Source organism: Microchirus variegatus (genome assembly GCF_963457635.1).
Source record: "Microchirus variegatus genome assembly, chromosome: 12".
Classification (NCBI taxonomy): domain Eukaryota; kingdom Metazoa; phylum Chordata; class Actinopteri; order Pleuronectiformes; family Soleidae; genus Microchirus; species Microchirus variegatus.
The window spans coordinates 8,870,316-9,003,171 of NC_139813.1; the positions used below are offsets into that span (position 1 = coordinate 8,870,316).

At 41.0% G+C, this 132,856-nt stretch overlaps 5 protein-coding genes across 6 annotated transcripts in view; 3 read left to right on the forward strand and 2 right to left on the reverse strand.

Annotated features, from left to right (window-relative positions):
* The window catches only part of hnrnpub (heterogeneous nuclear ribonucleoprotein Ub), an 8,708-nt gene extending 6,285 nt beyond the window's left edge, over window positions 1-2,423 (forward strand). Inside the window, exons 10-14 of the mRNA XM_083899188.1 lie at window positions 1-138; window positions 233-529; window positions 623-891; window positions 1,146-1,286; window positions 1,652-2,423. The exon at window positions 1-138 is cut by the window's left edge and continues 31 nt beyond it. Of these exons, the coding sequence (XP_083755314.1) occupies window positions 1-138; window positions 233-529; window positions 623-891; window positions 1,146-1,286; window positions 1,652-1,702 (896 nt within the window). The 3' untranslated portion in view covers window positions 1,703-2,423. The remainder of the gene's footprint in view (window positions 139-232; window positions 530-622; window positions 892-1,145; window positions 1,287-1,651) is intronic.
* Window positions 2,424-10,507: 8,084 nt separating this feature from the next.
* lft1 (lefty1) lies at window positions 10,508-12,768 on the reverse strand (the record flags this gene model as incomplete). Its single annotated transcript, XM_083898794.1, is given in 9 exon segments — window positions 10,508-10,832; window positions 11,519-11,758; window positions 11,886-12,132; window positions 12,320-12,587; window positions 12,590-12,641; window positions 12,643-12,694; window positions 12,697-12,733; window positions 12,735-12,753; window positions 12,755-12,768. Coding segments are annotated over 9 exon segments (1,254 nt in total).
* A 12,566-nt stretch (window positions 12,769-25,334) lies between these two features.
* Window positions 25,335-98,371, forward strand: cdc42bpab (CDC42 binding protein kinase alpha (DMPK-like) b; the record flags this gene model as incomplete). 2 transcript variants are annotated; one of them, XM_083898821.1, is made up of 43 exons in its annotated part: window positions 25,335-25,512; window positions 56,599-56,690; window positions 61,972-62,055; window positions 64,094-64,189; window positions 64,945-65,093; window positions 73,423-73,516; window positions 74,251-74,451; window positions 74,541-74,679; window positions 74,928-75,037; window positions 75,166-75,245; window positions 75,965-76,143; window positions 76,294-76,416; window positions 76,576-76,709; window positions 76,940-77,061; window positions 77,209-77,329; window positions 78,499-78,609; window positions 78,798-79,045; window positions 80,506-80,611; window positions 82,082-82,206; window positions 83,579-83,684; window positions 83,880-84,028; window positions 84,175-84,266; window positions 84,670-84,746; window positions 84,911-84,958; window positions 85,849-85,887; window positions 86,554-86,673; window positions 87,224-87,307; window positions 87,404-87,509; window positions 87,660-87,796; window positions 88,036-88,175; window positions 88,423-88,504; window positions 88,645-88,864; window positions 89,112-89,174; window positions 89,329-89,582; window positions 89,697-89,821; window positions 89,990-90,204; window positions 90,378-90,475; window positions 90,701-90,785; window positions 91,727-91,850; window positions 91,989-92,106; window positions 92,478-92,595; window positions 92,736-92,893; window positions 97,935-98,371. In XM_083898821.1, the coding sequence occupies 43 exons, from the start codon at window positions 25,335-25,337 to the stop codon at window positions 98,064-98,066; spliced, it is 5,382 nt and encodes a 1,793-aa protein (XP_083754947.1). In that variant the 3' UTR covers window positions 98,067-98,371. The 2 variants fall into 2 exon arrangements, with proteins under 2 accessions (XP_083754947.1, XP_083754948.1); XM_083898822.1 differs by lacking the exon at window positions 84,911-84,958.
* A 4,544-nt stretch (window positions 98,372-102,915) lies between these two features.
* Window positions 102,916-120,205, reverse strand: fzd3a (frizzled class receptor 3a; the record flags this gene model as incomplete). The annotated part of the gene is given in 9 exon segments (XM_083898294.1): window positions 102,916-103,174; window positions 103,255-103,588; window positions 103,591-103,634; window positions 104,133-104,281; window positions 107,554-107,805; window positions 108,627-108,926; window positions 109,007-109,469; window positions 110,214-110,410; window positions 120,005-120,205. Coding segments are annotated over 9 exon segments (2,199 nt in total).
* Window positions 120,206-125,764: 5,559 nt separating this feature from the next.
* Window positions 125,765-130,327, forward strand: fbxo16 (F-box protein 16; the record flags this gene model as incomplete). Its single annotated transcript, XM_083898505.1, has 7 exons — window positions 125,765-125,821; window positions 126,724-126,759; window positions 126,891-127,097; window positions 127,185-127,349; window positions 127,485-127,711; window positions 128,860-128,971; window positions 130,073-130,327. 7 exons carry the CDS (start codon window positions 125,765-125,767, stop codon window positions 130,325-130,327), a joined length of 1,059 nt encoding a protein of 352 aa, XP_083754631.1.
* Between the last annotated feature and the right edge of the window lie 2,529 nt (window positions 130,328-132,856).

Below are 132,856 nucleotides of genomic sequence, written 5' to 3' on the forward strand. Positions count from 1 at the left end.
AGATGTGTCTGTTTGCAGGCTTCCAGCGTAAAGCTGTGGTGGTGTGTCCATCTGAGGACGACCAGAAGGAGAGAGTCCAGAAGAAGGTGGAGAACGATGGCAAAGAAGTGCCTGAGCATGCCGTACTCAAAATGAAAGGTGAAAACCCAGTGAAACCTGTCCAGTAGTTTGTAACCTCTGCTCTGTCTTTGCTTTCCCCATCATGTTCTGATGCGTCTTCCCTCTGCCACAGGTTTCTATTCTCTACCTGAGGAAGGAGAAAGCTTTAATGAGGTCCTTTACGCTGAGCTGCAGAAGGAGGAGGCTGCCAAGCTGCTAGAGCAGTACAAAGAAGAGAGCAAGACCGCTCTGCCCGCTGAAAAGAAACCCAATCAGGGAAGCACAACGCCAAAAAGAGGCGGAGGAGGTGGCGGCAGTGGCGGCCAGCGCACTGGTGGCCGGGGTGGCAAGAACCAGTTTGGTCGTGGCGGACCTGGACAGAGAGGAGGTGGCCGTGGGGGCTTCCCTAACAGAGGAGGCTTCAGAGGAAGTAAGATGGACATTTAAGGATGTGATTATTTGTGGGAAAGTTGTGATATCGTTAAACTCATTCATCCTCATTTGCGTTCTGTTCGGTCTGCAGTTCCCGGTCCTCGTGGTGGTTTCAACCGTCCACCTCGCGGTTTCCTGCCTCCCCCGGCCTTCAGAGGATTCCCAAGCCGTGGAAACTTCAACCGGGGCGGCCCACTCCCCAGCCTGGGCGGATCCCCCCGAGGCGGCCCAATGAGAGGAGGTAACATGGGGCCCAGAGGAGGACCCATGAACAGAGGTGGCCCCATGCACAGAGGGAACATGAACAGGGGAGGTGGAGGAAACATGAGCCGCGGTGGAAACAGAGGTCATCCCGGCCAGGTACGTTAAATTGGGATTTGTTGTGTTTTTTTTTTATATGGATGGAAAAACTACTAGCGTTCTATAACTGGATATTTAATTTTGTATTTGTCATTAAACAGTTAAAAAATGAAATTTTGCAAATGCTGTATATGGGCCCAAAAGAAATCGGCATCATTTATCTGCTTTCCTGTTTTCTAAAAGTCAGTCATTGAAAAACCCACAGTGGTCGACCTCTAATTCATATCATGTGACCGTTGACTTCCTCTGTACAGTTTCAGCAGAGAGGTGGTAACCGCGGAAACTATGGCAACAAGAACGGCAACTATGGAAACAACAGGAACAGCGGAAACTTTGGCGGTAACAGGAACGGCATGGACAAGGCCCAGGCCTTCAACCAGAGCTGGCAGCAGGGGGTCAGTATTTCTGCTTTTGACCAAGTGTCTCCATTTTGAAAGGAGGGTTTTTCAACTTTGATAAAGAATTCATTAAATACATTTATAAACAAACAAACAAAACGCATCAATGTGATTTCTGCATAGAAAGTTCAACATAAAATACTAGAGTAGCTCCAGATTTCTTTCTTTATTGTCCTCGCGTGACGGCTTTGTTGAGTGATTTATAAATTCATACTCATTGTGAATGCAAACTCTTGTATCGAGTTTGTCTCTGCTACACTGACACACTGTAACTGAGTTTATCTAGACTGAAGAAGCCTTACATTTTTGTTTTGAAAGCCCTTTCACACAGACTAAACTTCCATCTCTTGTGTTCTGTGCAGTTCTGGAACCAGAAGCCGTGGAGCCAGCAGTATCAGCCTGGATATTACTAAAACACTTGTTGTAAAGGGACTGGTGGCCGACACAGAGATCCACCTCTTGCCACGGAACATCCCTCCACTCGACTGTCTGACTTATATTTTTACCATTACTAAATTTGTCTTTTTTTTTCTTTCTTTTTTTTTTCAAAAAACCCCCAAACTTATTAATCCAAAACCAATCATGACTGAAGAGAAATGGAGCAACAACATTCCACATCAGAGAGGAGAGCAGGCAGACGATGTGGGCTCAGTCTCTCATTCAGCCTTATTCCCCCTCCTGTTGTATATTTCATTCATATTCTCACCACTTTTAAATGACATGCTTTTAAAAAGAAGAATCTGTTTGTAACATCAGGAACCACAAACATTTTGCATACCCGGCAAGTGTTTAAGCAACTTTTTTTTTTGTTTTTCAGGGTTGTGCATTTTATCTGTGCTGTGATTTATTTTTGTTTGTTTTAATTTTTTGCTTTTTTTTATGAAGAATTGTAAATATTTTTTTTGTTTTCATAGTTTGTATTAGAAATTTAAGAGAAAGGTATTGATTGAAAATTAACCTTTGCTTCTCTGAAGCATGGTAGCTGATTAAATTGTTCGACTGTCCATGTCCACTGTTAAACTGAAGAAGCAGCAGGTCATTATTATTTTTTTTTGTCTTTTGTTCCCACTATCAAACTTGTAACCTAAACTCCATAGACCTACAATAAACAACTGGTTGGCTTTTTTACATTCATCCTGGCTTATGACTTTTGATTGACTTCAAAGGTGTGTAAAAGACCTTTGAATGGGCGATGGCCTGGTTTGCTACTTCAAACAGTCAGGACATCAGCCCCACTACAAGCCCCTGTTGACACGTCATAAGTTAAGTATTCAGTCAGTCTTCGGTCTTTGCTCCGTTATTTCCTCTTCTCTAAAGATTCTAATGCACATTCTCGAGGCAAAAGTGTTCTGGCTGAGCCATTCTAAGGATATAACTAAGCCATTTTAATGTGTGCTTTTAACTAATTTATATTAAAATGAGTGCACTTGCTATGCCTGATAACTAGAAAAGTGGTTTCCATATGATCAGTTGTCTTCTTACTGTGGTGTAGCTTTGACCAGTCATGTTCTTAGAACACAGAACTACAACCTCGTAACCCTTTTACTTTTGCATGTCCCTTTCAGTAACGGTTCTTAGAAGTATTTCAATTTCCCAGCTTCTTTGTAACGATGCCGGTTTAGCACAAAGTGGTTTGAAAGAGGTGCGGTTGCTCATTTTCACCAGCAAACCTAAAGGGCTATGCAGTGTCACATCCACACAACAACCAACAGCAGCTCATTGGAAAAACCTCAGCTGGACGGGAACCAACGTGGAGAGTAACTTAAAGAGTTAGTACGCTGTTTTCTGTAGAGTCCGTGGTGGTGATTGTGGGGGCAGCTCATTCTCACCACTCCCAGTGTGTGTTTGTGTCCCCCTCCTGGAGGACGCACCGTAGGCGTGTCAACACGAGCGAGAACAGATTAAATTTGACGATGCAAATCGGTCGTTTTGATTTTTTAAATTAATAAACGTGTAAATATTGCGCAACTATTTCAACCGTGCACGAATGTTCATTAATAATCCGACTTTTACGAGTAACAAGTGTATTGTGGTTAAGGAAGTGTTAGTTTGCCAGATTACTGCTGTGTGATGTATTCTACTTTGATGTGTGGGCAGTTTGTGCCCCTCCTGTTTTAATGTACTGCATACACACGTGTATCAGAATGCGAGCTATGAGTTTACAGTATCTATAATCTATAATACAACAGATCAGACACTATATTTTTATCGCTTTGTGTTGCAGGTTGTATATCAGGTCTTTTATTATTAAAAAAAACCGGCGTTGCGAAAGCTTTGAGACTTTTTTCTGAGATTTGTTGTCTTTTTTATCTGATGGTTTTTGATATTTGTGTTTGGAAAAAACAATTTGAAATTGTATTTTTTTTTTTTGTCTCAATTCTATTAAAGTGTAAGAAAGAGTTATAGTGTGGCTTTGTGGTTTTGTTGCAGTGGGATTTGTGTTTTCTAAATATTATCTTTATGAAAACAGATCTCCCAGGAAAGTTGATGATGGGATCACCTGGGCTCGGCTGATCACACTAGTACTGAAATATTCTATTTAAGTAAAAGTACCACCTTTTTACTTTACTTTAGTACAAGTAACAGTACTGGTCTATAAAACTAACATTTTTCTCTTTAAAACAGCAGCATTTTTGATTCTATTGCCCTTTATATGCTGTATGTTTTCATTTTGTCACTACATGTCTTAATGTTTCACTATACTCTTAGAAATAAAAGTGCTAAGTAGAACCTTAAAAGGTTCTTCGTCTTGTCCTCACAGGAGAACCCTTTTTGGTCCAGGTAGAACCTTTTTATAAAGGTTCCACCAAGAACCCTTCTAAAACCCTTTCTTCTTTTAAGGCCACATTCAAGTGTGATCTATATATACCAAGTAGTGCCCAATGAACATAATGTTAAATCCTTGCAACATTAATAATGTTTGTTGGGTAACGTATTTTTTTTGTGGGTTTTGCCGATGTGAATGTAAAAAAGTGACCAGGAATTTAAGCCTAGGGACCTCAGAGGACAAGGGGAGGAGCTACGAACAGGTACCAGGAAGCAAGGACTGAAGAGGGAGAGAAATGTTTGGTGTGGGGGAGAGATGGAGTGTTTAAGATCAGAGTAAATCTTGGGAGTCTTAAAACCCCACAACAAACCTGAGAAGGACACACCACGGAGAAAAGCCTTCAGAGTCGACCTGAGATTAAAAGGCGTCACTCAGTAAAGAAATCCTGGGGGAATAGCTGAGTTTGAACCAACCTAATAGGTGAGATCTCTCCATTGGTTTTTGTTTCTCCTTTTTGAGCAATGCTTTGCTAAGGACTATTTTTTAGATTTTAGATTTTTTTTAAGATCTTTTGGGTGGAATACTTTTTTTGGTGTTTTTGGATTTTGGACTTTTGGCGTTATTTCTGCAGGATTTTGTAAGACTTGGGGGGGGGGGATCATATGGTGTAAGAAAGCAGTGTTGCTTGTGCTTGGTGTTGTTGAATCTGCTGACATAATTTAACAAACAAATGCAATGTTTATACTTTGATTATTTTGGGTACGTGATTGGGGGTGTCTATGGGAGATTACAAGGATTACAATACAACTTAAATATATTGGTATTGATTGTTACAAGGGTTCTCTGGATCAAAATGGTTCTTACTGGAACCATTAGTGTTACCAAGAACCCTTAAAAACCCTTTCTTCAGAAAAGGGTTTTACAGAATGGTTCCAGGTAGAACCATTTGCCTCACTTGTAGAAGGACACTTTTGGAACCCTTATTTCTAAGAGTGTACACATTTTTCTTTTTAAATGTTTTTTAAATGCTAATGAAGCTTTTTTGAATTTGAATGCCTTATATATCACTGATTCTTGGGAATTTGGCTAAAACAGGTTTTAATTTTGAAAAAAAAGTTACTTGTATTACAAAATCTGAAGGTATCTCATTATAGACTAAGGTCTTGGCTGTTCAGCAATGTACCAGTGCAACCTCCTCATGTTGTATTTTTTTCATTAAATAGGCATTTTTCCAGTTATTATTTTGTTTTTGTCAACACCGTCAGTCACAATATAAAGAAAATTATTTCTAATTTATTTGGTCTAAAATGTATTTAGAGTATTTAAATCATTATCTGGCGTTCTTAGTACACATATGCTGTTAAATGTTGAATATTCACTTTTGTTCCTTTTTTATACTGTTTCACATGTACTCCTTTAAAAGATCGAACATCACAGAATGCTTACTTTAAGCCTATATAGAAAAAAGTAATGGGTTTTTTTTTATTTAAACTCATATTTTGTATTCAAAGAGACTATTACTTTAATAAATCAACAGTACTGAAGAAACCTATTGTAAGCATATTCATTTAAAACAAATACAACTCGGACGACGGTGACTTTAGAACTGATGGTGGTGACACTAATCTGACCGTGGTGACAGTGGCCTCATTTCAACATTAATTCCAAAATATATACCACTCAAGTTTATGGCTCCTTGCTTCATAACTTTATTTAACTATTTGGTCAAAAAACGTAACAATCCGGAGTACTGTGTAAAAGTACCCCATCCCCATATTGCCAAATATCAAATCATCCTAAGAATATATTATAAGAATAATGTACAATGTCACTGACATCATCTTAAACTGTCATCTACTCATAAAATAATTAATTATATTCTTCTGTAAACTGTATATTGGACGTGAAGTACAGATAACAACAATTGTGAGCACTGTGCCAAACGTTCAATAAGAAACATATACTGGAGGTTCAATTAGCGACAGGCTATCATATATAACAGTTAAAGTTGACTGTAATGACTATGGAATGGTGGGAAATGGTGGGAATTACAGTGAATGTTAGATTTGGTTAAATGTTTTCATGTCATTTTCATTTGGCTTTAGTCATAGGAGATGCATAACTTACAAGGGATATTGTATACTACGTGCTATGTAGGTAGGTAGTAATATAAGGAAATATAGGGTAATTACATAAATAAAAATATAAAAGAGGTTAGTGAAACAATACAGGTCATATTGGTATTTATTGTGATCAACAATTATATTCTAGCCTCCTTTGAGGACCATTTGGTTTAACCTGACGGTGGTGACAAAAACCTACTCTTTCACATGATTAGCATGAGTTAGCCATTAGCAATCGTGTATCCCTTCTGTTGCTAGCTACTTCAGACCTCTTCTTAAAAAGTTTACATTTATGTCATAATCTAATCTAATATTTTTAATAGAACAGAGACGGTGTTGACATGTTATGGTTGTGACAGTAGCATTGTACAAAAATATAAACAAGTTTAAGAGAAATCAGCAAACCTACAGGAGCTTGAGTGACCTTGAAGCATGCAGTAGAACTGAAGGTTTGAAAATGGGGTCTTCAGGAATGTAGTTGACCTTTTATTTGCCTGATTTTATTGCTTTTTGCAAATATCTGATAAATGGTGATGGTGGTGACGAATATGTGGGACATTTTGAGACAAAATAAAATAAATATTCTTCAAAACTCACTGTTTGTAGTTTTTAATACATATTACAATGTACACTTTAATGTGGTAAAGATATTATTCAATTCAGTTATTACTTTTTGGTTTTTTTAATCAAGTTGAAATGATTATCTCCTATCTGAGGACAACTGATTTTGCAGGCAGTGGGCCAGCATATAATCATTAAATTAATAAAAATAAACCTATAAAAGAACCTTAAATATGTGCAAAAGACTCCCTGATTATGACATTGATGCTTTTTATTCATGAAAATGTTATTAATTTCCAACAGAATTAGCAATTTTCTTAGTGGGACATGTTTTTGCCAAAGTTTCAAGAATCAGTGATATATATGCTGTATGTTCAATGTTTCCATAGATTCAAATGGATTAAGATCAGGACTCGTGGAGGATCATTTAATAATAGTGGTGTTTTTAATTAGACATTCTTTCGTGATTTTTGTTGTATTTTGGTTCATTATACTGCTGTTAATCTTAAGATTTTATTATTTATTATTATTCAGACATAGCAAAGCAGCCCCAGGACACATCTAAGTGCCCTTCATGTATCACAGTAGGTGTGGAGTTTTCATTGTTCTGTCCTTGAACACAGAGCTGATGATGATGCTTACATATTGCAGAAAGGAGAATATGAAGCTTTGCAGCTTGTCCACGTGCATTTTTAGAAAAATTAAATAGATTTTCATTAAGACTGAAAAGGTACAAAGAAGTTTGTCCATGTGTGTGTTGCCTTTTAGTTGATGTATTTCAAGTCATGGTGTTCTCCCTTTTTTTGCCACAACCACAACTGAAGCTATGACTCCACAGAGGAGTAAGTATTTTTCTTCTCTCACCTTGGCCACGATCTCCTGCTGGAAAACTAATCTACTATGTTTTTTTTCCAGGAGTTCACAGTGGGACACTGTCTCACAGATTCCTGAGTCATGTCTCTGGAAATAGACGGCTGCATCAAATGATCACGACTGAACTTTCTCAACAACCATTTTGGATTCCTCGCTCTTAAAGGTCCACTGTGGGAGAATTAGTGACATCTAATGGTGAGACTGTGAAACTATATCAAACGCTCCTCCATTCCCAAGCATGACTGAGAACTACAGTGGCCTTAACATATCACAACAAATGTTATTTCTGTGTTTGCACAGTAAGATTCCACTTTAAAAATGTCAAAGACACACACATGCTCGGGCTGGTTTGTCTGTTCAGGCTGCTTTTGAAACATAGCAGTGCAAAGCCTCTTTTCTTGTGTAAACTACACAAACTGAAAAACTGTTTTGTTTTTAAGGAATCTTGAATTCCGCATACTCTCTGAACCCAAAGCCCATGGAGAAAACCATCGATTTTACTTGACAGCATACAGGAGTGGCTGATCCACTGCTGCCTTCATCAGTGAGTTAAAATGTGTTGTTTTGTGATTTCAGCATTTTAAATCATGTGTTTAGATTTATTTAAAGGTGCCTTATGTGATAAATCTGTAGCAACTGGCCATAAAATCCTCCTAATATGTCACAGAGACTCAGGAATAATGTTCATATAACAAACTCACCAACAACAACAGTACAGCCAAAATATTTGCATTAAAAAATATATTTTGCAGACTGCAAATCATGTTTATATTTTGAAATCATGTTTTGGCATGTGGCGCCACCTACCGCCGTCTACCAATCGTCTACCAATCATTGCAGTCAGTAGAGTCTCTGCTGCCGAGCAACCCCGGGTTGCCAGTTACATCAGAAAACGAAACCTAAAAGACCTCGGTATTTTGAATTTGAATGTAGTAAATGTTTTTGGCCAGTCTTACATATGGCAGCTTTAAGTGGCACAAACAGACCAAAAGAGGCAGCAGTAGACTAGCAGCTTTTGTGTACCTGGCAAGATAAAAAATATTAATGTTCTCTATGGGCTTTGGTGGAGGAGGGAGCAGGACGTCTACAAATTTCAGTGTCCAGTGAGAAAGTCTGTGTAACAGCGAGATAAAGTAAAACACTTATTGTAAAAATACCATAGACTTGAGCTGGAATCAATTTTATTCGGTGACACTTTTGTGTTCCTGCTTTACAGCCATGGTTACGGTGTCTGTCTGTGCACACGCACCGCAATTACAGAACAGGATGGTGGCTGAGTACGTCTCTTAGGCTAGCTTTACACAACAACGATCTGAACACAAACCACAAAAGTGGCGTTGCGTTCCCACTTTTTATTTCGTGTTTAGAGGAGCGTCTTTGGGTGGACGCGGTGACCTATGCATGCAAATTGCAGAAGTGTGTGACATTTAATGTAGTATGCATGCCAGGTGGCTAGGTGGCACTGTGAAGCACTGTCATACAACAACACCAGGACCGCGCGCATGCGCTGAAACGTCCTTCTACTTAGCCCACAGTCGAAAACCAAAACATTAACTTGGCTTAATTGCTGAAATGACTCCTGGATAGGTATCAGAGCAGCTAAGGCAACTTGAATGTCAGGACTGATGGATATAATCCGACATGTTTGTTGTTGTTTGTCTGTACTGCACATGGATCTGACGTCAACACGTACGGGAGGATAGCCAGCGTGAGCAGCTCAGAGCACACTTTTGCGTTTTCAACCGCGTTTTTAAGATTTCCACTCTGGAGGGTGGGTTCATTTTTTTGCGTTTTTCAAGCCCCAAAAACGCCGTCAGATAAAAAATATTTCGTCTGTTTCACCCGGGAGCGTTGTCGTGTAAAGCCAGCCTTAATGCATGAGCTCAAGTCATTTTGTAAATAACCTTGTTGACATTCATGTTTCTTCACCACGCCACCTGTGCTTCGTCTCCTCTCGTGGCTCCTGCTGCTGCTGGAGGTGTAGAATGGGAATCCACTTCACTTCCCTCCCAGACAGACGGACAGACAGCTGCTTGTCTTTGGCAGGGACGACCGCGTTTGCCTACATCAGCAGCATATTAGTAAATGACAGGACCCCCCACTCAGACGGCAAACAGTACATTAGGTATTGGCCCTGATTACCAACGTTTGGCCCGGTCTAAGCCTGATGTAAACACATTCTCTGGCTCAATGTGAATTGACTTCATGTTTCTCTGTATGTGGCCGTGTCGCTCCTTCCCACTGCAAATACTGCGGCTTTTGACCGTCATTGTCAACGACAGTGTGCCCTCAGTGCAACAGGTGTGATAAGTCATTAGGCAAATTATTTGCTCTGCTCCACTATTTCCTACGAGTGTGAATGAAGCTTAAGCGGCGACAGCAGCTGTATGTAACTGCATGTGAATGTGATCATGAATGTGAATGGAGGGCACACACACACAGAGAGAGAGAGAGAGAGAGAGAGAGAGAGAGAGAGAGAGAGAGAGAGAGAGAGAGAGAGAGAGAGAGAGAGAACAGGAAGTAGGAGCAGAAACTTTTTTCTTTTAGTGAAACAAAATATTTTTTATTTTTTCCAAACATAAACTCATTCATATTATGTACAGCATGAAAATATAACACATGAGACAGAATTGGAGTGACTGCTGCAACGTCAGCTGCAGCCTCAGACAAATTTGAATATAAAAAATTATATCAAAATTTACAAAATATATAAAAAGTGCTCGTGTGGAAGGAGGTGGAGCCGCGTTTGCCTGTGAAACTCCATATATGTCCATTTAAATAGAAAGTACTAGACGTGTCGCTTAAAACCTTTAAATATATCAACACCCCGATGAAGGGAAGAAATGCTATAATGTTCCTCCGACACAGGATCACTATAGCTGCTTCCTGTGACTTCATACCACAGACACGTTGTCCATTGTGCACGCGCACCGCTCTACGATCATATTGGGGAACTCGGCCACTTCTATCTCGGTGTAGTCGCCTTTCTTCACCAGGTACATGATGGGCAGGGGGGCGCTCTCGGACACCGTGCACCGCCGCTCGCCGTAGCCGTAGTTGCGTTTCGGCTGCTTGCAGCCTCCGGTGCACTTGAAGGCCTGGTAGCCCGCTGGCTCGATGATCCAGTACTGCGTCCATGTGAGTGCGCGGAAGTCGATGTAGTACTGCTCTCTGCAGCAGGTGCCTTTGCTTTGGCTGACGTCGCAGTCTCCTCGAGAACTGAGGGGGAAAAAAAAGAAAAATATAGTTAGACAAGTGTTTTTTTTTTTAGCTGGTGGGTCATGGCAGTGTTTCGGGTTGGCCCAGAATGTCTTAGCTGCTTGTCATACAACTTTGTAATTATAATGTCTAACTTGGATAAGACATTTGCCAGATTAATTTGTATTATTTGAATTGTTCTTCGTCCTCCAATTACAAAATGATATTATATTACATTATACTATATTACACACATCAGTACAATGTTCAAAGTATAATGAGCATAATGAGTGACTCTTTATTTGAATCGCTCGTAGATATGGGTTAGGGTTATCTCCAAAAAGGTAAGGAGCACTTAAAATCACAAAGAAAATCCTGATTTATGAATTATTTCAGCATAAGTGTAAAATAATGAAGGCAACATCCATCAATGGAAACTAAAATCACCAGCCTGGCTGAATTCAAAATCACACAAAATCAAAGACTGTAATAATTAAGTGTTCCCTTTATTTACTAATTTATGGACTGCACATGAAGTGGGATTCAATTAAGAACCTATGGAATAAGTAATTTACCACGACAGTGCGCAAACTAAGGCCCGTGTGCCACACTGCCGCTTCTCCACTAATGAACGAAAACGCAGGCGGATACAGGCCCAATTGTCACGCTTATACAATATCCTGTATATCAAAAGCTCGCGCCCTTACCCGTATTCTTCGAGGTTGAGTGTGTAGAGGATGAGCTCAGGCTTCCCCAAGGTGTTGTCCGTCTGCTCCTGGGTGGTAAAGTGGACACTCCTGGCCAACTCTGCCGCGTAGCTGCCAGGTCTCTCGCCCTCGATCCACACCTCCAGGTGCATAGGTGTCTTCTGCTGCGTCTTGGACCAATAGTGCACCGCCTGAGTCACATCAAAGCTCTTCCAGCCGCTCTCATGAATGGGGATCAGCCTGCGAAAACGAGAGATAAGAAGCATTAATTATAAAAAAGAAAGAGGAGATGGTGGGTGTGTTTTCTGCAATTGAATTATGGTTTGGCACCGGCTTCCTCACAACAGGGGGGGAATCGAACCCTTACCTTGAGTCTACTAGCGATGTCCGGTTGGATCCGTTAGGTAACACCTCCACCCAGTAGATGCTGACCCGCGCGTTGCTGACAGCGCGGTGGTTCTTCCTCTCCACCGTGAAGCGCTTGTGATGGTTGGCGCGCTGGTAGAGCTTCAGCTCCGCCATGGTCACCTCGGTGTTATCCGGGATCCTCGCCTCCATGTCGAACACCATGCGGTACCGGGCGGTGTCAGAGTAAACGTACTCCCCAGAAATGTCTAAAGCACAAGACAGTTCCGACATTTTAGTCTCTTTACGTTGTTGCCGACAAACTTCTGCTTTTACGCACTGTTTACGCACGGGAACAACCGCGCTTCAAATTATTAATGTCACGTTATTTTTAAATTATTATTAAAGAAAAACAATCATATTTATGATTTTAACAAGTGAAATGTCCTTCCTTACCTGCATTGCCGGGGATTCCCCTCAGGATGCCCGCTAGGCTGGGCAGAGATCTGCGTCTCCTGCTGTGGTGCATCTTCAGCATGGACATGTACTTGTTTCTGATGTGCGCCGGAACCACCAGGTTCTCCAAATCCCTTTTTTGGATTCTGGGAACCTCATCCAAGCCCAGTTTCTCCAGCAGCGCGTCCTTCATATCCTGATGCGTAAAAGCCTTGGCGAGGCAGAGGAGAGCGGAGCACAGGAGACAAGCGCGGAGGAAATCCATGAGGGGGAAGAAAAAGGCTGAGATGTGTATAAAAAAAAAGAGCTGCACAGGTCACCCAGAGACAGACAAGTGTCCCCTGTCTCTTCTCTGGCCCCTTATATCGTTGCGGCCCTCCCAGTCGTTCGCACTTTGTCGATGGGGGCAGGGAAACCTTATCAGAACAAAGGTGACAATACAGCCCCATCCTAAACAGGATATCTAAGTGGCCATACTTCAAACAGCAACAATTAGACTCGAGTGCCAACCATATTGTGGAGGCGTAATTTCACAATAGTTTCACTAAAACTATGCTTGATGTTGTTGGCCATGGTGCCACAGTGAGAGAGTCTCACATTTAGCTTCTTATGGTGTCAAAAAATATCTTTTGGAAGCGTTTTCTTCCAGGAAATTATGGATGGAACTGTCAAATCTTTACATGTATTGGTCACAGCAGGAATTTAGAAATCCACATGACTTTTTGGCCTCATAATTTAGTTCAGAAACACAATCTTCTGGATAATGAGGTTGTTGGGAACAACTTTAAAGGCTTTTATTCTGGAAAAATGTTCACCTAGTTGGTGCTAAATGTACAGAGGAACTGTCAGATCCTTACAAATTTCATATCACTACAAACCTCATCTTAATTATTCAGATTTTGACTTTTCTTTTTTACCATCAAATAAATCAGAAAAATGTGACTTTATTAGCATTAATTTGAATTATTTGCACTGTTTTTGTCCAGATTTAGAACACGCTGCTCCTCACGTGCCCCAGACAGACAGACATTTCATCTCTTGACCCTGTGAACCTGAAGTGCCCTCTCTTCAGTCGCACCCTTGTCTACACACACACACACACCCCACACACACTCTGATGTGTACATTCCACTGCACGATGTCAGGCCGGGACAGTCTGGCAACAGCATGTCACAGACACAGTGGGGTTTATCTCTTTCTCGCCCGCTGCAGCTTCTCTGTGCAGCATGAGTTTAAAGAGCATCACCACATCAGTCTGTTCACTTTAGTCCAAGTGTGTAACACATGAAGGGAGTCGAGGAGGAAGTGGTGCAGAGCAGGGAGGAGGGCGGCAGAGGATTAGATGTTTATTCCGAGGCCCTGTCACCCATTCTGGGCCCTCTCCAGCAGATTAAAATTATTAGCCAAACAGACAGTTAATCCAGGGGCCGGGGGGCCGGCGTGGATGTGGATTGGGGCAGGCTCTTCACAGGTTGGTGATTATCTGATTCCATTGCGAGGATTTGCCTTGCCTTTTTTGTCACACAAACATTAGAAGAGGGCTGCTCTCGCTGGCTGCCCACAAGGCCCTGCCTGTGGTTGTGTATTGGGCGGTGTTTGCTTAGAGATGTCAGACAGACTGAAGGGACACACAGGAAGAGCAAATGACAGATGACTGCCAGACCTGCTCGCTCGCTGCAGTTACACTGGCTGCAGCTGACTAACAAGAGCAATTATTAATGAATGCAGGAGGCCTGAGAGCACAGTATCACACAGCCTAATGAAATATCATGATGGACTATACTGTGTGTGTGCAGACTGCAGACATTATCACGACTAGGAAACTTCACTCATTGCTATATTATTGCAGACACAGTTTTTAAATTCAGCATGAGTCAATTATTGTGAATGCACTTTTAAAAAGATATTATTTTTGCTCACTTCTCAGTTACCTGCTTTGCCAATTTTGGTTCAAACATGTGCGAAAAATAAGTTATTTAGTGCAAAGTCATAAGGATATGAAGTTATGTACAAAGGATGTTTGCTGTTTTTGTCTTATTTTGCATGTTTATTCTCCTCATAATTATTATTGTTATTGTCTATTTCTTCTTTTTATGTCATTACCCAGTGAAATAGCTATTTAAAAAAATATTTAAAATGTGAATGTGCTTGCAATAGCACAAACATTGTCTCTGTGTGTGTATGTAGCTTAATATTTGTCTTGTGCATCTTATTTTTTTTCATTGTGGAATGAGATATGTCATAAAATATTATTTATTTCACACTGTTCCACACATTTTCAAATCTATTCTTATAAAATGGCTGCTTAAAAGTTAAAGTTAAATCATTCATATCTATTGGCCACTCTTATTATTGACATTATTTATGTCATAAGTGCTGTTACACGTAAAATCAAGTCAAATCAATACTATTAAACAGAAAAAAAGATACTGTAAATGAGCCAAAAAAGTCACCTCTGAGGCTCTTTTATTCAGCCATAAACCTGTAGAAACTACATTAAGAAGAATATATACAACACAATGCTACGTTGCTACGTTTGCACAAATATGTATTATAATAGGTATTTTTTTGAAGTTTAAAAATGAGAATAAAGTTTTTTTCCAAATCATTTCTGGATCACACAGACGTTGATCCCTGTCTATGATCACATGTGTAGTGTAAAGGTGATCTGGCCGTACTGGTCTAGAAGCATCATCATCATCATCATCATCAGTGCAGACATGTAAATTCACAGCACATCTATTGTCCAGTCCAGCCAAAGGCCAGTCTAACAGAGTCCAGTGCTCCACAGCCTCACATGCACAGAGCCGTGCTGCTGCTGCTGCTGCTGCTGCTGCTGCTGCTGCTGCTGCTGCTGCTGCTGCTGCTGCTGCTGCTGCTGCTGTTGCTGCTGCTGCAGTGCTGCTCCTCGTCCCCTCACATTACAACCACTAATTTGGGAAATTAAGATGCCCTTTGTGTGATATTTCTCAGTCTTTCTTCCTTCCCATGCCAATCAAAGCCAAGTTGCCTGTAGTTCAAAGCTACATCTTGATGCTCCAATAGGTGCCATTTCTTTTCAATCAAAGGGCAACAAGCTCCCACAATCAACAACACAGGTGTTAATTAACATCCAGGCATTTGCATACAAAAGCCGTCCAATTTATAGGTCATTCCCTTCCATTTGTGAAACATGAAATCCCCTTTACCTGGAAAACAAGAGAGAAGTGCTGTTTGTAGAAGACAAGCTTCAAATGCTCACAGGAGACAAACAGCAGTGTTTGTAGACTTCAGGTGGAGAAACGTGGATGCTGCCACTCCAATCCCAATGCTCAAATATATACTTTCTATTCTAATGTTATATATAATTAAGCTTTAGCCTTATATTATTGCACAATTATAGTTCTTCTTTTCTTCATTTAATCTGCTTTTTACTGACCTTGAGTCATCTCCAATCTGTCTTTGTTATTGTGTTTGTTCTGCACCAAAACAAATCAAAGCATATCCATTTATGTATCATATCATTTACCAGTATTAATATTGAGCAAGATATGATGGAGCTGATGTATTTATTCTAAATGTGGACAGGTGGTTCTTTTCTTTTATTGTATCTTTATTTATTATTTATTCATCTTTTTCTTAAATTGTTCCTTTTTTAATTCTTAAAATAATATTTTTTTATTGCATGGACAGAGTTACAATCACGACTGACTGACATTAATCAATAAATTGGACAAATAAGTTGGATAGATAGATAGATAGATAGATAGATAGATAGATAGATAGATAGATAGATAGATAGATAGATAGATAGATTACTCGTGAAGACTATTCTTCACCCTTATATTTATTTAAAATGTGTATTTTGTATATTCTTTTTAATTTATTTATATTGAGATTGAAACACATACTTTTTGAAGTTGTCACGCTGCATGTTTAAATGTAGTTTCCCTCTCTTCCTTTCTCTTAAATTATATATAAAGTTGTAATTTAGATGTAATTGAATAAATAGTCTTAAAAGGGGGATTTAAATGCATTAATGAATGATAAGAGTATGTATTTCAGAATAACCAAACCTAGATTTCAGTAATTAAGAGGAATACACAAGTAAATTAACTTATTTCCCTTTTTTGAAATATTTCAATGTATTACCCTGTGAAAAATGAACAATAATCATTTATTGAAAATAACACAGATTGTAGTTCTTTATACATCAGAGCATCTCATTATAGAAACTCTTCCATGGGAACAAGGCAAAGCTGCTGCTGCTGCTGCTCCACAGAGTCAATATTGAACCTGTGTTGTTTCAGGGTAAATTTGTCATTATTCACATTATTCACATGGATAGAAGAGACTTCCTGACCTGCTTTATCTTAACATCAAATATTTGGGAGAAAGAAACAGTGAAAGAGACAAAGAAGGAGGGGAGAGGAGGGGACAGGGGGGGGCGCTCTTCTCCACTTTGCACCATAATGGCTCCCAAACATACGAGCTGCTGCTGTGTGTATGAGCGTCAGAGAGATGGATGTGACTGCAAATAATCATCATCCATCAGTCTGTCCGAGGGAGGGAGAAGCGCCAGACCTGTGCAGCGACAGCGCCATTATGACTCAATGGCTCAATGTAGACAAAGTGCAGGACAGTCTAATTGCATTTCACACACACACACACACACATACAGTTAATGACAGGCCAATCGGCGCTTTAATCCCACCACGGCAGACTTAACCAAATAGAACCAGACATGATTAGATAGAACTAACAATAATTATTTTTCATTCACTTTTCATTAAAGCACAGGGTTAAGTGGAGGCGTTTAGTGTGTGTGTGATGAGATTATGTGGATTTATGCACCATAAGTGTATGATACGTTATAATATTTATTATCTACTCTATTATATCAATACATTTAGATTATAGGGGGATTAAAAAAAAAGTACTGAAATTGATATGAAACTGGTGGGTGGGTTAGAGAACGAGACGAGACTTTAAACAGTTGTAGGAAGAGGCTTTGTGCAGCAGAGGGCGCTACAGTAGTGTTAGTCAAGCAGTCGTAGGCTTTAAAGGGAACAGCCATATAAAAAGCAGATGTCTCCCCATTAACACCTGAATCAATAAGACCTCTATTTGCATTTAATACCGACAATAGTAACTGTTGCTGTTGTATATGAATGAATTAATTCAACATGTCTCACTCCCTTTTTTATTTATGCAATTTACTCTTTTTAATCTTTTGTTTTTGCCTCATTTTCAACTTTTCTTTGTAGTTTGTTATTTAAGAATTTCCTATGCCCTTTTCACCTCATTTAAATAAAAAAAAACAGAACTTTTAAAAAAAGATGAATAATATAGTTAAATATGCTATAGGAAAAAAAACAGAAGTTATATTTTATCATATATTATATTCTGAGGTTGATTGGACAATATAGCCAAAACATTACCACTGTCAAAAAATAAAATAAAATAATATAGTTATCCAGATAATTAAAGTCAGTCTAAGTTGATTAAAAAAAAAGTTAAGGTGAAGCAATAGAATGATGTGACTGTGTTTGCACAGTGCATTATATATTAACATATTTCTAACTTCTTTTAGTGATATTGAAGAAAATTTCATGAATGAATATTATTATTAAATTATTACTCATACATATGTTCCCACTGGTAACTGCCATGGTGTAGTTAGAACAGCAGTTTCCTGAACTACTGTGATGAGAATGATGAATAACACCTGCGTATACATTCATTTTAATGGAAAAAGTTCTCATCAGGTCAAAATGTATGAAATAAGTTGCCACCACACCCATATAAACTATTCAAATAGTCTACACAGACATGACATTGATTCTGTGTAACACACCCAACACTTAACAACATGCAAGAAGACAACAAAGAGGTCTAATCAGTGAAATGTCAATAACTGATGTGTGCCGGATGCGGTGCATGTGCATGTGTGATAAGGTGACCTGGTTGTGTGTTGTTGTGTGGTGCGACGCACAAGAGTGAGTCAGGAATGTTGTGAAATACAGTGAAAACACATGTTTTTATCTTTACTACTACTGTTGATATATTGTGTTGCTCGTGCTTGCTGTTTCCAAACCAGCTTAATCAATCATGTGGTCATGGTTACACACACAGTGTAGAATATGTAAACTGTTATTGGGCCAGTTGTGATCAACTGTCATGCAAAGACGACATGTTTCAAATTACATCTCGGTCACCGGCTAAATGGATTTTATTGAACACATCTTGAGTGCTAAGTGCCTCTTTGTGCCTTCCTTCTCCATGGCATGGAAAAATAAGAGACATTGGAGCAAGAATTAATTTGAATTTGTTCTGGAATTTATAAAAATAAGTTTTTATTTTTGGTGTTTTCCAGTGTTCAGTACGTAGAGCCACGCTCACAAAGCTTCCTGCACCAATGATTCGGCTGCTTTGTGGCCTGTTAATCATTAATAGTTGTACTTTGAGAGGTGATAAGCCGCGCCACTTCAAAAGGATGCAAGATTTCCAAGCAGGAGATGATAATGGTGCCTGAGAAAGTGCATCAAGCCCTGCACAGTGTGTGTCATCAATTAGTTGAGCAATAGATCAGGATATCACTTTTGGCGTGAGGCTTTTTATGACACAGACAGTATGATAACTAGTGTTTACAACAATGTTAGATAGCAACCCAATCATAATAGCCTTGTTCCTTTTGTGGAGATCTTATCTGATTAACTCAGGACTGTATGTGTGACTGAGTGTGGATCAGTCTCTGATAAAGGACACAAGTTAGTGTTACTGTGTTGTTCTATGTGGCAGTTTTGACGTCTTTTGACCTTCTCTCTTCCTCTCTGTGCAAAATGGAAAAACTCTCTTCACGCAGAGTTATAATGAGGTGAGTGAGGTTAAAGGCTCAGTGTGTGTAACGTTTGTTTGGACCTTTATATCTACGCTTATATAAGTGTATCATTGCTTTAAAATTACATTCGCTTGGTTTCTGTGACCTTAGGCAAAGACCTTTATTGTCAGAGTCTTCACAGATCTGTGAAGTGACTTGTTTCTACGGCAGCCCAAATGGACAAAAACAGTCAAAGTCTTTGTTACTTGCTTTTTGAAGTTACTGAACGTTAATACACCGAGTAAGAATGACAACATTTCTGGTATGTGAAAGGTTTACAATGTTTTTCCATGTTATTTCATTCATTTTGAAAACATTTTTTTTTTAAATTCATACAGTTTTCATTGGTGTCAGATTATTTATAACATAATGTTGATGAACACTGGTTGGAAGGGCCCCCTGGGAATGTTTGCTTAGGGCCACTACAGACTCTAGAACAGGGGTCACCAACGTGGTGCCCGCGGGCACCTGGTAGCCCGCAGGCAGCCAATACGGTGCCCGCGGGCTCACTTCACTTCACCTCACTTGCATGTATCCGTATGATCGCTCAGTAAAATATCTTTGATATTGTTTATAAAAATTGGTAATCGTTAGGAGTAAGCACTGGAATTAATGTGTATGCAGTTGAATGCATAATATTAATCATCCATCCATCCATCCATTATCTACCGCTTTTCCTCCACCAGAGGGTCGCGGGGGGTGCTGTGCCTATCTCAGCAGACATTGGGCGATAGGAGGGGTACGCCCTGGACAGTTCGCCAGTATAATATTAATCATTTAAATGGTAAACAAACAAAAAAATATTATATGGTAGCCCTCCATATTATTTTTTACCCTTAAGGTAGCCCTCTGTCTCAAAAAGGTTGGTGACCCCTGCTCTAGAATCACATCACTTTCACTTTCGTGCGTTTCACTTAGAAGCCGGAAACAACTCGGATTTCTCGCTCTGAAAGTCGGAGCAATGTCACCGACTTAGCCATGGGTTTACAAGATGGCTGCCTCTCGTACTTACACTGCTGTTTTTACTGTTAATTGCACCTCAGTCTTATTTATTTCACAGTAAATCAGTCGTAAACGTCGTACAGACATGGTGCCAAGCTGTTTGTGTGTGCAAAATCCTGTGTAGAGCGTGTGATGCCACTCCTACTTCCAACCTTCGGCTTCTGATGTAAATATAATGTGCCATTAGACATGACAGACACTGTTCCACTAGCTACACACTCCGATCACACACCCTGGTATACAGTAGAACAGTATTTCTGATTCTGAGTTTCAGAGGAAGCGCCCCCCACAGTTTGAGAACCGTGGCCATACAGGAAGTGTAGCTGGTGTTTTGACTGTCATGGGTAGAAATCCTGTTAAAAGCCCAAAGGTGTCTACAGTTATTAGTTTGCTCTGAGCTTTAGGCCTCTCTCATCTGTGTGAGAACTGTCGCAGGAGCTGCAACATCCTGGAGGAAGTACACACACACTTGATGTCGTGGCCCTGCAAGGACACTGCAGAGGGTCCAAACCCTTCTGAGACACCTGTCTAACTTGATGTAACCATATTATTATAGGCTGCTGGACATTTGCATTAATGCAATACACAAGCCAAAGTAGGCAAGGTTTGTGAGTGTGTGTGTGTGTGTCGGTGTGTGTGTGTGTGTGTCCACTGCAACAGCACAGGTTCCACTGACGCACAGCACTGAGCCACTTAAAGGGACAGCAGCCATTGTTATTCCAGTCCGTAGAAACTGTGTCCTGACCGCAGCACGCTGACAGACAGCCTGCTGTTCCCATTCACAGTATTGACAGTCCCTCACCCCCTCACTCTCCCCCTCCTCACCCTCCCCTTCTCCGGGGCGGAGAAGGGGAGCAGATGCTGTGACGGGCGCCATGATGATGATGATGAGCTGGGGTTTTGCCAGCAGCAGCAGCAGCAGCAGCAGAGATGCTGTGGCGCAGAGAGATAGGCCGCCGCCTGTAAAAGGGATTCACTCCGAGACTCAACAAAGATGGCGGATGGAGTTGAGGATTCAGAAGTGTGCGCGTGCGCGTGAGTTGAACTTTTTTTGGGGAAAAAAAAAGAAGCATGACAAAGTCGGCACTTTCCGCGTCGCAGACAAAGAAGCTACGGTAAGTGGTTTGCGGGAGTTTATAAGAAAGTAGTTTGATACGCGGATATTGTCTGTAATGAGCAGCGTCGTGATATAAAGCTTCCATTTTTGACTCATTCATATTTTACTGCCGAGCCCCACTTCCCACAATCCAGCGCGGCGTTACGGACAGTGCTGTCTACTGGACTGTCTCCACTGTCGAGTGTATCTGGCAGTGAGCTGCTGGTTTCTGCTGCTGCTGCTGCTGCTGCTGCTGCTGGTGGTGGTTGCGGCTTGACTGTGCAAAGACAGCGAGCAGCGACCGACCGGTGTTCTGAGCCGTCTGGTTCCCTCACCAACTAGTTACTTTGCGCGTTCACGAGGCTTGTGCACAAGCAGCCTTGTATCTGCCGCTGTGCAGAGGCGCAGCTTGTGAACAGGCAAGGCAGGCAACTGCTTGGGGCCCCGAGCTGATAGGGGGCCTCCGACACTCGTAGCCTGAGGGCTGGTTTTACTGAAATGTGCAGTGACCAGCCGCCTCCCCGTCCCCCTTAAACAACAGTATACAACTCCATGTTATTTCATTCATTTTGAAAAAATATATATTTTTGAACTATTTTTCATTGGTGTCAGATTATTTGTAACATAATGGTGAACACTGGTCAGAAGGGCCCCCTCGGAATTTTTGCTTAGGGCCCCTACAGACTCTGCTTGATGCATGAGCTGCCTCACTATTTCTAAAATGTGACAAATAATAATAAGTTATGATAAATGACTATAAGTGCAAATGTAGGCATTATGTAGAATAAGTAAACCCAGTGACGTGCACAGACATTTGGAAGGGCATGGGAAAAAAGGGCACCTCCTGCTAAAAAATGTAAAAGCATGCCACAGCGTGAACTATTCATTTTAAAATTAAATAGTACACGTATGATAAGCTCACCACAACATCATTTTACATGTTACTGCAACAAGATACACTTTTAAATATTGTGTCCCAATCCAGTTTTGAACACACATCACTACAGTATTCAGTCTATTTCTGTTTATTGTCTTTTGTTTTTAGTGTTATCTTCTTTAGCAACAGTCTGTTTTTTTTATTATCCAATGAACTACTGGGTTTTGTAGTTCATTCAATAAAAGACAGCAGGTGAAAGTTTGGCTAACTTTAGTAATTGTCTGTTCTTTAGCTGGTTCTTATTCAATGAGCCATGAATCACTTTCTAGTGGCGAGCTACTTTATTGTGTTTTTTTCATGGTAGTAATTATAAGTGCGATGGAAAATGAACATTGACATTGACATTTAACAGGTGCTTTGTCTCAGGTTCAACTGACTCAGCATCACGTGCACAGGTGCACAGGTGCACAGGTGCACGTCTTGACTGTCATAAATGTGTCATATTTCTATGGCACTGCACACACAGCAGCCCTTAGGAAGTCACCTGCTAAGGTTGAAGTCTGTCAAACTGACCCATTAGACCAGGGGTCTCAAACTGGCGGCCCCTCCAATCGATAACATGCGGCCCCCCCACTTAATATCATGTTATAATGAAAACATGGCCCACGACCTCACTGTCTATTAAACACAGTGTGTAACTGAGGCACAGCTGCCAGCGATAGAATATATAATGTTTTTTATAACAGTAATAATAAGACATTTGGTCATAATTATCCCATTATTTAATGTATTATATACGACATTCAATTACATATACAGTATAAATATGCTTGTTAGGGCCCAAGCCAGGAATAGAAGCGGCTGAAACGACTCCCGGTACGAATTTTAATTACAGTTGTCCACACTATTATTTATGTAATGTAAAATAAATGTCTGTTTTTGATCTTAAAACATACATTTTGCATCATAAATAGTATTATTAAGTATGCGTGTGATATCATGATGCAATATTATGAACAGTTGTTTTTTCTCCCACTTTTAGTTCTCTAGGCCGGCCCCCTCTTGACCACATTAGATGCGCATTGGCCCCCAGGTCATTTGAGTTTGAGAGCTCTGCGTTAGACAGTCGTGCCATTGACAGGTGGACTCTTGTCTTTGATTTGCTTTGATGGGATCAAATCTAATCCCTTGAATCTCTTGGAATCGTGAATCTATCTCTTTGATGACTTTGATGCTCTGCGACCCAAGACACAGGCACACACACACAGACATGCACAGACAGACAGACAGACATTTCTTGATTTAATTTCTTGAAGTAATAGATAACTGTTCACCATAGCTTTACATCTGTAATTCAGGGCTAAATCAAATGTATACAGTAGCTTTAAACTACAACAGTTTACCTCTGCTTCAGTCAAGTGGCTACAACTACCTACACCACTACTAAATCAACAGGTATGCTCGGCTTAATGTAACATTATGCTGCCAACTGCCTTAAAACTCCAACTACCAGCAGCCATTTTGACAGGCCACAGGTGTAAACAGGGCCGGCCCAAGCCTGAGCTGAGATTTGGGGGGTGCCCCCCCACCACCACCCCCTTGGAGTACCTAGTGTTTGACTCTTATTGATGTAAATATAACACTATAAATTGCATTAATTATATGTTTTTGTGTGTGTGTGTGTGTGTGTTTAATCTTAGAGTGCGTGGTGATAAAAAAAAATCAAACCAAATAACTTTAGACTCTGGGTGTAAATGATCAGTGGATGATGGCTGTGTTCCATGTGGCTTCTTGGGTTTAAGGCACATGCTGGTTCACTTTCACACTGTCCTGACATACATGTAATAAGCAGAGGCTTCGTGAATATGATCAGTAACACATGCTTTTCTTCGCTACTTGTCAAAATGGCTGCTGTGCAAAGAGTCAATTTTCATAAACTTAATATCTAAGTGGAACCACGTATGCCGTGTTTGCTTCCAGTGTGTTTTTTCCATGTGTTAGAGGTGTAAATAATCATAGTCAATACTTTGTTCGAGAATGCACGAGCATCTCAGTCACTGCAGAGCAGACAGGGGCAGGAGGACGCCGCTGCGTCCGCGTGCTCGCGCAAGGACACCAGTTGGTGGGGAACCAGAAAGCGCATAACACCAGCGGCGGAGGAAGGCAACGACAGGGGGAAAGGACAACGGGAATTTAGGCTGTGTCCCGTATTTGGAATAAGCAGGAGCAGACTGCAGCTCTCCTCCTGGCGTCAAACAAACCAACTCCGCTGTAACCTTCAGCGAGAACCCGCATTTTGACGGCGAACTTAACGAGTCACTGTAACTCTTCAGCAGCCCGTGGTTTTGAACTGGGGGAGAAACTAAAGCGACGTTTCGGGACGAAGAATGGGATTTAAAGAACCTATCTGCCAGTACTGAGTTGTGAAAACAAGGGGATATTTTTTCCCAGTTGGATATAAGAATAGCAAATAACGCCGAAACGACCTGAATTCAGTTCAGGTTTATTAACACGGTGCATATCATATGTCCACTCCTGGAAAAGGGGTCCAATGATGGCATTTAAGAGCGGAGAAAAGTAGCGTTAACGTTAGCTCGCTGGCTAGCTCAGTAGCTAACCTAGCAGGCTGCTAACTAAGCCTGTGTCGCCCTTCCAATCCTGGAGCAGCGGAGGGGCGCTGGGGCTTTGTAGCATTGCGGATCTGCCTTGCATTTTTGGGTTGCTGCAGGAATGGAGAGCCCCAGAAATCTGCCACATCTACTCATGAGGATTTGTTGAACCACTACGACTCTGTTATTTTACTATTCGCCACAAAGAGAAGAGCAGAAAGTTCCAACAAACGGTGGGATTTTATCAAAATTAGCCGGCCCGGGGCAGCTTGGGACTACTTCTTATGTGGGGATTGGTGTTAAAAAAAATGGGGAAGTGCTGCACGTCTTATCCACCTCTTAGATACTGGACATCGAGAGGGAGATCATGAATAGGCTGGTTTTAACGCGGAATTAGCCCCGGCTTGTCCTAAACTCAAATCCTTTTTTATTTTCAGGACATATTCAAGGTGAGCAAACTTCTTTACGGGCCCTCCTGCGCTCACTAACAGGCCGAGGGGGTGTTTGCTACTCTTCCCTTCCTCTCTTAACTTCTCCATCATCATTACTTCAAAAACCAGCAAGCCGGAATAATGTCGGGAGAGGTGCGTTTGAAGAAGCTGGAGAAGCTGATCCTGGACGGGCCAGTTCAGTCCACAGGCCATTGCCTGAGCGTGGAAACACTGCTGGATATCCTGGTGTGTCTCTACGATGAGTGCAACAACTCCCCGCTCAGAAGAGAGAAAAATATCTTGGAGTTTTTGGACTGGGGTAAGAAAACTTTATTTATTATCCTGATTCATTGTATTGCCTTTTGTTTGGGCCCATGCACCCAGCCTCTCTTGTCTTTTTGGTAAGATGATAGGCTAATAATGTTGGTGGTGCAGTGGCCCTCCCTTCCCCATCACATTCCTTTTATAGTAGTAGTGGAGCTCTGTTGGCCTCAACTCTTCTCACTCAAACCCTCCCTGAAACTACAAACAAGGCCAGTTTATCTTCTGCAAGTAAATGTTTGATATTTCTGGGGAAAAAACGTGCAGAATGACCACATCAGCAGTCACGTCAAAAAGCAGTTGAATTGGAAAAAGAGAATGAAAGAAAGAAAACTTGGTACCAAGTTGACAGTTGGTGGATTTCCTCCAACCTGTGTTTATTGCTCGTGTTTGCACATGTAATCTCAAAACATTGAAATATCACGTAAGTTTTTACACTTACATAAAAGTCTGTTTCGGATAGACTTGGCTCATAAAAGACCGAGTGCAAGAAGCAAATATTACTGCAATATAGATGGAGAGATGCAACAAAAAGTAAATTGCCTTGTGCCTTCTTATCCCTTTTTTTGTGCTCCACCTACTGCTGATCTTGACGAAATAATTCCCAAAATACATGCATGCTTAAACGCAGCATGCTTTCTTTTCTTTTTGTAAATTGGGTTAGAATTTGATGTATATATTCAATGTGATGAATGTAAAACATCATTTAAACTGTTACATTTCCAGTCAATAACATTTTAAGAGCGTGGTTGCCGTAGTTACAGAAATATTGAAATACAAAGATGCACTCCTTTCCACCTTTACACTGAGTTCATGCTTGTAGTCATACATTTACATAACTGCCTTTTTGATTTTTTATTAAATTATTTGGTTCATTTTATTGTTGGCTACAAGCGGAATTTAAAAGTGTCTGTTTTAGAGCAAAAGCAGAAAATTATCACTCGAAGAGATGACAGCGAAAACATTACACATTAAATATCCACTGTGTGTGTGCGAGAGAGTGAGGGTGTAAGCTAACATTGGCAGATGTTCTCCGTTTTGCTGCTGCCTGGGAAAAAGGGTATACAAAACTTCCCCTTTCAGTCGTTCTTATTAACTGTACCAACACTTCAGACCCATGGCTTTCTTCTTCTCTGGTCTAGACATTTTTGAGATGAGTAGTGAGGCTTTTTAGGTTTGATGTTTCTGGCATCCTTTGTGTTGATTGGATGGTTGGTGGTGGGTGGTACAACAGAAGTTTGAGGCCACAAATGAAAATTTATTTCATGAAAATACTGCACCATTGCTATCACTGAAACCAGTATTTCAGTATGTTTCCTCAATCTCTGACCTATTATAGTCATTTCAGGTCTTAATATAATATATGTCTTTATAGATCCTTTCAGTGAAACCAATTTACAAGGAGGAGACATTAAATATTTATGACATTAATTTGAGCTGGATTTTAAGCAGACACACTTAAATGTTGGTCATGAATCAAGGAAAGATATAAAGATTTCTCACAACATGTTCTTCTGAATATGCACTCTTTCAAGTAAGTGCCACCAAACCCTCTTAACTTCAGTTTGCTTTTCACAGCTTTGCATGTCAGTTTGTTTTCCTTTTTATGGGTGTGTACGGGTGAAAGGTTGCTTATGACATACATGGCTTCCTATTAACCTCTTCTTCCCCGTTTCCCCCGATACCGGGGGCAGCGTCACACGCAGCGACAATAAAAGCCATACAACCATATCTAACTTTTATAAACACAGACTGAATCATAATAAATCTCAAATGGCATTTATGATGCCAAATGAGAGAATGCATAGACATTTATTTACTAAAACCTCTGTAATTTTATTCTTCTTCACTTCAGCAGCATTAGATCCACATGTTACATGTCCTCCATGCGTTTTTAAGCTCCTACTGCATATTTTAAAGGTGATATTTACTTTAAAATGCAACATTTTTTTAGGCAAGAGAAAAAAAAATCCTTTAAAACTGACACAGTGGCATCTGCAGTGAAACTTACACCTGTGGTGGAAATGTCACAAGTGTTATCTTTATTTTGATACCAAGATAATCCACATAGAGCTTGTAACTGCAGAGATTTACTCTATTTAGTTTGGGCATGTCATTTTCGAGCAGGGACTCCAAAAAGAGGTTCAGGGAAGAAGAGGTTAAAGACGCTGATATGACAAAGTAAAACAGTGGAATTTTGTTTCCATCTGCTGCAGATGGAGATTAGTGGTATAAATGTTTTACTCGGAGTTTGATTGGTTTAAGAGGACGAGCAGAGTTGGGGCTAAGAGCTCTGTAACTTCGCTCCTCTAGTTAAAGCAAGGTTTGAAAAAACACAACTGGCAGGAAGACCACACACACACACACACACACACACACACACACACACACACACACACAAATGATTGAGCTGTGTGTGTGAGACATCAGGGGTTTGGTTTGTGCATGAAGCAGGAATGTGAACAACTCACCTTTTTTATCTGGCGCAGAGGCCCAGCTCGCTGCCGGAGCATGCCTGGCTGGTCTGCTTGTGCTTTAAAGCCCTAAAAGAAGCAGAACCACTTTGAGGCAGAGCATGAACAAATCATTGCACCAAATGTGGGCAAATTAATATTGCAGCAGGCAAAATGAAAGAAAAAAACAGAAGTATAATGGAAAGAAAGTAGTATCTGTATCTATATTTGCGTGTGTCAGCTATTTATTTAATCGTTTGAACACTTAAACATACAATATTAAACAGGCTGCATAATGGCACTGTCTAAAACATACTGGAGGGCAGATTGATCAATAAAATGGTGGTCAATTTTGGCTGTGGTTGTCAAATTGGTCAACCCCACCAGCCACCATCTGAACATGTTAAATTCTGTGCTTAAAACTGGAGTTACCCTGGCTGGTAAAATACTGGACGTGGCTGGATTTGGTGGTTTTGTGTGTGGAGATGAAGAAGTGCTTTCCTCTAGGGGTGGAGAAAAAAGAAATTGTGATAGATCTTGTTTTTTTTCTTTTGTGATGATAAAAAAGTCTCCCCCAGAATCATGCTATTTGTACTACCCCGATAAATGGAAACGGCTAAAAGCACCTAAAAATATTTCTCTTAATCTGTGTTATGCAATCCAGAGTTTTGAAATCTTAATTTCAAGCATTCAAGAAACCTCTTGAATGTCATCACTTCTGCTAACCTCCATGCAGTCCACTCACTAAATGATTGCGGCTGCTATGGAAATCTGCACCCAAGTATTGTGATACAATTGAATCACAACAAAAGCATATCGTCCAAGTCCAAGTTATCCAACCATGTTTATTCATCGCACATGTATTGGTTCTGTTAGAGCAGTACACTTGTGGCCTCGTTAGTTTTCCGGGGCTGTGCTGCTGAAAACCTGCCCATGCAACTGGCCCTGAAGCAATGCCAGTGTGCCCTGGCCTTTAAGGAGAGGTGCCCTATGCTTTGGTGCCAAGTGGTGATTTCATCCTGACATTTCCCTGTGTTGACACTTGAAACTCCCTGACTGAGCTCGTCCAGACACAACATGCAGACTTAGTGTCAGTGTCATTATTGTGCTAGAGGTCCCATGTTGCTGCTTTGTTATATTCCAATTCAAAGACATTTATATGAGAATCCGCTATTAAATCAAGTAGCAAGAAGTTGATGAAGCTGAAGAAAGTGAATTTAGACCCTAAAGACCGTTTTTGTTTACTCGAAAGAAAAAAAAGAAAATGGGAAACTCATTGAATATATAATGAAAAAGTCTTGTAACTCAATTGTGAAATTCAACAACGTACAATGTTGTTTGATAAACTAGCGCACAAACATTGCATCCATACATGTTTTTTGAAGAGGTGGTTTGATACTGTCGCTTTAATGTTTATTATCTGTGTCAACTTCACTCGTGACCACTTCAGGATGAGCCATGTTGCCGTTATGACTGTATACTGTGTATACAGTGAATGTGTAATGCACTGGGGAGAGAGGAAATTAAACCACAGTGGACCAAATTAGGCATTGTAATACAATGTTGACATTGACTTGGCACTTTATTAGTCTTCCTCATGTCATGTTCAACAGTTTGAGAGTTATTAAGTGTTTGCACACGGAGCAGAGGCCCATTTTTTCACTCAGAGCGCCTCCCCTCTGGTAAGACCCAGAACGTGAAAATATAGAGTGAAGATTGCAAGCAAGTGTTCCTGAATTCTGAAGCTGTGGTGGAGAAATTTTTGCTGTGGCCACAATGAAACATCTGTAGAAGAAACCCTGATTTATGTATACTACAAACAAGATGTGGAACAAAACACGATGCAGTGGTATATTGTCATCCTGATGTGATGTACTGTATTTATCCATCCATCTATCCATTATCTACCACTTAATCCTCCACAGGAGGGGTGCTGTATCTATCTCAGCTGACATAGGACAGTTTGCCAGTGTGATATATGTATGTATTTTAGCACAAGCACATCATCATCTTTATCTATATGTGTAGATATAGATATAGATGATGATGTGCTTGTGCTAAAATATTCATATTTTAATTAAAGAAAGTAATCATGCTAAAAAAAATGTACCCTGCCAGTTCAACTCACTAGCATCACTTCTCAGTGACTACTCATGCTGGTGTTTCTCAAACCAAACCAGGCTAATGAGGGTAATGTGAACGGCAGCAGAAGAAGTTGAGATCGAGATAATGGCAGACACTAGGGCTGGGCAAAGTTATATCCGGGTATATTTTGGCTCCAATGCTTTATTTTCCAGCAGTTGTTTTCATCCACCAATACCCAAACAGCTGTTTGATATAAAAAGTAATGCTTCACAAGGATGCCACTTCTTCTTGGGGCTGTGAGAACTCAGCTCTCCTCTTCAATGAAGAGATGCAATCGATTTGTGTAATTCTGTAATGTGTTTAAAAATGCATCGGCACAATTTAAAAACACGGTATACCACCCAGCCCCAACGGACAGTGTAACCCTAACCCAATATTAAAGGGAATTTGTGGGAATTCATGGGAATAAATGATACATTTTCAAAATCGAAGTTTGGGAACTTGAATATAGTTAATTATATGTTGTAATAATAATGTACAGATGATTTCTAGAAACCTGAACTATTGAAGCCACACATTTGAGCCCAACATGTTTTTGATGTTCAATGAAAGAATTGATTGTTCAATGGAATATTTGTATTTCTTATTGATTCCTGTATATTACCACAATTCCCATGACGCGTTTCCCTCTATCTATTCATCTTCTCCCGCTTTATCCTCCAATCTCAGCTGACATAGATCCTTCAAACTGCGCTTCACCTTTAGGTGGACAGATGCCAGATGTCATAATGGATTGTAAGTCCATATATCAATAGTTGCTAAACAATCACTATTTTGTGATATTATCATTATGTATGTATAATGTATTGCATCACAAGAAAAAAAACTATTACCCCAGTTTGGACAATATAGTATGAACCAGTATAAGCACTGTTCCCTGAAGACATTGCATCAGGGCTCGGTGGGGTGGATCCAGTGAGTCACACTGTAATGGTGTGACGCAGACAATGAGGATAAGGTGTATGTGTTTCATCACGAGGCTGCTGGATGTGAATACAAACCATGCTGATGAGTAGATTTTCATCTTTTGGGAAAATATTGTGATATTGCACATCTACCAGATAGCAGACCACACCTTTGAGATTAAGTCACCAACAAAAATAAGGTTTAATAGAGGCCAAGTCTTAACTTGCTCCCTAAACATTTTGGAGGGTCACCACTCCCATGTTTTTTCTTTTTTTGCTCAGCAGAGCATCCACCCAGAGAGTCTCAGTGCTGTTACACACGCAGCATCTTTGGCATAAGTTGGACAATTACAAGCTTAATATTAGCCAAAATAATAATAATAATAATATCAAAGCATTAAAACACTATGAGGGCTCATGTATCCTGTTAAGACATTAATCCAATTGAAGTGTTTGCCAAAACATTACTGTGCACTACATAACCAGAGTTTCCAAGGTTTGATTCCAACTGCATAGTTTTACTGCTGCTTGTTTGCGTCTGTACAGTTACATTTCATTTTTAAAAAGACAGCATTAAAACACTTAAAGCAAAGCTTAAAGTCACAGTGACATTGTTAACTCTGCATTTTTATTCTCTTTGTGTCATTCAAAAAGAGTTTTTATTTATCTCAAACTTAAGTGTTGAGCTGTGACCGCTGACTGAAACGGGCAATATTAGATAAATATCAGTTTATGGCCCTCTTAAACGGCCCCTTTATAAGCCCACATTCTTCTGATTAAACACCCTGAAGCCAGCCAAGGTGGCACCATACCCAGTGCTTGTGAACATTAACTATTGACGTGGAGGTTCTGGGAAAAAATATTAAGAACTAAATAACTTTGTCGAATCCAACTGTACGTGTGTGAACAACACAAACCTCCACAGCAACAGATCTCAGCAGCACTTGGTACAGTATTGTGGGACATTGTAAAATTATTTTAGATTAATAAACTACTTTGGTCCATGAAATGTTTGTATAATGATGAGTTTTCCCCAAACCTAAAAAAAATTAGACAAACTAAGGACTTTCAGTTTACTCTAATAGATGAGCAAATGGCTGTGGCTGTGTAGGTAGGCAGGCTACCGGTATGGTCGTGTCCCTTTAAGACGCTCGGCTGTGTACAGCATATGTAGTCACGTGACTCTTTTAAAAAAGCAGGGCGTCCTGGGGAAAATAAGAAGAAATCAAACGCCCTACTTTTAGGCAGGACGCCCTAAAGATGCTATATTTTTTCCTCCCCCGTTTCCCCCGGTGACTTCACTGAATGTGATCAAAATTAGCCGCAGGGTTTTTTCTAAACTGGGAAACATTTAGTTCATTTACCGTTATCGAGGTGAGCTGCTCAATATATTGTGATATTGATTGAGGCCATATCACCCAGCCCTAACTTAAACTGATCTCAACTATTAGCAAAATAGTTGGTGGTTAATTTTGCATCAATTAATATTTGATCAGTTGATTTATTCTGTTTTTGCCTAATGACAGTATAGTAAATCTGCAGCATTAATCAACAGTGAAGTATATAAAATATAATCATATTCTTGAAGACTATTTTGGGCTGAGCTTGGAGAGTAATTAAAACTACATACAGTAAAACAAATGGTAAATGGTATAAGAGTGGCTCCATGAAACCTAAGGACTTGTCTGACTTGATCAGATCTAGTGGTCTGCCTCTGTGCTTTGGAAGGAAAGATGGATCATGGTACCTTAGTCACCACGTCTGTGAGCCTTTTTTATCCAGCGGTACGGATGTGACACAGCTGCAGCTGTCTTCCTCCTCCTTCTTGACGATGTTTATGAGCCAGAGAGGTAGACAAACATTTGTAGTGGGTTTGCTTTTCCCTCTTGTTTGGTGACCTCATTTAAGCTGAAATGGAGACCCCTATATGACCTGCAGCCACAGGGGAAGTGAACATGGGAAAGTACACTGTATTCTGACTCCTCACTCTTACCACACTCGTTATGTGTCTACCAATATCACTTGCTCAGACCTGCACTTGTATTATAGTCTTGCTTGTGACAGTGTAGTGTCAGCCTGCCAGCATGTGTCAACCTCTTGTGCATTTCTCATTTAATAGGGTTTTTAAAATGAAGAGAGTTTTTCTTCAGTTTTCTGTGGATGTAATGTTCAGTTTTTCTTGGTTACACCCCCTCCACAAATATTTCCTGCTTTGTTATTTTGTCCTAATCTACCCCCCGGTTTGGGGAAATGAACTGAGGGGCCGCTGAATGAAAATGTACAGCCGTGCCAGCCCACAGTTGCCAAACATGGGGGAAGGCAGCCTAACCTCTTCTCAATCCAGACTCAGTGTTGGCCTGCAGTGGCCAGCTGTTCAGCTGCAGCTGATGTGTGCTCCACCCTGCAAGGCTTTCATTGGCAGCATGCCTCTCACACTATTCTCAGTGGAGAATAGTGTGTATGCATCACTACTATTATTGTGGTTCTGCCTAACAAGGCTATCTCACTGTGCACGGACTGGAGACCCTCCCTGTTATTCCTGTAGAACAGACCGTTACATTTTCAAGAAATTGGCATTTGTGTCACAAAGTTTTAAATTTAGTTTGGAGGCCAATATTCACCCCGCAAGAAAACAAAAGAAAACAAACTCTTTACACACTACTGTTACCACAATTTGAAGCTAATGGTTCGTTCACTGCTTTGCCTGTTGTGTTGTAGCACAACACTGCACTGCAGCAACATCAGTGATTCTGCACAGTGTTCCTTGTTCAGATAGACGTAGAAAAGACAGGAAATGTAATCTTGTGCGTTTATTTTTGGCAGTTGTAGTGGATAATTTAGACCAAGTGGAGGGTTGATTGTTCGGCAGTGCACTATTAGATTATAATTGATCAGCTAAAGAAAATATTTAATAATAATTATAGTTCTGTAGTGTTATGATTAATGCTTGTGGTGTGGAGTGGTGATAGTAAAGTATACAGTATGCTGTCATCACTGGTCAACTCCATCAATAGCCTGTATCACTAATATCCCTAATGCATTAGTATGAGAGGTTAAAATCCAGTGTAGTCTGTGGGTGTCCCCGTTATCCCTGCTCTCTGGTTGTTGAGCTGTTTCCTGGCTCGCTGTCTGGCAGTTGTAGCAGGTCCAGAAAACAGGAAGGAACTACAAGGACTTAGTGAGCTTGTCCGGACCCAAATGGGTACATGATGTCATACAAGGAAGTGGGACAGCTGTATCGCATTGTGTCATTGTGTACTCATTGGATCACTCATTTCCAACATATAACTGTTGTTGGGAATGCACAAGGTCACTAGCATGTTTATTTCCTTTTATGTCCCTTGTCTTACCAGCTCACGTCAACACATCGTTCTTTCTATAGTCTATAAATTCCTTTTTGCTGTTCTAAGTCAACTCACAATCAGACATAGCAGAGGGCCCATGCAGATCCTCTCTACTCCCAAAGGCAGCAGTCCAACAGCCTCTAACTCTAAAGTATGCTTTTTTGCACTCTCCATTTCATTTTCACTCTTCTCTATGTCCAAACGACTCCCTTTTTGTTTGAAAATGATCAGATCTGCTGTCCATACATCCCCAACATGATTAAAAAACAGAGACGTCTAAAAATGCTGCTTGTTTGGTTTAGGGTAGCATTTTATTCTGAAATTGGCAGAAATGGAGACATCTGTAGATGATAATGCAGTGACCCGCATTCACTTCCTGATTGGTACTAATAAAAGAAATCCTTGTTCTCTTAACCATTGTTTAACTACATAGTAGAGGAGAGACTCAGCTTCCTGTTTACACTGGCTTGTGTACCTGAATCTTTGTGTGATGCGTTTTTAGGTGTGTTGGTATGGATGCAGATTACTGTGTCTATGAAGCTGAAAAACCTGTCTGGACACAAATTGTTTAATCTGAAAACACCTTTTTCAAATGAAACCCCAGGAGTATGGATTTAACCCTTTGTCAAAATCAACTCTGCAGCACTCTAGAACAAACCTGCCAGAAGAGGAGGAAAACAAAGATGAGTCATTCATTGACATGTTGTAGTGATTTACCTGATTGAAATTGCTCTAGCTTCACAGTTGTCGCCTGTTATATAGTTGTTTAGTTCATCTTGAAAGGGACAATTTAGTATTTAGACATGGCATCTAGGTTGTAATCTTTTGTACAGGGTCCATTCCATCTTGTATTCTATGGTATGTTTTTGTTGAATTGTATCCCACAATTCCCATAATGCAAATGAGTTTGTCTCTCAGGAGACCCACCATAGGAGTCTCCAAACCCCAGTCCAGGTAACCCTAATGACATCATCAGGGTTATCTTAACAGATGTTGGTAATCCCCCTACTCATAGTCACAAAAGACATTATAGCTACCACAGTGTGAGCAGTATGATGAATACATGGACCTTGGTGGAACAGCTGTTCAATACCAGTGGTTAACTGATGCAATCAGTGGCCAAATCTTATCTGACAAGAATCCAGTGATTTGTCCTGCATCCTAGTCATAATGACATTGATAGTTGGGTATGTTAAATTACACCAGTCCCTTGAGTGCAGTTAGTGTTTTATTTTTATTAATCACGTTACCGTAATTGAGGATTACCTGGACCATTGCCAGAGTAACACATGTGAAGTAGTGTATGACATTTCCAGCATCCTAATATTCACAGGTGGCCTTTTAAAACACTTAGTCAGTGTGTCTGGCAGCTTCTGTAGGCAGGGAAATGCCTGCTGCTAATTGTGATGTGTCATCAGAAAGTGGCAGGGGAAGGGTTGGCTTCCTCTCTCCGTCCCCCAGAGGACACGCTGCACCGCAGGTCATTAGCCAGCCCTTCACCACCCTCGGGATCCGACTACAAATGGCCTCGCCTCCCCCCATTTCTGTCTTCACTTCTCCTCAAAGTCCCATCTCTTTCCTTTCTTCGCTTTTTTTCCTGCCCCATTTCCCCCCGCAGTGTCTGTTATTGACAGACACCCTGGGCTCAGCTGTATGTCCATCACCTCAGTGTTTACACATCAAATGGATGAATCAAGTGACTCAGTTGACCATTTTTAGACTCATTCTAATGTTTCTTTTTCCACTGCAGCTTTTCAAAATAAGACAACCTCTGTTGGATTCATCTATTTTAGCAAAATGCACACCGTGCACTTTTAGAGGCAGAATTATGTCGTTTTAGTCTGGCCTGTCAAGAATGATCATGGTTTGCATGGATTAGGGCTGAAGTAGAAATTAATACTGTGTCATGCTGTTCCTTCAAAGATTCACAATGTGACAACATTATTTATTATTACTCGATTAGTCAAGGAAAGACAGGTGAGTCGGCAGATTTGTTTCCATCTATAGTGTAGAACCCGAAATACTTCCACACACTGATTTTCAGATACTTTCTCTCATGATCATCCTCTTAGGAGTACAGTTTATCTTACTTGTGTCTTCCATTTTACTCAGCATATAACCTAACATCGCTGTTTTATTTTTCTGGCTTTTTCTAGTGCTTTTACTTGAGTAATATTAGGCTCCTTGAAAAAAGGTGTGACTTCTGAAACACTACAAGAGGGTTTGATGCTTCACTCAAAAATAATAGAAGTGTGTTTTTGTTTTTTCATATACTGAAGGAAAATGTTCTCTTGTTCTCTTCAGCTCAGAGGAGCAGTTGGCAAGTCCTCCTGTTGGTCTGTGCGCTAAGTCACAAACACACACGCAAACGCCACAGACAGAGCGACATTGTTTTCTCACAATATTTTTTTCTTTTCATGTCAAAGGGTTTTCCATCCCTCCTCCTGTTACACCAAAGCGGTCCCACAGCCAACTGGCGAAGGCACTTCCTCGCATAATTTTGTCGCTTCCCATACTTTTTGGAGAATGTGTCGGTGAAGAGGAGTAAATCCACACTAGTTGTACTGAGCAGAATAGCAGTAAAATCTAATACGAAACACCAGCGGAGAAATGCACACTGCACAGGTTCCTCCTTTTATTCATTCATAAAACCAAGGAGAATATTCCTGACAGTTTCTCATTAGGTCTAATATATTATCTTATATTCTGTATCTTAAATATTAATCCCATTATAAATGTACTGCATCTCTGGTGTCTGGTTCACATTCAGTAGTGATTTTCTTGATATCTGCAGAATGTTGTGGTAAACTTGTGATGGGGAAAGAGGCTTAATTATCATTTAAAGTTAAACCACTGTTAAATCTAGGGATTGGTGAAAGTTTTTTTGGGGGGCACTGGCCATAAACACAATTTTGGCAACCGTACACAGTAATATCTTATTTGTGTTGGATTTCTAAACAAAATCATTGTCTTTTTTTATACTATTATTTCAAGGGAGAGTTAAAGATGGATGTTTGAGGGTACAAAATAACTTAAAGTGCAAGCACATCCTGTTGTTTCTCATATAAATCCATCAAAATGGGAGTGTGCCTTATGCCCGACCCTCCACTGTCTCCAACCCCAGGGTAAAACCTATTAGCTGCTCTTAAAACCCGAGTCCTCAGGAGCCCCGTAAGGGCACAAGGTCATAAATAACATGGACATAAACTGCAGCATGTGATCCTCTTTGGTTCTTTGGTTTCTCCTGTTCTTTCTTCTCCTTCCTTTGCTCTTTTCCGTGGCAGGATGTTTCTCTGACAGAGAAACAGCCAGGCAGTTTGGCATGAAGTCCCAGCTCTGGTAGTATGGGGAATGCCAAGGAATGCAGTTCACCTCTGCTTGTGTCACCATGAGACTTGTGCTTCCTAGATACAGTTTTGTTACCAGGGACATTCTGTTTTCTTTATGTTGAATTCATTTTTTTCAGCATTTAGACAATAGCAGTTGCCATCTTTGGCTGTGCGTTGACTCTCCGTCTCTATTTTGTTGGCCCATATTTGTTCTGTGGTGTTTGACTGTGAGTTTGCATTAGCTTCAGCATGGGAACAGTCAACATTAATATTACATGCACATTCTAACCTGTTAGTCAGCCATGTTCTGTGCTAGTGTTATGTTTAATTGATGAGGATATTGTCTTTTTCAACAGCGATAATGCCTTGACTACATAAACGTCTGTAACATTTTTATTGCTGTGTCTCCTTTATTACATTAATTTCAATGGCATTTACTAGGTGGAATTTACCCAATTTTATTGTCATACACTTATTTTGTGCTGAAAAACATAATCCTTCATTTTACAACTGAAAATGTAAACCTTAGTGTCTTATGCATGACTGCAGACAGCACATCCCCTGGCTGCTTTGAGCAGCGGGCTCAACTGTGTGTGTGTGTAAAAAGTGCAAAGTGCTGACTCAGGCCCCAGCCCCTCATAGCTGGGCTGCCTCTGGAATTTGGAGCTGAGGTGCAACATTTGGGAGAACAGCAGCTGTTAGGATGAGGTCTGATTCTTTGTTCACCAGTGCCACTTACCCCATTCACTCTACAGGGCTGCCTGTCAGCCTCTGTGATCTCTCTGGCTCTCATTGTTTAGGTCACTGTTGTCCCCACATTCACTCAAGCTACTTCCATGCTACTTTATTTTCATTAAAAAAGGAAGGTCATTTTAGATAAAATGGTCTGTATCCAGGCAGCAGTTTCAGCTGTGTATCAGAACTAATACATATATATGACATTTCAGGTACATTTGTTTTGCACATGCTGTTGTAAACAGGAAAAAGACTGTCATTGAATTAAAAAGAGTTTAGATTTCTGTCCATTTTAGACTAAAAATTAACAAAATTGGAGCAGCAGCATTTTTTTCAATTCTATTCAATCTTAATTATAATTCTGCTTTGTGACTAAAAGGATGTAGTAGTGTGAACAGTAGGCGTACCAGGAGCAGAAAGTATTATGTTTTCAAATAAAAACAAAGTAGTCTTTGTGGATGCAGTCTCAGTCTTCATTGCTTTTGTACAATCTATGTTTTTTTTTTTTGATAAGTTGGCCCTCATTTTCATCTCTTTTCCCCTCTCCTCTCTTTTCTCCTATTAGTTCTTCCCTTTGCTCTCTCCTCCTTTCCTTTCCCTCCCCTTCCTGTCTCCACTCAGCACCCTCCCTCACTGAATCCTACAGCTTGATCCCAGTTTTGCCTAGTGACAGAGAAGGCAGGGTTGGTGTGCGTCTGTGTCCCTGTAGTATCATGTATTGTGCACATTTATACACTTGTCTCTTTTTGGATATGTTTGCGTGTGTTTGCGTTAGTCTGTGCAGAAAAGGACACGCACGCAGGCGATGAGTCGTTCAGTCAGCTCACGCAGCCAACAACAGCCTGACAGCACAGAGCTGAGCAGCATCCCTGAAAAAAAATTGTCTGCTGCATCTCCACATGCACATACAGGCTTTGATCTTTTATCCTATGCTGTAATACAAGGGAACTTCATGCCAAATGAAGTCGGTATTTGCTCTTTGATTATGTCTGGGCTAAATAAGGACTGCACACTCCAGTGGCTTAAGTCACTGCATATCGCGACTATTAAAACTGTGCTGCAGCAGCCGACAACATCCAACATTCATATGCCTTTTCTAACATCTGGCTGAAATATATTCAAAGCTAAAAGTCACATTTGCTCACATTGAATGTGTCTTTTCATGTTGTCATTCATATTATTCTATTAGTGTTGTTTTCATAGCAATGTCTGTCACATTGTTACTTCTAAGTATTGAGTGTAGAACAAAATATTCCTCTTGATTTAAGAAGAAAAAGCATTGGACACTTAGTCCAACTTGTTTGGCGTTCAAACTTGTATTTTGTGGCATTTCCGCTCAATCCTTAATTAGATAATGAGGGAGGAGATGTGAGAAATAAGACAGAGTGTGGAGTGTGACAGAAAGATTGGCATTGAATTGGAATAGTTGAAAAAAGCGTCAATGAACCCACAGAGTGGAGGTCATGCTGTCACACACTCTGCCTTGGTGCTGCTTACAGAACTGCTGTGTGATGGAGCATTGACCTTGGTGACTAGTGTGGTGGCACATTTGGTGGTGCCCTGTTCTATTCTTAGACCTCTCTGTATTACTGTTTGTACACTGCAGAGTGCATGTCTGTCTCTTGTACTTACTGTTCCAACCTCCCCTGTGTTTATAGTGTAGACCCATGACCTGAATGATGTTGGATTCTGCAGCAGTTTGTCAGCCCCATTCATCCATCTTCCACCTGAATGGCAGTCATTCACAGCAGTGGGTCTCACATGCAAGTGATCTGATTGTGCCTGATTCTTTCCGCTTGAGTCTGAATCACTGCGTTGTCTGGGCAGATGCTCGGTGATAAAATGAAGGCCCTGTGCAGCACCTGACAGTCTGTTTACACACACAGGCATGTTTCCCCCTCAGCTCTGTTACGTTCACACACAGATTTTGTGGTTTTGTTGTATTGGGTTTTGAAAGAGGTAATTTTTTTGTGGGTTCTGGGGGAAGTGTGTCACAGTGAGTTTGTGACTGCTTTTGTGTAGCACCGTAGCTGTTTGCATGTGACTATAAATGGATGTTTTGTAAGTTCCTCCATATATTCCAATGACGCTTACATGTGGTTTTACTCGCCCGTATCCTCTGCCGTCTCTGTCCGCCTCCTGAGACGTATCTTCTGAGGAAATCCTGTGGTTGTGTCAATTCACATCTCAATTGTCTTCCACTGCTCAACTCCTATATATAGATAGAGCTCATCACACCGTTTCCTCTCATAACTGAGGGTCATGATACAGACACAACAATCTGACATGACAGCTGAGGAGTATGTTTCATCCCCCAAACCAAATTTTACCCTTTAGACAGTTGCTCAGACATTTAATACATTCTTTTCTCCTCGTTTGTTGATTTCTTGTATTTCATAGTCTTCAGTTTTGAGTTAGACTGTTTTGAATCAGTTAAGCATGACCCACTTCTTCATTAGAAAAGGAAATAATCACTGCATTGCACACATATACACACATACACTCTTTTTTTCTGAACTGGAGCCCACACATGTTTCTAACACAGATATCTAATTGACTCATACTTCATTATCAGTATTTCCAAATATATGGTGGAATGTAATTAGCCTTTATTGCAATATTCTGTTCAATTCACTGATATTAGGTAATTACGACTTGCATACACCGAGAGATGCTTTACCTCTTCTGTCCAGATGCTTAGCCTTAATTGCATTGCTAAGTTCCCATCTGTTTCCAAAATGTATCATTTGTGCAAAGCAGTTTCCTTCCCTCGGGCCTTTTCCGAAAAGGAAATGATGTGAATGAGATATTTCAATTTATTATTGTCATAGTATTCCCATGGTTGGTGAACGGATTACCAGGGGTACTATTCAGCCACAAAGAAACACATTTATTGGTGAATTAAGGTTTTGCTTCAATTGTGTTGAAAATTGCAGATTAAAACATTTTAGCATATATTTCCGTTTGCAATGGCACCAAAATAATCAGCCCAACTGTTCACTTTTTCGGCATCCTTCCTTTGGGCTACCAGAGTAATGGTACGGTACGGGTGGAGCTAGACCCACGACAGTCAGCACATTGTGCGGCCACCGGGCTCAGTGCACACCCCACCTACCAAGTAAAGGTAATTGTCAAATAGGGCTGTAAAGTCAAAGTCGACTGGTCGACTAATTGGTCGACACGCTCTGGCTCGACCAAAATTGTGATTGGTTTTAATTTTTTTTATGGTGAATTTCATTAGGAGGAAAGTACCACATGCTAATAGGGGTGTTTTAGAGCACCCGTGTGTCACAGGTATCAGTCTGTCTTTAGAGAACACCCCCCTTGTTTTCCACTATTTTGGTTTAGTCCAGTCCAGTGGGTTGTTGTCTCCGTGGCTCATGAGCGACACAGATTAGTGTTGCCATTAATTATACGTGAATTTTGAGCTTTTCATTTGAGGCTACAGTCAGTCCTCCTGTCACATCCATGTCAAAGACATCGGCAGTGTGGCAGCATTTTTCAAAAATAGATAACGTTAAAAAAGTAGAACACAAACTTTGCAAGCAACAGTTTGCTTTTCACAGCTCTACTACACACGACATATCATTTAAAAACGCTAAACTAAGGTAGCTCCGTCCGTTTTGAGTATGAACATATCAGAATTATTAGCATATTTCAATGTTTTAGTCTAACTGCAGGCGCACCTGCGCCGCAGCAGCAGCGTCCAGCGGTCTATTTGTGTTTCGTGAAGCTGCGCTGCGCTGTTCAGTCTCGCTCTGTGTTCCTCAACACTTATTGTGCTGATATTACTAGTTATTGTCGAATATCACGGGCTATGGTATTGCGCAGATGAACGTAATGCAAAACGCTTTCAGAGCCGTCAGACTCTGTTGAACTCTAGCCGCGGCTGCGGGTCTTTTCAAATTAAGAGCCGCAGCTGCACAGGTACTTTGCGGGTGTGAGTCTTTTCAAAATAAAAGAGCCGCACCCACAAAGTACCCCCCGTCGATTAGTCGATTTTTGGTCGAAATTTCAGGGCTTTAGTCGACCAAAAGTTTCTTTGGTTGATTACAGACCTATTGTCAAAATGCAAGCCTGACCAAGGGCTTTACCGTTCCAAACCCTACTGCTCTGTACCAAACCTTACTGCTCTGTACCAAACCGAACTGTACCATGATGGAAACAAGCCACCTGTGCTGAAGTATAGTAATGTATAATCGCTATTGATAATCTACTGGTAAGACAAACATTGACACAGGATTTGAACCTTTATTGAACCCCATGTCCTTCTTGCTGTAGTTTTTGTTATGCCTGTCAAACATTCCTTCCAGCCACTGTACATTGGCAATTTATAGTGATTATGGTTGAACATATCCCAAGGAAATGCATAAAAAGCAGGCTTATTGAATTTTGAGAACCCTGAAAAATGCTACCACATTTTATTGTCGATAGCTAGCTTGCAAATGATTGTTAAAATCACGTGGTTGGTGAGTGCAGTCGACTCAGACTGGTATGTTTTCAAACAGAATTCTCTAAAAAGGGTTTTTACTCCTACATTTCATGGATACAGACACAATAGCATGCTTGAAGAGTGAAGTTGATGCTGTAAGCGGCGCAACTCTGAAATGTAAATGAAAAAAAAAGTATCTCTTGTTTTAGCCGTAAGCCTGGTGCTTCAACTATTAAAAGTTACAAGCTTGTAAGAATTGAAATGCTTCACATAATTTGATCAGTTATGACTATTTCTGTTCCAGATCCTCATCTGTTACTCAGTCCTAGATGGAGGCGATCATTGTTTTTTAATTCTTGATATTTCATGGCTTTATGTGTGACTGAACCAGTGACAAACTCATCCATTTGAAGTATGAACACAATCATCCTATAGACAATGCCCACAGTGAAAAATCAAAATGAATTCAAAGCACAATGTCCCTGCTGGTCAATCATACAGTGGTAATACGTTAACAAGACAAAATACCACACAGTCTTTTTTGATATAGAGCTGAGATAAATGCTCTCCCCACTGGACTCATGCCCTCATTCTACTTTAAACTTACTTCCCTAAAAAGTCATTGTTCACCAACTCACCCAGCATAAATTAGTCTTAAGAATTTGTGGAGGTTCAGTGACCCACATGAGGAAGTCACAGGTGTTGAGACTAAGTGTTTATGGTGGCACATATTTAGCTACAGGTGCTGGGCTCTGCTTCCACAGTAACATGCTGGGCATGTTACTGTGGAAGCAGACAAAGTGCAGCCAGTGGTTTATCAGCCTGTTGAGAGAGTTTGTGTCTACCATCATCTAGATGTCTCACATCCTCGTCAAAACAAGGGCCCATCCCACTGGAGCCTCCCACGCCAACCCAATCTGCTTATCAGTGAGGTCATTAGTCTTGTAACAGTTATCTAGGTGTCTGCCTGCTAACTACGTGGCCACTGTTTGTTCTCGCAGCTTACACAGTTGGGTCTGAGCTCTTGGATAAGTCCTAAATGGATGAGGGCTGGAGTTTTCCCTCCTTGTTTAACTCACAATTTGTCCTTTAAATGGTCTTGCAGTTAATTTAATTGTTAAAATGTATGCCTGTAGTTCCATGTTAATTATTGAATAAATGACAATAGTTATATTTGGTCCAAAAATAGTATGTGAATATAGAAGATTTTTTTCAAGAAGATCATTTGCTGTGCTTATCATTGTGTTCATGTGTAATGCATTCATTTTTTTGCAGGTCACAAATCTACGTTTCTCCTAACAAAATTATGTGTGCTAACATGCCCAGCTATTGCCAGATATTTTCCACCACTGACACCTTTCTTCCAGGAGTTATAATTAGTAACCAAGCCCCAGTCCATTTTGTAGCGACAGGGCCGCGTTGTGGTAGAAAGCGTTGGCTGCAGTGGAGAGGGGAAGTGTGTGTGTATGGGTGTATATATATAGTGTAGCACTACGGTCCCCTCCATTTATTTTGAGAGCAGAAAGTGGTAATTTAGTGGTTTTCTGCAGATTTGAGTGTCGTTAACTTCACAGGCCTGCATTGGAAAAGTGAACGTTGTCACAGTTCTGTGGTATCAGAGAGTTACGGTTTTATTCTTTTAGGGTACATATCTTGTCAATGATTTGCTGAGAGTTTCAGTGTTTCTACTGTACATTGTACTTTTGTGTATCCTTCTTGTTTTGATGTGATCCTATCAGTGTCTAGAGACACAATCGGCAGGATTATTGCGCTTTAAAACCACACTGACTACAATTTTTGCTGTCAGGTTGTATGTAGTTTTACAGTTCATGAGCTGCTCTTTTTGTAACAGTATACAGAAATTCTAAATGGATTTCATACAGGTGTCATTCATCTCAGGAATGTATAGGCTTTAAAAAAAATTGTAATCTTAAAAGCCCTCTGGCTGTTTTTTTAATGTAAAATCAAAAAGCCTGAGAAAATGGTGTCTCATGTCTTGTGCTAAATCACTTCTGACCGGTCCCACAAGATTTCTTTTGACGAAGTATTATTTACCTACTTATTTCAGTGTCATCTGTCTGAATTTGTTAGTTACGGTAACTACCAAACAGACATGAGTGTATGTCTTGTCAATAGTCTGTGGGAGGAGTTGGGAGCAGATAATGTCAGCATTAATTGTATTGAATGTTCCTCTAGTGCTGGGAAATAATTAGGGCAATATAATTGTTTGAGATGGCAATATGACAAAAGTTCACCATGTGTCATTTTCAGTATAGTATTTATGCATTGCACAAGCACTGAGATTGAAGCGACTGCTGTGAATGTTTTGTCTCAGAACAACATTCAACTGTTGTCTCTGTGTCTTCATATTTCACTCAGGAGCATGAATCAGTCTTAAAATTACATTTGTATAGTTTGAAGACTGCTAAAGCGATGTAAATATTTCAGACGGTTTTACATTTCCTTGATTGCGTGAATGTTGTGGGCTGCTGGAAGCAGACATGTAATATGGGGATGTAGCATGCTGCAACTTTAAACGAGCAAGAGACGGCATTCATGCCTTAAGCTGTTCCTGTTCGGCCAGTACTTTTCCTCAGCGCCTGTGATGTGTTGTGTCATAATAAAGCATCCCTGTTTGGAGATATTGAGTGAACGCTGTGCTAGACTTTTAAACATGGAATAATGCAGTTCCTTTGCAAATTCATATCCTATTTTTCTGAAAGAAATCACAACCCGATGGACCAGAGAAAAACAGTGTAATTTTTCTATTGCCATAAAACTGTGAAATCCGTTTTTAACATCATAATGATAACATGTCTATTTCAGCTGTAAAGCACACCTCACTGAGGGATTGGCAAACAATTTAATATCAGAACTAAGTTGGAGTGTTTTTCACTTAACGCTCACCTGAGCTGCCTGTTCATATTATTTATTTTTTGGTCCCATTTTTTATCCCTGAGCTGTGATTAGTCACACACAATTAGTTCATTACAATACCACCTACATATTTAACTGCATAATCACATTTGCGATCATCAGTTTGTACCCATTCAGTATGCATGATACAAGTCCTCACCAGGATGATGTTTGCAACCTTGGCCTGTTTCTTATCTGTCATTGTCTTCATGTCAGCCCAAGCTGGAGCACACCTCGCTGGGCAGGTTTCCAGAGAATGAAAAGGGTCTTGGGTTACCTTCACCATGACACATATTGCCACAGGGTGCCCACAGCTGCAACACATCTTAATTCTGAATAGAGGAGACCTGGATCATCTTTGGACTACATATCACACTGGTTGTTTTCTCCTGTGACAGCAATGGGGGGAGGAGTGTGTGTGTGTGTGTGTGTGTGAAAAGTTTACCTTTCTTTGTGTGTATAATGAGACGGTGTAGCTTTAATCTCACAGACATGTTTCTTTTTTTAAATATGCCTTTTCCACTCCTGCCAGATTTTTTTTTATTTCCTCTCCTCCATTTACTGCTCCTCCCTTCTTCCTCCGCATCCTCACCTTTTTGCATCCACCTTTGTTCTTTTCGTTTCCCTTTTCTCTTTCATACACTGTCCATCTTTTTTCAGTGTTTTATCTCCCTCTCCTCTGTGCATCCTCTTTACTTGAGACCTGAAATTTCCTTTCTATGCATGCTAGTTTAACTTTCCATATCATTGTAATCCCTTCACTATTGCTTTAAAGCACTTAACGAAGGCTTAGTGGATGCTTTCATCCATTTTGGTGGACTCATTTATAGTATGGGTGGTCCCAATGGGAATCAAACCCTTAAATGGTGCAATCTCAGTGCTGGGCCGTACCAGTCGAGCCGCAGAGGGCCGTAGCATGTTAACAACCCCCCTCATTTTCCACAAGCTGACAACATCCAGAGAAGGGGAAAAAATCAATGAGAGGATGAGCCCAGAAAAGGCAGTAGGAAAGTTGGCCTTTAATATGTGTCAAGATGTTGTGACATGTTGGTGCTGGAACAGCACTGGCAGTAAAATCTTACTTTTGTTTAAGTGATTGGTGACTTTAATTTGACTGATCTTAAAATTTATAAGGTGCTGCTGGAACTGGAGGAGGTGCCACATCACGGGCCACATTCTTGTGTATACGTGCTGTGCCAGTTCAGAGCTTTACGCATTCGGTATTGGAAAATAATATCAGGGTTGCTGAACATTCCCACAGCACATGCCCAGTATTCCTTGCTCTGGCTCTTGTAACCAGCCTGTAGTTTTTTTCCCTTTCAGGTTGGTGTGGGGGCGATGGCCCATAAAGCGGCTCTCGGGCTGCCATAAAGTAATTTCTTCCTGGGACTGAACAGCAAGTGTTTCTGCTGGCAGTAAAAGTGGAAGATTCATACAGCTGTCAGTGTCCGTCTCTCTGGTGGCCACCTCCAGGCTACATCCACACCAATATCCTTTAGATTTACCACACGTCACTTTTGCTATGCTTATGTTTTGCATCCTCACTGTTTTTTGAAGTTGAGTCCCTAAAACAGAGGAAACCCATTGGAAAAAATGCTGGTCTGTTTCACTTTGAAACCCCCAGGGATATGTTTTAGTTTGGAGTGGCAGAAACTAAGACTTTGTGGAGTCATGATGAGGCAGATACCCAAGTTCACTTCCTGATTGGGTCTTATCAGTCACAATGTATCCTTCCCTGATTATTCATGCCTCTATCATGCGACCTTTTACCTGAAGAAACAAACAGCAGTCAGCCTTAACAAGTGACTTCAGCATACATTTATACCATTGCTAACCCTATACACTATATATGGAACATGAATTCCATCTTCGCTAATGGCTGCTGAAAGCCTCCTTTATTATATTCATTCTCTCAACAAAGCAGACTGGATCAGATATTTTAAAGAACCAAGTAAAATCTAAAGCATTCAGCAAACCATAAATATCACTTAATTGATCTATTTAGCTTGTTGTAAAGAGAGACATGTGCCACAGATGTCCTGTGACCAAATTGTGAGTGAGGGTTGTCATACTTTTTTAAATGGCCTTTTTGCAAAACAGATTTAGCAAAATACACTGAAATGTAATAGTTTCATTTGATGTCACGAGGTGCAAATTAAAATGTCTGATTCATTGCACTGGAGTCAGGTTTAGTTATTGACTTAAATTTTTTTTCTTGACATCCTGCGCAATTATAGTCAGTGCTCAATGGCTATCAATACCCACAGGGGAACAATGCAGCACCTGGTGCTTCTACCACCAACAGAGCTGAGTGGCAGACAGTATGCAAAGTCAGCCAAGCTGGGCAACAACATGGCTTGGCAGGCTCCTTCTTCATTCGCCCTTTATATCCAGATGGTATCAGACGGCTGTGTTGACACAGAATTGTGTAAATCTACTTGTTTGCGATATGGGTCGAGTGGGTCGTGGGTATGTGTGGGCTTGAAGGATTCTTTGATGTATTGGGAACCCTATGTACCTGCAGTAACGGGTGTAGCCTAGCCCCGCTAAAGCAAATTACCTCCTATTCTGCCAGCCTGTGTGTCTGCTCTCTGCAGCTTTAACATGCAGTTGGTCTCATCTGTTGTTTTGTCAAGCTCTGCCTTACTTCTTTTCTTTGGTGTTTGTGGTTTCTTGATATTTTGGGAACATCCTGTTTGTGTGTTTAATACTGCAGGGCACAGATTGTTTAGTTTAAGCCCACTGACCATTCCAATCCTCTTTTGTTAGATTAGACCTGAATGAGTTGGAAAAAATATCACAATTTCTGACAGATTTACAATGCAAACAGTTCAGTTCAAAGTTGACCGGGAAATGGGTTTAATAATATAATGCACAATAGTATTGGGGGGCAGTAATTTGTGATGGGAATAAAATGATGAATTTGATTATATATTATATTTATATATTATATGATATAATCTAATTTAATAGGATAAATAGAGCAGATAATAAGGCTTTAGGAAAACATCATGAATTTAAAATTTGATGGAGCATTATCCGTCAAATAAACGTCATTCTAATGCAAACAAAGATATTATTCCAGCGGGAGTGGTTTCAATTGTTTAAGTTGCATAAAATAAAAACTTTAAAACAACAAATTGTTCCCCAGTGTCCATGTACCATGAAAGTGATTCAATGTTGATCCTTCATGGTTCCCAGGATTTATCAATAATTTAATGGTGCACCCCTACCTATCAGATGATTTACATGTATCATGCACAATAAGTGTCTGGTCACCGTCTGTGCCTGTTGGGATCATGTGTGACATGAGAAAAATCTATTATTGGGGTTGGCCATGCCTCCCTTCATCCAGCTGCTGGGAGAACCTGTGGCTGTGACATAAAGGGGCCTGGTTCTATTTCCATCTGTAATTTAGATAATTTGCTGGATGTTTTTCAGCTAGTTACAATTGAATTGCTCATAGCGCGGTGTGTTTGAAGTGCCTCTGGCAATGAGTCACTTTCCCCTTTTAAGGACTATGTTATTAGAATACCAGCTTTAATTTGTCCTTTAAGGACCTTGGTGTGCCATCGAGTCAGCCACAACTTTGTCGCATTTATTTGGCTTTTATAAAACCAGGAAGCACTTTTATAATGAGGCATTTGTTATTCTTAGCAGACCAAAGTCTCTTATTTATGAATAAATAGGACACATTGTATCTGGGACAGATTTCAAATTTATATGTTTTCTAAAATGAAAAGCAAATGGATGCTCTACAAGTCTACATCTAAGTAGTTTCAATATTAACTCTTAAGAACTCAGCAGTTTCATGTACTTTGTGTCAGGGGTGGTGGGATGATGGTCTCATTTCCTGGGCAGAACATGCCGTAGCAGGAAAATTATACAGCAGTTGGTCGGTGGACCCTGTTTGAGTTACCTTCAGAGTTTCTGCTGACACAGTGGCACTGAAATGTCACATACGTTGCCGTTTCGAATCAGAGATTAATATAACAGACCGCCTGGCTGGCAGCAATTTAGGAGAAGCTTGTACCATGTGACCTCACAGGAAAATGTGTGCTAGTACATTTATACAACTTACATCCAAAAGTATGAAAGAAGAACAGATTAAGTGTAAAATTCCTGATTCCAGATTCCCATTGTATGTATTTAGTGGCTAATGTAATAAATCAGGTAAAGAAATAAGGCCATTTATGACCCTGGCAGCATCACAGACCAGAGTTATCATTTGCTCCATTTTAATAATGCAGAGTGATTCTTCAGCAAAGGTTTACTCAGTCTAGGAAAACTCTTCGGCAGGTTATGAGGTATAATAAGTTTGTCCCTGCTATGGTCAGATGAAGGAAAGGCCATCCTAGGTCTCCTCCTCTCCCCTCCTCTCCCCTCCTCTCCCCTCCTCTTCATGTCAGATCCTAGAAGGCCATTCTGTCTCCCTCTCTCTCCATCTATTGCATCTTCCCTGTCTTTCTCTCAAGCAGCATTTTTCTGTCGTTACCTCACTGTGGTTGTAAATAATCCCCATTATGGCTTCCAGATGTCTCTCCATCCTCTTCTGGATTTGAGGATGGGGTTTGAGCGCTGTGGGGGTGTAAGGGTTGGACACTTACTGTAACTGCCTCAGCTGCTGACTGGGCTCAAGTATAAGATGCTTTCTCTGTCTCTCAGCTTTCTCATTCTCTTTGTCTGGCTCAGACTAACTTCCTCCTAATAGTTGGGATGTAATTACTTTTTTCCTGTCTCAGTTTCTCATGTTTTCTCACTCTTACTGTGTCCCACGTTTGTCCTCTGCCCTTTTAAATTCTTTAATTCAAGCCACAAGTGTGATGAAATTGTCCATCTATTCAAATTCAACATAACACCGCCACCATAACCCTATTATTTTGATCATGCATATTAAAATGTGCCACTTCTTATTAGGGCCGGGGAATGGGGCCTAAAAATAAGCTCTTATGTATTTACACCAAACATTTTCTTTTTAACTGGCGATCTGTCCAGGGTGTACCCTGCCTTCCGCCCAATGTCAGCTGCGCCCCCCGCAACCCTCATGTGGAGGATAAAGCAGTAGAAGATGGATGGATAGATGGATTTTCTTTTAGTAAAGTCTTGGGTTAGGCTTATATTTTGACAGAACAGGTCTTTTACTTGCTAGGCAGGATGTGGGCTTTGCCCGTGTCTGCAAGACATGTAGCATGGCATCGCGACAAACGCGATACACCAGACAACAACGGATGCTGTTTGTTGACATCTTCTTTGTGATAGAGTGCTATTTAAAACTGCCTTGACTTCTGTGGGATATTTCCACCTGTCGCAAGGGGGGGGGGGGCATTTTTCTGTCACCCAATCAGCTGACTGTCGTTGGTGGAGCCAGTCTAGCTCCAGCCATACCACTCTAGGTTTACCATACTCTGGTGTTCTGAAATCTTTGACCTGCATATGTATTGTGGCGAGTGACATCTCGGTTATCTCAAGGCTCACTCACGCACACGTTCACTCTGAAGAATGTATCAGACGGTCTCTATTATGTACCAAGTTGACGATATGTTTGTTTTTCCCTGAAATATTGACAGAAGTGGTGGGTGTGCCAACTTTCACTTAAGAACACAGATAATATAACACACCCAAAAACAGTCTCATAGTGAGCACACTGTAGTAGTGCAATGGTCACTTATAAAACAGTTATGTTTTATTCACTGCTGAAAAACATTAAACCGGTAAAGACAGAGGAGCGTTAAGGTTTGTCAAAGTAATTGCATTTTCAATAAACTATTACAGGTTTCTATTAAGTTAATTTACATTCATTACACAAAAGAAAATGTTACACCCAGCACTGAGTCACATAGGAGCACAATGTGTGTGCAACAGACATTATATGCATGCACACTCTTATTCTGACAGATTTCACATGAGCATGCCCTGGAGACATAGCAAGGAAGAAACTGAGGCCGAGGCCTGCTGTGAGTTCTGAGCATATCATTTGTGGGCCGGCTGCTAAGTGAACACACTTGCATGTAGTTACAGAGTTTCACACAAACATGGCTCAGACTTTTTTTTTTTTGCTGGTATGGAGCAAGAACAGCCTAATAAATGCTCAGCATTTTGGGTTAAACCAGTCCGGCTATGTGGATTAGCTGGCAGCACTCACGTTTTTCCTGTTTTGCTACATCCTAAAGCCAACTGCGGAACATATTTGTGTGTGTATGTGTAGCATTTTACGGTCTGTGTGTATGCATTTCATTCAGTATGTGGATGATTGTCCCCACAGAGCATGATGTACATTAATGTGATTAACATGTCATATTTTTCCAGTGATGACCCATTTGCCCTACACATTGCTAAGCCATCTAAAAACAAAGAGCGTCAGTCATGTTGAAGCTTAGATTACCTTCTTTCCAAGCGTTGCCAGGGGTTTGTACCACACCTTTACATAGCAACCGTTGCTGTGTTTAAGCCTCCCTATATATATGTATTTTGCTAGTGAGTAATACCCTATTACCAAACTAAATGGTATGTTTTCTCTATGAGACGTGCTATGAATACATCCAAGAAGCTACAATAAAAGTAGAAAAAAGGGCTATGAATCCCTTTGTAAATATGGGTGAGCTTAGTAACTCGTCATGGAGTGTTGTACTGTATATCTCTGGTATGTGGTTGAAAAGACTTAACACAGCGATTCTACTCTCCCGTCGTAAAATACAAGATCTTGAAATGATTGTCATGACATTGTATATGGTTAATGAAACAATGCCATGGCAGGTATTACCACACTGTGTTGGCAATGGTAGTTCAAACTAAATATTTGAGTTTGTGGCTTTTCTACTGACCAGGCAGTTGATGTTAACCCTGCACGCTGACATATAGGTCTAGTATTTCCAATTAAACACCTAGCACACACACAAACCTACACTTGATTTCCATCAACAAATTACACTATTGACAAATTACAGGCTGGGATAATGTGTTAAAAGCTGTGTGCACAAATGAACCACCTGCTGTTCGAGTGCCGTTCATTTTTTACTCTTCAGATAAGCAGATCTAATGTGCTCAGCTGCATAACATAGTCACCAATTATATGTCAGATGTAGATGTAGGGCACTAATTCCTGTTTGTGTGTGTGTACATACTTGTATGTATCCATGTTTATATGTGTGCTTTGTTGTGGACAGGGCCTGTGGGCTCCTAGCTCAGAGATGAAAGAACTTTCTCATGTGGCTGGTTTAGTTGGAGCTCCTGAGTCAGCATGCAGCAACTAATCAGTGTTTTCTCCTTCTCAGCTAGCTGTTCCCCCCCCCCATTATATAGCCTGACTTATATAATTGAGAATTAAATCACAAGTGAGGTGGATAGAATGTATGTATTTTAGCCTTGAGCTGAAGAGTGAAAAGCTGCTCGACCTTGTCGGATCAGTTTAGATGAAGAAGATGGGTTGAGGAAGCAAGGCATCTAAAATTACAGAGGGATGGCCGAGTTGTCTTCCCTATTGCACAGGTCTTTGTTGTTGTCGACTTTGAGCATAAACACAGTTGAATTGGGATGACAACTGAATGGGAAACACCCGCAGGGTTCAAGGTTTGGTCCATAAAAGTAGATTTGTCTGCATTAGTTACAGTTCCAGCCTGTGCAAGGCTGTTGTGCCTGAAGTCCACCTTGCTGCTCTGCCACACAGAATAGGACGGTATCATTGTTGCGGCAATAAGTGGATGGTTTTTGAATCCCTCCACCAAAGATAACATCCATACAGGATCTCAATATCAAATACGAGAAAGGATCAACTACAATGGCAGCTTTCAGACATGCACTGAACTGCAGTGATTCTCTGCAAAATGTCTGGGGGAGCTGTACATGTGTGAATGCAAATGTCCACAGAAGTCGCATCAGGGATTCCCTGGGGATTCTCTTGCCAGCTCCCTAAAATAATCCCAGGTTAAAGTCTGAGTGAGCTCATATGAGAACACATCAAAGAAACCCCTGCTGCTGTGGAGCCAGAGTTTTCACCCACGTCCTGCACCACAGCTCAAAGATCTTCATCACAGTTTAAAGAATCATCCACTCCTATTCATTTCAAGGGCAACGTCATGTGAAAGGACAAGACTTAAAGCCTTCATCAGGACGTTTTCAGTATCATTAATTTTTTCTGCACTTTGAAATGTAGAGTTCATGTCTAAAAGTCTCTACAGATAAACTTCTTTGTATTATTAAAAGGAATAAAGAAGTTTCCAAACAAACACCTACAAATTCATAATTAGAATGTGAATAGTTCAACTATTATACACTGAGAGAAAGTTTAATTTGTACACACAAGTTGCAATAAATGTTACGACTTTTTAATTACAAATGGAAACTGGAAAAAAAAAATCAGCTCATGCTCAAGAAAATGGTCCTTTTTAAATAGACCTAATCTCTTGCATAATCGTTTGCTACTCCAGCATATTTATGTGGCTTTGACACATGAATTAATATGAATCCCTTTGAGATTTAGTTACCAGATAGTATCATGACCCTGGAAAACATGCCCTGACTGGTTGGATATGTTGGCAAAAATAGAGAACTCTATTTGGCAGAGACTGAAAAGAGTTTGCCGTGGAAATTATCACAAGCCTTGAGCCAAATGACTGCAGATTTGACTGACATTACTTATGAGCTTTTCAGTCAATTTGGCAGTTGACCTGTGGTCAACCTGTTCTGATTGAAAGACATGAGGTGATTATCACATCCAATATTGGCAAGTTGACATGTAACCTTATGAGGGACCCGAGGGGGACAATATTTCTCGGAAAGAACCTGATTTTACATTTTTAAAGATCACATCGACACAGCAGCAAATCAAATTTAGAGGGGGCATTTTGCCAGCCAAACATCTGTACCGTAGACTTGGCTACTGTTTGGATATAATCTGTTTGCTTCTAGCAGTGGATCTTGGGTCTTTCCAGGTCACAGTGCTATGTATCATTCTCTCCCTGAGACTACTTTTTTTTGTAGCTTGCTTAGTGGTTTGTTACTGCACGAAGAGGAGAGACGAGGATAAACACGAACAGTGTGGGGGGGGAGACCTATTATTCGTGTGTTGTAGCCTTGTTTGTTTTCATTTTTTGCAGACTTGTGGTGATGTTTTCTTGAGTGGCTTGAATCTGGCACACCACCCCAAATGCAGCTGTGTCGATCATCAGCTATGCAAAACTGTGTCTCTGGTCTTTTTCTGTGTAACATGTCAGGTGTTTCCCAGCATTACAGAGTGCATTGTTCACATTGCCTGTGTGTGTCTGGTCTGTAGCAGCCTGTGCCAGGACATGGCACACAGCGCTAGCCCTTACTTCTTCTGTGCCCTGCGGTCATAGCAGGCTGGGTCAGTTGTAAGTGTGCTGTTAGTGGAGTGTATGAAAGCTAGAGGTTGTTGAGCTATGAGGGTCCTGTTTGTTTCGATTGCAACAGGCATCTCCCTGTTTCACAGTATCCTTTTCTGGAGGTTGTGTCAAATCATGGCAAGTTCAGCATAATATTTGTCCAGTTAGGGGTTGTAGACAGATAGACATTGTCAGTGTGGCACAGTTTGTATAGTAGATGGAAATGGTTGCTTCTGTATGTGCAAGTCAAACACAAAAGTGTTAAAATGTTTGTTAAATCTTGCTTGTCTGTATGCTCATAATGCTAAACTGTGCTCGTCTTGCCATCATCAAAGTATTTAAACAGAAAATCCCTTTTGAATAAATATTTAAGTTTAGTTATCTCTTATCAGAAAATCTGTGTATCAGTGAAACTAATTTGCTGACTTTGGTGAACTTCCAGCCAATCTCGGTTATCCTTGGTATGCAGGAATCATGTAAACCAGGAAGTGGTTGAATAGCTCTCCACAAATGAGGGAAATGCTGACTATGTCAGCCATAGATGAAATCTGGCTAGCTTTGTGAGAGAACCCTGGTGTCCCTTGCTGATCCCTCCCATGTCCTTTTTCCCACCAGGAACCATAACCACAGGGGTAACAATAGCTTGCTTTATCATACAGCCCCTCTGTGTCCGGTGTCATGAGCAAAAAGAGCTCCAGGTGGTCACTACCGCTGATAAAGTTCATGTAAATGAGCACAGCAGCCTTTCATGTATTGCGGGTGAATTGGCTCCCCACATGATTAGCACAAGTATGTTTCCACAAGGCTGTGTGATACTATAAACGTGTATTTCCTTATTTTGGGAAGCGTTTTGCCTGACCATTACATGAGTCTGACAATTATTGATTCTGCTGATAAAAAGAAGACTTAGCCTGTCAGCTACTCATGTTGTGTAAAACATGTCTCCAGCGATTATCAAACTTAGGTTGGCAATACATAGCTTTTCGCAAGTCTAAAACATGATCATGTTTGTTCAAATATAAATTTTCAGTGGTAGTAGTTACATCCTTTTATCTTTGTGATTCTTTGGTGTGCTGTGTGTAAAGCATCAGTTTGGGTTAGTTCTGGCCACTTTTATGTCTCATTTATAGACACGATTCTTTTCTCTCAAAACACAAGCTTGGGATTGTATGAAATTCAGCTTTTTGTCTGTTTTTCTTTCCCCAGTACGAAAAAACTTTGAAAAGTGTATTACCCCCAGACATTAGGGGACAGATACTGTGCCCCTTACTGTGGGTATTTCTGATGATATTTGAAGGAGCCAAATACAATCTTGTTTGAATGTGCTTGATATTTACTTCTGTTAAGTCCACATCATACTATGTTGTTCAGTTCAATCAGTCAATTCTATTCTACTGTTTTATCTCAAAAATACACGATTAAATGGTGCTCATTGTATATCACTTTTTGACTTGTTTGACTTAACGGAGCTTTGTTTGTGTCCACAGCCAAACCCTTCACGTCTAAAGTGAAGCAGATGCGCCTTCACAAAGAAGACTTTGAGATCCTCAAGGTGATTGGACGAGGAGCCTTTGGAGAGGTAATATATCTTCTAGTTTTACACTCAATCTAACTATGAATTACCCATTACCACACAATTCAAGAATCTGCTGTGTGGTGTCCCACCTTTGTCTTTTTTGTATAAGAAACAGGAGTTGTAGTTAGCTTGGGGCGTTTTCTTATTGGTACATCACCAGGAATGTATATTTTTTTGTCTACTGGTACGTTTTGACAGGAGACATCTAAAAACATGGAACTCGTTCCTCGAGGCAAGGATTTTTCAGTGGGAACATGGGAAGGTAACTGCTCGGAAAAGGCCTGTCGTCTTGTTCTCTTGTACCCTTGTACCTTCGTACCTGTGTTACAAAAGCCAGGAGTGTTGCTGCATTTAATAGTGGATTGCTTTCCGCTGCATTCCTGCAGCAGTGCGTAGTATTGGTCTGCCACATGAGCATGACTCTACTTGCAGCTGGAAGAAAACTTTTCACATCTTCTCTCACATTTAACCCACGAGGAGAAAATGAATTGGTGTCAGTGAAACCACCTCGTGTGGGTTTACATATTTATGTTTGTTTGGTTTGTCTTCAATTATGTGCCTGTAGGGAGGTTGAAATGCATTTGTCACTGGGTTTCAGGTAATGATGTCAAAGCTGGGGAATGTTGGAGGGACAGGTATCATGGTTCTCAGCCAAGAAGACATAATGTCATCAACATGCACAAACCCTTTGTCTTGAAGCTGATTATTTCGTAATTCCGCATTATTATCCCTGTGATGTTTCTTTAATAGATTTTGAGGTTTCAACATTCATTTGTTAATCTTGAGGCATGACACAGACTTCCTACCTTTTAATCTTGGAAATTGTTATCCAGTATCTGTACAAACAAGTTAGTAAATTCCTTTTAAAATGCTCTGAGAGGTGCAGGTAGACAGAACGAAGTCAGGAAAGTGATAGATTTGTGGTTGTGGATGGATCGGACACACCTGCCAGCATGTAGCAACAACGGCAGTGCACTAATGTGCTCACTTGAGCCACTGTGAGGACGGCTGGTATTAGTGTGTGTGAGTCATGTGTCTTGTGTCTTGTGTGTGTCTCTAAGGCTTGTTCTCAGCAGTGTGGTGTGACCCATGAATGGTGTTACGTTGTGGCAACATTCCAGCCTCCATTCCCTCAGCCACCGGTGCGTGTGTTGTCTATGAGTTAAACATGACAGCAAAATTAAATTAGTTTAAGAAACATCGCATTTGTCCCATAGCTTCAACATTTAATCATCTGATGGAGACATTGTGTTGTACCGCAACAGTGCAGTGAACGGAAACGTGAAAAAAGCAAGCTAGATATCTTTTTGTTTTTATAGTTAATATATATTTATATGTACATTGTATTCCTTGTAAGTAGTTGGCATTATCAAATAAGCTAATTTTCACACCCATTGTTGACTACATCATCAGAGAGCATCTATTGTTTTGTGTTATTTTCCTGTACACTTAGGAAAAAAAAGAGATTAATCAGGTTGAAGCAGTGAAATATTTTTGTTTAAATGGCAGTTAAGGCAGGGATGGAAATATGTTCTACTTTATTCATTAGGTTATGGAGTGAATCCAAATGGAAGAAGCTCACAAACAGACTGTAAATGGCAGAATAACATGCAAACATGCCTGAAGCACTGCACTCAATAGCAGTATGACAATGCTGCTAAAGTGCTGCTTCAAGCAAGGCAAGCGAAAAGTGTTGAAAACAAAAAAAAGCACATGCCATAGTATTTCTTAATGTCACCGCAAAGTGAGGTAGTCTTACTAATACACAGCTGGATCATGGTAATAATAGATGTCTGAACTGAGGTCAGACCTAACGTATATAGAAAATGTGTATTTTGTGGTTTTTGCCATAGAATTGTATTAGTGTATGGTTTTATATAGTGACTTTTTCAAGAAAAATGAGCTGATGAGGGAACACACAGTCAATTAAAGAGACAGAAGAAAATGGATCCAGACAGGCAGACACAGGCACAGGAAAACAAAGTTCAGAAAAAATACTTTGAGAGTCAGAATGGAAGGCGAGCGAGGTAGAGTGCAGGATGTTTTCATTTCATCCTCCCATTGTCAGCAGCAGGCAGAGGAATGGCCTGGGTGCGTGCTGTTGTGGTCTTCATCTGATGAATGGACCAGTGTGTACTGGCCGACTGGCTGCGAGACTCATCAGGACTCCGTTGTCTTTTCACCAACACAAATGCCAGGGTTAAAGGTTTTGTTTTCAGTGGCTGATATTGCCTAACATGGATGTCATTCTGGTAACAGTGCAGTTTCTCAGACAGTGTCTTCCGTCACATCCTTGTAAATGTGACCTTGACTGGTCTGAAGCCAGTTTTCAGCTCATAGCCAGTGGGGTTTCAGTCTCTCTTTCCAACTTTTAAATGTGTCTACTGCTGAATCAGTAGTAGAACAGAAGTTCACAGATGTATAAGTTTCAGCATATATGATGTCCTACATGCACAGTTAGCGCCTTCCTATTTTTTTCCCATTTGTTGCATTTACACAGGGACCAGTTACCTAGAGGTTATTGAAACAGAAATACATTACTTTTTTTGCGGTAACAAAGTGATAGAAAGCATTGCAAACTACTCCAAAGCCAGATTAGTGGGTTAGTGAGCTAAGGTGAGCACAGTGTCAGAGTTTTCAGTGTCACAAAAGAGGCTCCTTTAACCCACTTCACCAGGTTTGGGACTAAAATGCCCCCAAAACAGCACTGTCATTTTACTGTATCTGAACAATAATGACACTGAACAAAGTCCAGCAATGACGCCGTTTGCAGAACGCAAATGTATGATTTTGTAAAATAATTTGAGGTGAACAGGTGAATTTGAGGTGAACAGACACAGACATTCATGCTGAATGTATCATCTCATCGAACAACAATCAATGATGAATGAACAGAATTTTAAAACACTGAAGATGTTGATTTTGTGTTTTTAGTTATCTACAACAATTAGTTTCACACTTTCAAAAAGTCTATTCTCTGTATAACAGACAGTCAAATGTTATAAAAAACTTAATTTAACCCTGATTTGCCCTCAATTTTCCAGTATCCTTTATAGGCAGTGATAATGTAATATCTGTTTGAAATAGTCTACAGTGGTAAACTCATAATTAAGTTCTAAATGGCAGTATATGAATCAAACCTTCGCCTATCCCACTGCTCTACACTCCAGCAAATGTTTTGATAATGTAACTCATTATTTTGAAAAGAAAGTTATAGTGTAATGCAACGTATTACCTTTTAAACACAAATGAATAATAGGAAATATATAGCATTTTTAAAGTAGCTTGTCCAACACTGACAGTGACAGGTGAACAGGAGCAATAAAATAGAGCAAAACAGATATACATTACCCCTGTGTTTTCAAGCTCTGAAAAGAGAAAAGATTGAAAAAGCTGCTAAAGGAAACCAGCAGCTATCACCTTTTCTTTCCCTGATTAACTCTAATTGGCCATGACTTGACTATGAACTGTGAACTAAACGCTCCATTAATACGTACTTTGAGTTTTATCTTATGTTTGGTCTCATAACAGAAATATTAGTTCTCCCTTGTCAGTGGTGTTTCTATTCAGGAGCACTCTTTGAAACAACTGCACAAGAGAGAATCGGCATCCTGATCTCGGTCATGTGATGTACGCTTTCTAGAGTTTTTGTATGGAACCAGGTTATTTTATGCTCATCTGGACATGGACTGTTTTAATCTGACAATGCTGTTGTCAAATGAAAATGTAGTAGTGTGGATGCAGCCCTACATTATAGAAAATATTGGCTGAAATAACTCTTGGAATTTTAACCTCACCAAAATTGGCATCAGCCTCAAAACCTCCAGACTGATTCAGGCTCTAATGTTTAATTTTGACACTGTCTAAGAGGGAGGATGAAATCAAGGAATGAACACTAGAGAGAGAGAAGAAAGGAGACTTGAGGACAAAAACAGCCAGCCGTTTGCCAAGAACAGTGCACTCCCCCCTTGTCCTCCTGTCTTCCTCCTCTATTCCCCCTCTCCTCTCTGGTGAGGGATCACTGGGGGAAATCCAAACACTGCAGGAATGTTATCATTGTATTGCATTAGCAGCATTCCCCAGCTCATTTAATAGACTACAGACCCCTCTGTTGCGTAGGGCGCCTTAGTTTGTTTCACTACTCATCACTGTGTGTGTGCGTATGCACGCACAGGCAAGCAATGCACTTAGAAAATTCCTGTATGTACATTTTCTGTGTTTTTTTCTGAATATATCTGTGTTGTTCCCTCATACTTATGTGTATAAATCAATTATTTTAAGAAACATATTGAAACTGAAATCTGCGTTGAATACAATGAGGCTAAACAAGGTCCGCCCAGACTTACATGTGCATGAGCGTGGCCTTTGGCTGGCAGCTCGCAGCAGTGATTTGTCACAGCAGCTTGTGCAGCTCCTTTTTTGGCAAAATGTGAAGCCAGAGCTGAGGTGGTTCATCATTGTAATGGTCAGCAATTATCAGTGAAGGGAAAGTTGGCAGTTATGCTGTTAATGTGGCACAACAGGCTATGAGAAACGTAATGGAAGAGTGTGAAGGAGCCTTTAAATGACAAAGCATTATACTTAATTGTGTAAAGGGGGAATATTAACAGGGTAGCAGTAGAGATCCTTTTAAATATTTCGCTTAAACACAATTTGTTAAGATTGTGGCTTTGCCTACTCAGTGGTTTGTTTAGTTTTTGAGATTGTAGTGGTTCAATATCCAGTTTCCTCTTAATCCTTGTTCTCTTCACTCAGTTGTCCTTTCTCTATTTCCATAAACGGATAAATCTTCTTAATCTGTCTCTGCTTTGTCCCTTTTTTTTCCCAAATACAAATTACTTAGCTCAGTCATAATTTCCTCTTCTCTATGTCCTTTTGATTTCTTCTCAGTATCACCCTCTTTGGACATTTTCTTATCATTATTTATATAAGTAATAGATAAGTGGGTATCCTGTAATGATTGGGACAGTCTTTATCTTTACAAGAGTTCAAGAAGGAAAATGCTGTAATTTGTAATTTTAAAAATTGTGTAAATATTGATTTGATATTGTTTGACCACACACTCTTTTGATTGTATGTTAATGTGATTTCTGAAATATTATCACATCTCTTCCTCCATCCATCATCCATCCTCTTCATGCAAGGATACATTTTAAAGTTGTTCTGGTATTTTTTGTATTGGTCTCTGTTTTTAACATGTTCCACATTCTTTGACTGGCTTTGCTGTCACACAGATGATTAAAACAGTTTTCTTAACACTGCAACCTTTGTGTCTCCGGTGCAGGTCGCTGTCGTAAAAGTGAAAAACACTGACAAGGTCTTTGCTATGAAGATTCTCAACAAGTGGGAGATGCTGAAGCGAGCAGAGGTGAGTATCAGTCGCCCATGTGTCCAAACCTCCGTGCTGCAGCTGCTCCTGGTTTCAGATACATGATCGGTGAAGTAGTTCTGGACAGACTATTAAAATAAATAATCGGAAGGATTAATTATAAATGCAGAAGTGTCTGTTGTCAAAAGATACCATAACCCTTGACTATCATCCTTCATATCAGGCTTTCATTGATGGATGTTTGTAGAACGTGTCGCTGCCTGAGCCGCACGAGCTGTTGATGCATGTTTTTCTCATCGACTTCTTCGTAACAGTCTGACATTCCTGTCAGTCCCAAGGGTCTTCAATCTTCATGCCTCATACGTCACAGGCCAAAACTAGTCCCCGTTGTGTGTGTGTGTTAACGCCTGCATATGGGAACCAGTGTAGACACATAAATGTACTGTAGACGGCGCACACTATGAGCGTGTAACTACTCTGCTCGACTGTTACATGCTTATACAATAAAAACACGAGGGTTAATATGTAATCAGACTCTAATGTTTCCCCTCTAGGCATAAGACTCGGTATTACTTGCATGATGTATCGATTTTTGTTCTCAATTTGGAATTCATCCATCCATCCATCCATTATCTACTGCTTTATCCTCCACCGGAGGGTTGCGGGGGTGCTGTGCCCATCTCAGCTGACATAGGGTGACAGGCAGGGTGGGGTACATGACCTTGTATACCTTAACTAATCGGTTATCCCATTCCTGCTCTCTGTGTTCTGAATTTGAATTTATGAAACAACCCACTGTTCAGTTGTTTTATTTTAGCTATTTTAATTTTATGTCGACTTATGTGAGTTTCAGATTTAGTTTGTCAGATTAAGTTACATTTGATCCACTACTGCAAATCACATTTGCAGTTTCAGTACCTTTTTCCAGTTGAATCCAGTTTTTTTATGACTAAAGAACAGGTCTTTCTAATGCTAATAATTTGACTAAGAAATCAGGTTATTGCAGAAAGCTGACACACCTAGCTGCTTAAAAGACTATGAATTCCCTGAGCTAAAAGGTAATGTCCATGTTAAACTGTCTTTAAGCTAAAAAACTAATTCTCGAGAATTCCACACATGCAGTTGTGTATAAGGTTGTGACCTCTGACACTAAAATGGAATTGGGTCAGTGATGTTATATAGCACTAATACTAGGGATGGGACTTTTTTGTCGACAAATCGATCGACAATCGACACGTGCGCACCTCGACAAAAAAATTACGTGTAAAAAAAGTTGAGGTGTCACAAACACGTAAAGTTCACAACCACGGAGGTTGAGGAAGCTGTGCACGAAAAGGTGATCCTGCAGGGAGCCTGCACCCTGCGCATGATGGTGCGCGCGTCACCGGCTCGTTCTCTCGAGTGGCTGTGCGCATCCAAGCGTGTGTGTGCGTGCAGTGCGAACGAGGTTCCGCTTAAGTTTAGGACGGGGTGGGGGACATAACGCAAGCGCTACACAAATGAAGACGGCATCTCATCCAGTCAAGATCACTGTACTTCACTCTGGTGGACACCTAACAAGCGCAGGTTCAAAAACCTGAGCCGTCTGGCGAGTTGCAACACACCCGTTCCTGCGGAGAGTTCGCTTTTTTTCCTTTTTTTTTGCCCCTCATATTTATTACCGCTGTTCTGATGGTCAATAATGGACATTACAGCCATGTTTTTGAGCCTTAAATGAAGTAGTACAGTGTAGAATAATATCCACCCCTGCGTTGCTGCTGTTACTGCTGCTTTAAAAAAAAAAAAAGTCAACAAAAAATTTGACACGTGGACCTCGACAATCGACTCTAAAAATGTGTGAAATTCCCAACCCTAACTAATACACACAACATGGAGGATTTGTGATTTTAATACGTTTATTAAGTGATTTTAAGTTTGTTTTTGTTCAGTAACTAATAGGCAACTGACATAAAGTCTGATAGAATATTGGTTAAGGAATAAAGGTTGAACTGGCACCGATGTTTGGCACATCAGAAAATTGCTGTTGTGTGATGAAACTTGTTATATTTATAATGTTAACCTGTGCATCTGTCTGTAGACGGCATGTTTTCGGGAGGAGCGAGACGTGTTGGTAAATGGAGACTGTCAGTGGATCACCACCCTGCACTACGCCTTCCAGGATGACAATAATTTGGTAACGCTGCATTCTGCCTTCTCTCTGTATACTAGTGCACTACCTGTCAAACTGGAGTGTGACAGTGATGACGTCATTAGGACTGTGTCTCAATTCACAAAACTCTCTCTGTCCTTTTTTCTCTCACTGTGAATATTGACATTTAGATGCAGATACAGAGAAAAGCATATCAGATTATTTTATACTCATCAGCAAATTAACATGCCAGTCCTTCAATACAAAAGAATACACTACCCGTAAGTACTTCAGCATCCACCAGCTTTCAGAGTGGAGTTTCGTCCTCTGTCTAACCTGACAGAGTGCCCTCTCACTATGACCCTGAGCTCAAATGCCAGGACTGCTTGTCATTCCATTTCCCACATTCTCACAACAAATGCTTTGTCCTGGACACTCCCCAAGCCAAGGCTTTAAAAATATACACCACTGCCTGTCCAGCCATCTATTTTTAGGAAAATAAAAAAAAGTTAATCACCGTTTAGGCACCCACTGCCCCTCTGTTTTAATGACACTGTGAGAAAACAGGGCAGGGAGATGTGGTGACCTAAGGATGCCATGTTTTTAATTAATATGTCATTGTTGGGGTTTATACATCAATAAACCCATTTAGTTTCATAATTGATTTAACTTTAGTTTTTGAGATATCACTCTCACTTTGTACCCCTCCCTTTGATCACAATTGAGTTCTGATCACATATTGAACTCTGCTTTACAGCACTTCAGTTCTCACATTTTTTTTATTTTCTTTCTTTGTCCAGTATCTGGTCATGGACTACTATGTGGGTGGTGACCTGCTGACTCTACTCAGTAAGTTTGAGGATCGTCTGCCTGAGGAGATGTCCAGGTTCTACCTGGCTGAGATGGTGCTGGCCATCGACTCTGTTCATCAGTTACACTACGTACACAGGTGAGGAGAAGGCAGGGTGTGTGTGAGTGAGTGTACATTTTTGAGGTTAACATCCGTCTGAGATAAACAGACTGAGCAATAAGTCTTGTTGATAGATCATCAGTGTGTTTACATTATTCTCTGCCCTTTGGACAATTTTCCATCTGTGGGGAGCCACTTGGCTAAATGAAAATAACTGAGAACAGTGGAGCGAGATTGTGTGTGTACAGGTTTGTCAGTCGTCACTAATGGTAGTCAATACCACCGACTAATTATAGAGGATATTAGTTTTTGTTCTCCCGCGTGTGTTATTTCAGTATTTCAGTCACTTGAGGTTGTGTGAGACAATATTTCAGTGCTTTAGAAAATAACAGTTGTAATCTTCTAATCTAGTTCTGTAATAGAAACCTTACCCGAAAGAGCAGTTACAGGCTATGATTTTTGGGATGTAGATGTGAACATTTTCAACCAATAGAAAATCTTTTTGGGAGCAGGAAATGAGGCTGTACCAAACAGGAAGTGAGCACAACAGCCTGTTGACTGTTACAGCGTTGCTTCCATTAAGGTTTTGTCAAAGAATGTTGTACAATGAGCAAGGGAGGGATGGACAGACAGGGAGCGATGTATAACAACAAGGCAGGGTGAGAGAAAGAGCAAGATAAAGCTCAAGATTAAAGGGACAGAAGGGGTGGAATCTGGTGGGCTGACATTTCGGGTGTGTCTTCAATGACTCTCATTGCTGGAAATGTTGGAGAAAAAAAGAGTTATGGAGAGATGTAGGTATAAATGTATAAGTCAAGAAAAGGAATGAATGAGAAGAGAGCGGGGAGCCACTAATTGCATGGTGTTATCTGGGGGCTGTGGGTGGGGGTTGGCAGAGACAGAGAAGTGGATGGAGGAGAAAAAAGGCCAAGGAGGAGGGGACAGCTCTGTTTCTCTTTAAGTCCCCTCTCGGATGCTTTGGGACAGTAATGATTGGGTATGGGTGTGTGGGTGGGGGTGTGGTGCTTCTATCTCCCCCCATGTACCAACCCCCCCCAACTCCTCCTTTGCTCTCACTTAGTCGTGGGAGATTTGTGCGCTTGCTTTGTCAAGGGTGGAGACCGACAGGCAGGTCCCCCGAGGAGGGTGTGTCCTGCTGACTGGTCCTGTCTGATGAGTGTGTGTGTGTGTGTGTGTGTGTGTGTGTGTGCGTGTGCGCGGGTGCACACGTTTCAGGGTGTGTGTTTGTCTTGGCAGTGGTGTGTATGTGCGAATGTGGTGTGTTTCCTATGTGTTAACCCTGTAATTTAAAGGCTTCAATATCCATTAAACACAAGAACATCAACGTCATATTCATTGGTCACTTTCAGTTGCACCAACACACACAATTAGGCCACTATTTGTGAGTATTAACACAGCAGGGTAATAGTCGCTTTGCTTTTTCTCCTGGGACATATTCAGTGGCCTGTTTGCCCATTTATTTCCTGGGAAAAATATTTGAGGTCCCTCTCTCGTGTGACTCGGTGTCTGGTACTCATCCAGATGCCAAAGTGTGATCTGTCTTTCCAGTCTCTAAAAACACTGTATTAGCTGCCTGAATGAAAGACAGAGATGCTTGTTGTTAGAGTTCCCCCACTTTTCCAAAGTCAGTTTTTATATATATATATATATATATATATATATATATATATATATATATATATATATATATATATATATATATATATATATATATATATATTTAAATATATATATATATATATATATATATTTAAATATATATATATATATATATATATATATTTAAATATATATATATATATATATATATATATATTTAAATATATATATATATATATATATATATATATATATATATTTAAATATATATATATATATATATATATATATATATATATATATATATATATATATATATATATATATATATATATTTAAATATATAAAACCTCCGACACGTTAATTTCTGCCAGCAGAAAAAGCACAAATCAATGTAAGACCATGAACTGACAAATGTTTGAATAGTTCACGAAAAACCAGCATTGTGTAACTGTTCCACTGTAAACGTCAGTCTTAATGACAGCTATGATCAGTCACACTTGTCCTGTTGGGAAGTTTACCCGGTCAAAAATAAGGCAGTCGGCCTAACTGACAGCAGCCAGAGTGATAATTTCTGGTAGTTATTTTTTTATTTAGCTCTGTATTGTAGCTCTGTGCTGCCTTAATTCTTGGCTGCTTGGCTTATCATTCGTCCTTAGTGTTCCTCCTTTAGAGCTGTAGTGGGACATGTTTATTGCCGTCCTAAATGTATTTGTGGCTGCAAAACCATGTTCCACAGGCCATGGGAAACTCCTGCGGTTAAACTTGGATAATTACACACAATTGGTGCACTCATTGGCATTGCTACATTAAAGCTATAAACAAACCCATAATGCATGCATACACTGAATAGGTTTTCAGTTAGTTGCTCCATGTTGTAGGTTGTTTTGAATGTGCGACTGATCTTTTGATATTTGCTGAATGTGTGACATAGAAATGACAATGAATATTCAGTTAATTTTCAAGGTGGAAATATCAATACTCCTGTAGTAATTGGTTTGTTTTGACGATTATATCAATAGACAAGGAGCCGACCTTACTCCAGCTACTGTAATATCCTTGTGAAGAATAAGCTGTACGAGGAATGAGAATTAAACTCTGCTGGTTTAAGATGTGGATTATTACACACTATTTTAATACATCTGCAGATATTCATTAGATACACACACCTGCAAAATCAGTATGGAATGTATCATGACTGTCACTCAGGGTAGCAGTTATCAGTTCACCCAATGTGCAAATCCTTCAAATTACTGTTTAATCAAAAAAAATCGATCCCCTAGCGTGTCATTTTCATTGTATTGCAATGAAGCTGACCTTGGCATATTGTCGGCCCGTTTCAGAATGAATATCTTTAGTCCTGTTGACACTGATGAAGTTGAAAAGAGCCCAGATGAAAGAAATGATGAGCAAAGAGCATTAATGTCAACCTTCTGTCCCCTTCTGAGTCCCATGAGAGGCTAAGTGTGTTAGAGTCAGATGCTCAGGGAGACTGTGTGAGTGTGTGTACGGTTGAGTGTGTTCATTTATTCAGTGGTCAGTGATCTGTGTGGCCTCCCAGAGGGGCCTGACAAACGTTTCAATAGGCAAACTCAGCATGGCTTTGTGCTGCCGAGAACCACATCTGTCTGCCATTGGTGTGTGTGTGTGTCCATGGGTCACAGTGAGATAGGAGGAGTCCGATAGTGAGTGGAGGGGGGGGGGGTTGGTACACAGGGACAAAAGTGGATAGAAAGAGGGGGATTTGTTGTGAACACCAACAACACCAACAGAGAAAGACATACAGGGACACAAACCCTCTTAATCCAGTATGATATGTGAGGGTGTATTAGTCAGCATCACTTATGAGTGAGGTCTTTCTACTGTAGAGTATTGTGTAATTGTGTGTGTGTTTCTAGTGATGTGTGTGTTTCTGATGACTGTAGCCTTTGTGTGTTTTATTGATCAGGGCCATGTGTCTCTTCACAGCCCAGTGATCTAACGATGTCTCTCTCTCACTCACTCACTCACTCACTCACTCACTCACTCACACACACACACACACACACACACACACACTCACTCACACACACACACCCCAACTATCATTTAACATCAAGTTTTATTTATGTTGTTATTGGACACTTCAGTAAAATATTTAATAAGAGACATTCAGATAAGGAGACTGTGTGTTTCTTTGTTGCACAAGCAGCAGTTCTTTATACCATTAGTTTGCAAACCCTTTGCCAGAGCTGTGTAGACATGTCTCCTCTGTGCAGCTTTTAGTTTTGCTGCCGGGTACTCTGTGTGTCTGTGTGTTTGTGTGTGTGTATTGTGAGGTGGTGACCAGATGGCCCTCACAGATGGATGCTGTGGTCTTAGAGGAGATTACCTCCCTCTATTCTTGTCCCTGCGCTGCTCCTTAAGACCACAGGAGCCTTGTGACACAGTAGCCTAGTTAGCTACACGTTAGCCTAGCATTAGTTTAGCATCGCCTTTATAAGTCCATGTGTGGAAGGATAAATGTTAGTCCATTCTTGACCTGTCAGCTCAGTTGACTCTTGGTATATGTGGAAGTGTGGGGCCAGGAAGATATTGAGAAAGTAGAAAGATGGTATATATACTGTACTGTGGTGCAGAAAAAAGAGGGCAGTGGGAACCCTTCAATCTTCCAGATACACATGCTGCCAGTCTAGCCCATGTGTTACAGATGTCATTCATACTAAATATAATGCATCACTAGGGTTGCATTATTTAATTGATTATTAATCAATTGTTATTATAATATTTGATGTATATATGGTTTCTTTGCGCCCTATAACAAATAATTCATTTAATTTATTTAAAATAATAAAAAACTGAAAATAAAAGGTTCGGGAAACATTTTTCAACATTTTGTGGACCAAGCAAGTACTCGATTAATTGAGAAAATAATTCACAGCTTAAGCAAGTTTGTAAGTAATTGTTCATTGCAGCCTTACTATGTATTATTATCCGATAGTGAGACATATCTATTTTAGGAAACTGTCCAGCAGCTGAAATATGTTTACTGATGTCATTGTTGTGAAACATGATTATATTTTACTTAGAATATTAGCAATATCATGATTATATTAGTTGTCTGTTTTTATGGATGGAAAAATATGCAGAATGGTAGTGTAGAGCACTTTGAGTGGACATCAGGACCAAAAAGCTGGATGTAAATATAGATCCATTACCATTTACCTCATGCTGGCATTTTTTACAGACCTGTCATTGAAACTGAATTATGCTTCATGTTTGCAAAGTAGATGGACACTCTTCTCTAAAGGCAAAAAAGATTTATAACATTTTAAGATTGCAAGCCAAAAACTGCAAAGGTTTTCCACTGATTATGCCCAAGTTTGTGTCCTCTTCCTCACGTCTGACCTCATGTCTGAGTTTGAGTTGTTAGAGCTAAGGTGGAGGTTTACAACAGAGCAGTGTTCGGTCCAAGAGAAATGTCCTTCAAGAGACATAAAATTTTTATCTGCAAAATCTTAATCCCACCATCTCTGCATTTTATGCTCTTTTTGATGGTCCGACCTTGAGTGTACATCATGTCAGTTGTGTAATATGTGTTTTTGTGACTGCCAAGTTGAAGTTGCACCTCACGGGTTTGCGTGAATGTATGCACTTGGGTACAGTATGTGGTTTCCATTCAAAGTGTTATGTACAGTATCTACTTTGGAAAGTGATGTCCAATCTGGAACTCGTCAGTGAGCAGTCATGCTCTTTAAAAAGACTTCTAAGAAACCCAACGATGCAAACAGAGATTTGGTTTAAGTGTCAGTTTATATACAGTTGAAAGAAAATTACACTTTTTGGAGGTTGGCTTTTTGTATACAAGTCACATATGTGCAGCCTTCACTTAAATACATGGTTTTTATTAAGTTGGTGATTTGATGGTGTCTTTTGAAGCAGAGAGACGTATAGATAGGACTATTAAGACTAGTGGTAAATGTCAGGGGCTTCACATCTGGCTTTGTAAAAATCTCTAGCTGAAGACGGAAGCATCAAAGACGACTTCAAAGTCGGTATGTGCCGATTTACTCCGTATGTCTCCGGCTTGGGTCACAAGTCTCATGTCTTAATTAAGTAGATCAAAAAAGAAGGAAAATAAATGAAAAAAGTTTAGTGGAGTGTTTGAATTTCATGAGGTTTAATTGAAAAACAAAACAATATTACATTGCTTGTTTGTCTACCATGAGGCTCTGGAACGTGTTGGTTTCTCTTTGTAACTTGAGTGCTCTGAGATTCTTCATCTTTATGTATTGAGCTTAGAAGGTCATGTCTCTGCTCACTGTGCTTTATTATTATACACACTTTTCGTAAGTCAACCTCTTGTTGTCAGTATGAGTGCAGTGCTGGTTTATAGAGGGAGGGCAATGTGGGGGTGTTTTCTTATGTTGGTATCAGGTTTATTATTTTAAGCAGAGTCACGCTCGCATCACTGGACAGAAATAGCACCAGCTCACTTCTCTGACCTGTTACATCAGCAACTGTTTGGATGACTATGGCTTCCACAGTATACCTTTAACCAGTGTATTTGAGAGTCTCTATGTGAAAACATGTGTATGTGTACTTGTATATGTTATCTTCACTAAAAGCATAAACACTGACCTTGTCAGGACCAGTATTCCTCATGGAGACCAACACACCTGCTGAGGAACTGCTTAAGTTTAGGGCTAAGATTTGAATTGTGGTTAAGTTAAGTTAAGATTAGGTTGGGCAATAACTGGTTACGGTTAAGGCTAGAGACAAGGTTTTCTTTAGGCTGTTCAAATGGAATGGATGTCATTGCAGAGTCTTAAGAAGAAGCTGTGCAAACCTCTGTGTGTGTTTTATGTTCCCTTCATAGCATGTGTATTGGGGCATGTCGTGGTTCAGTGTGTTAATACGAGGGCACAGACATGGGTCTCGACAGGGTCTGCCCTCAGGGGAAATCAGCGGAATGGTCAGATGAGGACAAAGGCTAAATTTAGCCTTGATGGTGGGACACGGTGGGACACAGTGATGGCTCTGTGTCATACCAACTGAGGCTGATGATGATCGGGGTTATTTAGTATGTTTTTCACAGTTATTGTGTGTGGATTTCAACAGATCATACACACAAATCAAACATATTAGCACTGATAATAACAAGTCACATGTGAAACAAAGGGGGAGGGGGGTGTTCTGTCACTGGAATCACCCAAGAAGAACAAGCATGGAGTCACTCATCAGAGGCTGGATTAGACCAGGCCTGGGAGCAGAGCAGTGTAAGACAATAGCACCAGCAGCCCAACATAAACCACCTGTCAGACATCACCTGGTTGACATGCTGGAAAATGCCCTGCACATTATTCTGGTTGTTTGTAGAGACCCAATCAGTAAATGTGCAACCCACAGAAATTAAACTGACAACTGTTTAACACAGATACATAGAATACATAGAATTTAGTGCAAAACTCAAATCTCTCTATATGTATATATATGTATATATTAATTTTTACACATTGGACCTTTAATGAGCCAAACTAACACACAGGTGTTTTCACACCTACAGCATTTGGTGCGCACCAAACGTGTTTGTTCCTATGGTGTGGAAGCAACCATACCAAATGGGACGAAACGGTATAGTTCAATGTATTATGGGTATGAGATGAGATGCGGGATTACCCCGAATTTCCACCGGGTACGTTAGCGGCGTGGAACGTCAACGCTGCAAGGTTTTGCGCCGTCCTCTGCCCTGCGTCAATCCCCACGGGGATTATTACGGCCAGCCGTATTCAGCAAGCTAGCGATCAGCTCCAGTGACTGCGGCGCTTACGTTTCGTGCGGACCTAAGCAATCGACTATAGGTGTGAAAGCACCCTTAGTCATGGAAACAACTCTTAGTTAAAGCCCAAACCAAACGACTGCTGCTATTTTTGTTTGTTGTTGGAAAGTCTTTCCGTCTGTCCTATGATCCTGTTACACTCAGAAAAACCTAGTTTACGAGTTAAGCAGTGAAAGTAGCTGAATCCTGAGATGTTACAGCTGGTTGTAGCTAACAGACAGCAAACTGGAAACAAGCCACGGTATGTGTCTATATTATAAACACATCACCAGCAGTAGTAATGTAGAACAGATTCAGGTTGATGAAAGCCTACAGCAGCCACTGCAAAGACCACATCTGCAAAGGAATGTGTTGTCAGTGAACCCCCTCTTTTCCCCCTCACCCTGCCCGACTCTGTTCACAAACACAAATATTGTCGGAACAGGGGAGTGTGTCTCTTTAGGACAAGGTTTCTGCTTTCTTGTTTTTTGAGGGGGATTTGGAAGTGGGAGTGTGTTTGTGCACTGCATATTTCCTCCAACAGGGCATGTTTGTGAGTGCTTTGAATCTTTTAAACGACACACTCTCACGCAGTGTGTAGATTCCCACAACACAGCTCTCAAACTTTTTCCAGAGTTGATTCCCTACTTTGGTTGATTTAGGGTTGCCACTGATAAATGAGATGGGGAAATTACATTTGATTAGGGATGTATCGCCATCATTCTTCACCACCTTTACAAGCAAGCTAATTTTCCACGAGTTATCTAATTCAGTTTGATGAAAAATTGCTGGAGAATTTGCTCAGTAATTTGAGATCCAGCTTGTGTGTGTGTGTGGTTTGGATGCCCTGCAACTGTTTTGTTTGATAGTGTCTTGTTTTCCTCATATTCATAATTGTGATCACTTTCTCAACATGTCTCTTGTCTTTTCCCTCTTTCTGTCTCTTTTCAGGGACATTAAGCCTGACAACATTCTGCTGGATATGAACGGCCACATCCGCCTGGCCGATTTCGGCTCCTGCCTCAAGCTCATGGAGGACGGGACGGTAGGTTTTTACCACACTGCTGCTGATGCCTCGTCCTCTGGTCCAAAGCAAACATACCAGAGCTTTACTGACCTCCTCGTCAACCCCCTGGGGGTCTCCCAGGAGGAGTGTGTGCGGTTCAGATGCTTGGCTGTGTCTGCATTTTATGATTCAGACAATTCTTTGAGCAAAAAGAAAAACTTTCCCTACTGTTTATAAAAAGGAAAATGAAAGGATGAAATACGTGATCAAAGAAACACTGGTGTTTGCCCCTCAATGAATTCTGTGATAGTTTTTCTCCTAATTTGAACTTTAATTTTTGAAGAAGAGTGAATCATGTCATAAAGCAGCTTTTTGAATAATGGCAGCAGGTGATGTTTCCAAACTCTGCTGCTTTTTTCTTTCACTGCAAATATTGGCACTTTAGTCATTTGTGGAAATGTATATATTTGCATTTAATAATGTTCATATTCACTGCTTTGATTGCATTTAATCAAGGACTTGGTAGCATAATTTCTATCTCAATTATTTTCAAAGTCAATAATAAACCTGTATTGAGGGTCTGAATGCTCAATAATACTCTTTGTTTTATTGTGGTATTTATAGTGCATGTTTCCCAAGAGCTCAGCCTGTAACTCATCACCTGCATGCAGGCTGAAGTTTACATTTTGAAATCAGGGTTGTTTATGTGCAAGGCTGTGTCAGATGTGACAGTTTGGAATCGGTGACTGACTTTTATTTTGTCCCTCCACCAGGTCCAGTCCTCTGTTGCAGTGGGGACTCCAGACTACATCTCTCCAGAAATCCTCCAGGCGATGGAGGATGGGAAAGGCAAATATGGCCCAGAGTGTGACTGGTGGTCCCTGGGCGTCTGCATGTATGAAATGCTGTACGGCGAGACCCCTTTCTATGCAGAGTCCCTGGTGGAAACCTATGGGAAGATCATGAACCACAAGGTGAAGGCTCGAGTGAAATTAAATTCAGAAGACAGCAGCACCACAAGATTGCATTATTTTCTCATCTCAAATCTGTTTTGTTTACTCAGGAGCGTTTCCAGTTCCCTCAGCAGATATCAGACGTGTCGGAGGAAGCAAAGGATCTGATTCGCCGCCTTATTTGCAGTCGAGAGCACCGATTGGGCCAGAACGGCATTGAGGATTTCAAACAGCACCCTTTTTTCATTGGTATGGGCTGTCGGACTTCTTGTGACACAATGTCCTCTGTGATTTTAGAGAAATTGACATGTGTTCTTTTAAGTTTTTCATGGCTACAGAATAGACTTCTAAAAGAGATGTATTTGCATCCTGTGCAGGTTTTTGTACTGCATTCATGTATATTGTAGAATGACGGTGTTGGCATGCCTCCGAAACAAATGAAATGGACCAGTCTGACTGGACTGTAAATCTCAATCTCTATCTCACTCTCTGTTCAGGCATCGATTGGGACAACATCCGCACATGTGAGGCCCCATACATCCCAGAAGTCAGCAGTCCTACCGATACCTCCAACTTTGATGTGGATGACGACTGTCTCAAGAACTCGGTAAGAGTTTAGGAACCAACGGAGGATGCCTGTCCGCTCTGTATATTGTAAACGTATTATTATATGTTTACTATCGCATGTATCTGTTGTGATTTTAATTGGTGAAAATCGTCTTTGTCATGTTTCAGGAGACCATGCCCCCTCCCTCTCACACCGCCTTCTCTGGCCACCACCTGCCCTTTGTGGGCTTCACATACACAAGTAAATGGTGAGTGCTTTCAACAAATAACATAAATAGATTGTAAATTGGTCTTGTGTCATTTTTAGGACATTTATTTGGCATTGTTTTGGTTGGAATTGGATGTTTAGCCACTTTTCTCATGTTTTTATTGTTTCTAGCAAATGTAACATTATTTAAGGTGAAAATGAGGCACCCTGTCATTTCACTGTTACATGTTTAGTTAAAATAGACTGCTCACTACATACCATTCCTATTTGCTGCCTTCCCTAATAAGGTGATGTTCATGACTTGCCGTAGATCTTAACAATGAAGTGGCACCCGTGAGAAAGTGACCAGTCACTTATCTACTCATGGCTCAGTGATTATGGTGCTTCTACTTCTCTTTCCCTTTCCCCTACTCCATCTCCATCCATCTCCAGCTTTTATCTCACATCTGCCTTTATGTCCCTGTCACTCCTTCTTCACCCTCCTTCTCCCCCCTTCTTCCATGACTCAACATCCTCCCATCTTTAAACTCATCACTCTGTCGTTTGCTTCTCTTTCCTGTTTCTCCCCCCATGGCTATTTCTCTGGCATTTCCATCTCCTCTCATTTGCTCTGTAAAACAAACACTACCATATTGAAATGTATTTCAGTGTTCAACACCATTATAGCCATTACTCACCTCCAGAAGTTTTTTGTTTTCCCAAATCACAAACCTTGCCAATTTTAAAATATTATTCCATTCTTGTTTTCCTCAACTGTAGTTATCTGTCTGACCGGGGTTGCCTGCGACAACTGACAGCAGTGTCGGGTACAGCAGGTCAGGACCAGTTGGACTTGGATGTCCAGCGCAGCCTGGAGGACAGCCTGGCCACCGAGGCTTATGAGAGGAGAATCCGCCGCCTGGAGCAGGAGAAACTAGAGCTGAGTCGCAAACTGCAAGGTGAGGGTAAAGAATATAAGAAAGAGCATTCATGTCATTAATATATTAATTTCTTAAAGGTTATACATTGTTATGCGCACCAAAGCAAGCCACAATCACGGTTTGAAAATAAAATAAATAAAACCATGTCTTTGACCTGTCCTGCTGCAGAGTCGACACAGACGGTGCAGGCGCTGCAACATCCAACTAGCGAGAGCCCCATCAGCAGCAACAAGGAGGTGGAGATCAGGAGTTTGAAGAGCGAGATCGACATCCTCAAGAAGCAGATCGCTGGTTAGGAGTCATTTGTCTATATTTTAGTTCAACTCAACAATATTAGGCCACATTTTCAAAGTGGAGGGATATTGCAGAAAAATGTCACTTCTGAAAATGAACAGGGTTTTTTGTTTTTCCATTTGACATTAAAATATAACTTATTTGTTTGCTCCTCAGACTCTGGACAACTAGAGAAGCAGCTAGAGGATGTGACGTTGGCCCGCAGAGACCTGGAGGACTCCTCGAAATACATTAAAACTCTAGAGAAACAGATGAAGAACCTTTCACAGGAGAGAGATGATCTGCACAAGGTACAACCATTATTTCCTGTGTGAGACGGTGTGCAGACAGGCTGTTTGTTCATGTTTTTTTAAACACTGTCTACCTGGCTTCCAGTGCTTTTTAAAAAAGTAGCCATAGCTTTAGCAGAAATGACTAATGGCAACCAATGGACATTTTTACCTTCTTGTCAATCAATAAAGGATAATGTGTGTTTGAATATAACTATGTAAATCTTACCGAGCTGTACCTGTTGTGACAGGATCTTGTGGATGCCAGTGAGAGGATGAAGTCCCAGTCAAAGGAGCTTAAAGATGCTCACAGTCAGAGAAAACTGGCCATGCAGGAATTTTCCGAGATCAATGAGAGACTCACAGAACTCAGGTAAAGCCACGGCCCAAATCATATACTCGCACTTAGTGTAATTTATGTCCAGAATTACATTTCTCATTGACACGTGGCATTGTGCCTGATGTTTCTCAACTCACCTGCAACATTTACACCATGATGTGTCTGAACGTTTCCACCCAGGTCGGCAAAGCAGCGCCTGGCTCGCCAGTTGCGTGATAAGGAGGAAGAATTTGAGAGCAATAGTCAGAAGGTTGAGGCTCTCCGCCTTGAGGTGCGAAAGGCTGAGAGGGCCAAGAAGGAGGTAGAGTAGTCCCCTTGTGTTTGCTAGCACACACCCTCTTCTCTCTCCATTTACTGGTTGGTGCAAGATTCAAAGTCCTATTGTTGTCTTTGTACTGTTTCTGTATTACTGTTAAAACTTAGAAAGTATTTATGCAGTACAATAGAATCAGTGTTGTAGTTGGCTTTTTTCCAATGCATAATATTGTGTTTATTTCTGTTTTTTTTGGTTGTTGTAGTTTAATTATATCCGCGAGAAACGGAATGGAATCTGTCTCGCGCGTCCGCAGATTTTAGCCGTTAATGCGATAAAAAGAAAAGCGAAGCGATAGAAAGGCGTTTGAGATTAAATTTTCTTATTTTTTTTTATGGGTCACATACCCCCTGTAGATGTTCCCTATTGATTTTGAGCTGTCTACCATTATTATTAATTAGTTAATTAATTAATAAATGATATAAAAACCATATTTCCGCCTGTATCTTCCAAAGTATTGCAGGTATTGGCTTCGCATGGGCATCACATACCACCTGAGAATTATCCCTATCTTTGTAGCTTTATTAATTAGCAAATTAATTAATTTATTATGCTAAAAACACATTTTTGGCTTTATCTTCCAGACTGATGGAGATATTGCCTTCAAATTTTATACAATGATTCATGTAACAACCATCTACAAGTACAATCATTATTACTTTGGCTATGATTGGTAATAGTTACATAATAAGTTAACTGGTTAACTTATTAGTGAACACAGAAAAAATAGTTAAGGCATTTTCTCTTTATTATTGAGCTCATTTGGACACATTGAAGATATCATGGGTGTATTTAGCACTTATTCATAATATTTATTACATTATAATATAAATGTATTAATTATCATATAAAAAATAGTTAAGCCTCCATTTCTTCTTATTAATAATTAATTAAAACAGTTAGTGGCAGGTGCGAGTGCGTATACTTTGGGTATATTGGAAAGTTGAGGATTGGACAAGTTCGCGGATATAGTTAGTTAGTTTTCCTTTGTATTGGTGTTATGTATAGGTAGTAGCTTTTGCATGTTTTTTGAAGGTTGTCGGTATGAAAATGATTGCCATGCCTGCTTATTCTAATGTGGGAACATGACGCCACATTTTTTTCATAGGACTTTGATGATTTCATTCGTTCACTTTTGTGTTTGTGTTATTCACCAGATGGAGGCGCAGGTAGAGGAGCAGGGAGAAGAGACTCAGAAAGAGAGGAAGCTCAGAGAGCGCAATGAGCAGTACAGCCGACAGCTGGAGGAGGAGTTGGAAGGGCTTAAGGTGAATTTGCAAAAAAATACTACACAAACTCTCCTTCTATGCAATGTGTGTCCTGTCCAGATACATAATACCTTTTTTCCATTGGAAAGTAAAGCCTCAAATTTCCCCTGTAGCATTTGAGTCAATCTCCATCATCTCTGATACACGGCCTCACCAACTGTACTTGTTTCCATATTCCCACCACCCAGCTTAAGCAGGCCGGTCCTTCCGCTTCTCCGGCCTCAGCTGACCAGACCCAAGAGGTTGGACGCCTGCGGGGAGACTTGGAGAAGAAAACCCTCTTGTATGAGGAGGAACTGGCTCGTAGGGAGGCGCAGCACAGCAGTGAATTTAAGGCCCTGCGCAAGGAGCTGAGGGATGCTGAGAGCCAGCATCTCGCTCTGCAGAAAGAAATCCTAATGCTTAAAGACAAGCTGGATAAGACTCGCCGGGAGAGGTATTTTTTTTCTGTCCACCTTATTCTACTGTCAGCATCATTTGATATCACCAGTCTCGTCAAAGAAAGGACCTTTGTTTTGTACATCTATGTTTTTGGCTAGTGCTGGATCACTAGTGTTGCTGCCAATATTGGATATGATAGATTTACTTATTATATCATTTTTCTTCCTTCTCTTTTTCAGTAGTGATTTCATGAGGTAATTGAAGTTGAATTAATGCCCCGTCTGGTTTAAACATGTAGTAATTGTGAAGTGGTGTTTCTTTTAAATAGTTAATGTAGCTTTTCCCCAGAAAATCTTAAGATAAGACAACCATAACTCATTTCAAGTTGACTTTAGACCCTGATGATACAATTGAAGTGGATAAGGCTAAAATTAGAGCTTTTACAGATTCAAAGATCATATACATGTTCTCAGAAGGAAACTCTTGCATATTTTATTTTTAAACCAGGCAAGTGTTTGTACTCTTGACAGTTTAAAGGCCTTATCTCTCCTCTCATGTACACAATATCCAAAAGGAAACCAAGCAGATAGGCACCCATAGTTTTATTATTACTGCTCAGCTCATTTGATGAGTATGTAGCTCAATAACTCAACATTCCACTTAGTCTCATGTTTACCTCAGTCACATTCCTAACCCTCACAGTTAAAGTTAAAAGCTAAGCAGGCATCCCTGCAGCTATCCTCGTGAAACTGCTTTGATTTGCGTGCTCCTTACTGAATTTCTAATTAACTAAAAAGTCAAACCAAAAGTCAGTCAAAATGTGACAACACAGATATTAAATACCAATCACTCATACAAAGTAAAGTCCATTTCCTGCTCCTGTGTGTACTTAGTGGCACCTGATCCCACTGTACGACCTCCTGCTTCAATCTGCCTGAAATAGAATCATGTTTTTGAGTAGAGCTTTGTTTTTATAGCCACCTTCTCAACCTTCCTGTCTGGTTTTCCTGTCATATTCTCACTACTTACAAATTCATTTTCAAACACATTGCTGTATTAGATTCTGTCTGCATTACAGTGTTTGGGTTAAATAATATGCACCTGCTATCCGTACCAAGCCTTAGATTTGGGTTTTGTAAGAAATGTGTAAATGGAGCCTCAGGCCCACACAGGAACAAAGGTAGGAGGATGGAAGAGGCTTTCTGCTGGAGGTGACTGGGAAATTGGTGGATATTTTGAATATTGAATACTTGATATATTTGTACTGATGCTTTTATAAAACTGTACTCATATTATTTGACATAATAATTTACTGTAGAGTGACTTTTAAGTGTAGGAGGCGGAAAACCAGTCCACAAACCCAAATCTCTGAATAAAAACCTACTTTTGGAAGATTGAGTCAGCATTCATGTTGAATGACTAAGGCAGTTATAATTTATGGTAAGGGGATAAATGTTAAGTTCAGACCAAGTTGCAAATGTAACACTTTTATGTGTCTGTGTGTGTTTTCTGCAGCCACAGTGAACGGGAAGAGTTTGAGACGGAGTACAAGCAGAAGTATGAGAGGGAAAGAATCCTGCTGACTGAGGAAAATAAGAAGCTGTCCAGTGAAATAGATAAGGTACGTTATCTGTTCATATATACAAATAATGAAAACTCTCTCTGAAAGTCAGGTTTTTCTTTTTTTTGCTATTTTTTTTCCCTTTTATCAATGTTTTTTCTCTCTTGATTTCTCAGCTTTTTAGTGTTATGTTTATCCCTCTAACATGCACATGCAGAAAAACACGATTCCCTGACCCCAGGTAACCTTTTGTGGTCGGCCCAAACTCTTTCATCACATTCCTCCCTCCACACCCCCCCCCCCCACTCTCTCTCAACAATGCCAAAGAAATCACTGTTCAATATTCCCATAAAAACACCCTGTAGCCTCCTACACAGTCAGATGGAATGACTCTCTGGATTACACTCTGTTGACTTTGGAAATGGCTTGTGGAAGTTCAAAAAGGCTCCCAACTTAAACAGTGTCTCAGAGGTGGAAGGCATTTTGACATATGGAATAAAAAAGTGAGAGTGTTGTTTTTAAAGTCTGCAACTGATGAAAAAAAATGATGAAATGGAAAGAATATGGATGTGGTTGCCACTGGAAGGACGGTAGTTATTTAATGTATTATTCTGTTGTTTTACTTTCTGAGAAATTGTATTTTTAAAGGATAAAGCACTCGGGATGGATTGGATCTTTCTCCGTGCTAGTCTCTGCACAATATAGCCCTTAAATGCATGTAGAGTGTCTGAAAATATTATTGTATGACTAGTCTTACTTTTAAAAGGAGGTGCTAAATTTCAGCAGTATTTGCTTAGTAGCAGAATGAGGCCAATCCATCTCGAGTTCTAATGACTTTTCATACGTGTTGTCAGTGAGTGAGTGATAGGGACGTTTATTTTTCACTGCTGTCAAGATCAAACTGGTGATGAGTGTGTGAGAGCGTATGAGAATGTGTGAGAATGCAGAGAGACGAGCTCGGCGAACAGTGGTTTAACGAGACATTAGTAACTTGAACTATTTTACCATTAAACTGCATCCGTTAAACACAGCACAGCTTTTAAATACTGGGCCTCATGCAGGAGTATTTTTATCATCTCCTTTTTGTGCATATGCTGTACTATATATATATATATTATATATAAATGAATGATTAATGTATACATATGTTTCACTACTCATCTTTAAATGGATATTTCATAATGGACAGAATGTTTTTTATGACACAGAAATCATGTCAGAACTACCCACCTCTCATTGTGTTTACTTTTGCAAAGTTAAAAACCAAAAAAAAAAAGCTGGTCGTAAAGAACAGTTTAAAGACGCAGCAAGGAAGTGTAACAGCATAGCAGCATCATTAAAATGACTTTTAATTTAAAAAAATTGCCATTGACTGCTTCAAAGTGCATTTAGATCAATACAAAGTGCATCTGTGTAACTTTTATTTAATAACCAAATACCTATTTGTATTGCTTAATTGTCACAACCCTAATATAAATACAAATGTGAGTATGTGTTTATTTGTGTGTTTTTTTGTGGTTGTTTCCGCAGCTGACCAACATGTTTGAGAAGGTTAGCAGCTCCAACCGGCAGCTGGAGGATGAGATGAGGGAACTGGCTGACAAAGAGGAGAGTGTGGCTCACTGGGAGGCCCAAATCACTGAAATCATCCAATGGTGAGACACAGATGTAAAACATAAATACCCACATGCATGTGTGCAGTCACTTTCACCCATGACATCGATACTTTCTCGATCTATGTCTCTTTTTTTATGCTATAGCCCGGCCGGAAGGATAGCTCAGCTAAAATTGCACACACATGCACATGCTCTCACACACTCCCATGTTGTGCAGTGCTGGATTGGGTTCCCTCCATACAGTTGTAACTGCAGCATTTCTCACATACCTCTGGAGATCTAAGAGCTTCTCAACCCTCCCTTCCTTTCAGATCACTTCCCATTGCAGCTGACACCTCGCCAGCTGCTCAGCCTCCCTCTGTTGGAGGAGGCTGCAGCCCCCACATACCTCACATACCACACACACACACACACATATAGCAAACATGTACATACAGCTAGGGATATACTTTCAGAAGAATTTAATGATCCATATTGCCCCCTGGTGGTGCTGCTCGGGTACTACAGCAGATTAACTAGGAAACAAGATGGTCTTAAGCAGTAGGAAATCATGCAACATGCAATACTGACATGTATTATTTCCCTTCCAATTTGAGTTCCAATTTCCATTTTGTGAAAAGGTATATTGCGGTGTTTGTGAAACATTTCATATGGGCACCCACCCTTAAAAGATGACCAAAGTCTTAATAGGAATTTGTGCATAATATAAGGTTTCTGACTATTTTTACAGCTGTTTTTATCACATTCATCTAGTATTATTTGAAGTACATCAAGCATTTCATTATGTTTGACAGATGAATCACATGTCCCTAAGCAAATGCCTGGAAAATGTTTCCATCATTTTTTGTTGACCCAAAAAATTCTCCCACACACAAACGGGTTGTCTGTGTGTCCTGACCCATTGTGCGTGACTGACTGGAATATTGCAATGATGGTGAATGTTCGATTTATTATTGTGCAGCCCTAAGACTTAGTGTAAAGTCTGTCTGTACATGAGAAAGTCTCAATATGTGTTTAAGTTAGAGTTAGCTTGAGTTTGTAGGTGTAGCTCTGTCAGTGTTTATTCACTGTTGAATAAACAGTCAAAGATTAGTGAGCTGCCTAGAGCAACTCAAGCACTGAATGTGTGTGAGGGATGTGGAGGCGATCCAGATCAGGTTGATCTAAAGGCAGTTTTTACATCATCATGTGTTTGTTTTAAATGTGTCCTCCTCAATGATGTTTGCAGAAAGGCTTTAAAGTAAAAACGTGTCTGTGTATGTGATTATACTGTACATGTGACAGAAACTCGATACAGGTATTTTAAGCAAAATGTGGACAGTCGCTGGGTATTATGTGATGATTATCCATTGTCATTGTCGTGCTTGTGTGTGTTGATGCAAATTTGTCTTTTTGTTTGTGTTTGCTGCAGGGTGAGTGATGAGAAGGATGCTCGAGGATACCTGCAGGCTTTGGCCACCAAGATGACAGAAGAGCTGGAGGGACTGAGAAACACCAGCCTGGGAGCCAGAGCCACGGTAGAATAAGACACTGTAGACACTCTGTGTGCTGCTGAGTCACAAAAACATTTGTCATTTATTATAGCTCTTTGAATTTATGTAAATTATTCTATAGTAGTGATGGATTAGTAGAGTTCCTTTCATCTGATTTTATTTTTTGGACTCCCATGTTTCATTATTTGTCATCTGCTGACATTTGCTTGCTTGTTTCAGGACATGCCATGGAAGATGCGTCGTTTTGCTAAGTTGGACATGTCGGCACGTCTGGAGCTGCAGTCAGCCTTGGATGCCGAGATCAGGGCGAAGCAGACCATCCAGGACGAACTGAATAAAGTCAAGGCCAACAACATTTCCACAGACTGGTACGAATTCTTCACAATAGTGGCTCAATAGCTGATTTTCTCCCCTTGATTTTCTTTGTCAGAACTGTTGGAGTTTCTCTGTGTTTTCAGTGATTTAACAGATGTCACAAACCCTTTTTAATACTTTTTTGTCTCTGATTCACCAGTAAACTGCAGGAGGTGGAGAGTAAAAACCAGGAACTCTTGGCTGAGATTGATCGGCTCAAAAAGGAGACGGAGGAGCTTCGGCTACGAAGAGGTATATATTGCAAATTATTCTTTTAATTGCCAAAAGGCATGACATAGCAATAATTGTAGTATAGTGTATAATAGTGACCCTTAAATTTAAAGTTTTTTTTACATTTGACTCACAGTGCACATTTGGAGTGTAGAGCAATGTTAAAACCTCTATATGTTTGGGGCTGATGTTTGACTTCACACTGTGAATGTTTCTGTGAGAGATTATCGCCGTGAAAGAGGTTTATATTACAATCAGAGCCAAATTAGGAGGTTTTTACATGAAAATGTATTGTTACTTCATATGAAACAGCCCCGCCCCCTCCTAAGAAACAATCCTGTGACTGATTTTGTATAAGTCACTCTTTGATGTTTTAATATCATGTACTTAACCACAGTTGTGTTGTTTTGTTCTGTGTCCTTAGGTGTCAAGCACCAGGATTCCCAGAATTCCTTCTTGGCTTTTCTCAATGCCCCCACCTCAGCGCTCGACCAGTTTGATGTAAGTATTTAAGAAATCCCACCATACAGAGGCTGTATTTATTTTATAGCTAAGAAACCATGAATGTGTCAAAGGTTCACTTTTGATGTCATGAATTATCACAGATCTTTATGTTTGTTTTGTTTTTGGCCCTCTTTTTTTTGCTTCACTCTTTGGTTCTTCAGGACTCTTATTCCTCATCCTCATCCTCTTTAATTGAGTTTTGGGAGGACGTAAGTTTATCTTGGTTAGATGGAGATCCATGTGTATGCATATGCCCATACAGACCTGCAACAGAGACTGTACATTGTAGAACTGTGGGCACAGAAACTAGATGAGAAACGTAGAGTAGACGTGTGTATGTACATGCTGTAGATGTGTGAGGATGTACTGTATCTGTGTGTGTATATATCACTGTTTTTCACCAGCCATGAAGTGAACTTGAGTAGTCACTGTGTTGCATACAGATGTTTCCCAAGCTGTGTTCCCTCCCCACGACTCCTTTTCTTTCCTTCAGCATCCATCTCTTCTCCTAAGTCTCTGTCCTTAGTTAAATCCCAGTTTGGATACTGTGGTAGTCTAATGCAGTGATTCCCAACCTGTTTAAATGGAGACAGATATCTACATATTTATGCTCAATATATAAACAGCCAAAACATGTTGTAATGTTTAAAAAAAAAACATGTAATTAAAAGTGTGTATAGCTGGTTAGAATGCAAACTGAGACTTTAATATAGTTGGATATAGGTAAAAGTAATGGAGAAGTTTTGAAATGATTATCTAAAAGCAGTTGGTCTATACAGTAAGCTAACATGAATGTATAATCATATGTTTAGACTTCAGTAATACATGAGCCATTAGCACAGTTAACTTAAAGTACAGGATATTTTTGTAAGTCATTACCATTAAATATCAATCTGTTAGTAAGAAGTTTCTCTGTGGATGATGGAGCAAAAGGTTGGGAACCACTGGCCGAGAGTCACTCAGACGGATATAAATCCTCATATTTTCGCGTTTCTCTCAGAGTCTCTTTGAATGTGTTTTCAGCTCTGAGTCTGACTTTCTGATAATTCACTCACCTCTGTGTCTCTGCCACTCTCTGCCTCTTCTCCTGCCACTGAAGCGCTCGCCATCCGTTGGCCCAGCTAGCAAAGGCAGACGTGTAAGCACCATCACTGCGCTCTGTGATTGCTCTCATTGAGCTTTCCTGAATGTTGTCTTGTCATTTTCAGTGATTAACTTTTGTGTGCATCTCCTGTATATGTTTATTATAGCTGCTTTTTGATTGTCAGACATTATTGAATCGTTCCATGCTTATTATGAATCTGTGGGTGCTGCAAAGGTGGCTGTGCTGGTGTCTGTGGTGATTCTGCAGTGTTGCTTTGTGATTGGCTGTGCATGGTGTATGGTGTCTTGCGGTGTCTTCAATGAGCATGGTCTTTGGGCTGTGATAATGTGGTCATTTGTTATAATACATGAGGTGAAATAGAGTTGATTTCAAAGTAAAGTAGATTACATATATATATTGACCACAGTATTTCTTTATTCTGTTTATTATGTGTGTTCATTATAGAGCTTTAAGCATGGCTGCTGTACATTGTTCTCTAGTTGGGTCTGTTTATCTAACACTCATTTCTACTGTCACTTTCGTCTCATCACCAATTTGCTACTCTCTCTTTATCATCCGTCTATCCTCCTGCCATCATCCTCTGCTTTTATACTTCTATTCTCCCTCATTTTTGTCCTCCTTCCTCCTCCCTTCTCCCCTCACTTAAACTTTCTTACTTATCCCCTCTCTCCCCTCATTTTCCATTTTCTTCATTCTCAGGTGGACTCGATGGATAACTTCACCCCCTCCAACACTCCATCCCGGGAAGATGACCCCAAGTCGCACCTCAAATCCCGCTCACGCTCACCATCCATGGCCAGTGATATGGAGCCTATAGAGGTCAGAAAACCCCAAAACACCTCAGTTTTTCAGTGGAGAACTGTCATTGGTCATAGTCTCATTCCCCTCTCAACGTGTGACCAGGAATATTTTTAATTTAAACATTAGCACAGGAGAAAGGATTTCCAGAGTAACCTCTCACAATCAAGAACGTCTGTATTTAGTTAAAGCCATTACTCAGAGCAACTCACAATACTGAGACTGTTGAATGTCAGCTCTTGTGAATCATAACTAACTCAGTTAAGGGGAAAATGCAGGGAACAACAGAACAATGATTAGGAGTCATTCTAACACAGAGATGTCATGGGCATGTGTAATGTGGGGAAAAACAAGAATTGCCTTTGGGAACATTGGAACTCCACTCTGTGTGTGATGTTAAAATCACATTTACAGTCTTTTTTTATCCTCTCCTCACTGCTGAATTGGGTGACGATACAAGTATATATAAATAAATAAACCCACCTGGGTTGCACTGTCGTCCATTTTGAATGTCAGTGTCACACAATTATGACTTCTATAACCATAGAATTCTTTTTATCCTCTGTTTCAGTTGATAGATCATCCTCCTCGTACAGTCCAGACCCCCACCATGCGCTCAGGAGGATACGGCAGTATTGGACGCTCCTCACCTAAGGTTGGACCTTCTTCTGTGGAGTCCCACTTCAGTGTTGTTCATGTTTGCCTTAGTCATCTCAAAAATCTGATTGTAACTCATTCTTTCTTTCCACAGCCCAAAGCACATCAGTTCGTGGTGAAGACATTCAGCACGCCCACTAAGTGTAACCAGTGCACTTCCCTCATGGTGGGGCTCATACGTCAGGGCTGTACCTGTGAAGGTAAAGGCTCTTTGTTAAACAAATTTGGCACTATATGATTAAAACATCCAAGCTACTTTGCTTTCATTGATTTTAACATCTGATACATAACCAGTCAAACCTGTCTTTTTTTTATTTTTTCTCATTGTCTCCTTCTCTCTCATCACCCAGTGTGTAACTTCTCCTGCCATGTAACATGTGCGGACAAGGCTCCAGCTGTTTGTCCGGTGCCCCAGGACCAGACTAAGGGCCCGCTGGGTATCGACCCTCAGAGAGGCATTGGTACTGCATACGAAGGCCATGTTAGGGTGAGTAAGACTCGTAAAGACCTGGGTTATCTTGCCCCTGGCTCAGCTGTCACCATATACTCTGCAAATACTTTTGAATCAATGAGGAATGCAGATGTTTTGCCACTTGTTAACTTGAATTTAAACATTGGAGTATAGTTTGTATTGTTGTCCATTGACACCTTCAAATCTCTAACAACACAGAATGGATTTTAATAAGATTCTGTTCCACGTGTGACACTGAACTCCGTTTATTCCAGGTGCCCAAACCGACAGGGGTGAAGAAAGGTTGGCAGAGGGCGATGGCTGTGGTGTGCGACTTCAAACTGTTCCTCTATGAACTGGGAGAAGGAAAAGCAACACAACCAAGTGTAGTAGTCAGTCAAGTCATAGACATGAGGTGAATCAAGCACTGCTGAAACAATTTATGCACAAGTGAAAAGACTGTCTTGATTTTCTTGGATGGTGGGAGATTGTGAAAATTAGTTTTCACCCTTATCTGGAATTTTTTGTACCAAAGGATTAATCGTGAAATATAGAAAACAATAAAGTATAATTGTTGCTTTCAGCTTAATTAATGAAGTAATTTAGATTTTATTCTGAAGAAGATGCCAAGATACTAATTCATTACATCTCATGTCATCCAGGGATGAAGAGTTTTCAGTGAGTTCTGTCCTGGCCTCTGATGTTATCCACGCCAGCCGCAAAGACATCCCCTGTATATTCAGAGTAAGTTAAAGTCAAGTCTTTCTATCTAATGGTGCCGATGTAGATGGCATCAAGTGGACTTGCAATTGCTGAGAGGTGATTAGAAGCAGCAAAAATGTTATAATCAACTTCCAACTTGACCGTTTACTCGCTCTCCTCAGGTGACAGCGTCGCAGCTCTCCCCCTCCAGCAGCCACAAGCCCTCCATCTTAATCTTGGCTGACAGCGACCAGGAGAGGAACAAATGGGTGGGCCTCCTCAACGAGCTCCACCGCATCCTCAAGAAGAACAAGCTCAAGGAGCGGTTTGTCTACATCCCCAAGGAGGCCTATGACAGCACGCTGCCACTCATCAAGACAACACAGTCTGCTGCTATCATAGGTGTGCGAAACTTAACACTCACACTACAGACAAAAATGTCAGAGGTGCTTTTAAAAGTAGATTCTTCTTTGTGAATTCTCAGCAAAGTGTTCAAGCGACTTTCATCAGATTTGAGAAACTATCCATGCCTCACATCGTGTTATGAAAATAGACACCAGCAGACTGGAACATTTTCTGCACACCATGTCCTTTTCTTTCTCCTCTCTGGCACTAAAATTTGTTTTCCCTTTGTCCCCTTTACCACCAGATCATGAGCGTGTCGCCCTGGGCAACGAGGAAGGTCTTTTTGTCATTCATGTCACCAAAGATGGTGAGACCCACTTCAAATATGCTTATTTGTCTCCATATAAATGTCTTAAAAAGTGTTTACATGGTCGATTGAACATTGGTTGATTTCCTGCCGCTGTTTGTCTCTTCACCACTTCCTTCCTCTTCCCTTTCCTAATTTCTGCACACTTCCTCAGAAATAATCCGGGTGGGAGACAATAAGAAGGTGCACCACGTCGACCTAATCCCCCAGGAGCAGCTTCTGGCCGTTATCTCCGGCAGGAATCGCCACGTCCGTCTTGTCCCCACACAGGCACTGGACGGACGTGAGATCGACTCGCACAAGCTGGTTGAGACAAAAGGCTGCCAGACCATCGTCTCTGGCCCTGTCCGCAACAGCTCGCTCACCTGCCTCTGTGTGGCAATGAAGAGACAGATCATATGTTATGAGGTCAGTTGTTGCAGTTGCTTTTTTCATTTTAAGATTAAAAAAAACATTCCTTCTGTTTTCTATTTTTTAACATATTATAAGATCTTCAAAAGATATTTTCCTTTCATTCTCCAGGTTAATAAAAGTAAAGGGCGTCACCGTCGGTTGCGAGAGTTTCAGGCACCAGGTGTGGTCCAATGGATGGGTCTGCTCAGCGAGCGACTTTATGTGGGCTATCAGTCCGGCTTCACCCGATACAGGTGCTCTTCAACTCTTCCATCAGTTAATCAAAAAACGGAGCATCTTTTCCTCCACTGCTTTCAACATTTTAAAATTAGAATTCTTAGAATATAGTCCAGCTGAAATGAACACACTGACAGTGTTTTGGATGTTAATTTGCTTGATCTAACCTTGCGTTTCCTCCACAGTGTCCATGGTGACATGTCTCCTGTCAGTCTGCTCCATCCTGAGGACCACACGCTGGCCTTTATCCCCCAGCATAGCCTCGATGCTCTCTGTGCTGTGGAGATTTCCAGCAAAGAGCTGCTGCTGTGCTTCAGCGCCATTGGGGTCTATGTGGACTCTCAGGGCCGTAGGTCGCGTCAGCAGGAGCTGATGTGGCCAGCTGCACCTAACGCTGCCTGTGAGTGGAAGAACTCTGGTGTAATATGATGAGTTTAAGTGATGTTTAGTGTTAAAAATAATACCAATAAATACCAGTAAGAAGACCTGAACATCAGAAAAAAGAATCACAAAACTAGATTGTGGATTACTTACTCTATAAAATAATTATATATGATATTTCCTTTTGTCTAGGCTACAACGCCCCCTACCTGTCAGTTTACAGTGAGAATGCTGTTGATGTGTTTGACGTCAACACCATGGAGTGGATTCAGACCATGCCTCTCAAGAAGGTCAGTTGTCTCTGGCTCCACCTGCTGGCTGAAAATATTATTTATTTGTACTCCTTGTCAATTCAGTAACCTCTCATATCTTTACTGTGCTGCCACAGCAAAATATTAAGTTGATGCATATTTGTAGGTTTTATTTTAGATCAATATGAGACATTGATCATAAAATGCAACCCTAAATAATTTCCCCATTTCAAAATGCACACTTAAATAATTTCCCTTTTTCAGGTGCGGCCTCTGAACGTTGACGGCTCTCTGAACCTCCTGGGACTGGAGACGGTCAGGCTTATCTACTTCAGAAACAAGATGGCTGGTAAGAATTAAAAAGTGCATTGTGTCAGGGGCTGTTTCCATGTGCATTACACATTTCCCTCACAGCAGCTTTGGGGCTTGTTGTCTGGGGGGGGGATAAGGGGAAAAAAAGAATGTGCCATATCCGAGTACATCGTAGTGCATCCATTATTTGAAGTTACAGAATCGACAAAGAACAGTTTTGACCTACTTTTTAGAAAAATTTGCTTGAATATCAAAAACTACATCTAGTCACTGATGACACAACAAAGGTTTATTTTATTCTTGGCTGTAAAGTTAAATATGTGGTTCTTTTACATTATGATCATATATGAGTGAGAAGAAGTCAATAATACAACATTATTACAAATGCAAACTCTTGTAAAACGCCTAACCCTGGATTTCCACTGCACGCGGAACGGCCGCGGAATGGCCACGGCGCGGTCGCCGTTGCAAATCGCTTCCATTCTAATCAATGAGAGCATTTCCACCAGACACGCTGTTTACTTTATACACACAGTCTATCGCTGGATCTCGCGAACTCGCATCCTTTCGAGATTATCGCGCGATCTTCCGTGAATACAGCTGGCTCCCAAGGCTCCGCGCCGCTGCCGTAACGCGCCCGGTGGGGATTGACGCTGGGGAGAGGACGAAGCAGAACTGCGCCGCTGCCGTTCCGCGGCAGTTCCGTGTCCAGTGGAAATCCAGGGTTAGAAGAAGCACATACTGAGCAGCTGCTGTTGCAGGCAGCTGTTTTTGTGGAACTCTTGATTTGTGGCCTATTAAACCGTTTTCCCTGAGTGAGCCATCTTCTTTTATACACAGTACGCTGTGTTTAACAGTGCAGCAGAGACCCAAGTCAGAGAGGAAAGTCTGACTTGCTCCTCTTTCGACAGCAAAGTAAATCTGAAGAGCTTTGTAGTCACTCATGTAAACATGTGGGCCTTTGTTTTGATCTTCCAGAGGGTGATGAGCTGGTCGTCCCGGAGACATCAGACAACAGCAGGAAGCAGATGGTGCGCAGCATGAACAACAAGAGACGCTTCTCCTTCAGGGTGCCTGAGGAAGAGCGACTCCAGCAGAGGAGGTATGTTTACCTGCAGCACTTGGCAGCACACATCAGTCTACTTTAAACTGAGCTTTAGCTTTATTAGTCTTCCCTCAGCCCTGATTCCTTGTGTCCTGTGAGTTTTTATGCATACTTTTTTGGTGTTTGTGATTCCAGAGAGATGCTGCGAGACCCAGAGATGAGGAACAAGCTGATCTCCAACCCCACTAACTTCAACCATGTAGCCCACATGGGACCAGGAGATGGGATCCAGATCCTTAAAGACCTGCCCATGGTATATACACACACATATTCATGCATGCACGCACTGTTGACACCGGGGCATAAAAAGTCAGATAAATTGGAAGTAAGAACAAAGATAAGATAAGATAGAATGTGAAGCATGCATAAGTAGTGTTTTTTTGTTTGGACCTAAAAGAATAAGCTGAATCACATAGTGAACATTTTCAGTCACATGATCTACTCAGGTTCACTGATCTTTTCCCCACCTGACCCACGTTGTGTTTATGGACAGCATGTTTACTGCTTAGATCTTACTGGTTGATCACATACACTTGTTTTCAGTTGTTTGTCACAGTGCACCCTCCTCACTCCTGTTCCCTGCACTACACTCTGTTGTGTTTCTTCTGTGTTTGTTAAAAGCAGAACGTCCGTGTTCAGGAGAACCGTGCAGGCTTCAGCGGTTCAGTCAGTATCCCCTCCATCACCAAGAACCGGGGTGAGCCCGGCCGCTCTATGAGCGCCAGCAGTGGACTGGGCATCCGTGAGTAAAAGGAGTTCATAAATCATATCACAACGATTGATGCTTCAGTAACTGCATTCTCCTTTAACCAATTTTATTCTAAGATGATGTTCAACTCACCTTCTTCTCTTCTTCCTCCTCCTCCTCCTTACCTCCTTCAGGCTCGTCTTCACAGAACGGCAGCGCCTTGCGCAGAGAGCTGTCAGGCGGAAGCTACAGCTCTAAACGTCAGACCATGACGTCTCCCTCTGAAAGCTCTTTGTCCTCTGGTGGAGGAATGGACTGTGGTGACGCGCCACTCTCACAGTTTGACAGAGAGGTCAGTTACTGCATTAAATAGTAATTAAAAAAACAAAACACATACAAAAAACATACAGCTTTATGTGAGGTTGACTGTAACAATGAAAGGATTTAATGCAAAAAATGCAAGAGGTCAATTCTAAACATTTAATCAATCTGAATGTGGAGTTAACGTCAACCCAGCATCAGCTTTGTATGAACACGCGTGGTTGTTTCCATGTCATGTGATTGTAGACATTAGAGAAGACGTCATTAAATTCTTAAAATACATCCCATTGTTTTCCACTGGAAAAAAACAATCCTTGTATCCCATCAGTCACAAACATCCCAGCCTCTCTGTGCAGGCCTCTCACCTCATCCCACTCCTATTGGCAGATTGGTTAGCTCTCTGTGATGTCAGCACATCTGACAGCGTCCTCTGGCCGTCTCCTCTCTTCCCAGTGTAGAAACTGTGGTTGCCTCCCTGTAAAAGCTGCTTTAGGTTTAGGTAGGGCTAGTTTAATGACACAAACGCTGAATAATATTTGTCCAATCCATTTAATAGTTAATAAACAACATGTAACTCAAACCAAACACTGACTTTAAAAGTAGCAGCATTTATCATGAGATTTCACCCCTCAAACACACACAGACTGCATCCGACATTAGCTTTGTTTTTCAAGCGCAACCCACATCCGCTCACCTCACCTTCAAACTGCCCGCCATCCTCCCTGTGGCTCCTCATCCCCACGGTCCACGCTCCTGGATCCTGTCAACTCCATTTGCGCATCATTGTGCCCCATTTTGCCCCATCCCTCGTCTCCCTCCTCCCTCACCCCAGCTGTGCCCCGCCCTCCCTCCCTTCCTGCCTGCCCCCTCCCACCCCAGCATGTTGTCTGTGGGCTGGGCGCTGAGTCTGAACTCTCCTCTGCAGTGGCAGGCAGTCTCACCGTCGGAGAAGACCCCCGATCTGAAAAGGGCTTTAAGGACCCTGCTTAGTAAGATGAAGGTAATGTCAACGGCTGCAACGACTTTGCACCAAACACACACTCCCGAGAGCACCGTGTCATTGAGTATGTACACACACGCGCAAACACACTCACTCTATGTTACTGGGCAAACACGCATCAGTAGCATGAGCTGCATTTAAAACATGAACACACAAAGGCTGTTGTCCCACAGTCCCCTGCTGCACCATTTTAGCCGCATCATGTCCGCAGCATCTGACTGCTCATGATCACCGGACCATCAGCTTGACCATTATTTCGCTGCTCGGTCAGCCAATCATAGAGCATGTTTGCTTCGGCACAGGTGGCACTTTCCATGATGCTAAACAAGTGATGTCCAGGTCAGAGCACAACGAGGCCAGAGGGACTCAGGCATCCACCATGACAAAGTAGAGCTGAAGTGTGGAAGACATGGTTCACACTCTCTCATCACATGACTGATGACTTAATGTGGGAGAAAAGGCTTTTAAACACAACCTCACACAGACAGACTTACTGTAGCAGACATCTGCAGTCACCTCCACACTACACTGTTGTCCTTGTAAAACACAGCTCTGCTCCAGATTCACTTGCTTCAAGCCCCTAAAAAAAGTTAGAAAAATGCTGCTGACTCTGATAAAGTTATATAAACTTTGTGCTAAAACTGGTGCTGAGTTTTTGTCACAAATGAAAACTTGTTCAGACTGGAGAAGCTAAGCCAATGCTTCAAGCTCCTGAGATGTTGCAAATTTCAGCACTCGATCCATTTATTTTCCAATAACATCCACACATGTAACTTCCCACAGGGTACGATAATGAAGTATCTGGCCGATTGTCAGTGAGTTGTCAGCTGTTTGTGTGACGGCCAACTCTTTTAAACTTCACTTGTTTAGACAGAGAAAAGTTCCTACACTTATACAAATGACTGCTAATTAAAACATGATCGGCCATTTCCTGCTCCTACAGAAGCTGTGTATGTTGGCTGTTTTTGTAAAGGTTTTTTTAATACTTTTTTAATCACACTGACCACACCACCCTCTCTCAGCAAGTTGACAATAGGTATAATAGCTGTTATCCTTTGAAAAATGTTCATAAGCACAGACAGCGCTGCTGGTACAGTATGAAGTCATCATTCACAGCTGGACAGGAGAGTTTCAGCACATGAATGATGATAGATTTCTTCCATAGAACAGAAACAGTGGCTGTCTGAGGACTGTGGAGAAAAAACACCTAGCTGCATTTACTTCACATGCACAGTTTTTGAGAAGAATGGCAGACGAGTTGTCAGGGCTTGTCAATTTCATGAAGCTGAAACTCTGTAGCCACACCTCCTGGTCCTCTCAGCACATATTTGTTTGTGGATAACAGAGGAGCAGAAGAGAAAAGGAGGAGAAAAGGACTTGGCTCTGTAGATTTTGATGAATGTTTCCATTATTGTTTTACACTCAACACAAATATAAACGCACAAAGAAAAACTTGTAGTTAATGTTATGTGACAAAACAGAGTAACTATCCAAAAATAACAGTACAACTTTATCAATAAATTGGTTTTAATTTGTGAGCATAATTATCAATTTCAAAACAAAAGCGGTACACCGGCGATGCATGGACATCACCAGGTTGTTGATCGTGGCCTGGAATGATCGTGGAATGATGCACATTCAGTTCTGTTGCCACAACTACAAACGCTCAACCCAGCACTCAGCATGCCAATGGCACGCTCCCTCATGATTTGTGACATCTGTGGCATATTGACAAGTGACAAAAGTCCACATTTTGGTGTGCCCTTTTATTGACCAGACCATAAGGAATGTCTGTTTACTGGTCACACACATTGACCACCACTCTGCCACTCTGCTCCATGACTCTCGTGAGTTGAAATACTCAATCTGAGATTGTAGTCAATAGGAGAGGCCAAGTGACACTGGACTACTGGGTTTGAGCAAAACAAATCATTCCATAAACAAATGCATCAAGAATCTGAGCAAATTCTAGACATTGTATTTTTGTTCACCATTTCAAGTTTGTGTGTTTATATTTTTGTTGAGTATACAACATTTTGGTGGAAACCAGACAAGGTCATCTCAGGTTTACAGTGACTGAAGGATGAACATGAGGACTCTTGGAAGTGCAGTGAAGTTGGGTGTGGGAGGGACTACTGCTGAAGGATTTGCACTTTTCTTAGCTTCACAGTTCACAGAGCTAAATGAGCCTCAGTGAGAACCTGAATGTCTCTAAATCAGTGCAGCATAGATATTTTTCTGATCAAAACATGTTTACTCCAGCTCCAGTTTTCTCACATATTTGAATGTGTGTTGTGTGTATAAGTGTGTGAGCCCTGTCGTCACTGACTCGAGTAAAAACAATCTGCAAAGATCACATGACACACAGAAATGTGGTCTTATACAGCAGTGTTTGCCTCACTTTTTATAAGGAGACTCACAGACAGCCACATATGTAACACCTAATATCATATATTTGAATTGTTATTGTTAATAATTTTCAAAGAGAGGTTTAGTCAATGAATTACAAAGTAATTTTATGTTTTTGAAAACATTGGGCACCAAAAGAAATCTGTCAATCTGTGGGTCCTGACCCAGTCTTTGGGCATCACTGTTGTAGTATAGTATATAGTATATGTACTATATATGTATATAGTACAGTATGAAGGTTTAACACACACACTTTCACTTGTCCTCATCTGCATGTTTGTTTTCCCTGAGCCGATCATTTCTGGTCAATTGAGCTGCTCATGTGCTGATGGTGTGGAGCGTAGTGGAAGCTGAAGGTGGAGGTGGAGCAGCACACTCTCACTTGTGTCACATCTGCCTGCCAACACAAACACATGTGCACATTCATTAGAAGGGAGGAGGGCGGAGGTGAAGGCAGGCATGCAGCTGTCAGAGATCACACCTTCACTGCTGCGTGTGTGTGTGTGTGTGCTCACAAACCGGCAGAGTCACGTTGTTGATGATTCATTTTAGACCTGTGTTAAACCTGAGACGGAGACATGAGCCTGATTTCAACTCGATGACTCCATACGTTTGACAAATGTTGCTCAGCAAAACTTCAAGAATCATGCGACTATTGTCGATGTATGCTCCAGTGAAATGTTTAAACACAGAATCGTTCTGTGTCATCCTGTTTTCAAAGACTGTAGGGTGAAAATGGACGTAGTCTTTTGGTTTCAAAACAAACCACCATGAAACCAACCTTCTATTGGACGATACCTGCTGTCAATCCATGTCCAGTCATCTGTACTGGGCTTTATTGATCTCTTTTTCTTTAAATGAGAACATTTACTAAACTGATTTTAAATCAGTGATTGAGAAGATTATCTCCTCAGGTAAATGTTTGCTCATGTCATAAATCAAGTCAGAATAGACTCATTTTCAAATGGACCAGTGGAGTCGCCCCCTGGTGGATAAGGGTCCACATCAGTCTAGTGCTCCACTCCTGTGGACTAAATGTCAAATTCTGTTCCAGTAGTGGCATTTTCTCACCAGGAAATCTGTCCTTTGAGCACTGACTTTAAGTTTCCATGGTAACCACCTTTTTTTTGTCATCTTTTTTACTAAAACAAGAACATCGGCACTGGAAAGTGTTAATACTATAGGAAAGATGTTAACATGTAGAGTCTGTGTGGACCAACGTGGAAATGGTCGTCACACAGAAAGTATGGCCTGGTTCTTTTAATGCGACTTCCGTCCAGAAGACTACGTCCATTTTTATGTCCAGTCGTTGGACACTTTCCTCTCAAATGAGTCACTGGACACGTTTAAAGTGTTGTGAGTGTAAATCAGGCTTCAGTCTGAATCACAGAGAAGTGATGCAGTGTTTCCCAAACTGAACATGTGCACGTTATTAAAACATTCATCTTAATTAAAGTGATTGGAGCATTTTGATTATTTGCTTTGGGATCCAAAAAGAATCTCACCCAGTCTTTGGGAATCACTGATGTCTTGTGTCTCTGTTGCCGTGTTATTGATCTAACGTGTGTCTTGTTTGTTTTTCTTTCCAAAAACGTCACCTTCTTCCTTCATCTCCCTCTCCTCTCCTCTCTGTGTTTCTGTCTTTGGTCTCCCCTCTCTGCAGGACTCGGACTCCCCCCGTCACTCCACGGCCTCCAACAGCTCCACCTTCAGCAGCCCCCCCAGCCCGGCCTCCCCACACAAGACCAAGTCCCTGTCCCTGGAGAGCACAGACCGCATGGCCTGGGACACATGAGCCTCCTCCAGCCTCCACAGACCGACCGACTAATGACAGACTGACCGACAGCACAGGACTCCAAACCTTCCTCTTCTTCTCCTCCCTTCTTCCTCCACCTCTCACTTCCTCTCTGCCCCCCCCCCCCTCCCCCCTCACTGCCCAGTGAACTGCACCTCCTGCTCCCTCCTCGTCAGCGTTTGTCCCTCTTCACCGCTTCAGTTTGTCTCTCGCCGCAGCTCCAGCGAGAATCTGAGGGAGAATTTGATCCTGTTTCAACGCTAGTGCTGATGTCTGAACGTCTGAGTGTGTGTGTGTGTGTGTGAGAGAGAAGCCATCTTGTGCTTGCCAGCGTGTGTGTGTGTGTGTGTGTGTGTGTTTGTGTTTGTGTGTGTGTGTGAGGACGGATGTGATAGGAATGAAAAACTCTGCCCCCGATCACAAACAAACAAAGAGAGGAGGATTATTGTTCAAAGAAAATGATTTGTACTTGTACATAACACTACGACCCTCTGGGTTTTAGGGGACGATGTTTTAATTTATTTATCGATCTCAGACGAGGAAAAGGGACGTTTGCTTCTTTATGGCCTGAAGCAGACGAGTGGAGTTTAAACTCCTCCTCCTCACTTCCCTCTGTTGCTTTCTCTTTGGGTGCTGCAAAAATAGAAAAAAAAAACAAAAAAAAGAAGAGAAAGTGAGGAAAAAAACACTATTTTTCTTTTTTAAATTTTTGCTCATGAATACTAAGTGCAGTGACTTTATAATATTTTTTTTATTTTCGACCGCCGGTAAAAAAGAAAAAAGAAAAGCTCCACGCTGCGCTCATAACAAACCGTCGTCACGTCGCGGCTCCGCCTACTGTGCTACTCTTCTTCTTCCTCATTGGTCCAGTGCGAGTGACATCATCAGCGGCGTCCTCCACTGTGTAGCGTAGATGTTCCACTTTGCTGTAAAACCAAACTGACCAACACTCACCATAGACTCTCCCATCACAATAATGTACATAAGTAGAGAGTAATATATGATAATGTAGAGAACTACACGGGAAAGTAAAATCATCCTCTTTTGACTTTTATTTTTGTTTTGTTTTTAGGGATTTGAGCTCGTTTTCACACACAAAAGCCATTTTAAACGATTTTTCTTTTTTTAACGTTTGATTTTAGATTGATTTTTTTTATTGTATGACACGTTTTGTGTTTATTCTTATTTTTCTCCACTTGGTTTGAATTTGAGTGAAGAACAGCGACGTATGGTCTTGTAGCGTGAACACAAACATGTATCCACACACACACACACACACTCTGAGGTGGTGTTATTATGCAGCAGCTGACCGTCAGAGGTGAAGCAGCTCACATCACTGACCTGTGTTTCTGCTTTTTTGTCACTGTGTGGAGAGCGTGAGTCCTTCTGCTCCTGTGAAACGCCAAAAAACAAGAAAGAAAGGGAGGGACTTTGAGACGCCATTTTCTTTCTCGCAGCCTTTACTCGTCCTGGAGATTGTTTAAAGAGCTCCTCATTTAAAGGTCCAGTGTGTAAGATTTCAGGCTGAACAATGGATCACAAAATAATTGCAATACAGCCAAGTGCAATATTCAGATTGAAAGACACTGCTGTTTGTATTATTGTGACAAAATGGCACAAATTCACTGGCTCCAGAATCATTTAAGTGGCAGAAATGATCGGTCATATTAAATTTGATTCATATCCCACTCATTATCAGTCAAAATAATCACAACATATATATTTTTTTTACATATTGTGCACGAGTGATATCTAATGGTGAGACGATGACCTTCACGTTCCACGTAATAATGGCCCACTTATATCGCTAAACGCATGTTCTGACTGATTTGTCCATTCAGGCTGCCGTAGAAACACGGCTGCCTCTGTAAAACAAGACCATTTGCTTAAAGTCTGTATATATAAGTCTTATTTTAAGGCTACAAACTCCAAAGGACGCTTATTTTATAGCGATTATAAACGTAAATGTTACATACTGGACCTTTAAAAGCAGAAGAAGCTCGTGTAAGAATGTAAAAACATAAAAAGTAAAAATCAGAGCGAGAGTCAGCACTTAGGTTTCTGAGGATAAAAATAATGTCAGTGCTTCCTGTGATTGTTGCGGTTGAATGGATCAGTGTGGCGCCTCCTGGCTGCGGAGCAGAGCACTCGCAGCCAACAAAAAAAAAAACCTGGTTACCTCTGTTCATCTCCTTCACACAAACTGGAGAGTATTTCTCTCTCTTTTTTGTCTTGAGGAGGAGCTCGTTAAACACTGAACTGTGACCTGGATTTACTGTGGTTTTATGTGCAGAAAGAAAGCTCAGTGTGTTGTTGACTGTCGTTGGCCGTGAGAGCAGAGGGATCACACACACACACACACACACACACACACACACACACACACACACACTGGGGTCTCCGCTGAATGCTTCTACAGTGAAGTGTCTCGGGTCACAATCTTCCGCTTTATTCCGCTTGTCTCGTTTGTCAGAAAGGGAAACAAAACTTTAAAGTACTTCGGCGCACATTCCTGCTCCGCTCAGACACAAAGTAGTTCCTAACGACTCATTCCAAGTGTTTTATTTCACTCCGTATGTGAACGTAGGACAGAGAGGTTCGGAGCCCCCACAGTGTGTGACACACAGATGTGTTTTTCTTTTTTATTATTCCAAAACAACCACCTCTCAAAAGTGTTTTTAAGCTGTCAGCTCTCCTCGGTCCCTGCTGGAGTTATTGTGTAAGAATGTATTTCTCTAAAGGCCGAGGAAATGCCTCACGCCTGATTTTTCAGCCCTTATTATTATTATTATTATATTATTATTATTATTATTGTACAGAGAACCTGATCCCAGACACACAGAGAGAGAGGGAGGAAGAGAAACTCAGGAAATGTCAGAACCAATGAATAATTTTCATTTAGACGAGAGAAAGAGTGATTGAATGACAGACGGATGGATGGAGGAGTGAGTGATTGAGGGAAATCTGTCTGTGATGTACAGTAGAAGAAAAGACAAAGAGATGAAGTGTTTGTGGGGCGAAGGGTGACGGCGGTTTGACGGCTGCAGTGCCACAGTCAAAACATTAGAGGAAGAAAATCTTTTTTTTTTTTTTTTTTTTTAAGAAAAGTCAAAACGCCTTTGCATTTCAGTGAGGTCTTATCCACAGTACCTTCTATATTATTTTGCTCTTTCATATCATATCACACTATTTTTTGTTGTTTTTATTTTCTAGGATTGCTTTGTAATAATTTGTACAGTTTTGCATGTTATAGATGTAATCATCTTTTGTTTTTCGGTTTGTTGTTTTACTTGGACTTGCTCCTTTTTGAACGGTTTGGGCGTTTTACTGAGGATAACCCACTACAGGTGATGTAGATTCTTTTTTGCACAAAAAAAAAAAATATTTAAGGTGTAAGGTCAAAGCAAAAAAAATAATGTATGGAACTGGCTGCCACACTTATGTGGAAGAACTCATTATATTAACCTGACTCCGATGTATTTCAATAAAGCGGAGGGCTGTTACAAATACACAGGAAGTGAGTGTTTTTTTTCTTGTTGGCAAAGATCTCTGTGTTTTCTTTTAAGAAAAACTTTATTAAAAATGAACAAATGATTTTTCTTTTTTTTTTTACATCTATGCACAAGTGTTGCCACTAGAGGAAATGTTGATCTAACATTTACAGCAGTTAAGGACACATTTAGCAGGATCAACTATTCACACTTGGACTAATTTCAGGACGGACTAACTTCAAACTGTGTTCAGACAGAACGTGGAGTGAAACCACGTTTGTTTTGTCCATGTAATCTCATTCAAAACTTTTTTTTTTTCACATAGCACCAGAACATGCAGATTTTCCAATTCTACAGAAGCTCATGCCTGTTTCTGTGCTTCTAACTGTTGAACATTCACACGTCTCTAAACTCTCTCGTTCTGTCTGATCACACAGTCGTAAGGCAGGAGTTTGGACCTTGGCTTCTTTTCAGCCCTTAAATTTATACTAAAAAAAAACAGCTTCAGACATTTTTTCCTCTTTACATACACACTGCACAGGTGCAGTGAAGTGCATCTCAGTATTAAAGACAGTGTTAACAGTGACGCAAAGCTTCTGTAAAAAAGGTGAAAGTGTTTGCAAAATCAACCTCAGTTTTTGGGAATCAGCTCGTTGGTCAAGTAAAGCTGAGAGGACGTTTTAAGGCAAAAAATAAAGCCACACTCGGTCAGTTGTTGGTTCTGGAAACTCACGGATAATGTGCGACTTTTAGAAAAAAAAATGTTTATAAATACAAGTTTTAGCAGGTTGAGTTACCAGAACTTTCCAGACAATTTAAAGTAAAAAATAACTGTGATATCAGAAGCCGTAGAGGTGCAGATAAAACTACAATCGGAAAAAGTAAAATACCCTGCATTCACTGTTTCTTTCTTTCCACGTGCTGCACACAGGAACCTGGACATGGATGAGGTTCAGTAGAGTCCAGCAGAAACACAGTAAAGTTTTCAGACGCAGACAAGAGGAGGAGACCCTGAATGCCTCATTCAGAGTCTTTAATACACACAAACGCGTCGGTCCAGTGCAGTCCGTCAGTGTCGGTCACATTCTGTCTGTAGTGGCTCAGTCGTCGAGGTCGGATGGTGAATTTTTTCTCGTCACATCGGGAAAAGTTCAGTTTTGGGATGAGCTGAGGTTCAGGGAAAGCTGAGAGAAGGTTTTAAGGCATCGATCCACTCTGTTCTCTCAGTAAGATCTGAGTCCTTGTCTCCAACACTGAGGTCTGAGCTCCCAGAGTCAGCAGAAGTGGTTGCTAGAGCTTTACGCCAGATCCTCACACATTCTTTATCGTCTCTCTCGCTCTGACGTCCTCCCTCGGCGTCAGGCCGCGGCTCCGTCCTCCTCCAGGACTCTGTGAATCCCGTTTCCTGGGATGCCGAGGACGGCTTGTGTGGTGCTGCTCAGGTCCCTGACGCTGCCGTGGCGCGACTGGTTTTCCAGTCGCTGCGTGGAGCCGTGTCGCGACAGGTTGTCCAGGCGACCGATGCTGCAGTGTCTGGACTGCGACTGGTCGTTGAGGCGGGACATACTGCCGTAGGGCGGCCGCTCGTCTGCCGCTCTGAAACTGGAGGCCGTGTATCTGAGGTGTTAAAGGAAGATCATGTTCAGAGGAGCGGTTGATGAAAAGTCTGCAGAAAAACAGTGAAACAGAAAGCTCACCTTTCGTCCCTGGTGCGATGCAGGCTGCCGTGGTAACTGCTCATCTTGGAGCGCGCGCTGCGGACCGAGCCGGCTCGGCTGGTGCTGGCGCTGGGCGGTTCGTCCAGCATGGCCAGGTGGGTGGAGGAGGCGTGGGTGGAGGTTCCCTGCGTGGACGTGCCCCGCGACTTCCTCACGATGGGTGTGTTGGGGTCACGGAGCAGCAGCTGGGAGAAGTCGGGCTCCTGGAGAACCTGGCGGCTGTCGTTGACCATCGCACTGCGGCAGGAAGAGGAGGAAGGGAGAGACGCAGGAGGGAGAGGGGGAAGGTAGAGAGGAGGTGGGAGTGGTAAAGGAGGATGGAGGAGTGTGTGGAGCAGACGGTGAGAGAGGTTAACGCTCTGAGGGGCGAGGAGTGAGAAGTGTTTGTGTTCAGACGAGCCACAGCATGTTCTCACAGCAAACATACTTTATTGAATAAGATTAAACACAGTATGGATTTATGTCATTAGGAGTCTGAGTCAAAAACAATAACAATAGACCTCGTTTGTTGATGACAGGAAGCAGTGTGGGATCATGGGAGTTGTTGTCTTGTCTTGTTTGTCTGTGTTTGATCTTTGTGAGGAGAACTTCAGCAGCAGAACCCGCAGCAAATGTCATTTTATTGTGACAAATACAATAAAATGACAAAACTAAACCCTAGAAGCATCGTTACCATGAATAAAAATACAGATCTCTGTACATTTTGAGACCGTTGAGACCGTTGTTCTTGCTGTGACCAGCTACTGTTGAAGTAGAGCTACTGTAACCTCATTCCTGAGGTTCATTTGAATTGAAGTTTAGGGATACAGCTTTAGTTAGGCTGCATAAATGAGTAGAAGTGTGTGTGTGGTACGTACTTTTTGCGTCTCTTGCCGTGGAAGAAGCTTGCCCACTCAAAGCAGGTCTTCTTACTGCCCACCCAGAACACGGAGGGGATTCCTACGATCAGCATCATCAGGTATTTGATGAGGAACAGGACGAGGTCAGGACGACTGGTGTTCTCCACCTGCACAGAGAGAGAGAGGGAGAGAGAGGTTAGAGTTAACTGTGACGCCAGCAAATGAGAACAACGGCAGCTAATTCAGCCACATTTGACCTGAGGGTGTTGATGAGTCCGTGTGTGTGTGTGTGATGTAGTTAATAACACAATACAGCTGTGTAACCAAAAACAACAGACCCAGATACAGAAGAGAGCTGAAGCTACAGTGCAGTGAAACATGTAAACATCAACATTCACCTCTGACCTGCAGCCTTGTCAGAAAAGCAGCTAACATTAGTCTTTAGTCTACAGTGGTAATGATACAGCGACTCACAGGTTCAATGAAATGTGTTTCAAAGCAGAATTATGAGGAAACTGTGGACACTTTTTTGCAGTGTTGCAGGAATTCAACAGCCCCAAAATGTTGCTAAAATGTTGATGAGTGAACATGTTTGTTGACACAGTCCAAAAAAATCACAGTTATAGCTATATCTACCATTCTGATTGTTTTACTAAATGCGGACAATTTAACGTGTGCTTAAACTGACAAAAAAGCTTTGTTATGACTGCGATGGATCAACATACACATTATTCACATTCACATGGTCATTTTTTTCTGTAGACTATAGCTGCCACACTTCTGCTTTCTGCCATAGCAACAATAATTCAAGTGGCATGAAATCACATCTCCTCCCTTTCTCTCCTCCTGGTTCTCTCTCTCTCTCACACACACACACACACACACACACACAGAAGTATTCATGATGGCCTCATTATGAGTGAGCCAGGCTCAGAGCCCTGAGGCTCAGTGATCCACAGATACACTCGTTACAGCAGAGAGATAAAGACACTGAATGACTACAGCAAACAGCCTTGTTTTGTCAATAGAAACAACACACGCACACACACGCACACACACACTGTATGCAACCACATCAGCAGCTTTATGAGCTTCAGACTGCTAAACAGAGTGTATACAGCTCAGCCTAAAATGTGTTTTTGCTGTTTTGTCCACACCTTTGTTTGAGTCAATCGCGTGTGTGTATAAACTTATTTGAGCTGGTTAAGTTTACGGTTAGGGTTGATAAGGATTACACTTAGATTGGGCTGTCTCTAGATTGGTGAAAGTTAATGCAGCATCCTTTAAAGGATAGCTGTGTGAACCTGCGTGTGTGTGTAGCAGAGAAAGGGTTTGAGCCTCAGGCGAAGCTTTTGAGTTAAATATAGTGCAGCACTTTTGTATCTGAGCTTTTTATTGATGTATGTTATGGACTTTGTGTGTGTGTGAATACAAACACGTGTTTTCACGATCACAGAGGAGTTAGAGGGGGTGGATGTGTGGGTTTACACTGAGCAGCAGCAGCAGCTCAGCTGTGTGATCTGTGTGATGTGGAGCAGCTCAACCTCAACGACCCTGTCCTCTCACAGCAGAAACACTCACACAAACTCACACACACACTGGATTATTGCAGTGAACCGCTCAATTCTACAACATAGTGTTTATGTGACGGATTATGAGCAGGACAATACACATGTCAGTGACCCTGCATCTCATCTAATCGTTGACTTTAAAACAAGGCAATAAGCAGATGATGAAGCACTTTGCTTGTTCTTTTACTGGTTGTTCTGTGTTCTATGCAAATTAAAATATATACTGTATATAATACATCTTGAAACATTACAAATCTAAGTTGTCATCCTTGCATTAGACTTCATAGAAAGTCGTAGATTTTGATGGAGTTGTAGTAATGAATCCTACTTTTCCTAATTACAATAGCAATACAAATGACACTTGACTGAGACTTATTTCTAAGGTTAAAGGAAATGAACTGTGTCTAGTGTGGAGAGGGGGAACAAATCTTACATACTCTCTCTCTTAAACTATTATGAATCAGTTCCAAAAAACATCCCATGTCTATTTGCCTCTGCTGAATGTGTTTATTTGTGTCTTTAAAGTTTAAAGTTATTCATTATTGTATCGGTTAAGAGACAGCTGATCACTGCAGAACCTCTCTCTCTCTCTGAGTGTCTCACAGCCAATAATGTTGTTCTATATTTTTTATAGATAATTAAAGCTTATATACGTACACTTGTACGTGAACCAGAATAAATGATGTAGTCTGCAGTTAGCGGTGAGCGTTTTCCTGGTTTGCAGGTTCTCGGTCATACAGATCAATGTATCGTCAAGTGTAGATAGAGGCAACAGGTTCCTCAGGAAGTAAATATATTATTCATTGATGCATTAACACGTATTGATGATTTATAATCAAATCATAGCCCTCTGAATAGTAATCTGAATCATAAGACATCCCTACTATTGCAAACAAACACAGCCAAATCACCAATTTTACCAATACATCTGCCACAGAACACATAATACCTCCAACACTCCAGCTCTGCACTTTACCACAAACAACATCTACTTTTAACACTGTGATAACAGAGGAGTGAAGGCAGCTGCAAACATGGAAGATGATACCGGACTGAAAGGAGAAGAACAACAGAGAGGGGGAAAGCTGACTGAATTATTCACAGCTCTAACAGTCTGCAGTGTGCTGATGCTGGAGGCAGTCACACACACGCAGAGAGCGAGAGAGAGAGAGGGTGTGTGTGAGAGCACCTGCTCGGTCTGTGTTGGACAGTGACTGTACTTGGCAGTTCCTGCACTTTGACGTGTCAGTTTATCAGCTTCTCCAGCTCTTACTTCCTGCTCTGTCTGCCAGATTCTCTGTTAAAGTGTCAGTGGTGTGTTATAATGAGCAGAAACATCTGTGCAAACTGTGATCACACTATTTCATCTGCCATCACTACTTTACACAGTGGATGGTGTAAATGATTCATTATCTAAATATCGTGAGAATATTTTAATAGTTTTCTATCTCAATTTTGTATTTTTAAATTATTATTTATTATTTTCTATAAGCATTTTTAATACTTTCTACTCTGTATTTTGTGTTTGCCACTTGTTGACCTCTGACCATTTATTTTGCTGCTGCAACAGGTGAATTTCCCTCATGTGGGCTCAATTAAGTCTAATATGATCTAATCAACCATCCATATCCATGCAATATAATACTGCAGTAATTACTAAGCACACTAATAACCTGTTTATGTGTAAATAATTGTCTGTTCATGCAGACAACCGTTGCTATTATTAGCCTTTAACATCATTTAACTTGAAAGAGAAAATACTTTCTGTTTTCTTTCAAAGGTGGATTCATTTATCAGATGCCGCACAGGCTGCAAATGTTAAAATATAAGGCACTGCTCCTTTAATGTTTGAGCATTATTTATATTACCTGGTAAGGGCAGGGAATGTGGTAGTCTCTGCACCGCTCCTGCACCCAGGTCGTCTCCCACACTGCTCTGTAGCTGTTCTCGTAAAGGTAGCAGGCCAGCACGGTGAGCAGAGGAACCAGGTAGAGCACGGAGAACACGCCGATGCGAATCATGAACTTGACCAGTTTCTCTTGGTTCTCCTTCTCCAGTGGGATCTCCATACGCACGCGGTTTAGCGCTGCTATGCCTGCCAGAAGCAACGCCACACCAACCTACGGTCACGTGACAGAGGGACACCGTTAAACATACGGTTTGTATATGTAAGAAAATACACGTCATGATTATCCTGACCAAAATAATTACAAGTAATATACGTTTGTTGATGTAACTATTCTGCCTTTGTTTGGTCTTTGTCAATAGAAATTACTTTCATATGCAAGCAATTCCATCAAACCTGACTGAGGGAGCGTTTCTGTGTATACAGTGACAGCGCAAGGACGAGTGGGGACAAGAAACATTTATCCCATCAAACTGCCGTTTTTAAAGGTGAGGAATTCACTTCTTTGTGCTTTCGGTCAAACTCCAACCTGTTTGTCGCAGTCTCACTTTATTTAACTGTCTAGGAAGATCTAAACACTGCTTCACTGAATACAGATAGACCTAATTAGCATTACGTGGACTCAGTTTACAATGGTTTGAATCTAGAAGACATTTGTTTATATTTAAAAGTTACACACTACAGTTTTAAGATATAGACGGAATTAGCAAAGTGCCTTAAGTAGGCAAATTGGTATCTCTGCAGTTTAAAGCCTCCCCCTTTTAGAATGTTTAAACTTTGTGTTTCCTACAGTTTGGCTTTACATTTATAACAATGTATAGAAAGCAAGGAGGAATGTATACCATATTCACCTGCTCCAACAGTCATGTTATCTCCAAAATACACAAGCCATTCCTTCATGGAGAAGTGACTTTATGTTTGTGTAGCAGAGGACCATAAATATTATACATAAATCTGCCCAGTAATAACAGTTTACACCTTTAAATGTTCTTATAGCTAACCAGTAAGACATGTTTGTGCAGAGTTACTCCTCACCACGACGTCCAGTCCCAGTGGAGCCAGTAGGAACCAGCGCAGCACCGTGACGTTGTAGAGTCCCACAAAGCAAACTCCACTGACACTGTCTCCTTCAATCTTGTTCATGGCGAGCAGACTGACAGTGAGGACACCAGGGATGCCCCACGCGCATGCATGGAAGAGCAGAGCCTTCTTCTCTATGGCCTCACTTCCCCACTTGGGAACAGCGGCCAGGAACCAGGTGATGGTCAGAATGACCCACCACACGCTGCCGGCCATGGTGAAGAAATACAGCACCATGAAGAGCAGAGTGCAGGCCTGGGACAGAGGGAAACAAAGATGTAAGATTATAGCAGAAAAACAAGAGAAGAATCCAAAGACAGTGCCAGATTTCTGACCTTATTGTGGGAGCCTTGAGTCACAGTCGAAGCCCTAAACCTGCCAGGACTCGCAGCATTACAGGAAACTCTGTCCTCCAGTAGAAACCCCAGGAAGAAGACCAGGGACACCATCATATAGCACACAGCGTAGAATATAATCGGACGCTCTGGGTATCGGAATCGTGACACGTCGATGAGAAAAGTCAGGAAGGTGAAGAGAGTGGCGGACAGGCAGACGATGGACACCACCCCGATGAAGTACCGGGCGAATGTCAGCTCCTCGCGTGTGAAGTACATATTGGAACAAGGGGGCGAGCAGTCACGAATGCCCATGAACGAGTACCCGAGCTCAGGATCGATCTTAAGTTCACGTGGACACCAGAAGCCGTAGTCTCTCTGGACGGACATGGGGGACTCGGTGGTGTCCGAGCTGGAGAGCAGGTCAACGGGACGAGGGTAAGACTCGTCACAGTCTGGGAACCTGAGAGGACACGAGACAAAGAAAGTCACATTCACGTCTGCTCGTCCACTGCTGAAGTTTTAAAATCCATCTTCCAAATAGTGTTCACTGTTTTTTATGACAGCTTAGTGTGTGTATGTGTAAATTATATGCAGTTATTAATGTTATTCAGTTGCCTGACATTGGCGTCTTGTAAAATCTTACATCTGCTTTCTAACTGATATTTAATTAAATATAAACCACATTTTTATCCTGTTTATCCAGTTTCATTTTTGACAAATTATGCATGCAGTGTTGTTTTTTACCACCTCCTCCAAAGAGGTTATGTTTTTGGTGCAGTTTGTTTGTCTGTTTTTCTGGGGATGTGGGTTATAAATCTTTAGATTTTGATGGTCACCAAGGAACAAAGTCAGTATTTTATTATTTAACAAATAATAACAAATAAAGTGTGTAGGATATGGGGAGAGTTAAATCTTTTGGTAAAATGGATTTTTGCACCATTCATTCAACATGTCTTTGCTTGACACAGTTGAACTCTCTAATGTGATGTGGGGCTGACTGAATCAGCAGCAAACTGCTTTTGTCCTCTGCCAAAAAAATGTGCCCTCGAAAATAATATTCTTCTAAGCCTCTTCTGCTCTGTGATCATGCAAATCTTAATTGCGGCTCCTCCTCCTACAAAAGAAGAATCTGCTTACATGACTGATGCTGCCGTTACTGTCAACCTAAATCCAGGGGGAAAAGACTGATTACTGTTGTAACAACCTGTTGCAGTCCATCTCCTCCGGCCAGCTGACGCCAAACATGTCCATGAGTTTGTAGCAGTCGCTCTTGGCCTGCAGACACAGGCGGCGACAGGGCAGAGTTATCCTGCCGTACTCTGTGCACACGGGGGCGTAGAGGGCGCAGAGGAACTTCCTGAGCTCTGGGGAGCACTGAAGATTCACCATGGGATGAAACGGCTGCAGGTAGACACAGAGAGAAAGACTTTTAGTATACGTCTATCAGATACGTGAGCAAAATAATACTTTTCTATAGTTTGAGATGAACTCTGGACAGCAACCGCCACAGGGTCCAACCCAACACAAAGTGAGCACAAAGAGATCAGTGGAGCATGTCGGCTGGCAGTTTCTGGAGATGAGTCCAAAAAACAACTCTGGCCTCTTTCCTCATAATCCCCTCCACCCCAATAATTTCAGATCCCCCTTCTTTCATTTCATCTCTGTTCCTTCCTTCCAACCTTCACATGGTCAGAGCTCTATGAGCCCAGCAACCCCCACCAATACACACACACTCACAGACTTAACACTGGGCTTCTTCTGCTGCTGACAGGGTCTTTGTGTTCCGGGGAGGACCACGCTGTGAGTGACTGACACACTGTAGTAACGTGCAGGCGCTCACACATAAGCCATGGTGCCAATGGAAGTATATTATTTACATGCTAACACACCCACGTACCAGCACAATAATGATCCCACACATATGAGAAGAGCCAAGAGGCAGCATGAGTGTAGAAAGTGTCTATGGGGAATGTTGTTGATATGCAAATAGCTTGAGGAGAGTGTGTGTCTGTGTCTGTAGTTGCATTTGTTGCCTCTTTAGGAGCTTTTCTAGCATAAACACTGACCTTGTCAGGACCAGTGGTCCTCATGGAGACCAAAACCTAGTCCTAATGAGGCAGAACCTAATTTCTGAGAACCTGTATAGGTTTCAGGCTAAGGTTTAGGGTTAGGCATGGTCATGGATGGTGCTTTCTTATAATGCTGTCCAAATGAATTGAAGTCAATGCAGTATCCCAAAGGTTAGCATGCGTGTGTGTGTGTGTGTTTGTTTGTATTTACTCCATATACTAATCATTGTATCCAGGAGAGGACGGTTACACGACTCTGTCTGCACGAATTTGCATATACCTTGATTCTGTGTGTGTGTTTGTGTATGTGCGTGTGTTACATAAAGGCCTCCAGCCACACCCAAGTCAGTCAGACAAACGTTACTCACCCTCCCCCCTAAATTTAAAGACAGAGGTCTGTATGACAGACAGGGATGATGAGGGGGAGGGGAAGGGAAGGGTGAGGAGCAATTTGTCCCTGTATTTGTTAGGGAAGACTTGATTTTTAAAGAGGGCGAGGACACTGTAAGCATTGAAACATTTTGTTTTTGCTTTGTCTGTAGAAATTAAGGACTGACGTTAGTTTGAATAAAGTAAGTCGGGATTGGACCAAATAAGACACAATTCAGTGTCTATATTTTTCAGGACACTTTGAGAGGGACATTGTTGACATCATGAGGACAGTCTGCCACATTCAAAAGCTGCTTCACAGACAGAATCAAAGCAGGAGCAGCTGGGATACACATGCAGTTCATAAAAATAAATACAGCTTATTTCACGCAGATCAGTGATTATTTGTTGTTTTTCATAATGTAATGTAATCTACATACCATGAATTCTTAAGAACAGATTTAGATGTCTATGTCCAACCATCCTTGCCTGTCACCCACATGTGATGTCTTTATGTATAAAGGATTTTAATGTCATTAGGCCCGGCTCTTAAAGCACAAAGCACCATAGACATTAATGCAGCTGTCATCACATTGTTCATATCACATTCAGGAGAGAGAGAGAGGATATTCAGCTGCTGTGGAAGTGACAGAAAGTGATTATGAGACAGTTATGACAGTCACCTCCACTGTGAGAGCTCAAGATGATGACACGGATGTGTGATCAGTATTCATATCCTCCATTTTGGAGACCTACAAGCCTGTCCTCACTGAGATTAATCAACTATTAGATCAAGTAATTCCTTAAATGAACTAATCTCTTTCCATTTGGCACCACTATACATTAACGCAATGACACAAGCACCCGCAGCGTGCTCTGACACAGAATTAACTGTGAAGAAAGAAGATTTATATACATTTAAATCGATCCATTATTGCAAACTGCACCATTTGATAACTTGAGAAAGTATATCCAGCCTGTCTTGTGACAAATGGACTCTAAGCTTTGAGTCATACGTTACAGGTTTCTCTTCAGATTCACGTCAAATCTTAATATTTGAATTTAATTGATTACTTTCAGGCTTTGAGGAACAATTCCTCATTTATTGATTAATTGTTTGGTCCTTAATGTCAAACAAATCAAGGTTGACATCTTCAAATGAAGGAAACTAACAAATATAACTTTTTTTGTGATAAATAAGTCACATAGTGATATATGAGGTGAGTTGCTGTATTTGGTGTCAATACTTCATACCTCATGAATATTATGTATGTTTAGTAAACTAATCTTGTGTGACATAATAGTAGACTTACATACCAGAAAACCTCCAAGTAGCAGAAGCACAGACCTTGTATACTTCAGCTGTAGTTGCCAAGATCGGGCACAACAAGGTCAAAGAAACCTGAGTATGTTGCGACACAGTCTCTGGAGAAGTAACACAAAAGCACAAAATCCTGAAATTCACTCCACCCTGTCAGTACGATGAGAAAGGTGTCACTGTGCCGTTTCTCCTCCCTGTCACTCCCACTGCATTCGGTTGCCAGTGTGGATTCCTGTCTCATCTCATAATTCATCAGCGTGGGTTTAACCAGTCACTCACACATGATCTAATGGAGCTAAAGCGAGTTTGCATCTTTGCTCTCCAACTCTCTTTTGATCTTCCCCAGAGGCCACTGATAAGCTGCACAGAACACAATGCACTGCACTGAGGTGGACTACACACTGAAATGACACAGGAAACGCATGAATAAATATGTAGGTTACAAGAAGTGTCTTTACCAGGGGAAAAAGCACCACTTCTCTTCATATTCATCCCAATTCCTTTTCATCATGCTTCCCATTTTTCTATTTATATACTCTTCCATCATCCATCCCACTCCTGCTCCTCTTACCCCTCCTCCATCTCTTCACTATATATCCATTCAGCCATTTTATGATGGTCCAACCATCATGTGAGCCAGTATGTGTAGGACTTAGCTGGTGGTCGGTGGGACATATGGCTGGTTGCTGCTTTACCCACACAGTCAGTAGCCCGTATTATTCCAAACACCAACAACTTGAGGTTCAGCAGAAGCTCTCCACACTGATTCAGTGTTAATGGTGGCACTGGAAACAGCTGGTAAACCACTGGTGCGATAAATGGACAGAGGTTTGTCATGGCGCTGTATATAGTCAGCCATGTAAGGTGAATCAAGCGTGTCATACACAACTCTGTGTAATGGTGCAGGCCTGGGGGGACGGTATGCTAATTTAACTTTAGCTTCAATCCCACTGCTACAGTCATTTCATATTCATGGGAGTTTGTTAGGGGGGATTTTTGATCTCTGAAAATGTGAAATAATATGATGGTCTGTGAGAGCTGCCTCACTCACAGTCAAGCAAAAAAGAAAATGTGTTAACCTAATAGCGTTAAGACAACACTGAAGGCAAATGAACTAAAACAAAACAAGAAGGCAAATCCCAGACTGACCTGAACAAGAGATCTATTGTTGGGAATTTAATGAATTACTTGAATATCTGAACATAAAAGGATCAGAATCCATGTACGTGGGACTACAGCAACTAAATGGTTAAACTGGGTAAACAGTTCTGTTTTCAGTGATGGTGCCAGCTAAAGGACACAAAAAGATTGATAAGTGACACTGACGTTGCCCTTTTTTTTAGCTGCACAGGTAAAGGTTTTGTGTGTGTGTGTGTGTGACCTGGAGGGGCTGTGATTTTGTTATTGTCCAGACCAGATCTGTAATGTAGTTACATAGCAGTTTACTTATGGACAGTAGCTTCCTGTGTGTGTGCATGCACACGCATGCATGCATCATCCCAGTCACCAAGCTATGCAGTCACGTACACGTGCAGGTTTGTGAGAGCATGGCATTCACAAGAACACCGAAGGGAGGGGACAGGAGTTGGCGGTTGGAGCTTCTCAACTACAGCCTGCTCTCGCTGGCTTTTGCGGAACTGTAGACAGCAGCTTTAATGGTAGCTGTGCTCTCAGCTTGTTTCATTCCCACTGATGATCTGTGAGTTAATGAGAAGCTATGACCCTGAAAACAATTATGATAAGTTATTATATCATTAGTATAAATCAGTGTATTCATCTAAATCTTTGGTATTATATTAATTAATTAATTTATTAATTAATTAATTAATTAATTAATAGACAGCTTTCACTTCAATGTGGCGAACATTTGTTTACTTAAAGATTAGAATATAAAATGTTTCTAATCTTTGCAGAACTGGGGAACAGTTGTGACCTTAGTTTCACCTCTGTGCAGTTTTGAGAATAACCAGTATGCTTTAAATCAAATCAAGATTGTCTTGCTGTTAATTATTAATACAGCCTGGTCCAATGAGGAGCATCCAAGTGTGGCAGTATCAATCTTCCAAATGCTTAAGTAATTACTCTTTAATAAAGGCTGTGAGTCAGCTGCTTAGATGCACTGACTGATAAATCGCCCACCCCAGCCAACTGCTCAGTGTCGAGCTGTCCTTTAATAAATACCTCCCAGTCACCTCTCTTCCCATCATCCCCCTCACTCCTGCAGCAACCTCTCCCTCCCACATTTTCTCTATCTCTCTCTCCCTCTTTTATGCCATTCCAATTCTCCAAAATTTCCAAGCTCAGCGCCATGGTGACGAGTGATGCATCACCAGGAAGAAGGAGGAGGAGGAAGAAGGAGGAGGGCTGGGTTTGAGGAGGTCAGGGTGTGGGGCGGAGGGGACCACCTCCCGGGAGGCAAGAAAGACTCTGCTCCCTTTGTTAACGGCACAATCGGGACCGTTTCCTGGGCAACGGGTGAGCCCTGCGTAGGGGGAGGGGGAGGACAAAAGAGATGGGTGAAGGGGGAGTGAGAGGGAGGCCGAGAGAGAGAGAAGGAGAGAGAGAGTAGGGATGGGTTGACTGAGTCAGCCGTGTCATTCACCACTGAGAAAGTGTTTAAAAACCACAGCTCTGGCAGTGTGTAGTGTCTGCACACACACACACACACACACACACACACACACACACACACACACACACACACACACACACACACACACACACACACACACACACACACACACACACACACACACACACACACAAAGGTTGTTGTGGACCAGCAACTTGCTCTCTGGATGTGCGGCTCATTCACTCCACAGCCAATAAACACGGTGTTGGACATTAAATAAAACAAGAGGCTCTTTTAAAGCGCAGGTCACGCTGGGTAGGATTTATCAGACCATGTTGTGTCTGCATGTGTGTGTGAGAGAGTGTGCACTTTTCTGAGGTATATCTTTACTAGCCAGCACAATAAGCATGTTAAATGCTGTCTTTATTTTGTTCACTGCAGCTCTGTTTTTACAGACTTGCAGCCACCACACACCTTTGTCAGCATTTTACACACACACACACCTCTACCACACACACCTTTACCAATCCATTCACACAGCATGGGTGGAGTATCTCGGTTTTTCTGAACAGAAGCTGTAACACGACACACAGTTTATCTGGGCGAGTTGTAAACCTGAGACAAGAGGCTGATTTAACGACCTGAATGGAGGAGGAAACGAGTTAAAGTGGAACCGAGCAGATTAAAAAGAGACCGTTTGTTTCACTGCACCAAACCCTACGCAAAACAAAACGTGTCATATTAACACAAAAAGCTGAAATCCACATCAGCTATCATTTCCGCAATGAATTTCCTCCCAAGGAGTTGTTTAATGGCACAGCCATTAAAATGATTTGCTGGCTTGCCTTTGGCTTCATGTAAACACACCCTCTTATCAATCCAATTCAATTATGATCTTCACTTTGTCCTAGCTTGTCCCATCTGTCCTTGAATAAGCAGTCCTTTTTCGCATAATCTTGACATGACAGTGCCTCCAACGTCTATGTAAAAACACCTACAGCAGCCAAACTAAACTCACTTTGACAGTGTGCTTTCATCATTTAATATCCAAGAAGTAAGAAGAAAAAATGTGCCAGGTTGTATTTGTTCTGGATATTGAAAGATAATCACAATAATATAGGTTAGTTACAGTATGGTGTGTTTACTGAACCGTTTGCTACTGTTGGCTGCAACAGTAATTTTCCACATGACAATCTTCATTAAATCGATAGCAGCCTTGATATACTGTATATCATCACTGTCTCCTGATCTGAGGGGGGACAAGAACAGTTCATTCATAGCAGCTGAACTGATTCACTGTGAGGAACCCACACTGCTTTACACTCGTCTAGTAGCCACGCTGTGCAACTATCTCCAAAGACGGGGATTGTAGCCCTTTTCTCTCGTCTTTTTGTAATGCCAGTAAGATTTGCCATGCTAACACTTATCTTATGATTGTGGCATAGTATCATTGTGGCACAGAAATAGCAGATTCCCAGCCCTGAGGCTACTGCCCCACTTCGGCTTTGGGGTCATTCAACGGTCATCAAAGACTGACTGAGGAAGGATAAATTATGAAACAGAAAACATTGCATGTCAAAAGATTGTAGTGAAGTGTATGATAGTGAAAAAACTAAAATAAACGTGTCTTGTATTTCTGTGTAAGCAAAATTATCTGTTACTGTGCGACAAAAAGACCATGCCTGCAATTAGACTGACACTAGACAGTAGTTTTAGTCAAATTTAGCTCAAAACACAAAGAAAGGGGACAAGTTTAATAATTATGTTATAATTTGTGTCCACTTTCTCAAGACAAAAACCTTGAAAAGACCTTGAGAAGCAAGACAGGAAAAAGAAACCCAGAGAGACACCACTTCAGGGGGTTTTAGACAAAAACGGAGAACGGCAGGCGTTGGTTCTCGTCCAACTCCCAGCTTCTCCATGGTGAAACGCATTCATCATCATTATCATGGCTATTCAGTGGAGCTAATTCCCTTTAAAATCAACTGTCAATTCTCATTTGGCTGCCCTCAACATCTTCAAGGCTTTGAATTCTCCCATGAACTGGATCTCAGGCAAGTTATCCAGAAAACAAGAGCCAACTAGAGGCATAGTTTCTGTGTTTTGGAATCCATTCAATTGTCCTTGTGTTTCCAACACACATTTCTGAGCACTAAAAGAGACTTAATTGTGAATCCATGACCAATCAAAGTGAACACCGTCTAAACCAAAAGTGTTTCTCTCTGTTCACTGCAACCTACACAATGTGATGAGGTGTATAAAGCTCACCAGGCCCCAAAACAACACTGTCTTAATCAAGTAATTAAAGTAAAGTAATTTAATTTAATAATTGCTAACATTACAAATAATGCAAATTTCTTCTCAGAAACTTGATAAATGTTGCTATGTTACTAAAACTACTAATACTTGTTTTTCATGTATTTAGTATTAAATGTATACTTTATACGTGAATTGCAATGCAAAATTGTAGATTGGAGAGACATATTACTGCAGTGATATTTAACCAGATTGTGGGGAAAAAAAATTTGCTAAATATATGGGTCAGAAAAATCTGCAATTATCGGCCATTGACTGCCCTGATTTCTAAAAAGCAGAGTTTGCAAACTAAAATGCAACTAGCAGCATGTACTTCCCTGTTTTTAGGGCACTAAAAACTAACATCTGGGTAATGGAGACCCAGCACATGAATGCGTAGTGCAGAATTTATGTGTTTTTAAACAAAAACAGAGTTGTATGGATTTGGCATAACTTCAACTTGTGCTTTCCTGAAAATCACACTATGAAGACCATAAAAAGAGATAGCAGAGTGTCAGGAGACGAGACAGAATATGTTAGCAGTGACAAGGAAGGACACAGTCTGATTACAAACAGCGAGAGCAGGCAGTCAAAGTGGGATGGACACGAGTCAGTATTTGCATCTTTTTTAGAAATGAGTGCAGCTGTGATGTTGTGTGACCTGATGTGATGCTACATGCTCCCACAGCCAGGCAGGGCATGCTCCCAGGTTACATAAGCCTGGATTTTCATGCCATGCGCCTGCGACTCCTCCCACAAATCATCTCCCTCTCACTCACACTAAACGTGTTCTCACTGCAGACTAGAGTACTGCAAAGTGGACAAAGCACAGATGGTCAGCAGGGCTCCACACACATCAACAACAACACCAACACTGTGCCAGGCAGGGCGGGGCATAGTCAACGGGTAAAAGTGATAGAAGGAGCTGGAGGCGAGGTTAAACTGAGGGAAATAGACAGATGAACAAATAGTTCAGTCAACAGAGCATCCGATCCAGTTTTGGTGCAGTGTGGCCAGTAATTGCTCGATGGATTAAGATACCAGAAAGATGGGCCTACATACAGTAAAGGATGGGATTAACTTAACAAGGAGATGCATCTGCTCCATGATTGTGTGTAAACTACTTACTCGACATTTCAAAGAGGATAACACGGCTCTGCCAGTCAGATGTTGTGGCTGGTAATCTATAGATTATCTAATCTAAGTGGTAGATACAATAAACATGGACTGAACATTAGGATCTGAATTTTAATCCATCATCTGAACCAAACTGAAACAAAAATGTCCACTTGTCTTCACCCCCTGCTGTTAGATGGATTTAGTTTACAAAAACTGATGTGAAGAGTCACTATGTTATGTTGTGGTGGTAAATCTTTGGCCATAAACCATTTCACAAGGACACACCCTGTTAAATCAGTAGTGTGTAATAATGTACTGTTCTCATGGCCTCCAGGGATAAATATTAAAACTTAATTTTCTGCTTAATGTTTTGATAATACACACCCAGTCCCTGCAGCTTGTCGAGCCAAATTAAAGTAGGCTAGAACTTTGATATGATCAGCTCTTAGCACATACAGCTGTGGTGTAACTATATCTAGGCTACTTATGTCCACGGGGCAGGTAGTGCAGCACATGCACTGAACCAATTATTCAACGTACTCTACATGACCCAAACATAAAATCAAACCTTTCAAAAAATGACTATATCAAGCTGTGTGCAATCATGTCCCACACATGTTGCCCATCCATGACACAAGTCCACCAGTTTACGGAGCAGTAGACAGAAAAAAACCAGATCAGAATCTGTTTGCTGTGTTCAAAATTTGGCATTTTTTCTTTAAAAAAACATTTGTGAAAAAGGGTAGGAAATTATATGAGAAACACATCATATTATTATTATCATGATGATGAAAAAACAATAATAAAATGAGTAACTGGAATTTAAGGATAAAATCTCTGAGTTATTTTGGTCATTGTCAGAAAACATAATAAAAAACAACAATTAAAACATCTGTAAAACAAAATGTAGAATAATAAATACATTTACATGAACAAAAGGAGATATAGAGTGTGAATCACTGTTATTTTTCTATTCTTGGTTGGAGTAGCTTTAACAAAAACAATTTCCCAGTGGGAATTAATAAAGTATTTCTGATGCTCATTTTTCTTGCTATAGATACCAGTTATGGATAGTTGACCACTCAGAAAAAAGGTTTATCTGCAACAATGACTAAATCAAAATGTGAAATGATACTGTGTGTCTAAATCCAAAATGAGTGTAATACCAAGACTTGGAATGAGAATCTGCATTGATTACAGTATGTCAACACAAAGCTCGGATAAAGATTTTTTACAGCAGTATACTGTACCTCCATGGCGAGAGCGGCTGTTTGCTGGTCGTAATGGTTCAGTATGTTGGGCATGAAGGTGGAGTTGTAGGATAAACCCTGACACATGCGGAGGGTGATGGGTTCACAGCTGAACATACTGTGGCTCCCTGCTATCGCGTCCATGGGGATGGCGACACACACCGTGAGCATGGACACTGACAGCGCCCACAGCAGATCCATGACTGAACCGTACAGGAGTAGGGAAGAAGATCCAGTGAAGGCTTGTTAAGGTGAGCGTTTGAACCCTGTTTGCATCTGGCTCTATCACAAGGGAGGAAGAATCTCCAGGCTTAAGGAGAGTCTGGCAGTCTCTTCTTCTTCCTCCTCCTCAGATCACACAGAAGTGCTCTGTGTTGGGCGGCGCAATCCAACAACACAGCCATGGTCGAAAGTGGCTCCATCCATCACTGCGGCGTCTGAGGCTGGAGTGTGTCACAAGACTTCCATCACCTGAGAGATGCTGTGGTCCTTTAAGACGCTGTACTGTGAGCGGATGACTCACCCTCCTCCCTCTGCTGCCTTAATGGACGGCAGTGATGCTTCAAAGAGATACTGATGTCAACCACAGATGGGAATGATGCTGCAATCTGAAACATAAAACCACATTACAAATACACCCACTCTCTATACCTCCAAGCCCAACGTTACTTGGTTATAATGACAGTGTAATGACGTTTCTGTTCACTGAAAATGCAATTTAATATGAAACTCAAGGGAAAAGGATATAAAACAGCTTTTTTAATGAGGGTTGGTAATGGCTTTTTTGGTCACTGTGATGGTGGGCTATGTGGATGAATTATTAGCATTAGCAGCATTAACTATCAGCAATACATCATCATGAGCTACATGGAATAGAGCAGTGTAAATAGACTGCTTTTTTATGTATAGCTTTTTGTGGCATTGTGTGTTTAAGTGTTTTTTTGTTTTGTTAAAGTTATGTTAAGGTGTTGTGATTTTTAATGGTGTTGCAATTTGTACAATGGATGCAGTTCATTGGTAGTTTTAGTAGTAATTTTAGCCACTTTTATAACATGGTAATTATTTGCTGCTACATAACAAAATCCCTGTCACATAATTGTTAGTCTTTTTGGTTGGTGGGTCTTTTATTTATCTAAAGCACATTGAATAACCTCTATAATAATGTGTTATAGACACACACACACACAGTTTGTACGCCAGTACACACCCATAACAACCCAACACCATTCCATTCACTGACTCTAAAATTGAATATTTCCATACAATTTAGTGATAAATGTCAAACGCAGTTTTGCTAACTTAATGTCGTTTATAGTGAATGTGTTCACGGTTCCTACTGTCGCTCCTCGCCGCACATTCGGACATTAATTGCTGCTCGTAAATGAGAGAGTACGTGACGAGCGTTACCGGAGGACTCGTCACAGTTCATTTATTCGCCTTTTCCTCCATTAAAACAGGTGTAAAAATGTCATGCAACGCAGCGCAGACAAAAGATGACGCCGGCTTCATTTACTGATAGTAACAGCGGCATAAACACAGCAGCCTGCTATGTGGCGGTGAGCACGGTGACCGAGCCGAGCTGAGCCGAGCTGTATTAACGGGTGTAGCTGTGCGCGGTGGACACGCCGGTTCTGAATGTTAGCTTAAATTGTAAAACAGCAACTTTACCTGACTGCTGTGCCGAACATTCACATGCAGCGGCGAGGTCTCCGGTACTCGGAGCCGGTGTCTTTACTCCTCCTGCGGTTAGTAACAATGAATGAGTGCATGTCCTTTTCTCCAGCAGCAGAAGCAGCAGCAGCAGCGGCACCTCCTCCTCCTCCTCCTCCTCCTCCTCCTCCTCCTCTGTCCCCCTCCTCTCTGCCCAGGGTCGCGCTCGCGACATTTTAAAAATGGCTTCCAGTCGAACCCGTCAAACTAAAAGCATCTCCTGAGGGTTTCCACAAAACAGAGTAAACAGGTAAGCGACTTCATTGAGCCCACACTTTCTTTATTTATATATATATGTATATTTCTGTATATATGTATATGTATATATATATACATATACATATATATATGTATATATGTGTGTGTGATAGAAGGACACGGCTAATAATTTGGAGGACAATGTGAGGAGAATTCTCGAATTTTGAAAATTGCCGTTCTACTCAATTACATGGAAGTATGACACTTAAAAGTAGATTCTCTATCATTTTGGAGAGTCATTTGGCAGAAATAGGAAACACTATCCACAGTTTGTGTAAGTGTACAGTCACTTTAACATAAAGAAAAAAATTTTTTGTTTTTGTTGCCCAAGAATAACTTTTTTAAGTGTACATTAGCCATGTACTCGATGAAGGCCGCCATTTTGGTTCAGTAGTATTAAGTATTAAAGGGACACTGCATAGTATTTATGGATTTATATTACCCAAAATCCACTTTTGTATACATATTATGTGCTCCTGCATTGTCTAGTCGCTGTATAATATTTTTTGTTTCATTTTCGTAGTGTTTCAAAAAGTAATGTAAAATAACATGGTCACAGGCCACTGTTGCATTGCCACGACGCCATGTTTCTACGGGAGCCTGTAAAGACAAACCTGAGAGAACAAATCGAGCGCCGAGACGAGGCTGAGAGCGGATCTTTTTACGCGTTTAGAATGGAGGACCACACATTTTTTACAGCGGATAAAGGAACTCCAGTACCTGACCATACGCCCGCACCACGGAGAAAGACAACGAAGACGACTTTTGACCGGCTGAGGTAAAATCCTCCTAATATGTCACAGAGACTCAGGAATAATGTTCATATAACAAACTGAACTCAGCAACAACAACAGTACAGCCAAAATATTTGCATTAAAAAAATCTTTTGCAGACTTCAAATCATGTTTATGTTTTGAAATCATGTTTTGGCATGTGGCGCCACCTACCGCCGTCTACCAATCATTGCAGTCAGTAGAGTCTCAGCTGCCGAGCAACCACGGGTTGCCAGTTACATCAGAAAACGAAACATAAAAGACCTCTGTATTTTGAATTTGAATGTAGTAACCGTTTTTGGCTACATTCTTACATATGGCACCTTTAATTTTCATTAAAATACCATGGGTAAAAAAGAGAGGGGGGGGGGGTGCTTAAATATCATAAAAGAATAAGTTAAACCTAACTTGACCTACATCTTCACCTAGTAATCCTGGCTTGTCCGATGTTAAATGTATAAAACCATGACTGACTGCTACAACTATAGGTCACCAGGCTTTCTCTCTGATCCTGGATTCCCTAACTCTGATTTTGTGACACAACCCTCTGATGTTCTAACAAGTCAAAGAACAACTTTTTCAAAATATGTATCTTTATTTTATTAAGGTTAAAGTAACACATGAAATAAGAGCCAGCACAAACACATTAAATAACTTCCAATAAATCCAACATGTAGTAACTGGATGTAATAGTGTTAAATGTATTATTTGTGTTAGGATTTACTTTGATGTATTAAAAACCAATCATTTTAATTGTGTAAATACATTGATTTTGACAGCTCTCAGCAGGAAAATCGCTGGTGATGACTGAATGAGTTACTTGTCACTTCCTCATTTTCACGCCACATGCTGGCTCACTGTCACACAGTCCTGACTGAGATGTTGATAACACATAAGTGAAAATGTCTGCTGTAAAAGAAAAAGCTGTGGATGTGGGCGTGGTTGACAGTCAGCTGCAGGAGGAAGTGGAGGTGTGCAGGCATGTGCAGGTGGCTCAGTAAACAGGTGAGCTGATTGTCACAGCTGATGCTTGTTGGTAATTTTGCTGTCCCTTGCAGTCGCAGCCTGGAGCCTGTGAGACTGACTGCTGCACACACTCAAGAAGATGCTGTTTTGTGGAGACCTTGACGATGATGTGTTGGACAAAGAAGCTGTGACAGCAGTGCTGTTAAGTTTGTATTTTATGTTCTTTATGTGTGGGCACTGCAGCAGTGTTATTATTATTATTATTATTATTATAATAATTTAACTGTTTGGCCTGACCTGCCTCAGTTGTTGAGTGAACTCAAGGTGGAAGCAAGTCCTGCTACACAGGTCTTTAGAGGACAATGAGAACAAGTTAAAAGGTGGGTTTACAACTGCACGTCATGACCGTTTAAATAAAGTTATTTAGCTGCGATTTGAAAATAAACAAAATTAGCCTACAGTGTACCATATAAAGTAAGATGTTTGTTTAGTTGTTGTTGTTTTTTCAGAACATTTAGGGTAATTTCATGCAGGACCATTTCATCAAATGCCCCAAATACCTTGTTTTTTTTTCTATCAGAGTATTGCCAGGGCCTACCACTAGAATGACCAGTCCATATGAATTGATGTTAATTGTTAACTATATTTCCCAGCAGCCACATTTCTGCAATATAAATACATTTGCTTTAGTATATTGGGATGCCCTTTTATTCCTATAAAGTGTTGAGTATAATAAAATATAGTAGCTGAGCAATCAACATTGTGTGAAGCACTATATAATACATATTGGTACTGTCTAATATTATAGCAAAAACACCTGCTTTTTGTGTCATCTGAAAACCAACACTCTTGCCATACTAGGGTTTGCATTTTACTTTGAAGGAGGAATTGCTGGTTTCCTGTTGTGATCTGTCTCTCTGGGTTTAACTTGACAAAGCGCTCTCCCTCCTTTTCTTCACAGCAGGTTGTCTGCTCTTTATTGGGGGTGATCAACCATGTGAGCAGGAAGACCTCTCAGACTAGTGAGATGAGAATAGTTTAGTGTGTGTTTCTAAATGGGGCATTATTGTGAAGAAGAATAAAAACACACTGCTTTGTGTATGTAGATGACATTTATTTCACCCGACCTTTCAATTCACAGACACATTTGTTGATATAGGGATATGTAAAATATATATGTAATCTAGTGTTCAAAAATTCTATGTCTTGCCTATGCAGAAAAAAATCTGTTAAACTTTTTTTTTCACAGTATTCACACCAGCTGGTCCCTATAGTATTTGCAATGTCAGACCTTCTGCTCCTACATTTGTCATCATTAGAGCAACTGAGATCTGCACACTCCACACTTCACTGTGGTTTACTTTGCAGCAGCTCCCCCCTCCTGTGTGTGACAGACTGTGACAGCCAGTGTGTCTCTATGGAAACAAGTAAACTGTGCACAGGAGAGTAGAGAAGACGAAGAGAAGAACAAGAGTTGGGTGCAGGGACACAGAAGAGGCCACCAGGAGCAAGCACATGACCACAGTGAGTTTAAGATTTCAATTTAATTATTTCTATCAACTGAGAAGTGATGGTGAGTCAAATACCACAGGAGTGAGTTTTACGACAATCATTGTACAGTGCCCTGTTCACACACACTGCTGTTTTTAATATGTGTGTGTGGGGTTGGACATTTGCTCTTTTTTCTGCCTCTAAAATCTGCAGAAATAAAGATGGCGATGTTGTGCTTATAACAGGAGAATGTGAAACGAAAGCATTCAACTGGGTTCAAGGATTAACATCTGACATTGTTTATAGGAGAATTTTAAGTATAATAAAAGATGGTATGTTACGTAACCTCACTTTTGGAGGCTTAACATAAGCCTTGGAAGGGCTCGAGCAGATGCCTATCTCTCTTGTAAACAGTGCTGTAAAACATTAAGACACATGATGTACCAAGACAATGTGAGCAAAAATGATCAAATTTAAGTTTTGTTTGTGCACAGTAGCCCATCATTAATACACAGACCCTGAGATGCCACATCCAACACGATCTGCCACCAACTGTGGCAAAATGCAGACAAAACTGAGCGCCTGGACTCCTCTGAACCATCCTGTAGCAAACAGCAAGGTCAGATCAACTCGTCTCCTAAACTATAATCTAAATGGTAGCAATAGTGAAAATATTCATGACATGAGACTTAATTTATATTTAAAACCAATCGTGCATGTTGACTTTTAGTGTCAAACTGAATTTTAAGATTGAAATGCTTTTTAATACATAATTGTAGTAATGCTTTTTAATGTGGTTGTGTAAGGTAGTGATATACAGTTAGTGGTCTGAGCTCATCCTTACTGAAAACGTGGCCTTCTGCAAGAATACACGGGAAAAATAGATTTTAACCACGTAACAAAAGGCTCCCCTAATAAAATCTAATCTAAGTTTATATTTTCTGAAGAAGGTTTGATGTTTTTTTTGCCTCAGTGAGACAGCCTTTTCTAACTGGAAACGGAATTAAAACTTTTTCTTTTAGACCTTTTAGTCCCAGCACTAAAATCCCTCGAAAAAATGACTTCAAATGTTTTGTTAAATGTGACTTAAATGTTTGAAGTCCTTTGTTTGGTTTTATCCGCGTCACAAACTTACCAGATGAGGCAACAGTTTGGCAAAACCCGCTCCTGTGTCCCCACAAGCTGAACATGCAGTTGTTTTTGATAGCATAGGAGCATGAGCTATTCACAAACCTAACATTTCTGGTCAAAAAAGGCTGTATAAGAGATAAAGCAACAGTCATATTCTCAATGTTTTATTAGATGAGCCTTTTATAGATCGTCTAAAGTTAGTTTTTCTTGTGTCCCCACATTTTCCCAGTGGGGATGGCATTTAAAAAAGAAAAGAAAATCTGAACTCAGTCAAGTAAAACCCAAGATTAATCTAAGGTGGCAGTGTATGACAGAAAAAAACAACAGTTGGTGCAACAGCATTTCTCACCTTCACCTGAAGATTGATGCCAGTATTTTCTCCTCCCTCAGGTATTTGAAGAACGACGGACTCTTTTGGCAAAGTGGGTAAGTGTAGGTCACACCAGCAGAGACAGACTGAGAAATAATTATGTCCTCTGTGGAGACCATTGTGAATCAATTAATCTGAGGCAACACACTGGAAATAATCCAGTCACGTTATTTCACCTGCTGGTCAGTTTGACAGGTGGTCTGACAGCCAGAGGAAAGCAGTGCTGCAGGACTTTGTACTGAGTTGTTCACCAGGGCAGCTCAAGTTCCTGAGTGTCATTGTGAGCAGACGGCTCCCCCTGCAGGCAGCAGACTTCACTTGCCTGCTGCCCAGAGCCCTCTGCCTCTACATCTTCTCCTTTCTGGACCCTCGCAGCCTCTGTAGATGTGCACAGGTATACACAAACATAACATCATGAACATAATATTGACCCGTTAGCTTGTTTACATGGAGGACTAACAAAGTAATGTGCTGTGGGCAGGTGAGCTGGCACTGGAAGAACATTGTGGAGCTGGACCAGCTGTGGATGCCCAAGTGTCTGAGGTTCGGCTGGTGCATCAGTTTCTCCCCCTCACCGCTTGAGCAAGGCACCTGGAAGAGACACTATATTCAGACTGTGCAGGAGCTGAGACTGACCCGACTGCAGGTCAGTAGATCGTTTACAGAATCAGCCCACTGTTCAAACATGGTGGCGGCTCATGAGGATAATAATACAAAAGGTGTTAGAAGGTAAGAATGCTGTGAAAAATAATCAAAAATAAATGCCTTTATCCACCTCCAGAGTGCCATGTCCATGCAGTTTGTGATCCCAAAAGTAACAAGGATGAGCAGCAGACATGAGGATGAGTCAGAACCAGCCTTACTCACAGAGAATCACCCAGTGTCTGAGAAAAAAGCCAAGCAGCAGAGTGCTCTGCCTCCATGGAGAGATTCTGACAGACGTCCCAAAGACACACTGCGTTTTAACTACCTGGACAACCTGAGCCCCAGCAAACAAGCCCTGAAAACGTAAGACTGTTGACGGCTGGCACATGTTGTCTTGATGAAACACTTTACAGGAAACTAGCAGAGGTGGAAAAAGTACTAAAATATTGTACTCAAGTAAAAGTACCAATATGTTGATGAAATATTACTCAAGTAGAAGTAAAAGTGGTCATCTGAAAATGTACTCAAGTAGAAGTAAAAAGTAGTTCATTTGAAATGTACTATAAGTAAAAGGTACTTTGTGTGGGGTGTGAGGGTAGTAGAAATATGACAAGGGCTCAGAAATCCAAAACTATATTGGAGCTCACGCGCCTGGCGCGACACAGGTTGTTACGTCAATTTTGGCGCGCGCCCTCTATGTTCACCCGCTACTGCTGGTGCTAATCACATCATCATTCGCCTGGTTCTGGTGTATACTTTCCCCCTGTAGATTACATTGTGCTTAATCTTTATTTTTACTCAGTAACGGATAGGATTTATAAAGTAACCAAGTACAATACTTGAGTCAATATGTACTCAAGTAAAATACAAAATCCTGATTTTTATATTGTAATTAAAAAATACAAAATACACAAAAGTATTCAATACAGTAACTTGAGTAAATTTATTTTGTTACTTTCCACCTATGCAAACTAGTTTTATGAAATGAATTTTTTTTTTCTTGAACTGTAATGTGATAAATGTTTATTTGATGGAGGTACAAAAACAATTTGAAAATTAAAGTTTCTTTTCCCCTATATAATGTTTTAAGATAAAGTGCCTTGAGATAATGAATGTTGTGATTTGGTACTATACAAATAAACAAAGTTTGTTATTGTGATGCAGATGTCTTACTACTAATACAGCTGGTGCGCAGAGAACAGAATTTTGATTGTGGCAATAATCGTCATTTAACTCTGTTGTTTAGAGGAATGTTTGAAAAGAAATACAAAGAAATCCAGGTTAAAATAACAGACCTCAAACTTATGTTGAATACAATGGTGTATGTTTGTGTAACAGACCATGGGAAGTAGATTGATATACAGTGATGTAGTTGCTCATTAATGTACAGTAGTTTCAACATCAGCCAGGTTTCAGAGATCATATGCTTTATCAACAAAACAATTAAGATAAAATTGATTGATTTAATAAAAATCAATTTTAACCTAAGGTTGTACTTTCTCTTTCTGCAGCCACATGAAAAGCCCAGCTCTCACTTGCCGCCACAACACATTACAGCCAGACGCCGAGAGAAAGAAATCGCTGTCTGAGGCCACTTACAAACTCCGCAAAGCCAAATCTCTGGTAAACCATGCTCCATTTATCATCGCTACGGTAACCCCGCTGTGAAGGTGACCTCCTTCTCCTTGTCTGAATCAGAGACTGAACAGGGACGATTCTCTGGAGATGCTGCAACCAGCAGGCGTCATGCATTATGGATCAGCGTTTACACAGAGATGCATGTTAATGATGAGCTGCTCAAAGAGGGAGGTGATGGGAGGGGGCATCCACATTTTGTTAATGATGGGGTTTGAGGGAGGAAAGGGTGAGATGGAGGACACCATGATATTTAATATTCAGTTGAAATCATCTTTCTTTTTTATTTACTTCTTCCTGAATACAAATGAATGAAAAGCTTTTGTGCTTAAAATCATGTTGAGTAATTTTTTATTTTCGTGAACACATTAAAGCGGACCTAGACCGGAAGTTCCAATTAACGCTGTTTAGTGTGTATCTGCGTCATTACCTTGTATGAAGAAGCCCTGAAGGTTCAAAACAAACAGTTCAGCCACTGCTGAGAACGCTGTGTTTTATTGTAATCTCGGGCTCAGCGAGATCTCTGAAAAAACCCGGTCCGGTTACGTTAACACCGGTTCTCCTGAACAGCAGATCGTCCTGCTCCGGGCACTAGTCCGGGTACATCCGGTTGCGTACATTGAACCGCAGAAAAAGAATAACGTCCGTTGTGGAGGTGTTTCACGAGCGACAGTGTCTTCTGACTCTGGGTCTGACTCTGGGTCAAAGTCATAAAAGGGACTGTAGCGGGGAGTTGTGAAGAAGCTATTTTTAAACATTGTTAAAACAATGTTTTGATGATGAGTAGCAGTGCATCCACCGTTCCAGAGGGGGGAGCTGCGCTTCTCAGAGCGGGTGCTGAATATGTCACTTCCGGGTATTGGCCAATCACAAGACACTCTGTCTTCTGGGTGAGAGAGTTGCGTCTGAAATATCGCGGCTGGGCAACAGTGTCAGAAAAGAGGATTTCTATCAGCTCGTTTACAGCAGCTAGGAGATTTTTGACCATAAAAACAAGTTAATGTATGTAAGTAGACCTCCATAACTAACTTATATGTGCAACAGGACCACTCTGTGAGCTGTAATTAAGATTTTGCTCACCTCATTCAGATGTTCCTCAGTTCCAACTGCGGACCCCAACATCCTCCTCTGCATCATCATCATGATGATGCCCGAACTCGGCCTCAACAGGCGTCTTCTGGTAACAGTCATCCCGTCACGAAGGAGACCACCAGGAACCTGCTGTGCCTGGCCCAGTGGAATGCTGGGGTCCGTCCAGGGCCTGTGAGGTCGGCAGTTCCCCAGCTGAGCGTGGAGGCACTCGGAGCGTGGAGGCGCTCACACCGCAGCTCTCCCAGTGAGTAATCCCTGTTACTACACTCCTTTTTTTTAAATTATGGATTCAAATCCAAATAGCAGCAGACTGTGAGTAGTTTGTGATCCTATTAGGAATGTTGTTCATAAACCTGATTTAATTTTTTTAGGTTAAACATTTTGACTGACTGCCCAATAGTGTCAGTGTATTATAACTTCATTTCTACACTCACAAGTCACTTTATTAGGCACACAGAAGACTTGATAGATGTTGAGTTTTGTTGTTCTGTTCAAGGAGCGTGAACTTGAATACCTGGTCTGAAGTGATAAACTGCGTACAAGGTTTAAATCATCTCAATCCCTGATGACATCAAAGGACAACTTGATCATGTGGCTTTGTCAATAACTGTACAACTGCCATATTTAACCATATATGGTAAATGCATTGCTTTATCAGGTGCCTGCACCGCAATGTTGTTCATAAACCAATAGTCTAAGTACTTCTGTTACTGTAGTCCACCTGCCTCAAGATTAGACATGTGCATTCAGAGATGTGAGCTACTTTTACATGCCTATTAATTTTAACCAGTCTGGCTGCTCTACTCTGGCAATAACATGGTCCTTTTGACTAGAGAACTGCTGCTTACTGGATATTTTCTCTTGTTTGGACCATTCCTTGTAAACCATAGAGATGGTTGTGCATAGAAAATCCCATTTGACGTTCAGTTTGAACTTAAACATTCAATTTATTTTCATTATTACATTTTTCCACACACTACAGTTAACTTTTTATTAAAAAGCATGTACTACGTTGTTTTAATCTCCACTATAAAGTAAATCAAACTTGTGACACAGCAGTGAATCAGTCTAATGTGAGATATAATCAAACCAACTTTTCCTACAGCAAAGTTGGAGATTGAAGCTACACAAATGTGTCATTTGCCTCTAGAAAAAAAACATCTCAATAAAAGTAAACTGTGACCCAGTGAATAAATGATGAATGAAACCATGAAATTAATGGGTATAAAACATAATCATATTTTTTATTTAAATAAGGCAGTAATTCAACATTATGGATGCAGCTGCAAGTAAACACATTATCAACAAACCGGTTTTAAAAGTGACAATTGTATAAAAGAGACATGCATGTTTATGACCACAATTAATTGTATACTTTAACATTTCATTATATATTCTTAAATTTCCTAAAGCATTTACTCAATATATACATATAGAGATAGAGGTGTGTGAATGAGGGGATTATGGGCAGGTGGGTGGTGAGTGGGTAAGGTAAGGAGTCTGTAAAGGGCTGGAGGTCTCTCTCAAACACCTTTCTTGCTCAGTTTACCTCCGGCGGTCTCCCTCCTTCTCTGCCTTCAGGAAACCTGTTCGAGGTCTCACTCCCTCGCCTCCCAGCGACAGCGTCGTTTTGCTTTTCTTGCTCGAGCTCTTGGACTTTCCTCCTCCACATGTCGTCTCTCGCAGCCAGTTTGCGCTCCGCGATGGCGTGAACTTTGCGCAGCTTGTCTTTCCACCTGGCCTCGCTGCTCTGCAGCTCCGTGTTTTTCTTGGTGAACAGAACGGAAAAGGTACAGTCCACGTTTGGACGACTTCTCCTTGTCCCTCCTCAGAGCTTGGAGCTGGTCCTGGAGGAGGCAGATGCGGTTGTTGGCCCTGGTCTCTGTCGCTCTCCACTCCTCCTCTCTCATCAGCCACCTCTCAGCGTCTCTCTCTCTCTCTTTCTCGACCTGCTTCAGCTGCCACGTATAGCTGTCCAGATAGTCCTTGGTACGGACCTGCCTCCTCTTTACAGCGCGCTTGAGCTTTTTCTGGAGCAGGCTCTCGCTTTTCTGAAGCCGGACCATTTGCTCTTCCAGAGCCTCGTTCTGCTTTTGCAAAGCCTCGATGCCCTCGGGTCCTGTGGAGGTGTCTCTCACAGTCCGAGAAGTGGAGGTGACTTGGTCGGTCTGATGCTCCATGACTGGAAGAAAGACTAGCTGAAGGTTTGTCAGGATGCCGGTAGTTTTGTTGTTGTTTTCGAGGAGAGCGATCTTGTTGAATACCTGGTGTGACGTGATAAACTACCTGCAGGGTTTAAATAGTCTCTCAGTCGCTGATGACGTATCAAAGGACAACTTGATCACGTGACTTTACAGTCAATAACCGCCGTAGTACAACTGCCACATTTAAACGTACTTTGTTTTTTTATGAATATGTACTGAATTAAAGGTGAAGTAAGTAGTTTATAGTGACATCTAGAGGAGAGGTCATATAAAGCCATAAATACTACAGTGTCCCTTTAAAATGCAGGAATAAACGAACATGTATTTATTGGTTAAAAGTTTTTTTTCCCCTGACTCCACCAATAATGTCTCAGCAGCACAGGTTGATATGTATGTTATGTCATGTTTGTACTTATAATTATGAAAACTAAGCTGCAAATATGTCAAAGGTAGGACACATTCTTAGCTTTATTCATGACCAAATAGAAGAAACCGGCGACTTATTTGTGTTTACCGCTATCGAGGCGCCATTTTGTCATTGCCGACGGCAGCTACAAGCTATGCTAACTCCGTTTGC